Source organism: Pithys albifrons, chromosome 8, assembly GCF_047495875.1.
Source record: "Pithys albifrons albifrons isolate INPA30051 chromosome 8, PitAlb_v1, whole genome shotgun sequence".
In the NCBI taxonomy this organism is placed as follows: Eukaryota; Metazoa; Chordata; class Aves; order Passeriformes; family Thamnophilidae; genus Pithys; species Pithys albifrons.
Genome location: NC_092465.1, coordinates 25,061,106 through 25,183,001, shown reverse-complemented (window position 1 = coordinate 25,183,001; position 121,896 = coordinate 25,061,106). Strand labels below are relative to the sequence as shown.

Here is a 121,896-nt window from a genome sequence, read left to right as displayed (position 1 = left end):
TGGCTTTCTAAAGCTAAATAACATCAATATTGTTAATATCAGAAAAGTGGAAGACGTGGGACTCTGACAAGGGAAATTAATTTCTGTAGCTGCAGCGTTGGTTCGCTGCTCTCCTTGAGGAACTAGCTGAGGAGCACAGAGCGCTGCGATGCCAGAGTGCCTTCTGCCGCTCTAGCAGTTACTCCGCAGGGTCCCGGCCATGTGCGGGGACGGCAGCGCCGGTGCTGCCCCGCACCGGGAGAGGCGGTCGCGTCGGAGGACACTGTCGGGCCCGCGAGTGCCCTCCCGCCGGCCCCGGGAGGCCGCGGCTCCGCCCGCGGGGCGGGACGGGCGCTGCCTTGGCAGCCGCCGGGACGCGGCGGGCGGTGCCGGTGAGGAGGTGCCGCCGCCATGCCGGGAGCCGCGGCCTCGTTCCCGGAGCGGCGCGCCCGGGCGGCGCCCCAGGAGCGGCGGCGGAGGGTAGCCCCGCTGGCGGCGACTCGGGCGGGGGATGAGCCGCTTCTCAGGGGCATCTTCGAGATCGGCAAGAGGAGCTGCGATGTGGTGCTGAGCGCCCGGCGGCTCCGCTGGAGCCCCATCCTGCCCGAGAGCCCCACAGGTGGGACGGGACGGGACGGGACGGGACGGGACGGGGCGGGGCGGGGCGGGGCGGGGCAAGACAAGTCAGGGCAGGGTAGGGCAGGGGTGCCGGTCCGGGCGTAGCGGAGGTCCCCGCGCTGGCGGGGCACAGGTGGCCGGGGGCTCTCCGGGCAGGGCGGGCCAGAGTCACCTTTAAACGGGATTACAGTAAAGTGGTTAAAGGCAGTGGTGTCAGGCACGTCTCTTCCCTTCGAGGTTACTCTGGTGACTAAAATGAAAAAGAAATTGCTCGCAATGCGATGAGCCTCTTGTACCTGACCAGCTCATTCTGGCCAGAGCCTTTCCTTCTTGATGGGTCATAGGTAAAGGACAGAATGCAGAGAGGTTGTTTTTATGGCCTCTTAGCCCCAGGCAGAGCAGTAAGAGGATTTGATTATGTTTCTTCTGCATCAACTTTTCCCTGCTTACTCTCTCTGGCAGGTACATAAATTAGACCACAGAGAGGAGGGAATGGTTTTGTGTGATGCACCTGTGTCTTGGGATGAGGCTTCTGTGGCAGGTCATCGCTGTGCTGTGCTGTTCACACACACTTGAAAAAGGGCAGTTAAAGGATTTGATCAAGTAAAATAAATGATATGTCGAAGTTTTAGAAGGAAAAGAATGCTCCTTGAACTTATCCATATAGTAATTTTTCTCCTAGAAATTGTGGAAACATAAACTTACTTTAAAAACTGCACACCCTCTCTTAAGTGTGCTTATTTAATTTGTTGACCTCCAGTGCTTGTGTGAAGGAGAAATTAAAGTTGTATTCCGAAATGCAGTTTACAGACAGTGTATTTGCCTTGTGGTATGGCATGATTAGTTTATCCAGGCAAAAATACCAGGTTTATCTTAGTAGTATTTTGGACAGAACTTAAGACATCATATAGATAAGGTCCATTAGCCATAAAGGCAGCATAGAGAGAAACAAAGTTTTGTTCACATATGAGTTTTCCCATGTTATGATAATCTTTTCAAGTCTGTATGCTGCAGAGGCTTGAGAAGGATGTGAAAACATTTTCAATGCTGCTGCAAAGAAACACTGACATGCTCACAGCTGAAGTCATTATGCTTCATTTCATGTAACCGTGTGGGGATAGCAGAGCTACTGAAACTAAACACTTATAGTGCCATGCACTGTGCCTGACTCCTACCCTCTGAAAAGCATAACCATGTTAATATAGTCTTGTGCTCAGACTTAAATACCTGCTTTTCAGCAGGACCACTGAGTTCTGATGACCCCTGCACTGGTGCATGTGTACAGTCCTTCCTCATGTGCAGCCAGTCTGGATGCCTTAGTAATGCTGTAGGCTCTCTTCCTTCCCCTTTGGGACTAACTACAGGCCTCTGTGTATGTGATCTGTAGTATGAGTTATTAATTATTTAGGTCTTTGTGTAGACCTCTAATATGATTGCCACTTTATGTTCTGGCTCCTTGTATGTAGATTGAATTTCCATATATTAGGAACTAGGGTACATGATTGTCTTTTAATTGTCACTAGTGAAGGATTTTAAGGTACAGACAGGAAGAATAAATTTTGGTATCTATTGCTTCATGCCTTTAGAGATGGGGAATATATTCTGCAGTTTGGGGTTTTTTTTTTGTATGTGTGTTCGTTTGGGATTTCTTTTGCTTGGTTTGTTTTATGTTTGTTTCTATTTCCTAGGAAAAATTCGGCCCCCTAAGTTGCTACTCTGTGTAACATCTTTTCATCCTTAAATTACTCATGCAGACATTGGAAACTTTTTTAGGTGCTTCAAGGTAATGAAGTAAGCAGGGCTTAAAGTCAGATATAGCAGATGGCTGAACTTCCGGAGTCTTACAGAAAGCAGCATTGATGAGTTGTTGTCAAGTGCATCAGGATTTGGGCTTTTACTGAACATGTATTAAATATATGCTGCTATGTCTTTCTCTGACAATATGGTTCTGTACTATGTAATATTGAGGTGCTGAATATTTTGGATTTTGAAAGGCTCTTAGTGTCCTACTTCTTGACTAGCTGCAGTGGAAAAGGCAGTGGTGTCTTTTACCTGAAGGCTATGGTAGGTGATGAGGGTTTTACTGTAGGATTTTCAAATTCTTAAATGTTGAATACTGATATTGAAGATAAATGGTTTTCCAGTTTTTCTGTTGCTACAGATGCCACAGTTATGTAATCTGCTGCTGTTCTAGGATCTCTTGGAGAATGAAATAATTTTAAAAGGAAAATTATTAGTCTGTTTCTGAGGCTCTTTTGTGCTTCTGTCCACTTGGTGATGGGAACACAATGATTTACCTGAGCAGCATTCTAAAGAATACTTGTGACTCCTTGCTTTGGGCCAGCATGGCTCTGTGTGTGCCCGCCTGTGACTGCAGGGGAGCTGAATAAGACCTGGAAATATCACTGTGTGAGGCTTGTTCCTCTCAGAGGAAATGAATTCAACAGAAATCTTGTCTGTTTTTCCTTCCATCTGGGATATGGTAGGTCAAGGCGGTTTTATGTCTGCAGTTGCAGCAGTCAAATATGGATTTTGGAGCTTGAATGTCTTTTTTCTCCCTCATTCTTGGATCCCAGTAGCAATTAACCTGTGTAAGTGTAGGATCTGTACTAGTGCTGAGAGGAGCCATGTGCGTTATGGTCTCGTTCTTAAGTACAGCAGTGCAGCGTTCAGAGGTGGTTAACAGCTGTGTGGGCAGTTCTTTCCACTGGGATTTGGCTTATGCATGCTTTCTCCAAAACAAAATCTTCATAATGTAGTTTGCCTTAGGCTCAAAGAGGTCAAGTCAGGTCTTTGCACTTTGCCAGTAATGCTATATGTCTTCTTCTTGGACTTGTATGTCGTAATTCTCCCTATTTTAGGAAAAGACCTTTCTTGTATGGCAATTGGTGCAGTCTGTCAAAAATCAGACAACCGGCTAGTCACTTTATTCCCTTTTCCCTAACCTCCCATCCCCAGTAGTTCCCCAAATGTATTTCCATCTTGCTGAAGTTGTTGTCGTTCCCAGTCCTGCAGTTTCAATTGTATATTTTTGCTTTTGTATGTTTGTGGAGCCCTGGATCCCTCAGCTTCTAAACAGAATGTAAATCTCCAGCTCGAAGTTCCCAAGCATGCAACATCTGCTGTGCCTGGGCCTGGTCATGTCCCAATGATACATGCACAGTTCTGCCCCACCGGACTGTTCCTGTGAGGCCTTAAGCACTGTAATTAACAGGAGGACTTCCTTCTTTACTCTCTGCAGCTTCTGTCTCCTACAAGTTTTTGACTACCCACGCTTGCTGATGATTTTTGATGGCTTCCTCTACAACAAAATCTTCTCCCCTCTCTAATAAGCATGGCACCCGTTATGAATTCTTTGTGTTCTTTACTATAAAAAAAGCTTTGGGCAGAAGTAAGGCCTGTGCAGGCAACTGGATGTGAAGCCTGGGGGAGAGTAAACAGGTCAAGTGGGAATTTGTTCAGAGTGAGGCACGGCTCAGCTGCCCCCTCTGAAATGCTGCAACTGCAGCCTGGGCGCGCAGCTCAGCTGAGCTTTTTCTCACCAGTGCCAGATACCCTCTGACTCGTAGCTGGTTGCTTTTACCAGTGTGGTGGTTGGTGCAATGAGAGAGAAGTAGAGCTCACAGTCAGTAGTTGCTGTTTTTTTCTCTAGCTTCCTTCTGTGTGGCACTCCTCTGCAATAAATATCATCATGGAAATTAAGGAAAAGGCTAGATAGACTTCTCTGTCTATTAATAATCCAGCACTGACCTGTAGAGCTTCTCATTTTGAATGCTGTTTCAAAACTATAGCAGAGCAAGTTATCCTAAGTACAGACTTGAATTTTACATAGGATTTTTAGAAGATCACAGAAGGTCAGAAGAATGATTGAATGATGGGGAAAAAATATTTACATCTAAGAACAAACAGGGTGGATTTTTTGTGTGTGACTAAAGTTTAAAAACTAATGAAATGTTTGGAGGATTAGCAGCAGTGGATGTGGGAATCATTTGTATTTTAGAACAGTTCCAGTACAAATAGTCAAATCCTCTTTATGTATATGGCTTGTATTTTGCTGTTGATTGAGAACTTTAATCCTGATATTTTTTAAAGCCTTCAGCATGTTTTTAAAGATTGCCATGGAGTTTTCTGATGAACAGTAATTGCAGTTTTCCAGCAGATTTCTGCCAGATAGAATTGGTGACAAGACTGATATTTGTTCAGTCATTCACAATTATATCACGTCTGGAGGCTTTTGATCATTATGAAAAACTTAATAAGTATAATTTGTTGTGTGTGTAATGTACTAGACTGAAAGGTTTATGAAGTTATTGTCTCAGACTGGCAGCTTAAGTCTGGACTATTTGTATAATAATAGCAATAATTTGGATAAAACTTGATTTTTAAATATAAGTAATTGAACATACTTTCTAAGTTAATTGAACAATAAGAAAATAAGATCTGTGGAGCATTCCAGAGGTTAATTTAATATTGAATATGTATTTTGTAATGAACTAAAAAAGATCATAAATATATATTTTCATAATGAAGCAAAACAAATCAATGTGTTGTTTAGGTACAGTATTGTTATCTTTAGTAAACTATAGTTCTTGTTGATATTCATCTAAGGTATAGATTTATAAATATTCTATATAAATGCAGCAGTAAGGAAAAAAATCACTGATGTATTTCAACAGTGAAAGAGTCAGCAATAAAGGACTTAAAATTAATTCCGAATGCATAGTGGCCTGTTGCCAAGGCTATTTAGGAACAGATGTGGCTGAAATAGATACCAATAGTCTGTTTGAGATCTCTAAAGTAAGACATCTGTCAGTCTATCGGTCAGTCAGGAATAATGGAAATGGAAACAGGCTGTTACAAAATGTGAATCACTGAAGTTTTACATTGACCAAATTCAAAGCTTATGATTCTACTTTTGATTTTCTACTTATGATTCTACTTTTAATTTCTCTAAGTGGCTTATCTATTGTCCAAACAGGAAAACTATTTTTAAGGAAGAGACATAAAAATAAATTATATGAAGTGTAACAGAGTGAGATGTTCAGGTGTCACATTAGAATATGACTTTCAGGAGGAAAGCACACAGTTTTAAACAATCCCATGGTGTCTGAACTTATAAATAATTAAATATAAATAACTTTAATATTTTTCCAGGAAGTCCATAAAATTAATGTCTTTTAGATAAATGCTACATGAAAATTACAACCTATTGTGGAAAATGAAAAAAGTTTATGGAAATGGGATATAGTAATTAAAGGGGTCTTAAAATTAGTTCTTTATTTCAGGACACTTTTAAACATTATGCCTTGATTTTCTCTGTGTCTTTTACCTTTTATCAGAAGAGCTGTTTGTGGCTATGTGTTTGTGGAACATCTTATAGTGTTACATGCTTTCTGTTTTTTCTTGTTTTTCAACTGTGATGGGGGTGAGCTGATTTATTGAGGAAGTGTAAGGGTTTTGGTGCAGTGCCATGTGGATGTAGGAGGGATTAGTGGGTACTGTGGAGAGGGATAGGAGTGAATGAAGGGAACCCTCAAGCTGTTGCTGGGCTGGTAGTAAGACGTGTAGGGTGATGCTGTAGTATGAGGTGTGTGTGATACAAGGTAGAGAAATCACTGGAGAGTCAGACGAGTCAGGTGATGAAGTAAGGAGAGGTAGGATGCAAATTCATTTAAAAAAATGTTATCAAAGTTCAGTCATTTTCTTGTTCATAGAAGAATTGACAGCTCTTGACTATGTTCTTTGATGGCCTTGCTTATGTAGCATGATGGAGAATCCAAAAGTGTATATTAAAGAAAAAAAAAGTTGATATGCTAATGAATCTTTGTCCATGCTAGTGATATTTTCATGTCCACAATAGTGCTGTAGGACTACAAGTTCATTTGTCAGTGTAAATTTATGTTCTTTTTAGATCATTAGAAAAATTATACAATAAAATCCCTTATCTAAGGATAAATCTCATATCTCAGTATTTTAATTGTCCTGTTCTTTGGCCCTTGAGAAACACTAATATTTTAAACTCCTCTTACAGATTCAAATGCTGTTGTAGTTTTTCCCTGGTTGTCATTTAATGATATCGTCCCTGAATTTGTATCCCTCTATTATGCACCTTTATGTCTTTTCTTTTGCATCAAATGTTGCCAACTTACCTTGAGTTTTAAGTGCAATTTATTGGAAAATACCTGATTTTTTTTTGCAAGCATAATTCCTGAAATCCTTTCTGGTTTTGGTAATGTCTACAGGAAACTATTACAAAATCTGATGACTAGCTTGACCACTTGAAGTCTGAGACTGCTGCCTGCTTTCTTTGACTATGTCTGTTTCCCTCCTTGTACTGTGTGTAGGATGGAATTCTGTTGCACCTTGTGTGGGATATTTGTGGGGATCATGGTGCCTAATGGGGTCTTGTGCTATGGAAAATCTGTCTAAATTTGCTTCCATAGTTATAGCTGTTCATGCTAATAAATGTCTTGCAAGAGTATCATATTCTGATTTCTGTTTTCTTTATTTGTTGTCTTGGCAAAAGACAAGCTAGATTAAGGCAATTCTATCTTTATTTTACAGCAGCAAAATAGAAATAAAATTAAAACAGGAACGTCTGTCATCTGCTCTTGTTGGAGTCATAAACAAAACTTAGAAAAACAATTTTCCTTTCCTTGTAAATATCTTGTTCACTATGTATGTTACAAAAGCATCAGGTAAATAATAGATGCTGTTGCAATTATGCAAAACCCCAAAAAACAGGCATTGGATAGAAGAAATCCCTTTTTGTTTGCTGTTCCATTTAGGTATATCCAACTGTATTATGCACTGCCTTTAGAAGCAATTGTTTACTTCAGTACTGCAGTACTTGAAAAATATTTTTATCTTAGTATTTATGAAAAAGCTTAAATGGCTGAAAACCTGAGAACATAACCTGAAGAACTGAGTAGTCGTTGTACCTTAACATTAGTAGGTTGTGAAATTAGTGTTTTCAAGGAAAGCAGTGGTCCTGGGTTTTATGACTATGTTGTAACAGTATGTGCAGACAAAAAACCATAATGTGTTGAGTATCTGATACATGTATTACCATATTGCCATAAGGAACTGCTATTATGTTAGACACCAACTGATTGCGTGATAGTGTTGGATTTCTCTCACATATGCTTATGTTTTTGCACAGATGATCCTTTAGGAACATCTGCTAGTTTTGTGGTGGTATCTGCTGTTTTCTTTCAAAATTTGACCTTTTTGGCATTTAGTACTGTGACTGCTATAGAACTGTGTTTGACTAGTATCCTTCTCTAAATTGATTCCTGTCTCAGACATTCACTGTCAATTTTTTGAGCTAATTGTGTTTCACCATTTTCTAATGTACTGCAGAGTTGATAAGCATATTTTTTTAACTACTGACTTAAAATAGGTGATTAGAATGCCCTCCTTCCAGCTATTTAGGGGGTTTCAAAAATACTTGTGTTTGCAGGCTAACAACGTGAATGGTATTTCTCAAACTATTTCACTGGGGAAGAAGTTTTGAAACTCTTATCTTGGTATTTAGGAACTTCATATTTAGAGCAGATAACCCTTTGAACAGTGAAACAAAGTGTTATAAAAAAAATAGAAATTGTAGGCCTGAATTTTCATGTGAGCCTTGATGCCTTGTAGCCTACCTGTAAGGGATTCGATGAAAGACAATTGTATTTCTTATGTTTAAAAGCTGGAGCAACCTCCTGCTTCCCCAACTTTTTACTTAATTGTCACTGTAGGAATATATTAAATCACTGACAAAAATTGTTCAGTAACTGCGTTGAACTCAGTTCTCTAGTCTAGTGTGTGACTATTTCTTGCCTGTGTTTTGCAAGTTTAAACAAACGACTCATTGCAGAATTCAGTGCTGAACTCTGAATTTCCTGGCTTTTCCCTATGTAAGTGATGTCAGATGGTAGGTAGTTAGATGCTTTTCAGTGCAGAATAGTTGCTGAGGCTGTCGGCTTATTTGAACTGTGGCAATATATCTATTCTGTCAGTCCATACACTCAAGTGAATATAGGAAAGTATGCTTTGTGAGGCTCTGAAAATGCAAAGCAACAGATGTTATGTACTGCACAATTATGTGTGTCCTGGAAACAGAGCTTTGCACAGTGCAGACTGTCTTGGGAAAACAAAATTTGACATATGAATGATCAAGTTAAGGGCAACAGCAATAAATACTTAAGACTAAATATAATGCTGTTTTGCAGATACTGTCCTGAGTTTGAGTAATTAAATGCTCATTGCTATATTACCAGCCCACATTGGAACAGAAGTTTAAAAATTATCTTCTATTTATATTTTTCAGTGTTGCTTGAGTAGAGTGTAGTAGAAATAGAATAAGTATTCTCACTTAAAAATAATGTTTTATAAAAATGACAATAAAAAAAAGCCTACATAATTCTGATGAGTGAAAATTCATGTAAATAAAAGGCTAACAGTAAACAGAAAAAAATTCAAGATAACTTGCTGGCTTTCTGTGTGAAAATAGCACATCTTTGCCTGGCTGATCTGTTGACTGTTCTGAAGATGATTCAAAATGAGATTGCTCCTGTCCAAGTCCTCTCCCTGCTATACTGTTTGTTGCATGGCCTTTTGGAGACTTGTCAAGCAGCTCTGTCAAGAAGGGTACTGAAAGATTTCACACTTGGATGGGTTTGGGTTTCCCAAAGGCTACCTTGTCACATCTACATAATTTAACTTGTAGTGAGGTGATTAGCTGGGATCAAAATATCGTAGCACCAGTGAATAATACAGTAACAGTTAGATGTCTATAGATGGTGGTAACACTTATCCACATCAAGCTTTGAACAGATTTCTGGTTTCATTCAGTAAATTCTGCAGCTGACATATTCCAGGATAAGATGAAGTATATTATTATATTACCATGATGGGAGAAGCTTGTATATAGATGTCTATTTTTGACTTTGTATTGCTTATATTAAAGGAAAAAGAATGCTTCATGTGAAGTGTAATGTTTCTTCGTCACTTGATTGTAACACACTCATTAAACAAGACTAGTAGTAACTAGAGATGTTTTGGAAAACAATGTTTAGCAGAAAGAAAGAGTCTCTTTACCTATGGGTTTCTTTTTTTAACTGTAGTACAAACAAAAATAAGTAAGAAAGCTTTTTTTATTTTGCTCTTACTTTTGTTGAGGAGTTAATTATTTAAAATATGATGGAAACAAGCAGGTGGTGTTTTTGAAATGTTGTCCCTAGGTCTCACTTGTTTTATGGAAACCATTTGAGGAAGGTACACACAAAATCAGTACTGAACTTACAATGTTATTTTATATATATACACACATATATATATATGTGTGTGTGTGTGTGTGTGTGTGTGTGTGTGTGTGTTCGCCTTGCTAATGAAAAAACCAGTATCTGCTTTGAGCAAATTTAACAGTTTGGCAATATTAGTTTTATGCAGGAGCAGAGTAATAAAATAAGGTTACAGTGGAAAGAAGACTCTTCTTAAATATATTTCCCTTTGTTTAACGTCTGTAATGTTCGGGTGTTTTGTCTAATTCATGGAGTGCAGGCTGCCTCAGGAGTTCACAGTGCTTTTGGTATATTAACAATATGGTCTGAAGGGAGTAAGGAAGAGAAAAAATGGTGTTGAATTAACATGATAAAGCAGAAATGCCAGGTTTGTTTGAGGACTGTTAAAATAGGAGGGAAAAAACATTTTTAGTTTGTAGTTCTGTCCTACAGCACAGCTTCAGAGACGTGTTAGTTTTACAGATTTGACTAGGCAATGGGACAGTGAGTCAAAGAGTTGGAACAGTTAAGCCTGGTGTAATGTATTGATCTCTAATTTGAATGCTATCAGCTTGCAATAAAGGTCAGGAGCTGTAGCTGTACCATTCCTAATGTGTATGATCATAGGTTTATCATGTGGAAAATGTCATCTGTCACTTAAACAGTTGTTTGGACTATTATGTTAAGGATAATTAGAAAATAAATAGAGACTAAACCAGATGTTTTTATGCTCTATAAAGCAGCAGTTATTTAACCACATCTTGAATACTCTGTGTAGTTCTGGTGTTCTCAGCAAAGGTGATGTGAGACTGGGGAAAATTCAGGGGCTGACAATGATTAAAGGTATCGAATGGCTCCTGGCTGACAGTGATGAACGAGACTGGCACTTTTTGGTCTAAAAGGAAGGTAGCTGAAGGCCTGGACAAAGTAGATGGCAACGGCTTTCTGTTTTCCAGCATAAGAAATATGGTGCATCTAATCAGGCTGAGAAGAACCAGGCTCAAATCAAAATGAATAGGTATGAGAACTGCAGAACTTACTGCCAAAGGGTATTGTTAATGCTAGAAGATTTTGTGGATTCAGGTGGAGAAGGGAGGCCTCATTTGAGTGCTGTTGAATTGGTAGAAACCACAGTTAGTTCAGTGTCCGGAATGGAAAAGTACTAGTGGAAATCAGAATAAATGCTTTCTTTATTCCTTCTCCTCTCTTAACATCTGCTTATGGCTATGGTTTGATATAAGATACTGAGACAGATGGATGTTTGCTCAGTCCTGATTTTGTTGGTCTCACATACCAGAAACCGGTTAAATTATATTTAAATGATACTTTGAGTAAAAGTACATACAACACTAGTCTGTAATTCCACCTGTGTTTGAAATATAAAGCAAGATTTCTTGATAGAATTTGAACTTCAGTTTGCCTAGACTTCCATTTGCAAAGTACTTCTTTTTATTGGTGGAACAATACCGTTTAAAGAATGTACCTTCTTTGCCTGACAAAATATTAAGAGGTTAATTTTATTAAATGTTGTTAGGAATTATAATACATTAGCAGTCTGTATGGGACCCCAAAATTTCTTAGCCCTAATTCCCTTGAAAATATTGTTCATATAATGTTTATGATGTTTATAATTGCTATAGTCTTGGGTTGTTTTTTTATTGTTGATGTGGAGAAGGGAAGTTAAATTCCAGACATAGTGAAACTTGTATAGGATCAGAGTATGAAACCATTGCAAACCATTTAGTTTGATCAACATCAAGATGAGTGAAAAACGTAGCTTCAATATGCTTGGCTGGTATTTTTCCATAAATATCTTTGAGAACATTTCTGATGTTCACGGAAGGCAACCCTCAGTGTAAAACATCCATTTCCATTTGTTATGTCAGCAGCTTAAGGATGTGTGCCAAGGTATGGATACTAATTATATCTTGAACACAGGTGGTGATAATTTGCTTGCACTGATTCACTTTAAGGCTAAGTCAAAAATTATTGTGTGATTTTTGCATCTGAATATGCATAGAAACTAGTATTTGCTAAATTTACTTTTACATGAGCAAAGTAGGTTTAATGTTGTGATAGAGGAAAATTTACACAGAATAGTAACAGTAACACACTCTGCAAATGCATTTTGGAGAGTTTAAGATGCATCTCTGTTCATTGCTGTACAAGTGCTTTGAATATGAATTGCCCTCTGATTCTGCAACCATATGCAGGGTCTCTATGCTATGAGCAGAATTCTTACAATTTGCAGATAAGATATTTTCTTCAACCTCATAGTGGTTACCCCTGTACATATGTGTTCATATGGTGTAAATGCTAGCATTTAAAAGTTTGAGGGAGTGAAAAATTGTATGTATTATGGGAGATTTGAAGTGCATCTTTGTATTTATGCAACAGCTAAAACTCATCAGAAACTGTTGTGGTTTCAGTTTTGGGGTTTTTTTGATATGTTGATCAGTAGTCTTTCTGTTTGATTTTAGCACTAGGATTAGGAATAGATATGTAAATGTGATGCGTAGGTGCCCTTACCATACTGGAGTTAAGAGAATTTGATGGAGGATGCCAAAGAACTTGCTTAAAATAGATAGGAGATTGCTTGTTTCAAGTGATTGGTGCATGCCAGGACACAAAGCACACATCACGGAACGTTTTGGGGTGGGTTCTTTGTTGTCTTGTTTTATTTTGTTTTGTTTTTTTAATGAGTGCCTCTGTTTTAAAGCAGTTTATATGCCTTACACAAAATTATTAGATTTCTCTATAAAACTTAATATACTAATGTAGATGTAAAAGTGAAAATTGCTTCTATGACAATGGTTAATTTTGAATTTCATGGTACTTAATGTTCACATTTTATTCATAAAGCGTTTTATGAATTCTGCATGTTCTCTAAAATGCATAAACTTATTCTACTTTATGCACCAGTTATTTAACAAATGCAAATGAAACACTTTCAATTTTTGAGAATCTCATGAAAATTTCAAATAATGTTTTAAATGACTCATAACCATTTACTCATATAATTTCTGAACTGTATGACAACATAAAATATTTTAAAACTCAAAATAATAGCTTTCCCTTATAATTTTGAGTGTATTTTGTCTTTTAAAATAGCATTGTATATAATTTTCTTACAGACTAATCAGATATTAAAAAAATATTTTTTTTGGCTGCAAAACATATTATTGACCTGTTGATACGCTTTATCAGTGTCTGATGTACATGGACTGAAATTTAAATTAGCTTAAAGATATTTATCGTATACGCTTTTAGTCTGGTGCAAGTGTGTCGCAGTGTGTATTCAACAGTTCTGCTCTAAATGAAGTCAGTGTGTCCTTAGCTTGCTGCACAGATCCGTGGGCACAGGTGGACGTCTTGGTAGTGTGCACCATGCAGTGAAACACATGGCACCACACAACATGGGGCAAAGAGCACACAGTTTGAATTAGAAATCATTTTATGGATACCTTGTAAATTTGTGCTTGTTCATATAGGGTTTGTAATTTCCAAGAAGGGTGCACATGCTTTATATTGAACATTTGTGATAGAGACAGCACTCTAATGTAGTTGTCCTTACTTTGGGGAAAGAGGCCATACTGTATGAGCTTGTTTATGTCAATATTTTAATAATTTATCTTTATAACTGCTTTTGTCTATATTTATAGCAACATTGGCACCCTGTGTACAGATGATACAATCAGTGCTGAAAGGAAACTTGCATCCATCTGGAAGCAATAAACTTTTCTAAAAGACTGCACAGTGTTACTTAATCCTGTGATTTCTTACTGTGAGTGAAATTAAGGTTTGGTTCAGTTGTGTCACATCATATTGGTGTCAAATCTTTTGTGAGAGGTTTGTCATACTGTCAAGGTACAAACAAAATTTTTAAATTGATGGAAGTCTGAGAATTTTATTTCCTCAGTCACTGGTTTATGTATTACTACAAATGGAGTCAATGCTATATAATAAAATAATTGTAATACCAGAAAGCTTCCAGAGTGTTGCATTTTGTAAGCTTTCTCTTTATATGAAGGGCTAATTTGCATACTGCACAACTGGCTAAGAGTACATTAAATTTGGCTTTGTGTTCTAAGTATATTTTGTATTGTATGCATATCATATACTATAAATTATATTTTTAATATGAAAAAATATTTGGCAAAGTTAGAGAAATATGAACAGTTTCTCTAAGAAGAAGGGGGGAAATTAAATTATAAAGACAATCTCACAAAATTCTGGGATTTCTTTTTGTTGCTTTTCCTTTACATTTGTTGCAAGTGTGGGGTACATGAACAACACAGTATTCATTCATCCCTGCAGGCAAAGTGGTGCAGCCTACATTTTTCCTGTTCCTATGTGGCAACTGAGCTGAAGAGTATTGGGGTGAGGAAAGGGTTTTATGCTTGTCAGAGGATTCTGGTGGTGCTACTGCCATCTCTTGCCTTTGGGCTAGTGAAGAAGGTGCAGATATAATGATACAAAGAATGGCTGAGTTTTCTTCATAAAACTGAAAAAAACAAGTAGACCAGACATCAATGAGAATAAAGCCAAACATGTAGAGGTTCATAGATGAGCTTATCTAGAAGCTGATAAGCTATGCTTCAATACCTAGAAGCATGACTTGCCAGTATACATGAAGTACCAATATTTTACAGAAGGAAATTGTCCTATGTTTTAGAATGAGCCATTTGTCCTTTTCTCCTGAAGAAAATGTTTCTTGAAAATCTTTTCCAGAAAACACCAAAATTCAGATGTTTGAGTCATGTTGAGTTCCTGGAAGTGAGACACTGATATTCAGTGGCATGGATGATTTGTGCATCTGTATTTGAGGCTGAAGCAGATCTAGTACCAGTAAGAGTCCAAGCAAAAGTAATTATTAACTTGTATTTTAATCAAACTCAGTAATGTCATGTGGCCCTAAGAGTTTGTTTCCCTACTTCCCCTTATTTTCTGAAATGGCAGAAGTAATAGTCATGATTATGACATAAATGAGTAGGTACAAAACAGTGTGTATGTGTGAAATGTTTTCGAGGGAATGTAATATCAGGCTCAGGTTTTCTCTTTGGGGATTCTTTAGTATCTCTCAGATCTGTTAGCCCACTTATTAAGTCATGTAAGTAATTAGATCCCTGTCTTCTGTTTATTTCAGAAATCTCTCTTTAAATGGATTTGATTTTGTGATGGCTGTGTGGTTGGTCTGTGTAAGACCAGTCATTTAATCTGATGCTTATGTTTGCAGAGGTTTTACGAAATTACCAAAATCAGTGATGCTTTTCACCTTCTTGTTTCCTACATAATTCTGTTGACTTATTAAATGAAAAGCCCTGAGGTTTCAGGCACTAAATAAAAGGTTTGCTGCTACTTTTCAAACACTATTATGAAATTAGGCAGTATGTGGGCCATATTCTTAAGATAAAACATAGCGCTTTCTATAAAAAATTTATTTTCAGTGACCTCTTTCTTGCTGTTGTGTTAATGAGAAAATATAAATATTAAAAAGCAAAGTCTTTTCTTCTTGCATCCTCTTAAATGCTTCAGGTTCAGAATCACTTGCTATTTGTCTTGCTTTCTTTCAGTTAACCTTGTTGTTCCAGCATTATTCCCAGTTGATCCTCTTGTTAAGGGGCTTATTTTTAAATTCACCATCTCCCTCTAATCCTTTCTTAGAGAATGGAGGGGGAACTTCCTTAAAGTGAAACTTTTTGTCTGGAACAGTGTTGGGCCTTGTGCTAAGCTTTGGTCTCACTTTCCTCTGGAGGTATTTATTCAGTAAGCTATTTGACCTTGTTTCAAACTGCCACTTCTGATATGTATTTCTAACAAAATTCTGCCATTAGCCTGTAATTAATAAGCAAGTCATTTCGCTGCTCTGAGGGATGGATCAAAACACTAATAAAAGCTTGATGAATAGATGTCTAATGAGCCTCATTACAAGAAGAAGGACCTTTTCCATGGCCTGCTGGGCATTGAGGAGACCCAGGATATGGTGTATTAGTGTCACTCCTGAGATCTAGTCATGCTCAGAGAGGAAGTCCCCAAGCCTGGCCTTTCTCCAGGAAGCATCAGCTCCAGCAAAAACAAACTTTGAACTGTACTCAACTCTGCCCTTACGTAAGGGATTAATGTAACTGTTCCCATGTTTGCTCTGCCAGTAGCCAACATCATCTTTCATTTTGGTTCAGCCAGAACTAGGCAGTTTGGGGGTGGTTGTTCTTTTTCAGAAGTTTGGCTATTGCCATCTTTTAAAGCTGTAGTGAAGCTTAACCAAATTTTAAGTCCTTCAGAATGTGAATATGGTCCAACTCAAGACTTCAAGGGCTACACCAAATGTACTGCTCTTCCTGCAGTTGCCGTGATACGATGCTGAGCACAGGGGCATATCTGCAGCAGCCCACCTGGTCTGGTGGGAAAGGTCAGAAGCACAAGGATTAGGTTTTTAAAGATATGGTGGAGAACAGGGATTGGAATCAGTTGGTCAAGGGGTGTTGGGGGAAAGAACCATTTGAAAAGTGGAGAGAGACAAAAATGGAAAATGAGAGGTGGGAGGTTGAAGTCTTGGATAAATTTACCCATGCTGTGAATATGGTAAAATTGTCAAGAAATACCCTGAGCAAAGAATGAAAAAACTTTTCACTTTTTATAGAATGTATTAAAACTTGCACGGCTAAGGCCAGTTTTATAATATTATTTTATTTACTACATTTTGTCTTTTTAAAAATAATTTGAAAAAATTACTAAGCAGAGAAATAAAATAATGTCCTTTCTGTTATGTAATGTAAGACTTTATCCCACGACTGAGACTTGCATTGGAAAATTACTGGGTTTGTTGGTTTTTTTTGGCTAGTACCATGTTGAAAAATTGAAACCTGAAGTACAAATTTGTTCCAGAATTTTATTTTTTTAGGATGTTAATTATTCTTCATAATAATATTACTTTTAGAGGTAGTTACCTATGATGGTAGTTTAAAATATGATGACTTCTTTAAGCTGGAATAGTGACTAATACCTTTTAGTGCTGTATTAAAATAGTGTGTAATTTCTTGTCCAGTGAAATTAACTGAATGTGGCATTATTTGTAAAATGGAGTTTTATTCTGAGACTTGTAATTTTTTAAAAAATTTGTAAGATGTTACTAGAGCTCTAAAGAATTAAGAGAAGCCATTGTGCAACTTTCTGAGTTCTTGCTGATCTGTGTGATCTTTGAGGAATTAACAACTGGAAGTGATAACGCAGGAGCAGATTGCCTCAAACCATGCTGACTTCCTGCTGATGAAAGGAGGTGATCCCTGTCCTTCCTTCTTTCCTGCTGTGAATATTCTTATCACTTTGTAGCATCTCTAGCTTTGTAGGACTTGTGATTATACTAAACAACTTGTCAGAAGACTAAGCTAGGGGAAAAAGAAAATGAATGATCTACATTGCTTTCAGGAGTTTATTTGACTCAGCTTGTTTTGCCCAGTGCCAGACATGAGGGAAAGGGCTGGACTGCAGAGTCCTGGCAGGTGAGTGGAGGGTAGGTGTCTGCATTGGAAGAGGGATTAGCAGCAAGGTATTGTATTGGCTTGGTAAAATACATCACTTCACCCTCAGATTCTCTAGAGAAGGAGAATGAAAACTGGTTGTATTCCTGTCAGATGTTTTTAAGCTCAGTTTTCTGCCCTGAAGCAATACAGCTGTTGCTGCAAGTGAATAGCTGCCATTAAATAGCTGGTTTTGCTCTTCAGTGCTGGAGAAGCTGAGATGCATCTCTTCAGTCCTTTGTAGTACCTTCTGAACTTCTTCCTGTTTCCAAGGAAGTCATTACACCCAGTCTGAGAAATATGTTTTTAGGCTAGGGCTTTGCTTCCATTGTGCTCCTCTTACACCATTTAAAAAGACAAGAGTAATGTAAAACAGCCCTTCCCCAACTTGGCCCCTGTGGTACCACCTCACCTTACTGTCTGATACTTTTGGTAAACAGAATTTGCAATTTTGCCTTCTCTTTTTGCAGTAAAAGGTGCATCATAAATTTTTGCCTAATGTTTTGCATGACCTGTCTTTTTGAAATAAAAAAACCTTGAAAATTCAGGTGTTTTGAAAATAGCTTTTTTGTGTCATGTTTAGAGTTTTAAAATTAGTGCTAAATAGCCTGACAAGCTTTACAGTGATTCTTGGCTCTTCTGGTAAGAACGATCATACCTACTTCTTTATATTTCTCATTGCCAGCCCTTCTTAATCAATAAGGAGCTCAAAACTAGAGGTTTTATGAATGGTTTAGACATAATTTTTTATTTAATAAGGAATTGGACTACCATAAATAGAAAAAATGTAGGACAGTCTCATTTCTTGAAATTAGTGGGAGGGTAAATAGGAGCATAAAACTTCCTAGAAATTCATATATCCAGGCAGGCTTGATTTTGTTTGGTTTTTTTTTTCATGCTGTATTTGGAAAAAAAGTGGACATGTGCAGAAACTGTGAGTACAATTAGCGTCAAGCAGATAAATCCAACTCTAATCCTGTTTACGGTCTCCATCAGACAGATGTGCAGAGATTGATTTAGACAAGCCCTTGGCTTATAGTAATTTTTTTTTAAGTGCCATATATTCTTGTTTTGTTAGATCTTTGTTAAATGTTAAGTGTTAGTTTTTCTCCTCCGTAACGCCTGTAACCTACTTTATGCAGGTTCCCTCTCTGCTTTCATGATGACAGGGCAGCCTGGTAGAAGAGATTATCTTTATTCCTTGTAATTAAATTGACTTTTTTTTTTCCAGAAGATACAACAATGGGAAGTGGGTACTGAATTAAATAAATAGCATGATATCTAATAGATGTATACTTAAATCTCTTGCAAGAACAGATGGTACCCAATATCTTTCTAAGTAATGTGAGAGGACAGTTAATGTCCTGAAACTGCTAGCAATAACCAGTATGATGCTAACAAACCAACAGGGCTTTCAAAGTTTAAAAAACACATAATCCAACACATACTTTATTTTGAAAGTAAACTTGGTTGTTATCACATACTAGAAATACTTTAAAAATACCGCTCATGACTTAAATTTTCTTTATCTAAATTTTTTGTAACATTTTACTGCATTTGCAATGATCTTATTCTCAGTAAACACAGAATATGAAATTTATAGAATATGCCTGGGATTTTACTTTAGTAAAAATTGTCTGTCTTTGTCCTACCAGCTAGTTCAACATTTCCTCTACAACTTGAAACTTAGGGATGATGGTTTTGTATGATTCAGTATTCCTACAGTTAATATGCTACTCTGAGCTGCATCTGGAAATGCATTCCAGTAAAACAACCAGAGTCTAATACTGGTTCTGAAAGTGTAGCATTGCCTAGTAAGAATATATTATTTTAAATTTCAAAAGTTTTGACCTGCATCTGAACAACACAAGAATTTGATAAATGTAGAGTAAGAAGAAGATGTAAAAAGAAGTAAATAACTGCCTGAAATAACAGCATGAAAAGAAAAGGCAGGCCTTATCTGCCTTATGAGTAAATGTCATCCTATGGAAGCTAGGAGGGAATAAAAATTATTTTAACAGACCTTAATTTTACTTGACTTGTGCAGGACAAACAGGCTCATGTTTGTAATTTATCTGTGGTGCACATCCATAATGTTGGCATAATAGAATTTGTGATATTCTCAGCAAAACTAATAGTTTAATTCAAAATATAATTTATTTTAAAATATTATTTTCTTAAAAATATTTAAAAAGAAAACTTATTTAGAATATTTGTATAGGTCTGGGGAAATAAATGCTACAGCTCAGTATTGCTGCAGAATGGTTATGATTGTGTTTCATGTGTCTTTGGTTATTCATTTTCCTAAAACATTGAGTTTGTGTGCTGGAATTTTCAGTGTGTTGTATGTCTGACAGTGAAACTTTCCGGAAAAAAAATAAGCAGACTCCTCAAAAATGCTGTTTTAAAAATTAAAACAAGTCTTTAATGAAGGTAATAAACTACACAGTTCTAGGTAAGTGATTTGGGATATCACCAGCCAGTGTCACATTTAAGGCCTACAAAGACTTTACCCTTAAATCTTATAGAAGAGTAATATGAAGTTTGAGAAAAAATGAAGATGCTTGGTAATGTTAGTACCAAGTTGCTTGTTCAATGTCCACTTTGAGACTGCAAAATCACAGTTCAAATGGAATCATACAGTATTTTCTCCCCTCAGTTCCCCGATTTCATTCCATGTATCCTATAGAAAATACTTGTACAGCAACCATTACAGTGCTTTGAGAACTGTGTTGTTCTTTCTCGTTGTTGTTTTTGGGATTTTAAAAAATTGTTAGGTGAGTTTCCTCTCGCTTATTTGCCGTGTACTTCTAAAAATCTGCAGTACAATTTCCTGTGTATTGTCTCAGTGCACACAAACATTTACTTGTCACAGGATTCCTGCTAAGAACGGAATGAGTTCAGTGTGATTTTACACTTTAGTAGCTGAATTATGGAGAAATTACAATGGTAAAATGGAACAAGTTGGGAAAAATATGTGGGAAGTATAATAAGGGCATGCTTTCATCTTTAGCTGGTTATTTGGTATGGAACAGGAAAAAATGAATTGGTTGAGGATCCTGAGGAGAGGTAATATTGAGCTGAGCTTTAGCTGTGCTATCGTGGCTGAGGTCCATTCCTCCAGGATTTCTGCATAGAAGGATGGTCACTGCACAGTCTCTTTCAATAAATGATGTTGAGAAATACGAGCATAAAGCTGTTACAAGAATATCCTCCCTAGAAAAAGTATGACTTTCGGAAACCTTCAGCTTCATGTGGTGCAGTGAAGTAGGTGGTGCTGTCCATCTTTCCAGGATGACAGTTAAAATAGACTTTTCCTGGCACTTCAGTGCAGCATGTAGCAACTATTCATCAAACAGAATCTTTTATGGCTTTTGCTATTGAGAAACCAGTTGACAGAGCTGTTGGTAGTTTTGGGAAAGGTTCTGGTTACTAACATTTCTTGCCTTGGTCTGCAAATGGAGCTTTGTTTTGTAGTGTATCAGATCTGCTGTTATTAAAAACAAAGCAGGGAAAGCTTTCTTTCTGTGTCCAGAGTATCTTACACCTATAGAAACAGTGACATTTTCCCTTTGGTTTCTGTATTTGACTGTTCCTGTTTTTTTGAGGAAATGGGTGTTTTGCAGCTCAATAAAGCAGAAAAAGGGGAAACCTGTACTTTATAGGGCAGTTAATTCATCTCCCAAAGCATTTGGAAGTGACGTGGTAGTGTCTGCAGCCACAGTGGCCATGTGTGTAACAGCCCAAAACAGGAAAACCTTCACTCAGCCTAACCCAAGTCTCCCCTTGGGCTGAAGATCTTGAACTGTCGCAAGAACTTTTTTGAAACTGTTTTCTTGTCTTCTAAGGTAAATTCATAACTCAAAAATGAAAACTAATATGGGTAACACAACTTTGGTTTATTTGTCAATTTTTGTTTGACTATCTTCTGATGAGTTCCTAGTATAAACAAAGAAGGCAATGTTGTACCAAATGAAAAAATACAGTGACCCAATAGTCAGCTGGGGTCACAGCACACCTTCTGATCAATGATTTAGGGGTATACAACAGCTGTGATTCCTATGATTTAGAAGAATACAATAAAGAATTTGCTTCTTGAATGCAAACACAAAAAAGTAATTTGCTGTTCTTAGAGTCTGCAGTTTTATTAATTTTTTAAATCATCAGAAAACTGTTAATTTAACTTCTTTGAAACTGTGTTATTTGTACAACTGGGTATACAACAGAAAGTTGGTAAAATATAAGACCAGTGACAGAGGCAAATGGTATGCAATTAAATTTCAATACAGGCATGAAGAGATGCAACAAGTGAAGCCAGAGATGAAGCTATAACAATATATTTTTTTTATGTGTTACTTCTAATCATATTGTTAATGCTGTATTTTTCCCCCCTTACAGATGATTCCAGTATGGTTTCACAGGCTCAAGAGGAGATTATTGAAATGAAAGATGTGTTTTCAGTAAAACTGAAACGTCGTCGTTTTGCAGGCCAGAACAAAGGTGGCACTTTGTTGGGCATCACAATTTTTAAATGCTTGAATAAAGAAGAAAATAAACTAACAGACTGTGCTATCCATTTAAATAACATAAGCGAAGATCACTGTCAGTTATGGTTTAGACATCTGAAGGAAATTCTGAACGGTAAGAATTTAATTGGGGTTGATGTCATTTCTATTGGCAATGCAAGAGGCTGAGTGAAGCTTAGAAACATTTTGCCTCTGGAAATTAAGACACACAGATATGAATGTTATTTATGGCAAATGTTTGCTATGGAAATTTTACATGGTGAAGTGTAAAATTTAGGGAAGTGACATTAATTGTCTGTAAAAATGAAACAAGTTGCTGTTATTTTTTGGAAGTTTTTTGGAAGACACTGAAAATAAGTAATTTATTCTCGCTGAAATGTCTTCTGGGAAATCTGTTTCTGAAAGAAATAAAATATTTTGTTTATACTTTCTCTTGAAATTGCATCACACCTGATGGTACTGCAGTAGTTGCAGTTTTGGGAACTCTTCAGGGACATTTTGGTGACTGTTTAGGAGTTTCCAGTTGAGACCTGCAGGTTCCTTAAGAGACTAATAAGACAGACTTCCCTCACCTTCATAAATTCACAGCAGGCAGTGCTCTTAAGGTTCTGTAGGACCTGTTAACTTTGTGATGAGAGGCAGTTCTTTACTTTAAAAACATCTTTCTGTGTTTGCCTAAGCTAATCCAGTTTCAGGATGCTTTGTTTAACCCATTATGATCTGGGGGTTTTTTTATGGAAGTTGTATCAAATTTAAGAAAAAAGTATTTACCATTTAGGGAAAAGAGCCCCCCAAGAAATCCAAGTCTTTCACTGTAGTTTATATTGGAAAGACTCAGAATATAGCACACTTTTGATTTAAAAACCCAAAACAACACTTCCTCCGCCATACCAAGCTCTGATTTAGCTCCAAAATGTGCCTCTGTTTACAGATTACAGCACATTAGTTTGCTTATTACAGAAGAAAAACAGACTGTCTTATAACAGACTATTAAAACTCCAGCTGAACTAAGACTGACCCAGATTACAGAATTCAAATCTTCTACATCTGTAGTTAACTATTTATAGTGTACTTCTAATAAAGTATCTTTCAAGTGTCAAAAGCAGATATTAGAGATACAACATGATTTATTAATGGTGCATTCTTACATTGTTTGTTTACAGTATACTTTGGATTTTCCAAATGAGGATGTAATTAAAAAGTTTCCCTTTTTGAAGGACTTTATCATGAAATATCTAAATCTACAGAAGTGCCAAGATTCCTGCAGACCTCCAGCTACCCATAAAGGCAAGGACATTTGCATAAGGAGCAAATGTCTATTTTGTTCCCAGATTACCCTTCATCTATCAGGAGCAGTGATACCATATGTTCACAGGAAAAAAAGCTGCAGTATCTCTTGCTCAGGTTGCCTTGACCTCGAGGTGCAGTGTCTGTTTTATAGCTTTGTAATTGGAAGCCACCTGAACCTGAAAAAAAGTGTTCTATGCAATGTTGCTGTTTCAAGTTCTTCCTTCAGCTTCAGTCTTTCTCCAGAAGCTCAAACCTTGTGCTGTTTGGTTTTGGGTTGTTTTTTTTTTTTTTTTAATCTCTGATCAGTACATTTTTCTCCTTGCCTTCTTCTTCAAGAATGATCAGGACTCAGAGGGGAAAATGAATAACCAACAACCCCTCCCCCCCCCAAATATCCTTAGCTACTGTGTATATTCTCCTAAATTCTATAATGACAATGAAAGTAATTTTCACAGTGTTACATTTTGAAGACTGACTAGATAGTCAAACTTCCTTCCTGTCAATAAAATCACCAAAAAAGCAGCGCTATTTGTGCGTTCAGTGTGGCAGAGACAGAAATCAGTAATTCACTGATGGTATATTAATGGTTTTATTCAGAAAAAAAGTCTCCTGATTTAAAATGTACCAAACATTGGTAGGAAGTGGGGTTTAGGTTTGGACTAAAAGTACACAATGCAGCTGAGTTCTGTTGATTCCTCAGTAACTGGAATCTCAAAAGACACATTTTTATATCTTGGTGTGAAACAGTGATACATTTTGAGAGTTTTTGCTGCAAGTTTTCTTTTTCTTTCATAATAGTGTTGGAGATATCTTTGTTAATTAACTCAAATTGGATCCTTTTGGTTTTATCCTTCTAAAACAGTCAAAATTTCAGTGTACTGCTCCACCTCACCCCAATCTATCTGTTCACAAAGTAATTTTTCATTAAATGCTGCATTATTTACTTGAAGGGGGCTTTTTTATTGTTTCTGGTCTGGAGCAAATTAAAAGCAGGTGATTTACCAAAGTAGAGCATATATATATTTGGGTATGGCTGTCAGTAATACTAGCCATTCTGACAAATGAGTGTACATGTCACTGACAGGTGTGTTTCCTCTGAAGATAAATGCAATTTCTATTTGCTTACCTTACTCTTTGACAAGTTTTTTTAGATTTTTATGTATATGCATTAATTAAGGAACAACAATAGCAAGTTTATCAGCAATGATACAAAGCAGAGTTCTATCTGGAGGTTTCCAATTAAGGTTTTCAATCTTATAATGAAGATTTCATTTTTTTTCCTGAAATTTCATGTTCACAATTTCCCTGTTACTGTGTGATTTGTGTCTGGCATGAATGTTCCATACATGAATTTTCCCTGTTTTTTCATACTCTTCATAGCAAACATCCTCTGTTGCTTTGGTTTTGTGTTCAGAGTACTTCAATTTAAAGTTTAACTAGACTATAATTTTTATGAAGCCTGTCATCATGTAAGTGAGCACACAAAGAGATATAATTGTTTAGAATATAGCCACAGTGACTGCTATTATGGTTTTTTGTGTGTGTGTGTGTGACAGGGTAACATACAGGTGCAACCATCTTCCCACTTTTCACACACAGGTACAACCATCTTCCCACTTTAAAATAAGTTCTAATGTTCTGCCCAATGTTGCTGCTGTTCAAATGTGTGCCAGCTGGATAGAAAGGACTTGCTCGATGATATCCCAGATCTGATCTTCTGTACATCACATGTTTGTGGAACTGCTGTAGGAGAACCACTGATGTTACTGCAGTGCTGCTTCTGGACTGGCCCTGGGAAGGCCCCAAAGGGCAGCCTGGACAGATTCGAATGTGCTGTTGGTCTCGAGTCAGTCCTGTTACACACCTGACTCTCAGTGATTTCCATTTGTGTGTCACATCTTTTTGTACAGGACTTCTGGGCATGGACAGTGGGGACATACTGTAGAATTCACTGTTTAATCTAAAATCCTCTGTGCATACAAATACCCAGTGTTTTTTACAGGGTTGAGGCATGCTCAGAAGTAAGAGAAAATGCACAATGGTCAATGCTCATCCATTTTTTTAGTTTTATTTTTTATTAACCAGATAAAGCTTATTTTCATTAATTGATTTGAAAAAGTTTTTCTTAAAATGCCTGTAACAGAAGACAGTAAATGTGGTTCAGAATAAATGATAAAGTAGCAAAAAAGGCATGAACTGTATTTTATTTTTATCTACTATTCTGTATTATCACACTGGGATTTGATATGAATGCCTGAAACTTCATGCATGAAGTTTTAATTAAACCATTAATGTTAAACATTAACTTTTGTTAGTTAATATTAACAGTGGTATCTCCATAGTTACATTAACAAATCCATCTCATGTTATTAGTTTTTCTCATGTATAATATTCTTACTGTTGTATAAAGTATTTATAAACGTAGGCAGTAATGACATGATTCCAGGCTCTTAACTTTTGTAACATAACCCCATTTTCCTGAAGCTGAGGCCTGAAAGCAGCACAGATGTATGTCTGAGCACAGCGTCTCTGCTGCCCTGGGAGCCTTTGTTTTCAGAACACCCTGATTGACCCACCACTCTTCATGGTTCACTGATTCACTTGATAGATCAAGTTTAAACTAGTGCATATTAGCACATTTGTTAGTACCAGAGGAACAGTTGGCCTTCCTGCTTTAGGCTGCTGGTTCATTTCAAATGGAGCAGCCACAGAAAACAATAACAGAATACCAGTTAGGAGAACACCAAAAGGCTGGCAGACTGGAATCTGTTGCACACTATAGTCAATGACATTGATTCATTCATATAGATGTCATTTAAAGACAATTAAAAATTATTATTTGAAAATACTTTTGAGGAACTTTCACAGTAATATTGTGTGAAAGTTTAATCTTTGACTGGTACTGGATATTCTTTTGTTAAACTCGATTGTTCAGTGTGTTATAACTTGTCCAGTGCATGCTGGAAATTATAAAGTAATTATTTTTGTCATGATCATCCTTTCGTGTCAGTTGGCAATTACTTGGCACAAAAAAAGCCACATCAGTAGCATACAATCTCTACTCAAAATCCTTGTCTGTGATACCTATTTCTATAAATGAAATATTTTACCTCTCTAAAAAAATATATTGATATTCAAGTAGTCATAAAGAAAATATTCTAATATTTTCATCCCATGAATTCATTTGCTTCTTAAAAATCTCACTAGGATATTTGTATTAACTCTGATCTACTTTTCGGCAATAGTCTAACATACGTAATCATGAATACAGTCTCTGGTCTAGAATCATTTAATGAATGAATTTTTTTTAAAAAAGATGAAATTCAACTGTTTCCTTAAAAATCTAAGATTTTTTTTCCCAACCAGTTGAAAAGTCTATATTCTTTTGCCTACTAAGGATTTCTTTTAAAACCTTATATTGCCACCTAAGGCTTAAATTTTTACACCTAAACCTCAAAAACATTGAAGTTAGATAGCAATGTTTGCTTTTTTTCTCCTTCATTTTAATCCTAATCTTCGTTTAGGAGTATTGCAACTCTCACTGTCTGAGTAGCATAAATTATGACACTTCATCACCTTTCTCTACTTCTACAAACTGTTCTCTCCCTCTGCTTTGTGTATTATATTCTTATATATATGCCTGCCTTTTTGTTTGTTTTGTTTTGTTTTTTAAAGTTTACAGGTATACTTTTTTTTTGGCTCTGGGTGATGGGGGTTGAGAATTTAGGACCAGCTGATGACAGGTAGGAGTTCCTGTAAGGAATATAAAAAACATGACAGCACACTTATGTATGTGGCTAAATCTTTTCTCTTTTAAATCAGGAGTCTTTATTCTTATAGTTTTCAATTTAACTTCTACTGATGCTTTAGGCAAATTATCAAGTCACAGAAATTATTTTTTGTCTTGGTTTTTTTATAGCTTCTAAAAGACTGCAATAATACTAGATAGCAGATTTCAATTAAGGCATTATTATAATGTCTTTATGATGATGGTTTGTATATTTTAATAGTCCTTGGGAGCTTTTCTGTAGTCTTCCTTGTTTGTGTTGTAATTCCTGTGATTAGAAATTGCACTTCAGTACGTACTTGCGTTGCTTGTTTCTGTTTCCAGAGAATCAGGAATAATTTAGGTTGGAATGGATCTCTGGAGATTATCCATTCTAGCTTCCTGCTCAGGGCAGGTGAGCTTCTAAAACAATTCAGGTTGCTGAGAGCCATATCCAGATAAGTTTTGAAATTCTCTAAGGATTGGCAATGTCATCCATGCCTTAACTGCCCTCCTTCTGAAGAGTGTTCTTTACTTCACATTGGAATATTCCTTGTGCAACTTGTGTCTGTTGCCTTTTTGTCCTTGCACCTGCAAAGGCTCTGGTTTGGTGGTGTTCATTACTCCAGCAGTAGATACTTAAGGAAGGTGTTTAGGTAGATTCTATTCTTAAGGCTGTACAAGTCAGCTCCTGCTGACTCTTGTCTGTGGCCTGTTCAGCCCCTGCTATAGCCACAATTCTCAGTTGGACTTGCTCCATTTCATCAGCCTTTTGCTGGAGAGCCTGAAAGGGGATGCAGTTTATGAACTTCAGGCTCAAAAGATGTTGAAAACAAGAGCATAGTGATGTCCTTTGGACTGCTGGTTATCCTATTTTTACAGCATCCCAGTGAGCACTTGGAATTCATGGCATCAGTGGCACATGTTCAGCCACATGTTCAGCCCCTGGTCCGGCAGGAGCTGGCGGTGCTCTCTGTAGAGCTGCTGCATGGCGGGGCTGTCCCCAGCCCTGCACTCAGAGGGTTTTGCCAGGCCAGGTACTGGACTCTGTGTTTGCCTTTGCTCAGCATCTTCAGGCTTTGACAAACCTTTCTTCTACATAATCAAGGTCCCTGTGAACAGCAGCTGTGCCTTCCAACACATCCACAGGTCTCGCCAGATTACTTTTCCTTCCATTTTTCTCCTTTTTTCAAAGCGATACTTTTAAACACAGGTACTAAAGCTTGTTATTGAAGACATACAGGATTCATCAGGCATTAAGGATTCCTCAGGATTAATTTACAGTGCAATGACTTGGCGTTGTGTGTAACATTTTAACATATAACGTTTTTGCATACATGCTTTTGGGGTTATAGCAGCAAACTGATCCAGTAATTTCCTTCAGGATGTTTAAGCAGTCATCTAAATTTGCTAACACAGGCTGGATCAAGTGCTTGATTTCACTTCCAGGTTAACTGAAGTGTTTAAATAAGTGAAAAAATAATCTATGAGACTTTTATAATTGTTATGTTTTGATCTTAAGGAAGCTCTGTCCCCTTTAATCCTGAAATAGAATTTAGCTACAAATTCTTTGAGGAATTGCTCCATTTCAATTGTTGAGGGAAAGTAAGTGGAAGGAGCTTCAGAAAGTTCCAGCAGACACTCTGAAGGGACACATGGCTGTAAAAATTGAAATAATACTCTTCTCAAGGCAGGAAAATGTGCTTTCACTCTTGGCTCCTTACAGAGTTGTGGCCTACTACTAATTTTGTTGTTGACTATTGAAAGCTGTACACTTGCTAGATATTCTAGCTTTAATTTGGCTGAGAAAGTGATAGTCTCACCTGATATTTCAAATAACTACCAAAAGAACGACAGTATTGCATGCTATTGCTTGCTTTTAGCAGTAAAGCAGCCTCACTGAATCACGGCAATTCTAGGAACTCTAGAGAGGAGAACATGAAAAGGAATATTATTGGTTTAGTATGAGTTATTTATATTTCAAAGAATAAAATTGCTTCATGGGGGTCAATGTGCAAGACAATGTATAGCTTGTATAGCAGTATTTCTCACTGTTTCCTTGGAGTTTGTTACTTGGAAGACTGAAATGTTCAAAAAATAAAATGAACAATAATTCTCAGATTTCTGAATGATATTGCTAAGTTTTAGATTTCTTTCTATTTCTTTGGACCACTTTCAAAATGAGGGAATTTCCTTTGTGCTGTTTGATTTGAACTCTCAGAAAACAAAAGTTATTGGATTGTAGTATCAGTTTTACTGGATGTTATTTTCATATGCCTGCTGAAAAGGTGTCATATTAAATTCCAGCAAGGATATGGTTTGATATTTGGGTTTCTTTTCTTTTTTGTTGCCCAAACTTCTAATTTCTTTACATTCCCCCTGTTCCTGTATCAGGGTTTAACTAGATCATGACATATACTTTTTTTCTGGTTCCTACAACAGTTTATTAGCTGTGCACACTAAAGTAATCAGTACTGTAATTTAAAGATAGTGAACATCCAAGAATAAATTGAAACCATTTTTTAGACTATAGTTTACTTAACCTTTTAAAGTATTATAATCATTCTAATTTGAAAAATTTGTTAAAGCTGTAAAAATAGTTGGGCTGTGTGTAATCTTAAATGTTTTATGTTTTCTTTTTAGGCTTTCAAAACAGACCAAAATCCTTAAAAGTGTTTGTTAATCCAAGCAGCCACAAAAAGGAAGCAGCTCATGTTTATTATGAACAAGTTGCACCTCTTTTTAAGCTTGCTGACATAAAAACTGATGTCACTGGTAAGTTGCTTCAAAAGCATACTTAATCCTTTGTGAAACTAATACTTAAGCATACAAGACAATTTAAATTTACTGCTAATCCTTATTGGCTTTTCCTGCAAGTAGTGCATTTGGAACTCTAGTCAAAAAGTGGGTTTATAATTCTGTTATTGATTATTTTTCACCTATAGTTGATTTTTTAAAGGAAGCATTTTATATAAACAAACAAGCATTTAATGTCTGCCAGTCTTACTAAGAGTTGTCCCTGCGTTCTGACCAGCACGTCCCAGACATGTTCTCTCCTGAGCATGTCTAGTGCCCTGATGTGTAAGAGGGGCTAATCTGAAGGACACAGCATTTCTGGGGTCTGACTCAGTTTCAGGGATGTCCTGGAAGCCTAAGAGATCAAGTTCTGTGATGACAAAGGCAGTTCTCACGAGGCACATGGGCATGACTTTCTGTCTGGGTAACGCAAAGGTACAACTGGAATGTTGTAGTGATGCTTCCTTCTATTTAGCAATGGGGTTTTGGTAGCAGGGTTGGATTTAAGGCCCCAATTTGTGCCAGAATTTGCCCTTTGGCTGTTCATTTGATAGACTTTTTATAAGAAATTGAATAGGGAAATGAGTCTTCTTAAGGCAGTAAAATACTAATGATCTGATCACTCGCTTCTATCAACAGACTGAAACTTACACTGCATCAAATTTGGTCCCAAGAAACACCTAAACTTACAGAGAAATTATATTACTATTTCCCATTCACATTAATTTTTAATCCATAGTATTACATTTACCTTTAATACACTGCTATTATTTGATTATGCATTTCATATTAATGTGAAATATAAACTCCGGTGCAGGACATTTTAACACCAAGAAGTCTTTTTCCTACGTCTGTTGTAATTGGCTTGGAAAATAGTTCCAGCTTAAATAAACTGTAAGACAGAGGGCTCATCTTGCAGATGTTCCTTAAACTTCTTATGAAAGGATGGTTAGTTCTGGTTGCAGCCCAAAGTTTATTCTGAAAAAATCTGTTTTACACTTGAGGATATAATAATGCAATAAATGTTTGTAGGTGGGATTTATCTTACTAATTTTATTACCTATATCTTTGTATTTTTTTAATTATTTAGCCCACAATTTAACTAAAATCACTCGAAGGTTCAAGACACATTAGAATAAATATAAAAAGATTGTCTGTGTTAGAATTCTGTGGAGATAATTTCTTAATTTCCTATAACTGAGAAGGGAATGCCTGCAGCTTTATATGTTTTGATTCTCACAGACATTTTTCATCTGCAAGGCATGGATGGTAGTGTCAACAGATTAGTAATAATGATATTATCCTGGAAGGTGAACTTAGCTTAGTTTAGCCACAATATCTAAAAAAAAAATAAATTAATCTAAGTTATGAATATAATTCATAGTGGGTTTAAAAACATTTTTTTCTAGTTGAATAAAAACTCTTTAAAGATCATTTTAATTTTTTTTTCTATTTTAAAATTTGAAAGAAAACTTTTTGGTTTAGCCAGCAAAATGTTTAATGGCTTATCCTTTAAATAAGGTTATTTTGGCAATGTTGAGATGCTATTGTGCTTATTAGCTGCCTAACATGCCTCCTACAGGCAAAAGGAGAAAACTACATTACACTTCTCAAGGCTAATAGAGAACTAGTTAAGAATTACGTATTTAAAAAGAGGATGCTGAGTGAAAGTCCTACCTATTGGTGCCATCCTCTAGTAAAACTAAGTGAGTTATTTCAAGTAAATTGAACAGGGTTTTTACTTCTATAATTGTTTTGGCTTTTGTGAGGGTGGAGTGTGTATCTCACTGTTCCTGCTTTTATGGAACAAGGCCAATATTTTCATAACTGGTGGTGTACAAGGGTGTATTTGGTACTGAAATGGTGAAGGCTTTTGTCCAATTTTTACACTGAAGATAGTTTACATTTAGAGTTTTCCACATACATGTATTTAAAGCTTAAAATTCATTGTACAGAAGAAAAATCGTATCACAGATTTAGTCCTCTGAAACGGCTTCCAGTGCACACACAATGCAAGACTTGCAGGTCACTAAAAAAACCCTCAAACCATCAAAGATTGACAGGGGAGTGCTGAAAGACAGAGCTCTTCTCATCCAGTCTGGTACGTTGGTAGTTGGCTGTTGCTTCCACCATGGTCAGGCTTGCCAGATCTTATTCTTCATTGTAACTTTGCTTAAAATAAACCCTGATGTATTTCGAAGTTTGGAGTGGAAGTGTCCTCTCCTACTCAAGGACATAAAGCAAACAAAAGGCATCTACTTTTTCAAATTATCTTTAAATTTTGTAGGGGGTTTTTTTGTTGGTTTGGGTTGGGTTGGTTTTTTTTTGTTTTGTTGGTTTTGGTTTAGTTTGGTTTGTTGTTTTTTACCAAATTACTTTGTGCACTACAGTTGTACTTATTTCAGTAAAAGTAAAAGGTCTTATAGAGTGTTTTGAGTTTTTTTTGTTATATTTGTTACATGCAATAAACAAATCTCTGAAGAGCTTAGTGCACTAGAAAGCGAGAATTAGCAAATTCAAACTGAAACAGCACTTTTAATTGTAGCTAAGGCTAAACAATAGTAAAAATCTGGCCTTTATACATTCATTTTAAGGATTTGGCAATCTTTTGTGCTGCTGCTGGGGCAAGAGCAGTGACTCTTCCAAAAATTGTGTTCAACAAAAGCTTTCTCCACTGTTGAGATACCTGCAAGTTCTGGCAAATAGTGATAATTGAAGCCAATATTTTAGAAATACATTATTATCTTGCAAAATCTTAAAAAAATAAATAAAGGAAATCCTGACATAATCATATCTTGTCTTACTTCTTGTCCTAATTTTGACTCTCTTGCATTCACTTACACACATTTACAAGCTGGACATTTAGGCAAAAATAACACCCTTCCCAAACCCCACTTTTAGGGCAGAATCATAAAGGGAAGAACCGTGTTTGAGAATTGGCTCAATTGCATTGGTTTAAACTTTCTGTGCAGTAAATAACAACAGATTAACTGGTGTTGACACTGCATGAAAAAAGTGTTATCATTAGCAGTTCTAATCCTATTGACTTTAGTCTGTGACATGAGTGCTGCTATTTTTAGGTGTCACAGGAAAGCATCCTGTGTTTGGAATTGTTGAACTAACTGTATATTGCTTTTTCTCATGTACAGTCAGAACCCCAAGTTCTTGTTCACTGTGTGAGACAGTGTTAAAATGATTTGGAGTATCTGTGACTGTTCAAATGAGGTACACTGTTGGTGTCCTTCCTTCAGAATGCTGTTACATGAAACATATGAACCAAATGTCCTTGAAAAAGAAAAACTTTCTCCATTATACATTAGAAATAGTTGAAAAATCATTACTATATTTATGACATTATTTTTACTAAATACATAATCTAACTCCTTCTCAAAAAATGAAAGAACCTTTCTTCCTCTTGCCAAATTTATTGTGTAGGGTTTTTTGTTAGTTTGAGCTTTTTTCCCCTAAATTGGAACAGGGCCAAGTATTCAAACATTTAGCTTCTTTTCCAGCTATCAGAATGATTTATACATGCCCTTCTGGAGATTGTCAAGCCTGCGGAAAACTTTTTAGACATTTTATGTCTGTGTTGTATTTTTTCAAGTTTTTTGTTTTCTACTTGAATGATTTTCTGTATTTTCTCACCAAGGTTTTCCTGGAACCCTCATTTTTCCATTGCCTTCTTGTCACAGTGTTTCAAAACAGATGCTGTGTACCCCTATAATTCTCTCATCAAATTTTAAATTTCTGAGAATTTCTCAGTCTTAAGCCTTGCAGTACTCCTTGTACTTAATTTTCAAACTTAAGCTCTTAGATGCAAAGAGGATGGAGTTGCTATAAATCTGGCTAACATTAGTCATTTTTACTGCCTTTATTGATTTCTCTGTAGACGCGAGCCCTCTTTATTTTCATGTCCTTGTTCTTTGAGTGAATTAATTTTGTAATAGTAGGCATAACTTACTTGCACTGCGTTAGGAAAGCACTGAGCATGTTTTCTGTTACAAAATAAATCTTATTTACTGTTCCATTTTAATTAGACTGTACTCATAACTTTCTAAATGTCATCGTGTTCATTTAAAAAGGCATGTAACCTGGTAACCAACTGTATGTTCTCATAGGAAGACTTTCTTTCACAGCTAAGCAATGGTAAGATATTTGAACCTTTCTGCATTTTTGCATGATGCACAGTTTTATTGGTCACTTTTTACACACCCTACAGATACTGATAAAAGCATAGTTCCTATTGCTAATGCAAAACTCAATATGGTAGCTTAAATATTGTGCTTTGATCACCCAGAGAATGGCCCTGCATGAAAGTAATATTTGTCAATAATTCCTGGAAGTTATTATAGTGATAAGTATTTCTGCAACAAAATGATAATTTTTTGCCTTTGATACAGTCAAAATAGTGCTAATTTTTAATTAAAAAGTCTAAACCCACCAAGTACTAGAACTTTGCTAATACTGATTGGGTCATTTTGAAGCTATATGCTATTTATATATAAACACACACACACACTCACACAAAATTGTTGAGTATAAAATGAAAAAAATTTATCCCTTTTGGTTTGATTTGTTTTCCTTTTATTTTTGTTAAGCAGAAAATATATTTGCACTCACTATATATACATGCATACTTGTGTGTGTGTGTGTGTGTGTATATGCATAAGAAGAGAGAAGGAATGTTTTCAGTTGTAAGCAGCATTTGAATAGTCTGTAGAAATACTGTTACAACAGGTATAGATACGGAATGATTGTTTTAGACACCAAGACTAATAATTTTAACAGTGTTTAGAAACACTGGAGAAAAGCCTTGAACTATGCAAGCACCAGGGACAGACAAGCATGAAAGATTAATGTAATTTTGCATATAATGATGCACATTCTTACACAAAAAATCCATCTGCAAGTGTCATGTCAGTCAGCAAAAATCTTTGATGGGTGGCTGCAGCTGGGCTGTCTCTTCTGGCAAAGCTGCCCTAGAAAATGCTAAATGTAGTTATGATGCTTTGTGCCATCTGTAGTGTGCCAGTTTATCCTGTCTTCACTGGCATTTACAGTGCTATATAGGGTATCAGCAAACACAGAGACATCAATGTAGAGTGACAGATTCATTTCCTCCAGAGGCTATGAACTCTGGTGTATACTTGTGCCACCTTCCTCTGTGTGTTATATTCTGTTGTCACTGGTATTTGGCTTGATTTCATATTTCTGTGTTTAACTCCTCGTATTTTTGATTTAGCAATTTGCATATCCTAACACAAAGGCAATTAAATTTGATTGATCCTGAAATAATTCAGTCTTTACTGAGAATATGCTTATTTTCCTGAAGTTTACCAACTCTGTCAATGCTAAAACTTGTGTTTTGATGCAACAAACAGCTTCTTGAATTATCAGAATTTAAATGCACTAAATAGCCATGTGTCTGATGGCAGAGTTTTAACATCTCTCCTTTTAGCTAGAGTAATGATAAAATGAAGTTTCTCATACTTTTAATGCATTAATGATTTTTAAAAACGAATCTCTAATATAATAAAAATAATCTCTAATCTCTAATAATCTCTGTGTGTTCCTTATGTAGGAAGGGCAAAATAATTAAAAAACTTTTAAAATTATCTTATCTGCTAATAATTAATATTTTCCACAGTAACTGAATATGAAGGACATGCTCTGTCAGTACTTAAAGAATGTGAACTCCAGGCATTTGATGGGTAAGTTGGTTAGTGACTGTGAGTGTTGGTAAACCTCATCAAGTTAGTTTTCATTTGTATGCCAATGAAAACTATGCTAAGAGGTATTTTGTGAGTTACCTTGTTTCTCATTTATATGAACCTTGGCTTCAGGTTTTATTAATTACTGAAAACAGATATGTATTTTAGATGAATTAATAATGGTAAATAAGCATAAAGCTTTCTGAAATGTGCTTTGTGAAATTTTGTCTCTGTATTTGCAAGAATATGAAGGCAAAGAAGAAAAAGCCTGGACTTGTATGTTCCTTCACATCTTCTATACTGAGCCATATTTGAATTGTTTCATCTTTGATCTTTGGGTAGTCACTGGAGTACCTCCCCTGTAAGACTTCTCTCCAGTAGCCAAATTGAAGGGCAAGCAGGAGCAGAAGAAGCTGGAAGAACATAACCCTTAATTCAATGTGATGCTAGGATTTCTGAGGTGGAAAGATCCCTATCCTTTCTAGAACAGCACTTCTGTAGGACCTTTCAGGCCCTGTGTGTGGTGGTAAGAAGGTGGCTTTTGTGCTGTTTCTTCACGTAGCCCTGACACGCTTTGCCCAAGCTCACCTGGGGGTGAGTTTGGTGTGGACTGGGGGCTGTGCCTGCACTCGTTAATCTGCTGCTCTGACTCAGCTCCTGGTTCCAAGTGTTGCCTATTTCAGATGGACAGAAAGCTAAATCAAGTAAAAATGTAGAAAGGGCAAGACAGCTGGTATTTTTATTCATAACAGTAGAGAAGCAGAATTGTGAAATGAAATTTCTGAGCTTTATTTTTTTTCTCCAAGAGAATTGTGGTTCTTTATGTATTAAACAGCATATGAAGTAAATTGAAGCTTACTACTTAACTGGGAGTTTATATCTCAGTGCTTTCTGTAAGCAACACTCCTATGTGTTAATGCTTTGACAAAGTTGTTTGTTTTTATATATAATTTCTCTGATTTCTCCAGCTACCACTCTATTTTGCAGAGACCATAGGCATGTCATATGTGTTATATATTCCACCTTTTTTGCTATCCATCTTTTTTTTAGGGACACTAGAAATCTAGTCAACAAGGCAGTATGATTTTTTTTGCCCCTGCCTCGTGGCTGAGCCTTGGTGACAAACAGAGGGAGTGCATTTGTGGTGCTGCTGTCTCAGCTGTGTTTTCCTCTTTCTACAGTGACAGAAATAGACAATGTTCATGCAAATATTTCTTCCCTAGTCCGGAGCCTGTTATCGAGGATGTTTAGAGTAGCCTGGATTAGTCAGACCTGAGTGAATAGTTGATTAAGAGAGTTAGCTCTGATGGTTAGATAGAGACTTCTTCCTCTAAGAAAGCCTTCTTCGTGGTCTAAGTCAAACCTGTTTGCTCAAGGCTTTCTACTGCTGAAGCATAGCAGGTTCTCATTGATTAGCTCTGGAATCCCAGGTCCCTGGTGGTATCTCCATTTCCAGCCAAAAACGTAACTCTCGATGCTAAAATGATAAAGATCAAAATTAGCAGCATTTTTATGTTATTCCTTGGCCTCTTCATCTACAACAAACACAGCTCTCCAAAATCAGGAGAAAACATATCTGATTTTGAAAGCTTTAATAGCCAGAAGACAATCCACATTAAGACCTTCCAGGTGTACACTTTATCAGACTTCAAAGATTAACTGGTTTTGCTGTTGTGGGAGAAACTTTTAAGCCTAGGAATAAACAAAAAAGTAGTCAAAACCAGGCAATGACTGCAGATTATGAGTAGGAAGAAAATGTGCTTCAAAGTTTTGCTGTCTATTCTATTTTTTATTCTTAAGTTAATGTGGGCAGTGTTTAGCTGCAGGTAACATCCCTAAAATATTAGAAATTTAAAAGCAGCTTGGAGATAATAATAGGAATTGAAGAATAATGTATGTGAACTGAGGTAAAATTCAATTTAAACATTTAATAAACATGAGTATTTTCTTCTAAAGACCTTACCAGTTTTATCTGGTTGATTTACTGGATGTAGTTTCATAACTACATTTATAGAGATATCCAAAAATATATATGTTGAGTGAGTTCCTCCTAAAGTGAATGACATTTATATTATAAACACTTGGAATGATTATTACTATTTTTATCATTAAAATGTGTTTAATAATTTGCAGAATCATTGTGATAGCTATTTTCAAATAAACAAAAACAAGGGGAAAGAAAGGGTTTACTGTACCAGAGCTTTTACTGACAAATGCATTCTCTCTATGGCCACAGCAGGTGGGAGTTTAATTATGTGCTCCAGAAGCAGTGATTAAGTACCTTCGTGCAAAGGATTGCTGGCACTAGGATTTTATACCTGGCTAAATCCCTCAACTGCCTGCATAGTGTGTGAAAATAGCTGTTTTCAAGTATTTTTTTGTTTTGCTGTAATATTTGGTGAGTAGTTACTATAAGGGTAATTAAAAGGCATTGGAATGATTGTGTGGGTCAGCATTGAAAGATGTAAAGAGTTTTTCCACTGAGGCACTTAAGTATGTGTTTGGTTCTTCCATCTGGTGAGTTTATGAGCATAACATGTGATAAGGTAAGAAAAAATTTACTAAGTTGTTAAATATACTTACTCCTACTAAGGTAGAAAGCAGAAATAAGGATGCTTATATCTCATGAAGTAACATTCACTGACCTGACAGTGAAGCCTGAGCTTCTTCTGAAAGAATGAATATTTTTTAGCTATTTGAAATGGCATTTTGTATGGTTTGGGATGTAGTAGCTGCCTTCCACTTGTTTGTTCAGCTGTGATGAAGGAGTTGATTTTGAACTGTCTAATTTTTGTTTTGTAATAGGGTAGTTTGTGTTGGTGGAGATGGATCTGTCAGTGAAGTTGCTCATGGTCTACTACTTAGAGCCCAGATAGATGCTGGAAAAGACACAGCTTATGTATCAAACCCTGTCAGAGCACCGATTCCTCTCGGAGTAATACCAGCAGGTGAGAATAAAAGGTGTACTGTGGCAACTTGTTAGTCATCTGTGCTAAGTCCCTCTGGCATGTTTTACAGTTTTGGCCACTAAAGGCAGTTCTTGATGCTAAAGCTTCAGTTACTTAAGAAAGCTATTGAATAAATGTCCTAAATTAGTGATTTAGATTGATTGCAAATGACTAGATATTAAATTGTAATGATAATTTATAGTAACGGCACAGATGAGCTCTTTGCCTGAAGGAAGAAGCTGAGGGAGAATGAAACTAAAATAATTTTCAGCTGATCAAGGCAGAGATCAAGTTTTGCCCTTATTTCTTGATAGGAATGATACCATATGAGAACTTTGTTTTCTAGATTTTCCTTTCTTGCGTCTCTCCTGTTTTCTTGGCAGAATTCTCTCTTGGATTCATCCTTAAAGTCTATTTTAAAATGGCATCCCATAAATACATTTTGTGGATTTTATTTTTTTAAAAAATGTGCTAACAAAACTGCTTTCTCTCCTCTTTACTCTTGCAGACCAGAAAATCTGTCTATCTCCCTTGAAAAATATTCTTGCTCCTTTATTAACTTTTACTTTCATCTTGTGCTGTGTTTTTGTGTGGTTGGTTGGTTTTGGGGGGATTGTGCATCCCTTCTCCTCACAATTTTTGTATTTGCCCTTATTGGAGTATAAGTTGGCCCTGGCAGGAAGGCTTTAACTAGAGCTGTGTCATGGTTCGACCCCAGCCAGAGCCAAGCCCCACACAGCCCCTTGCTTACTCACCCACCAGCAGGATCAGGGAGAGAATCAGAAGGGGAAAAGCTGGAAAACTCGTGGGTTGAGATAAAGATAGTTTAGTAGGTAAAGCAGAAGCCGCACACACAAGCAAAGTAAAACAAAGAATTAATTCACTGCTTCCCATGGGCTGGCAGATGTTCAGCCATCTCCAGGAGAGCAGGGCCCCATCACACATATCCATTACTTTGGAAGACAAATGCCATTGCTCCAAACATTCCCCCTTTTCCTCCTTCTTCCCTCCAGCTTTATATACTGAGTGTGGTATTGTATGGTCTGGAATATCCCTTTGGTCTGTTGGCGTCACCTGTCCTGGCTGTGTATCCTCCCAGCCTCCCAATGCACCCCCAACTTCCTTGCCAAGGTGGCAGTACAGAAAGCAGAAAAAGGCCTTAATTCTGCGTGAGCAATAACCCCCACCCCCCAGCACTATATTATCACCCCTCTGTTCAGCACAAACCTAAAACACAGCCCCTCAGCAGCCACTAGGAAGGAAATTAACTCTGCCCCAGCCCAAACCAGCACAAATCAGTACATCCACGTTGATTCTGGCCTGGTATGTGACTTGTTTCTCTTGAAAAGGACTATTTTTGCATGGACACCACTCTGCTGTGGATGTTTGATATGACTATTTGATGTAGATTGTCTGGTTTTAACTAGTAGAGAAAAAATTCCTGCAGCCGGTTGAAGAGCAAATTGCTGTTTCCTTTTCTACACAAAAAGGAGCAAGTCACTTTGAACTGAGCAGTCAAGTTTTTAAGTGCTTTGACTTGGTTTGCCCTTACAAAAGCAGCATGAAGGCAGGGACTAGTTGCTTGTAAAAGTGAGATTACATTAGCTTTTCTCCAAATTAAGAAACCCTTAGAAATGCATTGGTAAAAGAGGCAGCAATCTCAAAGACATGAAGCCAAAGAATTTGAGTACAGCAGTTGGGCCATCACTTCCCAGTTCAGTTACTGAGAATATCTTGATGATGTTGAGTAAGAATCTCTCCAGCACTTGACTCCATGTTGTGCTTAGGTGCCTGTCCTCATCATTAATCCTTACTCTGTTCAGTTTAACACAAAATGTCATGATGAAAAAGGGCCTGTAAACCCAAAAGGATGCTGTATGGCTTGTTACAAGAGGATGAGAAATATTTATAAAATGATACCGTGAGAAACTCCGTAATCAGATCTTGAAAATAATCTATTGTTTATTTTATTTTCATATTGCTGATATTCCATGAGTTAGTCAGTTTTAGCAAACAGGCAAGTATGATAGTACTTCTCATGAAGATGGAACTCAAACCGTCAATTAAATTTTCTTCCTCTCCAGAAATTCATTGTACAGACTTAATAGGATTCCCCAGCTGAGTAGAAACAGAAACTGTATTACAGGGTAGCATTATGTGAGTGGCTTAAAATCTGTTTTTAGCCTCTGTTATAAGTAGTTAAGACAGCATTTTCAACTTGCAGTCAACTTGATGGGAAGGTGATGCTCTTGAAGCAGTTTACCTCCTGAAGAGAAAGGTCCAGAGGGGAGTGTGTCTTCACTAAAATACTCTACTGAGCTGCCTTGTTCTGGTCCAAATCAAATGGATGGGATGTGGGGAAGCCTGCAGTTATACTGCTGGCCATTAGCAAGAGTATTTGTTGCTATGGGAACCACTGCTAAGAAACTGTACAGAGGGGGGAACAGAGAAAGGGAGGGGGAACTGGAAGGACATTAAAAAAAACTATCCAGTTGTTACAGAACAAGAGACAATCTATATCGGATAGCTGTGAACCTTTTAGTCTGAAATGGGTCATTTAAATAAATTCATGATTTCCAATTAATTCAGAAAATAAAATATTACTCTGGGACTGTTAATTTCTGTGATATTTCAGGCAAAGAACCAAAATGTTGGTGCAGTTTTCAATGGAATTTTAGCTATGCTTGACTAGGAAGTCATTACATCACATTTATCTGTTTGGATGGGGGAGACATTAACAGCCTTATGAATATTCATGTCGTCTGGTTAATTAAGTTAATTGTACTGCAGAAGTGCTTGCACTTCCAAGGACAATTTTTTTTCTCTACAATTTCTGTTTGGTACCTTCATCAGTCATGCTTTACATGACCTGCAGATACTTTGTTCTTACTGTGGTGCTTATTGCACATTTCATGGGAAAGGGGTTGTAAGAAGTTGTTGGTAATGTCAGGAAAATGGGTTGATATTTTGAAGAGAATTGTGTTTTTTGGGTAATAAAATCTTCTTTGTTTCTGGTAAAAAAATTTGCTGGTGACAGAGATACACAAATTTTATGGATGAAACCTTTTTACAGTAAACTGAGTAGTTGGAGTGAGAACTGGAAAAGTGACTGTTACCAATGTATGAGGGGTGGAAGCCACACATGGGCATCAAAGTTAGTCTGAAGTAATGTGATGTTCAGGGGAACCATCTTGTCATTGCTAAAAAATAGCTTGATCTTAATAGGAAAGAAAAAGATGACTTGGGAGGATGAATGATGGCATTAATACCATTATTATTGAATCACCACTTAAATCAGAAAAGGTTGTATAAATATTTTTGTTTTCACTGTGTTTATAGCTGTGTGTTTTGGTTTTGCTTGTTTGTTTTGGTTTAGGTTATTTGGTCTGGTATCCTGCTTGTGTAGGACCTAGTTAAGGAGACATATTTTTCAGTCATTATTGAGTTAAAAAATGCTGTTAGGCATGTACTAGAAGGGGGGTTTAGAGAATGTGATGGTATTTGTTACTACAAAACTCTGCTTTTTCTGGATTTTCAGCTTGCAGAAGGATGGATGTGGTACTTATGTTTTTGAACACACATAGTACTTGTTTTATCTCGAAAGGGTGAGATTTTGGCTTGTTTAATTCTGCAAATGTTGAAGAGCTCCACAGATTTAAGAGAAGGATGCAATTACTTGTGCCTATCCTGTTTAGTAGAAATGAGATTTAACTATCATTAAAGTCAGTATGAAGATAGGTAAGGACTTCAGTTCCAATGGTAATTTGCTGTCTTGCTGCCATCTGTATTGATAAATTACTCTCAAATAAGGAATTGCAGTTTGACATACCAAGTGTATCTTCAGAAGTACGTTCCCACCTTGTGCACTTTTATTAACTTGGTCTTCAGTGCAGGCAAAATGTTTTGGTTTTTTTTTTTTAGAACAAATTCCCTGTTTCAACATACAGGAAATAAATGTGATTTGTCTGACTTGTGGTGATCTGCTGCTTGTGTGTGATTTGTTTTGTTTTAGAAAGATACCCATAACAGTTGATAAGAGTTGTAAAGGTTTGATTGAAGGAAGTCCTTGAGTAGTTTTGAGTTACATCTTTAGCTGGCGTCACTGGCAGAGCAGAACTGGTTGGATCTGGAAGTTAAATCTCTGAAGTCATTCAAACATGAAATGGTGTTGTGCATATACTTGTAGTATTCTGTGAACAATTGCTTTTTAGGTCAAACATAAGGGTTTGTGTAGCTTTTAGATATCTGTTACCTTAATAGATGTACCTCACTTCCTTTGCATAGTGAGAACCCTGAGAGCCTTACTCAGAGCTCCTCTCTCTGATGTTATGGCAGCTTTCCATGGAGTTCTGAATTACCTTCAGAGACTTAGATTCTTTAGGGACCTTGCAGGGCATCTGTGAGATACTGAGATTCCCAGTTATTTTACAATTTTTATTGAGAGAAATTATTGAAAATAGTAAAAATATATATTCTTGAATTGAAATTACAATACCTTTAAAGCTTTGTAATTATGTATATCAGTCTTTGCAAATTTAGTATATTTTTCTATCACTAGCATGACAACAAAAATAGGATGGTTTTTTGATAAAATTTTCCAGTCTGGTAAATGATGCTTTAAAAGTGCATATTTAACTATTGAGTGCCTCTTGTTTGAAATGTGATAGTCTTTCCCTTTCCTCTCTTCTCTCCCCCACATTTGAAAGGCAAATTTAAAAGCTTCCATAAAGCTTAAGGCAAATTTAGCATCCAGAATTGTCTATTGCTTCTGTAACATATTAAATAATTCAAGCAACAAGAAAAAAGTTTGAAAATCTATGTGAGATCATTTCTTTATGGGAATATTAGGTTCTAAATTGTTCTATTATAATTTTTGTTCTTTTAATTAAACTGTCATTGAACTATTCATCCCTTAATCAGTGATATGAAGAAGTCAATATTCTGCCTGCTTGGTGGCAGGCTCTGGTTCCTTATTTTTCTGAAAGTGAATTCTATGGCTCTGCTGCTTTGATAAGAGGTGCCAGACATGAGAAAAATCAACTTTGAATTCTGTTAAAACTATGCCCATTTAGGAAAGACTAACTGTTCCTTCTTCAGAATTTAAAAAACAAATTAATGTTTAAAAGTCAGCTCATACACAGTATTTTATGTCCTAGACATTAAAGCAGAAGTGTAAACTTTATCTCTCTATCTCTCTATCTCTCTATCTCTCTATCTCTCTATCTCTCTATCTCTCTATCTATCTCCCTGTCTCTTATACAGGTAAAGTGACTTGTCAGGCAGCAAACAGGCAATTTATAAAGCTTGTTTCAACTGCCTTGTTTTTTTTTCTGGCACATGTGAGTGAGTTTGCAGACAAGATTCTATAGACCTCTGGAAGTTTTAAAGGTTTTAATGTAATACTATTCAGGATTTCTGCTGTTAACAAGATTAACTAATTTATGGAGAGACTATTTTATTTTATTTTATTTTTTTAATACAGTAACTAAAAATGCTCTCTGTATTTTTTTTCTTGCTACTCTGCACCTCACATTTTATGGCAGTTTGTGTTCAATTCTACAGGTACTACTAATATTTTGGCCCATACTCTCTATGGTGTTAAGCATGTGGTGACAGCAACACTGCACATCATAATGGGTAAATATTTTTACGTACATTGTCACATTTTAAATAATAAAGCAGCAGTTAGAAGTTTTCCATAACCAGTTGTTCAGTAAAAGTATATCATTATGCTCTGTCACTGTAAACTATGTTGTAAGGCTTTTAAACCCAAATGATTCTACCCTGATTTATAGTGGACTGAAAAGATTATGAATCTTTGAGTATATATAGTTCAGTAGCAAGGGCTGTGGACCTCATTGTCTGGTTACTAAAATCTGCTATGGAATAGTCTGATATTGGTGTTCGTGCTCTGTTACTGATGTGTTTTCAATGCAAAAAGTATCCTTTTCCAGACTTGATTGTGTGAATAGTGTTACTCTGTGTGTGAGTATGCAGAGCCTGGTTGTATAATCACTTGATTATTTTAGTTTAGTGTACCTACTGAATAGGAAAACACAGAAAAACACTTGAGGATGTGATTAGGATTGGACTTTTCAGGAAACTATTGTCATATTTCTGAGAAAATATCATTTTTCTTTTTAGCTCCAGGCACAGTGCTTTTAAGTACTGGCAGTTTTATAAGAAAGCTTTATTAGTAGAAAAAATCGTATCACTTGCCATTTAGTCTGCATCAAAATAAACAGGGTTTTGAATGTCAAAATGCTAGAAGGAAAAACTAGGTTGCTAGTGCAAACCCTGGGTTTGGGTCTTAGGGAATAGCAAATACTTAGTCGGGCAATGTTAATCCTCTCAAAGCAATTTCTCTTTAGGCCTTTTTTTTTTAATGAAAAAGAGAGTAATGGGGTAGGTCCATGTTTAGTATTCGTTTTCTAGGCCTCACAGTCAGCAGTGGAAGAGCCTTTGATCTATATCTTAAATAGTCATACACAAGCTTTTACAGGTAAAATCTAAAACTGTCTTTTTAAAAAAAAAATCTGAGACTGTGCACGTTCTCTTACACAGAAAAAATATATATCCTATCTTGAAGAGAATTAGGTGTTTATATTCTATAACTGTAAGCATAAGAATGTGTATTTAAGAGCTCCCATATTTCCTCCTGTATGGTATTCAATCGTTACATGTGTTTGGTGAAATGGTTGCAAGTACTTATGCAAATATTAGCAATATTACATTTTCTTTAATACTTATGGTTGAAAATGTGAATAGAATTAAGAGTCAGACTCTTTGCAGCCTTATGAAGTAGCTGAATTTTTGTCATAACTTTAATATTTGCAAGCATTATAGAGTCTTAATTATATTTAGATTGATTCTGGTTTCCATTAGTAAAACTTGATTTCCTAAAGAGAAAAGAGTCTGGAGTTTTTTCTCCCCAGCTAAATTAGAAGGAAAAGAAATTTTAAATTGTATTTCTTGTGAAATACAGATGTTATTTTTCATTTCTGTTCTTTCTCTCTGAAATTTTAGGACATATTCAAGCAGTAGATGTGTGTACCTTCAGTACTCCGAGCAAGCTGTTGCGATTTGGGTTCTCAGCCATGTTTGGGTTTGGTGCTCGGACTTTGGCTTTGGCGGAAAAATACCGTTGGATGCCCTCCAGTCAGAGGAAGGATTTTGCTTTTATCAAAACACTGGCAGATCTCAGGTATGCCATGAGATGTTATATTTTTCTAGGATTTCTCTTTTGCTTGAGCAAAATACAATAATTGTGATAAAAATACAGGCAGCAGGAGTTTAGCTGTCTTAGTTTCAGACAGTATTACATCAAACGTGATGTCCCTCTTACAAATTAAAGAGGAGATGAATTCTGTACATTCAGCATCTCCTTAGAATCATCTTAACTCTGAAAAAGTCTATCTAACAGTCAGAGTATTGGTTTACATGATAGTAAATATCAATACTTTTCTAGGGCAGAGGAATGTGAATTATCCTTTCTACCTCTACAAATTCCACAGGAAGACTCTCATGAGAGTGACAGGTAAGTAAAACTGAGTCAAAGAGTTCCAAAGCTGAAGATGAATTTGTACAGATTCTTAATTTTGTTCCAATTTAATCAACAGGTGAAACCATCTTAAAATATATATTCATTTTGACGACTACAAACTTGTACACACTGTGAAATGTTCCCTATAGAGTATAGAGGATTTGTTAAAAGGCAGTCTTCCACTCAATATTATTGATTTGTTCAGTTCCATTAATATGTCACTCTTTTCTGAAATACATGTTGCTTAAATGTATAAAAATGACTTTAATTATTTTACCTACGTTTCCACCCTTTTAGAAAGAAGAAAGAAAAAATTAAAAAGAAAGGTGAGTTTTTGCTTTTATGGTTATTTAAAGGTGAACTGTGTCTGATTAACTGGAGTAATACAGAATTACTCTGCTATATTTAGGTAGCAAGGATCAATGGCAGAAAATTCAGGGTCACTTCCTGAATGTGAGCATTATGGCAATCCCTTGTCTGTGTTCCATGGCACCAAGAGGCTTGGCACCTAATACAAGGTCAGTATGGGTTTAGAGAATTAGTCATGTCTATAAATTCTGACATCTTACCTTAAGACCTTGGCTTTTCCAGGAATATGAGCCTATGTTTAGGTAGTCTAGTCCCTCTGGAATGGGGGAGGGAGCATAAACTGCAGCAGACTTGATAATCCCAGGAATTGTAATCAGTTTTTGGATCAGGCAAATAAGGTCAAGCAGTCTAACTAGAATAATGAGTGGATAATTGCTGTGATAGAATTAGTTGGCAAGTCTGACTTAAGTAGTAGTCATCGAGCAGTCATCTGTCATAGGATTTGTCTATAAGTGGAAACTTTATTCTTGGATTTTATTTTACCTTTTCAAATGTAAAGGAGTCCCTCATCTTCTGCTTTACAGCCAGCAAAAATGAAGTCTGAGTCTTTCCCATGCTATTAAGAACTAAAATTCAGTGTGTTTTTGTTGTTGTTCTTGGGTTTTTTTGTTTGTTTATTTTGTGGAGTTTTTTGTTTTGTTGTTTTGGTTTTGTTTTCCCTCCAAATTTCAGAAATGCACCTTGTACATGTAGGGTTTTGAGAAACAAAGAAGTATGTAACCTACCTGGTTGTTATCATTGGCTCATTTTGCCTTTAGCTTATTGTTGAGAGTATGCTTTGCGGTGGCCTAAACTGTTGTTAAGTGACAAATATTTTTACTTGATGTATCCCCTAGACAATTAAGCAGAATAGCAAGTCCAGCACTCAGGGAGGTTTGTGGAATTAATCTGTTTTGTTTCATTTGATTATCATTAGGTGAAAATATAGAAGTGTTTTTCTTCAAAACTACTGGCTCATCCAGTAGAATTTAACTTGTATAGAAACAAATATTTATGATGAAACTCTTACTGAGAAGTTTTCTTTGCTACAGGGATCCTGCTAAACTTCATACTCCTCAAGATAATGCCCTCATGCTGTACCCTCTTAGGAGCTTTATTCTGCATTTACTGTGTTTATGTACCAGTCAGCAGAAAAATTCAGACAAGATTTTGGAGAAATTATTCTTTTTTAGCTTTGCTTTATCTTTCCATGTGTTCTGGCCTGTTTCTCTATGATAGGGAATTTTGTGACAACTCCATATAATTATTGCAGGTTTGAATGAGCCTATTTCTCTCCCAGTGTAGCTGCTCAGTGGATCTGCCTGTCTTTTCAAATAAGGACAGTGTTTGTCATCTCTTTTTTAAAATAATCTTAGGAGTGACATCCAGCTAGTAAGGTAGGAATGGTAGACTTTTTAAACAAGTGCTTCATTTGTCATAGTCAATAACATGTTGACTGTATGTCTTTTCAATACAGGAAATATAAATATTGCACTAATTATTAGAGACTGTAAACCTAGTATAGAAGAAACTCAGCTAGGTTTTTTCTCTCTGTCCTATTTCTCCAAGAAGTTTGTGCCATGTGAAGACATTTGAAGTGGAAAGAAAGCTTTGACTGCTGCCTGTAACTCTGGTTACACAGTCTAAATTTGCAAAACATGTCAAGAGCCATTTAACTGTGTGAGCTGTGTGGGATGTGTGTTTCTCACAGCATTGCTGTTGTACTTTGCTGCAGATTGGTCTTTCAAGAGAATTAATGAGAATTCTTAGTCCTTTCTGAAGATGAGAGGTGCTGAATGCATTGCCCTGTAGCCTGCTGTCCTTTTTATTATAACAAATATGATAAGGAGGCAATTTTTTAAAAGTCACCATCACTGTTTTCTCAGTCAGCAAAGTAATGCTATGCTAGGTGACTTATTTAATGGTTATGTAAAAATTGCCCTCCTCGACAGTGCTGTATTGTAGTCTGACAACATTCCTGATGCAGTTGTTCAGTAGCCAAAGAACTATCAGTGGAGAGAGAGCCATGGTGGTAGGCTGAAAGTATATATATTTTTTAAAATATTCTTAAGATATTTTCCAAGCATACATGTTGGATAAATAAATAAATAACTGTATTCATATGTTTCTAAAGATATGCAATACATCATCTCTATACAGAACAGGGTCTCACCAGCCATTGTCATGTTCATCCAATACTCTTGCTGAACACTGATTTGTCTCTATTAATTCAAATGGGACATAAGCATGGTTGCAGTGAGATCCAGGTTGTTACTTCTGCGTCAAGGCACAATTGGATTAAAGAGTCTGTGAATTGATACTGGCTTTTTCTCAAAGATGCTAAAATATCCACAGTGACTGGATGCCTAGAACCATTGAGCATCTGCACTGTAGGGTCTTGTCTTGTTGAATCTATAGCATATGACTGTTTTATCATGTACAAACTTCTTAAACTTTTATGTGCCTTGTGAACTGAGTAAATAGAACTGTACTAAGAACTGCTAAGAGAGTTTGGATGGTGGCACAGTTAAAGATGGGAAGCTTTGTAGGGCAGCGTGGGTGTTGTTGGAGGGGTGAGTGAACCCATCTGCACTGGGGGATATGATGGGATAGTGCTTGCTTGAATTCTTGGTAAAGCTTTGCCTCACACCACTGATGGTCATCGTTGCATTTTGCTGGAGAGAAGAGTAAAAAGACAAACTTGTGAGTCCCTGATGTATAAAAACCATTTGTTAACTAGAAAAGAAAGGTTTGCTTAGATTATATTAATTGTGTGCAATGAATTATGGATATGGATAAGGGAGTACAATTTTTTACTGCATGCATGTTATAAATATATTGATAGTCAATGGGTAGTTTAGATTGATATATGGGATGGGGGTTGAAAAAAAAGATGTAAAAAATGCATTGACTCTATTCTCTTAATTTACTCTTTTTGGCTTTTTAAAAAAAATTTTCTTTTTAATCTATTCTATTGAAGATGCTGTTAAAGTTCCAAATTAATGAATTTTCCTTTTGGAACTAAACTGGTCTTCTTTTCAGGTTAAATAATGGAAGCATGGCTCTTATTGTTGTACAAAATACTTCTCGAACAGAGTTTATAAAGCATCTAAAAAGATATACCAGCATAAAAAACCAGGTACTGTTAATTTCTTTCTGGTGATTAGAAAAAGAACAGTTAATCATGAAAGTAGACAAGCTGCAAGAGTTAATGTTAGCATCCTCATAAGGAGACTTAGCTTCCTGTCAGAATACATTAGCCCCCTTTTTGTCTGATGTTTTTTTCTTTTTTTTTTTTTTAAATCACTAGACTAATACAGATTAGCCTATTTCAGTCCATCTGTTGTGGTTTAAATTGTATTTGTGTTGTACCATAGTTTGATGGGTGTAAAGCCCTTTCACCACACTAAGGAAATCCATGCTGTGTCTGAATTTTGTGTAGTAGGGATCAAGAATGCAGACTGGGGGGCATTATGCAACTCTGTCAGAAATTGGTAAGGTTCATTATTTGAGGATCACTGCAAGCTGTGCTGGTAGCAGTGGTTTATGAGTGTTGATTTTTAGCAGGTATGCATTCCATTTAGTTATGAGTGTTTGCAGAACTGCATTTGAAAATTGTGGTCATTATTCTGTCTTTGAAGAGAAAAATGAAGCATCCAAACACAGGGCTCATTGCTGTCCTCCAGACCCACTGCATACCCTTAGCACTGGTACTCATTCAAATGTTACAGGTTTGTGTAAAATCACTTTAACATAAAGGTTTGGGTTTGAATTCATCAACAGTCAGAGAGTTTGGGGGAGAGGTGGGTAACAATTCCATGTGACAGCACTAACAGCTGAATTTAGGAAATAGTTTAAGATTTTCAGTTATGCTTTTGGAGGAAGGCCTTGCTTTTCTCTCTGCCTTTGTAGTTAAAATCAGACAAGAAGATGTGGGCTCTACTTTGAAATTCAGATGTCCACATACTAGAATTCTGACTATTCTTGTGTAGAACAAGATTACTGGTAATGATGAACAGAGCACAGGAAAAAAATCTGGTTGATTTACACACATTCTGAAAGTATTTGGCATGTGCAAAATGTACCACCTCACCTGGAGATTGATTGAGCCCAATATGGGAATGTAAATGGAATACTACCTTTTTTTCTGAGGCACTATTTAGGAAAAAAAGGTATGTTAATATATAAATGCTAGCTGTAATATACAATGACTCATGGTCAAGCTCAAGTTAAATGTTCCCATTTATTTATGACAAAAAAAAAAGCGCCAACTTTCCAGCTTTTTAATTTCAATTAATCCAGTTTGTTGCTAAGCTGTATCTTTCAACTTCGTTTAATATATATCTGTGTTTGGTTTAGTTCAATTTTCCTTTTGTTGAGACCTACACAGTTCAAGAAGTAAAAGTACAACCAAGGCTTACAAGTGGACTTGATGCCAAACAAAATACTTACCTGAATGCTACTTCTGCAGAGGGAAATTACCCTTGGAATATAGATGGAGACTTAATGAAAGCAACGTCAGAAGTTCACGTTCGGTAAGGCTAAATATTGCATTTAGGACCTCTAACAGATTAGTCCTGCAATCTTAAATGTGTTACATCTGTATATAATACAGATACACCAAAATTAAGTGTTTCAAATGCTCTTAGAATAGCACTGTTGTGCTTAGAAAGCTACATGTGTGAGGTTAAGAAAAACATGTAGTTCTTCAGTTTTGGGAAACTTAATGTTGCTTGCAAGTATTTTACCGTATCTAGGATCTAAGAGACTACAAATACATAGGGAAATGGGAGGATTATCAGTGAAATCAAATGGGCATAGCTCATTTTTCTGCAATGCACACAGGATTAGTTGAAGGCATGCAGCTTGGAGTAACTGTCTGGTATGTAAATAAAAGGTAGATCTTGTGATAGGATACATATGTACTTCTAAAGATGACCCTATAGAAATTGTCAAAATCTAATTCATTTTGATTTATTTCCAGGTAGCAGCTTGTACTTAGTTGTTTTCCCCCTCAACCTCAAGAAGCAGCACACCCATTGCAAGAGAGGCTAAGTTTGATTAAATTTGACTTTCTTGCTTCACAGGGTGCATCCTCAACTTATTGATCTCTACGGAGTGAACACTGATGACCTGGAGAGTTCCCAAGCAACGTGCAACTGCATATAGAAGAGACACACTGGAAGTTCTGTAGTAAAGCATCCTTTTCTCACCAGTTTTCCAGCGTGCCAGACTTGCACTCACTGATATCAGTTGTTGCAGAACCTTACTGGGATGTTTGTATTATTTCTAGTTTTAAGTTTTTATCAAGTTATCTACATTTTATCAGGTTGTATTTAACTGTATAGAAGCTGTTACGCTTAACAAGAAAAAATTGATTATATTGGTCTCTTACAAATTTGGAGGTTGAAGAAGTGTCCATCAGAATAGAAGAAAATATTTTTTTCTTTGAAGTTATTATAGATTTTTTTAGTTTGAGACACTTTAAAGTCTGCTGCTGCTATCCATGTTGTCAGATGACTCAGTTCAACTAGAGTTGGTGAGTGTCAGTAACGTACCCCCTCATGCTGAAGAATGGTGACAAAACAAAGTTTTATGTATTTATTTTTAATCAAGTACTTCTATTTCTAGTTATGATTTTTAATGTTGCCTTAATGTATTTTCTCTGAAAATGTTTCTAGTCAAATAATATAAAAGTTTATGCTGATGTCCTAATAGGACTTTTCTTTGTTCAAATGTGTTTTTAAAACTACTCCACACAAAATAAATATTTTCTCTACCCTCAAACTGAAATGTTATTCAGGATATATTTTGTTGTTTCTGAGAATAAAATTATGATAAATAATTTTGATTTGCCTTAAATTCTTACAATTTCCTTATAAAGCATAAAATTTTTTTGAGTGGTTTATTTGTAACTAATACGTAATACAATTATTTGAGATGACAGCAAATTAAGAATATAGTCTTTCTGGGAACTGGCTTTCTCTGAGATGATGAAAAGTAGCAGACCAACATGTTTTTCCATCTGCAGGACCATAGGGATAACAAATGTTTTCCTGGTCACTCATCTATGAAACGTTCAGGAGGCAGCTGACAAATAATGGTATGAAAGCTGCACTGCCATGGCTGGAAGGGGTTAAGTTCTTTCTTGAGTAGCAGTCAACTGTAATGTGAAATCCTGCACTTTGAAGATGTTACTAAATCAAGGACTTAAGCTTTTACAAGAGATCTATAGCTACTGTATGATTTTTAAAGTTGATTCATCCCATCAAGTAATTTTAAGATGCTAAGACAATTCAGGCTAAACTTCCTAAAGTTGTCTAAAAAGGCAGTTACAGTAACAGTTTACATAGATTTAACTGTTATTAAATGAGTGAAAATTAACAAAATAATTAAATTTGCAGAAGAAACAGCATTCATGCATTTAACTTGTTTGGGTTCTTTTTAATAAAATGAAATCAAGTGATACTTTTGCCATCAGCAGGACATTGTACATTCACTTTTTTGTCAACTTGGTTTATAAAAGCTTCATAAGAACAGGCAGCCACCAGTTACATCTTAACAATCAAATCTGAATAGGAAGTGTACAATTTCCAAGGCAACATTATCTCATGTACTGACTTAAGTAAACTGTTTCAAAGAGCAATAAAAAGCTTTGGTTTTACTTCTTTGCATTGTTTGTACTCAAAAGAACATTAATGCTTCTTCCAGTATTTGAGGTATACTTTTCACAGTATGCTGTAATAGCAAACTAATTTCTGTTCAAACATTTTTTGGTTAAAGTGCAAAAATTCACTAAAGCCATATGGAAGAGAAGCATTTTGCGTACATTTTCACAGACTTGCAAGAAAATATTTCATTCTTGACATACTTTATTTTGACTTTTTAAAAAAATATATGCACATTCATTTGTCCTTGCACTGTAGAAGTTTTGAGAGGAAAACATACTTTGGAGTGTTCCACATCTTTGGCATCAACTGCAGTGAAAGGAAATTACAAAATGGTCCCCACTACCTTTAGAATCTGTGGACAACATGGCTTTGATGGCACCAAGCACTGTGTTAGCAGAACTGCTTGCTGAAGGCACTCGATACAGCTTTTGAGTCTCAGGCCAATTCCCATAGGATGGAGCAGCTTTACAGACAACAGTTCTCTTTGCAGTTCAGAAGGGCGTCAAAGGCGGGGCCAGAAAGGCCATGCTGCACGTCGCTGTTGGAATAACTTGTTACTGAAGGAGCTGTATGTTCTCCAGTTGTACTGGGGAGCACAGTAACATTTTTTTCCCGTGAATTGTACTATTCCACCAAAGCTAGGTGGCAGTGCAAACTTAGCTAGTGAAGAAACCTCCTGCAGGAGCAGAGCAGTGGTTGGATCCACGCTGCTGTTCAGACACTTGCCTTCCCGCTGCGTGGCTGCTGAGGGTGCATGTTTGGATGGGAGTTATCTGACAGCTTCACAGGAACCCAAGTGAGCTCTTCAAATTACTTCCTTAGTAAGTACTTTCAGGTAAAGGTTGGCACATCTAAAGATAAATTTTGGGCCATTCAGGTTGGCAGTTGGAGTCTCTGGGGTATTGCATGTCTGTTTTGTCAGGTGAAGTCTTGCTCTTTTTTTCAGGTTCTGGAAGAATGCCAGCACTAAATACTACTATGATAAGTATTATAGAAAAATCTTCAAATAAATAAAAATAAATACTTGCTTTAAAAAACCCCACATAGAAATAGTTCATTGGAGAAGTCCAAAACATCATGCCAGCACTATCTGAGGAAAGGATGAAACAAGTCATTCTGTCATGCTTGCAAGTACCATATTAAAGATAGCAATGAATTATGATCTACAATACTGTACTCTTTCTACAGGTGCATATCCAGGCTACTCCACACAATTCCCTGCTCTAAATCTACCTTTGCCCTTCCTGTTTTGGCTTGCCTGGGTGTCTGAGGCTCTTCAGTGATGTGACTGTGCCTGTGAAGCCAAAGCTTACGAGCTTCTGATAGCTGTACTACTGTCCTTCCATTGGTTTAAGCTAATTTACCATTGTCAAACTGCCAAAGCAAGATGAGAGAGGATTTCTTCTTTAATGTCTAATCAAAATACTATTGAAACTTCAAAGTTCCTAGAATAACACAGGCTCATGTGTTTGAAATCCGACTATCCAGGATTGGCAAAAAATTATTACTTCCTAGAAATATTTCTTTCCGTTAAGTAATTCTTCTCTTTATCTTTAGTGTTCTTCTGTCTGTTTGAAACCATAGATATCTATATGGCATTTCAAATCTTACCATGAGACTTCAGAACAAACTGTTTTACCATTTTCATATTACAACAACAGTGCTGTAAGGTGTAGTCCTCCATGTAGTTCAAGGAAATAAAGTGTGTTTTGAGAGAGAGCCCAAGGCCTAGTTTTCTTGTTGCTGGTGTTTCTTCTGCGAATTAACCTGAATCTTAATTTCTTCATTTTAAAATCAAATGTTTATTTGCCATTTTAGTCATCTTTGTTCCCAGTTGTAAATCTCCAGCTGTCTCTCCTGTTTGTGTCTTGAGGGACTGGTTTGTATGGCCTTTTGAAAAAACCAATCTGAAATACATAATTTTGGGATCTGTTGTCAGCAACTCTTTGTTATCAAATCAAACCATAAAAGATTAATTAAAATAAAAATGCATATGTATGGCAGTTATGAATTATGGTATTTGCCATTGTTTTGTCATATGAAGTAATCAACTGTTACTCATCAATCAAAAAAGTAGGTTGGTTTTTTTTTTGTTTTTTTTTTTTTTTTTTACTTTTTGAGAGTCTAATGCTCTCCTGCAGAAAGCAAGGACAGAGGAGCTTGTGAACTGTAACAGTCCACAGGATCCTGTATATTTAAAAATGTGAACTAGTAATAAAACTTTCCTGTTAAATTTGTTTCATTTCTACACTTCCATGAAAAAATGATGGCTGGAGAAAGCCTCCATGTAGGTAAAGAGGTGAACAATCTCTTAATTGATTGTCAGAGAAGCTGCACCTCTCATAGTTTCCACTTTTACTTATGCACAGATTTTTTTTAGTAATTATGTTGCATTTTGAAGTCTTGAACATTTTATTCTGGTATAAAACTATGTTCTAGACTATTAGTCATCACATGTCAAGGAGCAGTAAATGTGGAGCATCATCCCACCAAAATGATCCATTTCATATCATTAAATTTCATAAATCATTTGCAAACATGAGGTGTCATATAAAACATTGTAAAGGAATTTTTGGTGTTGAATAACAGAATATGCAGAAGATAAAATGAAGAAAAATTGAGAAGTACTTTTGAAAAAAAACCCCATAAGTGACAGGAGGGATTATCTTTCTTCAGAAAGGACAGAACATAATAAAATGTTATTTATCCTTTAACCTGCATTAACAGATCCGAAAACCCTCCAACAGTGTGAATTCCTGACTTGAGAATGACTAAGAAATGCTGAAAACGTACCTTCCATAATAGAAATGAAAGAAGCAAAAACAAGATAACACCAATTATTAAGCCTAAGGAAATAATTAGCACAGTAACATGATGTTTTGGTTGTAGGTGGTGCATTCCTTCCAAATAGACCTGAAAAACAGAAAATAAGTTTAGTGCTAACTGGTTATTTTTTCCCCCTGAAAGATACTAAAACAAACTAGGAAGATTTAGTTACATTCTCAAGTAATGAATTCATTGCCTAGGTATAGATACGTATAGAGTTCCACAATATTAATTGCTGTTGGTTTTTTTTTCTACTTTAAAAAGTTTGTCACAAATTCATTAAGAGAATCCTTACATATGCCACTTGCTTGTCCTTATGTAGTTCAATAACTTTTGCATTTTTTTCTGGCCAGGCTGTTGCTCTTACTTCAAACTTCAATGCTGATGCATCATCCTGATTAAAAAAGAATAAAATCTTATCTTTTAAAAAACAACTTCAAGACATTGATTCCTGCCCAGCAGAAATGGTAACACAGCTACTCACAGAAACAGAATCTCATAGAAACACACAATGGTGCCTTTTTCTTATCACAAAACAAATTAGACCAGAAGCTGGAATGAATCCAGGTTGGATTTTACTTAAGTCCACACCCATGCTGCTTTTCTTAGAAAAGTACAATTATGAGTTGAAATTAAATCCCAATCCTACATAACCCAGCCAGAATAGGCAAAGCAACACATACTATAAAATACAATGATAAACTAAAATACATATTTTTCAGTGGTTTTCATTTTTCATACATGCCCTTGAGCCTCAGCATCGAAAATATAAAATAGGTTAAAACCTAAAAGATTTAGGTTTAATCATACTGTTTGCAAAGATAGATTAATAACTAGAATGTATAGAGAAAGAATACTGCAAACGTGCCCTGAAACATTCCCCTCAAGTATGAAAAACTCATGTGTTACCATTTCTAAAAGTGAAGGAGTAGCCTCCAGATGCAACTGAACAGTGGCTTCTTTTCCACTCTCCATATTTCCAAGCTTGCAATGTATTTGTAAGCAAAGGCTGTCATTTTTCATGCAGTACTGTAGAAGGGAGGGAAAGACTGAAACTTAAGTTTATCAACTTTATAATCTTAATATTAAAGACACTCAGGGACTGAGGAAAATTAAAAGACCCATGTTTGCAAACTGAGGGTAGAACTGCAGGTTGTAATCCATCACTGTCAGTCCATAGGTACTAAAGGTGCAGCTCCTACTAGTTACATTTGATGGCACTTTTTTGATGTGGAAAAAACAGTACTTGATCTGCATACTTCATGTAATTACGATAAAACTTATTTTTCCCTAATGCATAATTTTCTATTTGTTACTGAGTGTCTTCTGCTACTCTGCCCACTCATTCAGCCCTTTGGCGTTCTTTGTAGGTGGCTTCAGCAATGTGTTATTAATCAACTTTCTCATTTCAGTTCTCACCTCTTTCACTAAAGTTACTTATGACTACACTGAACTTACCACAGGTCCTACCACAAATCCTTGGAAGATGCTCTCGTGATCTCATTATATAAGATATACACTTGTCTTAAGGCTCATTCATACAGTCATTTCCCACTGATGCTAAAAGATGGGTCTTACCATTTGTCTCTTAGCAGGCTTTGAAAAGAAAGTGACAACATCCTTTAAAATATTTTTTGTTTTTTCTACTGCAGTACAGTTTCTGGGATATATATTATAGAAGCACTGTCCAACTGTTGTCTGAAAAGACATATAACATCATTACTTTTAGAATTTAAATATCAGTTCATAATCACAGTACAGATTTCTGAAAGGCTCAAAAGAAATGTAAATTTTATTTCCAGAATTCTGAAACACATGGAGCTGAAGATAATCCTGTTCTTGTTCACTCTGCTTCACCATAGCTAGCAGATCAAACACATACTTAATACCCACTTGGCTATCCTTTGCTTCTCTTTTTCACAGAATTCATAAAGCTAATAATATACTACGTAAGCTGTGCTTACCTTGATATCCAATGTGTTGAATAGTTTGAAGTCCATGGGTGGAAAAGCATTTGGTATCATTATCTCTAAGTTAGTGTTTGGAGACATGCTTGGTCCTGCACTGATAACCTTGTGGGGGAAAATGTTCACAGTTAAAGCTTCAATGGTAGCTATTCAAGTAACAACAAAAAAACAAAAAAAGACCAAAAAACCCCCAGATTCACAGAGTAGGGCAGCAACTGCACTGTTAAGCTGTAATGAAAGTGGACTCTGCTGGGAGTTTAAACATCTCGTTTCATTCATTCTGTAGGTTTCCTGAACCCTTCACTCCTCCGAAGCCAATGAGTAAGTAGTGCTAATCTGTGATGACTACGCTGAGGTCATAGACTGTTCCAGAAGAATGTGCAAAAGGAACTAGAAGAGATTTATGTTTAAACTCCTGCTTTTAATCCATTGGAGACAAATTTGTTACCTACAGATCCTCTCATAAGGAGCTCCTAGTTTCTTTTTCTTACTGCACCCTTTTAAAGTGTTTCTTAATGGAAAAAATGGCAAGTCAGAACCGCTCTACCACTTTCAATCCTGCTTGTGCTAAGAAGTTTTTCCCTGATCACTCAGTGGAAGATTTTCCAGGCCAAACAAATCGTTCTAAGAGGGATTAACAGCAATTTCCCATCACCAATGCACAAGTTACTCACTGTGTCCTTGTACTCTTAAAAAAAGTTCCCTTACTGACTGCACAGACTGTCACTACATACACTAAGCATCAACCTTCAAAACAAGGATGACAGAGTTAACAAAGGAAAACTCTTACATGGAATGTGAAGTTGATATTCTCCTTCATACATGTAACTGGTGAATCTTTCTCTTCTGTTCCATAAACAAACAAAGCTGGTGACACAAACCTACAATGGTTTAGAAGGTGTTAATTAATGGAATTGCTATATATGCTTAACACAACTTGCAGCTCCATGCTGCCACCTGTAAGACTGGTTCTAAGAAAATACTGAAGCTTGTGTTTAAGTAAATCTAGGAACACAAAGTTGAAATCCTCTACCTTTGCAGTAGAAATTATCTACATTTGTACTCTTTCCTCTTAAAAGAGGCAGATGAATCAGAAAAAGCTCTAAATCCTCACCCAAAACTACGCTCCATGAATGCCCCACAAAAAAACAGAATATGGCCCATGTTAAGCAAGGAATTTAAGGATCTGCTATGCTCTTATTAACTACCTCTTTCTGTTAAAAAAAAAAAAGAAAAATCCCAGGTTTTAAAAAATATTAGTCTGTCACGAGACAAGTTTGATGCGCCATAGATACCAATGGTCTCATCTCACAACTGTGCAAACAAATCTTAGAAGTTTGTGGGTCAGACCCCAGGACAGCTGTGCCATCTCATTCCCAGGATTTTTCAGCTACATCAGACTTCTGCTTAAAATCTTTGTGGACTTAGAATAGTAACAAGACAACAGTTATATGGATGTGCAGGTACACCAACAGCTGACTTACCCATGAGTATTTAACTCAATTTCATATTTTAGAGGTATAGTTAAAGTTAGCGTGTTATCCAGCAACATGATCCCATCTTCATTTTTACTGTGAAAATACAAGGAAAGAAAACTCTGTATTGAAGGGATCATCACATGCTATTCACTATTTCTGTAAACCAGTACTAAATAGACCTTTCAGCTTATAAAAACCAAAATATTTTACTGGACACATTATGTCAGGCACTGAAACCCCCCTCATTCTATACATGCAGAAACCTGCTCATTATTTAAACATCTATTATATGGGGTTTATTGATAGTTTCTCTTTCTGTACAGATATGCATCCAATGTACTTTCTTGCAATTGTGCTTTGCTAAGTCTCTCCAGTGTTTCCTAGTCTGTTTTCCAGAGCTAGTAGTATTTTTCATAGAACGATTTTTATTAGACTTTACCAGGTAGCATTTATGATGATGTCGAGGTCCTCCTCTGCTCTGGTAAATGAGCTTGCATCCAAGAGGAAACTATAATCCAGCTGTAGAACAAACATAAGTTTTTCTTATATTAAATGGCTGTGTATCTTAACACAGTTTAAATAAAAGTATTTTATTAAACTCATTTAGAATTTCCTGCTCTAAAAAATTCAGAACTAAGAAAAACACTTGCTTTCTGTGTCTTCTACTCCCTTTCTATTGACTCAACACATTTGTCCATAGCCTTAGTCAGCTCACTTGTCTAGAACCCACACACAATCAGTTGATGCATAATACAAACATTGTTGTCCCTCACTGAATTATTCCAGAGACTGTTTAAGTAATGAATTTTAAAACTAGTAGGAGGGATACAGATACCAACATGATAAAAGATGTCAGTTGGGAATGAAGAAGAGATTGTGGAAAACAAGGGAGTTTTTTCCCTGTGATAATCCTCATAACATATTTAGGGTGTTTCTAAAGCTAGAAATTCATCCATAGCTTACCTTTGATTTTTGATCTACGTATAAATAACCAACACTGCACTCAAGTTTCACTGCATGAATTTCTTTATCTAACACCTCACAATGTATCTGTTTTTCTTCCTAAAATAAAGGACAAATTATTAATTATTAAAACAGTTCCTCTCCCCCCCTCCCCCCCCCAGGCCCTTTCAAATTACATACACACTTTGAAATTGGGTGCTTTATATTTTCCTGTACTATGCAGTTGTTATTTCACTGATGCAAATACACAGGACATTCATATAATTCACAACCATTTTAACATGACATTTTATATCGGTTACTGAATCCAGTTACTTGTTCTGCTGCTTGCTTACAGTGAGGGTAAGGCACAAGCATCAGTCCTAGACCCACTCATGTTAAAAGTCAGTCTCAGAAAGATGGATCAGCGGGATTCTAGATAGAGAGCAGTTATTTTTAAAAGACAAGAGAGTACAGTTAGATTTGTCACTTCTCATAAGCCTGTGTATTTGTCAAAAGAGAAGACCCAATGAGATGTTTGTCAACACTGAAAACATGATCCTCAGACAAAAAGAAGACATACATCCTGAAATATATTTATAAACATCTTCTTTTTATTATTCAAGTTGTTACTGAAATTATTTAAGTCACCTGAATTGATTAAATTGCACTTGATTTAGGTAGCTAGAAGTCAGTGAACTTAAAAACTGACATTTTGACAGCTTTCTTTGGCGGGAGGGGGATATGTGTGTAGGTTGGCAGTATCTAAAAACTCCCAACAATCAATAAACATAATTTGAAAAATGCCTAGCTGAAAAAGAATATCAAAGGATTACTGTTTGAGATTTTTTTTTGTTCTTACCAATTCTAAAACTCGAATGAAGTAAAGACCTTTAGGGATTTGAATGTGGAGGACAGTTTCGTATGCATCATCTCCAACATTAAGGAGAGAAACGTTCAACAATAAAGTCTTCGTACTTCCAACAGCAAGATATGTTTTCTTGTCATGAGGCCTATAAAAATAATCATAATAAGTGATAAGTAGTTCTATATACATCTTGTATACAAAAATTTTCCTCCACTGCTCTTTTAGTTCCTTTCAGTTGGTTCTGACAAATCCCTCTTGGAGATGCAAGGAAAGGTTTTACTCACTCCTGTAACTGGAGGTGTGAGTTATAAGATGGTCAGCTCAGTACTGTACCTTTTAAAGCTCAAAGTGGTTAATGCCAGAGCAAGAAATTTATCAGTCCAGTTGTGCTTCTGGCCTTTACAAGATCAGTCCTTCCCTGTACGGACCAGAATAGCAATGTTCCACTGCTACAGTATGTTCAGGCATTATTTCAAAATTCACTCTTTGCACCCAAGGATTGAGTTAATATAGAACTGGTCACAAAAAGGGCAAGTGAACATGCCTATCTTATGATCTATGTGATGTTCTATAATCATGTTACAAGTACAGATTTCCTATGGGGGGTTGAAAGTAAACTTCAGCTTGACATTAAAGTTTAATTAAGACTTGTAGAAAGGCTGCCTAGAAATAGACATTTATCAGATATTCTGGCTTGAAACCAAAGCATTAGTCACCGAACACCTTTGGGAAAGAAGCTGGCACTTAGAAAGCAACAGAAGGCAAAAGCACTGCATAAGCAGATAGGTTCCAAGACAAAAGCGAATTAAAGAAAAACACAATGTTAACATTTCAGGAGCTTGTCAAGTTTAAGTTAAATTTTAACATTGTTTTACTAGTTAAATGCCTACTATTCAGTCCTCTTATATGTTTTAAAGCCAAGCTCATTAACAATATGCTGTCACAAAGATGCCTCCCAGCTTAACACACAAGTACACAAAAGCACCAGGTGCACATCTGGGACTACAACAAAGCTGAACTAGAGCTTTTCCCTGGTAATCATATTTCCTTCTTCATTAAAAAATGCATGATGCAGACTAGAAATTTACAGACCAGGCCAAAATCTAAGCAATTTAATCAAAACATGATAGTGTGTACATGAAGACTCGTAACCCAGAAAGTAAAGCATTATATTGCCACCTCTATTTGATCTCATTCTTTTAAAACCAAAAGCATTTGCTTTGCTCTTCAAGGATAATGAATGCATTCTGTCTAGACAAAGTAAATGAACACTTCCCAGCTAACTAGTTTTAAATCGAGATTCTAAGGGCAGTAGGTAATTTAAGGTGATACTTCACACTTTATCAAGATATTTTGACTATTTATTTGCACTGCAAATCTGCTACTGGTACCTAATGTCAAGCAGGTATGTTGTAATCTGTTTTCCTTTCCTAGAGTTTTGAAGTACTTACAAAACTGCATTGCTAATGTCATGAATGAAAATGCTGCACATCTTTCTTTCTGGAAAGTTTACGAACATTCAACCAAAATAATCATCCAGCCTAAGAAAATTAAAGGGCTTAAAACTCATGCTACAGACCATGTGTTAAAGTAGGCAGAAAGATACTTATCTTACTCTGAAATCTGAATACAAGAAAGCCTGCGCTCAGGATCAGACAGGTGTGATAAATCAGAATTGTTTGTCATTATCTTTCAATGTCATTTTAGGTTGTTCAAACTAGTATTTTGATTCAGCTGGAATCAACCTTAAAAGTGATAAACTGCACAAGAAAATCCAGCTCACATAGAAAATACTTAACTAGGTGAGATTCACAAGAGGTACAATTTCTCTTTTTGCACACTGAACCCTCACATTTCTCACTTTGAAATAACAGTCAGTAAAGAAAAAGCTTGTGATGATAAAATATAGCTTCAAATAATTAAGAGGCTCTTTTTCCTCATTTATTTGAGAATATTACATCTTCAGTTTTATACTGCTGATTGAGACTTTGTGGAGCGCAAAAACAATATCTTCAAAAGAGCAGCAGAAATAACCAATAGCTTTTCAATTAAAAACAGTTATAATGTCTGCATCAAATATGCATTGTGCACTGTATCTTAGCTCAGTTATATATGAAATACAAACTACAGATTTGTGTTTTTGTGGAGATGTATTTTATGAACTGCAAAATCTTCTAAATATGCAATAGCAGTTGTTCAATTATATAAATTTCTGTTACATTTCCTGGAAGATTTATGAGTTTAAAACATTCTTTAGCTAAACACAGCTTTAATTCTTGTATTTTCTCAGGGAGTCCACAGTCTACTTTTGTATATAAATAACAATAATTTGCAAAAGAGTAAGGGATAATTGAGATAAAATCTAACTGAATCTGTTTCAAAAGTGAAAGATACATTATACTTACTTTGGAAAAACAACTTTTCCAGAAACTCTCAAGTCAGCAGAACAATTTTCTTGGGAGCAAAGTCGTGCAAAAATAAACTGTAAAAATCCAAATTTGAAAAAAATTAGTAATTTCAGTGTATTATGCTTATTATAGTGAGTAACAAGAAATAAACCTATCAGCTAGTAACTCTCTGGAAGTGTCTAATAGCTCTTATTCCTAAAATATAAATCAATCAGTCTATGATTTACCATTCTGAGCATCCAGTGTAACAGTGGAGAGGCTTCCAGACTCAGTCTCTCATTGGTCAGTAAAACCAGTGAGTGCATGTTCAGACAATTTCTTTTAAAGCGGTTCATAAAGAGGGCAGAGTGTTTTAGAAGACCCAGAACTGATGTCTCTGCAGTCCCTCCTATGACACAGCAGATTAACTTTTCCATGATTTTCTTTACCCATGTTTTCCTTATCATACTGTTAGTAAGATTCGATGACAGTAGAGACACCACGAGTTGCACATGTCTGTGTCTTGGTTATCAGTGTGCTATAAGCAAATTTATGCACCTATATCCAACATCCTCTTTCTTTCTCTATAATTCTGAGGCTTCCAAAACAAAATTTTGAATGAAGAAGAAAAGACAAAGCATGCCATATAAAAAACTTTTACATATCTCACAAATTCTGATGTTCAGCTGTATCTCAGTTACATGGAGGTTACTATTTGTGAAAAGTCACGATACATTTATGACCATTGGGTAGTTAAAAATTCAGTGTATTCTGACTTTCTAAAGTCAAAATCTATTAACTCTTAAGGGTTTTTTGGAGGAAAAGAAGTTAATCTCATATTTATGAAAGGATACTCCTGGCTTCCCCCACAGACTTTGTGCTTGAAAACCTGCAATACTTTCAAAGAACTGATAGTATTTCAGCAACATCGTTGAAACACTTCAGGATTTATACCAACCTGATATTGTGTATTTAACAAAGAATTAATTTTAAAGAACAATTTTATACTGGAAAGTGACACATACTGTGTAGTTGGGAAAGAATGGGTATTTCAAAGGGTGCATTTCATACATGTGTGATCTGAGGTAGACAGTATTATATATTCTGGCAAGCTCTCTGCACATACCTTTTATTTACTTTTAAATCAAAATAAAGATTGTATACAAGTTCTGCAAATATTATTTTTTAGCAAAAACATTAGGCATGCCTTTAACATTCTAGTTTATTAATTAAGACCAAACCACTATGTGTTGGTCTACAAAATGCATTCCTTTGCATGCTATGGATCTGTGAAGCATTTTTAACTGAAGACTAAAAAATGAATATTTACTTACTGCATTAGAAAAAAAGAACTCATACACTAACCTTGCTTTTTACAACATCTTTTTCCTTCCTCCGTTGAAGAACAGGTTGAAGTGGGGAAAATTCTTGAGCATTTCTTTTCTGCAGAATATGATGCCCCAGACGATAACTTGCTTCAACATGAACAGGAGTCAAGATATCCCTTACATCTTTCTATGAAAATTGGAAACCTAATGAGTTAATCATATAAGACAAGACATGTATGCTTATGTCTTAAAGTTATAGGGTTGCCTAGAACTAAGTAAAACAGCAACGCTAATTTTTCACATATAAAATAATTCCACATGGCTCCTGTAATTTTACAGACATCTTTGCTGCTGAAGGAGGCAATCAGAAATGCAGAAAAGCATATTCTGTCCAATGGAAGCATCAGCCATTTCAGAATGGAGGAGTCTCCTATTAAGAGAAATCCTATTGAACCTAATTCTGTCAATAATACTGCCTTACAGCATTTCATAGGTGTGTACTGCCCAAGTAGGAAAAAAAGGCAAAAGTTGGCTAAAATAAACCAATGGGATAATGCCAGACAAACCCCCTGGGTATTTCTGTAGGAAATCAAAGGAGTTCTCCAACATAACCACTAAATCAGGTATTGCACTTTATTTTTCTGCCTCTGTTTTCCAGACTGTATTACAAAGATTGAACCCTTAAATACATGATTATTTTATACATGAAGCCTTGACAGCATAGGAATGTTGCAGATCATAGCCCAAACTACCTACTTGTGAAAATTGAACAGCTTAAAGCACCAAGTACTAGCAATAGCAAACCTGATTAAATTATCCCCTAAGTGTAGGGGATAGATAGACACTGATTGTCCCTCCACATGGCCACTACTTTAATTCTTATCTGCAAGCTTGCATTGGCCAAATCACATATTATCTAATTCATAATTATTTTCCACAAGGTCTTCTCTGCATCTGCTTTATATTACTTCCATTATACTAATTAGCTATTAATTAGCCTTTACTCAAAACACATAAAATTTATATTGTCTCTTGCAAGGACTGTTCTTGACAGACATTCACACTTAAGTTTAGGAGCTTCAGTGGGTGGAAGGAGAGGCTTATAATGCCATTAATTAAGAATTAAAAAGAAAATTGAATTCTATGAAGGGGAAAAAAACCTAATGATAGACTATAAGAAGTGATGAGCCAAACCAATTCCTTTCTCCTACACAAATGCCTGTGGATGCTGGTACAGCAATCTGTACAAGGTTGGCTGTCAATCAGATCTCAGTTTACAAAACTCTTATAAGTGGCAATTTGCCATTGCTCCTGTAAGTAGCATTCACTTAGGTGCAACTACCAGTTGAGATGCATCTGGGCAACTTTCCAGTAGACAACATAAGCTTTCCTTTCTAACCAGAAGCTTTATTGTGAAAAATTGGCTTCTAATGGTGTCATAAACAAAAAAGTAAGTGAAAGCAAGGAAGAAGAAAAATATATGGAAGAATTTTTTCCTGCAGGTTTTTTCTACAGCTGTAGAAAATTAGGTCTATTTTCCACCCTGTGTACAGGATCAACTGCAGCAGTCACCTTGATAAATGTTTCTTTCAAAAGGTCACACAAATGCTACCTTGAGGATTTTAAAGAAAAGGCTAGACAAACTGGCCTATTATTTTATTACCATTATTTCCCCTTACATCTAAATACTTGCTGTCCTTAGTATTTCTTTAAAGAATTTTTTTCCTCCTTAGATAAGGTCTTACAAGAGATAAAGCTGGGGTTTTTTCGGAGTTTAATAAATGTGGTTCCTTTGTGTTCACTGGTTTTTATTGTTTGTTGTGGTTTAGGACTTCCAAGTTCTTCCCCTTTATTCTCTAATTTTTTTGTTGGACTAGGCAAGCTTCTAGGATGTTTGATAGAATTAACCACTTTTATTCTTTCTTTTCCATTAAAGGGCCTTAAAAATATTATATTCTTGTCCTGATTGCAGAGGTTTTTTCCACTTTCAAGACAAGCCCCTCATTCATCTTTCTGAGGGATACATCAAGCATGAATATGACAGTTCATTCCCTCCAAGGCAACAGTGACTTTGAGAGTGCTTTTGCAGTTAAGATCTTAGTGAGTAGATTCTTACTAACTTATTTCTAAGTCAGTACCATCCTCAATTTTAAAAGATGGTTGCTGTTGGATTGAACTCTACTTCTGAAACCAACAGCCAACTTCCTGCTGCTTGGCAGCTGGTGCCACCTCTTGCTGGTGTTGGCGGAGATCTCCCTGGCCAGCTGACACCCTGCAGGTCTCCAAAGCCTCCTGCTGAATGCCCAGTGCCCTGGCACCACTTCTGCCTCAGTGGCTTCTCTTCTGAAGCACTTCTACCAGTAGATTTCTTCTACAACAAAGTTATCTCTACATTTTCACAGACAGAGAATTGTAACCACCTTCACTACAAATCTGGACCAGGAGAAAGACATATCTGTGCAGGCTTCACATTTGTAAGCAGAGGAGTAGAGAGATTGCTTTTTTAACACAGTACACATTCTTCGTGTTGTTCAGCTCTAAATTCATTAATGAAACTCTCATGAGCGCTCTTCCTGCCCCATTTCCATCTCTGGATTACATGAGTATTCCTCTCAGTGAGTGCTGCATCCCTTGAAGGAAAAATAATCAATCCTAACCAAGCAAGCCCTCTTCACACCTTGCTTCAGCTCCTTGCAAAAAATTCATAAAACAGACCACGCTGTAATCCTTGAACTACAGACTCTTTTCTAGCAATCAGCTTAAATTCACTTCCTATGGATCAGGAACGGGTTGTTTTCTTATTAGCTGAGTCTACCTTACCTAGTCATAGTAAAAAAGGAAGCAAGACCATACATGTGTTATTTCAAATAGTAACAAGTGACAAAACATTAAAAAAAAAATTACAAGTTTTAAGATTCTGCATTAAGGAGTACTTTGGAAAGTTCCATCAGAAATGTTCAGAATATGCACTTTATACTGTATCTTCTTGATTGCTCCACACCAGCCTCAATCTATGATCTGTCATTCAAAAAAAATGGTGAAAAAATGTCAAGAATGCTCATGTCCTACTTTATTGTTGTGATTATTATTATTCTGCATGTTCTCACCAATGTAAGGTATGGCAGATCCACTGACTTCCCCACAGAAAGCTGAGAAAACATCAGAACTAATATATATTAACTGTGGAAGTTACAAACACAAATATTTCACTTCCAAAATTATGTGATGCAATAGTAAACAAAATAGATACATTTGCAGCAGGTGTGCTTTTCAAAGGACAACAAAAAATTTACAGGACAATACATAGTGAAAATTACATTACCCTCATAAATGCTGGGTGATCTTTGCAAGAAGTATTCTTGCTGTAAATCTTTATTTTTCTTGAGATTGTATCAGATGTTCCATTGGAAAAAAAATAAAATCTTGCTTGTGTATCCTCTTTTCTGGTCACGTCAACACTCAGATTATAAAGCAATACTGCAAAATACAATCCAGGCAAAATAAAAGGTTGTAAAATCTTAAGTGCTGTGATTTTTATGAATTTATGATAGAAATTACATCTCTAACTCACTTCCTCAAGTACATCCTGTAACATTTCTTTTAAAATGCTCTACTTAAAAATGCTCTGACACAAATCCACACCTAATGAAAGCTTCTAGTACTCTGCAAATTGATTGCTTCATGCCTTTTCCCTGATACATGCTTTTACATCAGGGATAGTTTAATCAGGTTATATTTATAGTTTTCTACCAAAATCTACTTAAAGAAAACCCACTTCAGTTACTTACAAGGCTGACAGTAAATTACAACAAACTGGTAAGACAACAAACACTGACAAATATAGTTGAACTTTATGGGTTTTTCAATTTAAGCTAGCGTGAATTGCTACAGTAACAAATTGCAAATATTTCATAGCATTACTGATCTATTGCTTAATTTTTGCCAAAAGTTGAGTTAGGTTATCTACAATTTCTACTAGTCTTGTGATGTTGAAAAGTCTTATGTCCAGGTTCAGCAAGTGTGATGCAGTCTGACTGCTCATCTTTCAAAACAAGTATGAATTTCAAAAATTGGGACTTCTAAATTTACAGTTCATGATTGCATATGTTCTCTGTAATGTGTTCCTAAAGGATATCGTATGTTTTCATAAAGAAGAGTTAAACAATTTAACTTTATATACCACGTATTTGCAGGGCGGTTTGCAGTTTACAAATAGCACATGACAAGAGGGTTAAAAGCACCCAGGCAATAGTCAAATTTAGCATTTATATTGTCTTAAGTAAATTCACCATGAATATTCCCTACGATAGATATTGCTTCAAGCAGTATCAGCTTTTGCCAAAAGCAAAATAAGCATTATATAAAATATAATACAAGATATATTTTTCATTAGTTTTGTTGGGCCTCTCTCTTCCAAATAATGTTCCACAATGGTATGATCACATGCTTGAGCTGCTTTAAGAAGGAATTTTCTCTCTGTTGCCGAGTAGAAGACTGCATGCCACAGCAGTCCCATACAGTTTGGTCCATGCCTGGGAGCACTGCTTTTAGAGAACATCTAAATATCACCCTTTTAACATCACTGTCTCTCCTAGGTCATGTAACTATGAAAGTCCCAGTAGGGATGTGCTGTTATTCTAAATTAAACAGAAGTGTAATGGCTTGATATTATAGGGTAATCATAAGATAAAAAAATGTGTCCATGTTTTCAACTTTTTGTGTTATTCTGAACTCAGATTAATGGTCTACCAAATACCAGTAGCATTTTTCGGTAAATAGGTGCATTTAAATTGAATACATACTGGATTTTTTCCCAGGAGCTTACCAATATAACCAGGTACCTCTCGTCCTCTATAGGTAAAGCATATCTTCAAATTCATACAGGTGGCAGGCTGGTCATTTTCCATGCAGTTTAAATTAGTTCTATTTATTGAGTTAGAATGTTTTAAAGCAGCTTCAACAATTATCACTGGTTTCGTTCTAAGAACAGAAAAGAGTAAATGTTCACAAATAATGTTCAGAAGTAGCTTACACAATCTCTGCAAAAACTAACCATCTCTGACAATCTATTTTTATATTTTAGAATTATCATTTTTAAGCTATCTGAATTTTTCAGATAGCTTCAAATAGTTGTATGCACATTATTTGTTGCCTCAAGAAATTTCAGAATGATATTTTCACTTTCTTCATGGTGTTTACTTAAATGTTTCATTTGTAGAGCATTCTAGAACCTAATGACTGAAGTTCAAGACATCAAGAAGAATATAATGAGGTTAAATTATACAACTGAATTTTAAAAAATGGCACTAAAAAGTAGAGTTAAATTGTATGGTCCTGAAAAGCACTGAAATGTAGCAAATCTCACCTCAGCACTACAGCAGAATCGGAGAAAAATGCACCAACTGCTACATCTGTTTTAAAAAAAAATACATCTATAAGCATAACTTGTCAACAAGAATTACTTCTCAGGTGCAAGCACTTATGGCATATTCCCCTTTTGGTTAGCATTAAAACACCATTTGCCCTTCATTTATTAGAAGGGATATATGCTGATATTCAAAGGTCTAGATGATGATTCCTGAAATACTTGTTCACTGTCCATTAATGTGTGCATGGTCATTTGCTGGACTTGCAGATACTGATAATATGATGATTTGATTTCTATTCCATGTTTAAGTGGTTGATACTGAAGGACAATTCAGCTAAATAGGAAATACTTGCCATCTTTCTAATCCAGATACTCAATGAGGCTATACACACAGCATATACATGTAGTTATATATATAGTTTTATATATATATATGTGTAATGGATCTGGTTATGTATGTTATGTGTATGAAATTATGTGCATGAAATTATGTATATTATGTGCATGAAATTATACACAGAGAGAGAAAAAATTATTTGATTCCAAACTAACTGAAACGTATTACTGCAATAAGTAAGGAAATATATACAGAATATACACCTTTCAAATGAGGTAGCAAAAGTGAATTGTCAGATGACTCTAAATGATACAAAGGTCTGAGGATATGACTTGCAAATCAGTAAACAACAAGCGACCTGAGAGCAGACTACTTGTAAACTGCCTTTTAGCCCAGCATTACAAATTAACCTGGATAACATTTTTGTGGGGAGAACCAGAGCATACAACATGCAGTTCATGGTAACTTTGTGCTTTTAAATCCACAGTGGCAGGACAGACACCCCTGACCTGATGTGACATTTATCTGAAAAACACTGAAATATTTTGATGATATGTATAGAGCAATTAATATATACTTGGAAACAGCTTAGTTTTACACCACATTAGCCCTACTGCGTCATGCCAACAACAGCTCCGCAAAGGTCGGTCTCAATGCCGTGAGCCCTGGTGAGGTTAATGTGCTGTTCACACAGACTGAGAGTCAAGGAGCTCATGGCTGTAGGCAAAACCCAGACTATGTGAAGGCCAGTAATATATTTAGGTTAGACACTGATCTGGACAACAAGCATGCTTCCAGTGCCCAAACCAGCTGATTGCAACATTAGCAGATGAGATGGATTTAAAAATAAAAATTATGTTTTTTTCTTTGTTGTGCACTACAATCTTACTATTACATTGTTCTCGGTCCTTAAATAATAGTTAAATGACCATGAAAACTGATGGCTTGGCCTCAGTTTTGCCTCTTCTTTTTTCTTTCCAAAGTGCAAGATTTGAAGTCATTTTAATAACAGATTTTGCTTCTGTTAGAAGTATCAAGTAGCACAGTAGGGTTGTTCCCTATGAATCTCTACTCTTTAAAAAAAAAAAAAAGAAAATTGTTTCATTTACCTTGATATCCATTGTTATCTGCATCAATGCCGCTCGCTATGGATTGTCCAAACATGCTTAAAGAATTACTGATTTGATGTCCTTGTATTCTCTGAGGAGGAAAAGGTGAAAGACAAAATTATTCTTGGTTAATCTCTGAGCTACAGTGTTAGCCCAACCATCCTGCTGCTGAAGGTGGTTACATGCTTCCTCAATTACTGCAAATGTTAAATCCCATAAACCCTGTCTAAAGCCCCAAACCCAATTTATTTCTCTCTTATAGGTTATATTATGACTGGAAATCACAGACTACAGAAAAGTTTTCTGAAGTCTTTTAAGGTACTTCAGGTGCTCATAGTGTTAAATGAAGGGAAAACCCTCTCAGATGTAAACTTATGTTTTTTCTGGATTGATTATTTTTCATTGAAAAAGTATACCTGTGAAAATGATGGTGTTATTCCGTCTTCTCTGCCATTGTAAATATAAATAGCCCCTTTTAGATTATCTTCTTGTGGAGCCCCAATGGCCACATCTGTGGAAAAACAATTTAGCTATGGTTGGCTGTCCAGGAAATATGAACAAGGACTGGTTAAAGAAATGCAAATCATTATACATGCACTGCCAGATCAACTTTACTTGACTAAACTCAAAAGCAGTGCTGAACATAGATATAAAGTAAACACAAAAAATATAAAGCAGCTCAGGAGTCTGGCTATACCTTAATTACTGTGTTTCTGGAAAACAAGGGTCAAATACAGCTATTTCATTCAAGGCAAAGTCCATGTCTACCAATACCTACTTTGACAACCAAGAGGTTGAAAGGTCATCCTGAAAATAGCCAAAGTTCTCATGGTCTTTAAAAAAAAGAAAAAAGAAAAGCCTTGTATTCATGGAACTAAGATGATTTTGCTGCTCTTCCCACATGAATTAAATAATTGAAACACAAGAACTATTCATATTAGGCTGCCTGAAATGAAACATTTATTTCACTATGAAATATGCATAACAGGTGATAATAGGCTTGGAAATGCTTTTGCGAGGAAATGAAGGTAGCTGTTTTGTACAACGTTTATGCCTAGATGATTTAATCGCAGAGGGGTGTGGCAATTGATAATAAACTGAATGAATCCATCCACAATCCACCTCAACAGCCCTTACTGAAATCTCCCATGGTTCAAATAGCCAGAGATTGTTAACCAAACAGTGCAGGAAGAGGGAGATGAATGAGACCATCTTGAAAGTCACTATTAATAACTGTGAACTTGCATTTACAAATAAGCAAAACTGAACTGTCTGCAAATCAGAAATGCTGTATACTGCACCAAACCAAAATGACAAGAAAAGCAGAGCTCTGACTATTTGGTTTTACTGAACAATTCTCTGATGGAATCCACATTGGCTGAATCCATACCATGGTGACTAAATGACACTAAATATGTCTCTCTACTGGTGAGATGAAAATAGGACAGTCGACTTGTGCCTATTAATATAACACACATGTTCTTGAAGATGTCAGATTCCACAGCAACACATGCACCATTATCTTCACTGGGCTGATACCGATGGTTTAAATCATTGAAGAATTTGGCTCTGCTGTTCTTTTATATTACTTACTACTTAAAACTGTTAAATAATGGTTTCTAGCACCCAATTTCTCTTTATATTTTCCTTAAAAAATTTCTTTTCTTTGTGCCACTGTCAATATCATGCCAACTTTTTATTTTCAATGTTTTTGTTCCCTTCAAAACATAACTGACTTGTTTGCTCTGTCTCCCTCTGCAGTTTTAGGATGCTCATTTTGCATTATATTGTGTGTCATACATCTACGTTTCTATGCTGCTGCTAATTTGATTTTGTCTGTTTCCCAGCCCTATATTCACATTCAGTTCTCCTTTGCAGTACATAAATCTTTTGGGGCAAATCTGAAACTTGTGTATAGAACCATGAATTGAGTGCTGGGACATGGCCAATGAAGTCTCCTTATGTTCTCCGTTCACTGGGAGCACGTACTAGGCAATTCATGAGCCACCTGAGGTCCTAATTGGAAAGTAGTTCCACAATAGTCTCCCAGTGTGAAGGTTGCTTTCAATATCCCCATACATTTAGTACTTCTTAGTGGTGACACAGAAACAGATCTTGACTCCATGTCTAATTCTTATTTATGATGTTACAAAATCGCCAAATTGGTCCCTAACTTTTGCTTCAGATATCTAAAACAGGATTAGTGATTCCATTTGAGATGCAGCACCACAAGTCATAGACTGTTATCACCTTATGCTCGTGGTCTTTATTAAAGAGACAGAACTTAAACCCTTGGTATTACACATCAGTGAGTGTGAAGCAGCTATATTTCAAATCAGAAAAGAAAGTCCCAGATTGAAATTATTCTGAGAGTTCCATAATCCTCCTCTTTATCATGACAGTCCACTGCTCTGAGAGAATTAAACCCAAGGGATTTTCTTTGTATTCTTACCTTCAAAACCATCATTATCTATGTCTCCTAGATTGGCTATGGACTCTCCAAACCTCGCTGCGTATGAGTCACTCCCACTGAGCTCCATGTTCAGTTCAATCATCTGTGCGTCCTGAAGGAAAACAGAGTTAGTGGCACATTAACAGAGCATCTTCCAGGTGACCTGGAATATTACTCAAAATGTTAAAACTGCCTTTCCGCTGACACTGCTGGCCTTTATGAGTAGGCTACACTCTGCTACTGGGGTTATTGTCACACTTCTACAGTTGTTTTTTCCTATATCTTGAAATATTGTATGGTAAGAGAGGAAACCTCTTCTTCTTAGCCTGTTACACTAAAATGACTGTGCTGTCATGTGTTTTTAAGAGAAAATACTTACCAAACCTGAATTAATATAGACATACACTCTTCCTTCTTCTCTGATGGTACTTTGCATTGGAGCACCAACTAGCAAGTCTGAAAGGCCATCTGAATTCAGGTCCACAGCACAAACTGCAGCTCCAAAGTAAGAACCAAGCTGCGTGCAGGCAAGAAATCATTACTATTTTTGAATATTGATGAATATGTGCTCAAAGTTATAAGGTGCAGAAAAGTAGTATGAAATATTTACCTTTTTACCCCTTAGTTCAAATAGAATGTTTAGTTGCCTCTCAATGCTAAAAATGTATGCCTAAAATGAAAAGAAAATACAAATGGTGCTCAGCAAACTTTGATCTGAACTACTTCCCTATTCTTTCTCTACATGTGCTAGAGAATCAGCAAAGCAACACACAATATCATAAGGCACAGCTATTTTCCTATCTGTACTCCACAGTTCAAATCAATGTTATCTAGATTGTCTACCCCAGTTCCTTCTTTAGCTTTTCTTCCAGTGAGTAGTCATATGTATCTGATCTTTGTCTCTAATACATTAATCTAAATTAGAAAATTATGGGTGGTTTGGAGGGAATACGTTCTTCAAACAAATAGTATAGACAATCCCTTACTTTACCAGTCTGCTCCTGCTGGGGAGCCCCTCCAATTACTTCTGTACTGGCTGGTGTCAGAAAATGTCCAGCTCCTACAGAGTATCCTGTAAATTAGAAATGCATTAATCAATACTGGAAATGCCATATAAATAATAAAAATGGGAGCATGCTACATAAAAGCTGTCAACACCACAGACTATCATGAGTCTGACATTCAGACTTCATATAAATTAGAAAACAGAAAATAAAATTTTTGAAATAAAAGCAAAAGGTTAATACAAATATTAAGTTTCAGGAAGCAAAAACACGTGTCAGAAACACTCATTTCTCCCCAGAAACTTAATTATCTCCCATACTTTAAAAGCCAGTAAATTGCAAAAACGTTCTGTTAATGCATATTTTGCAATTGTTCAGTGAGTCCATATTGTAATACAAATAAAAATGATCAAAAGTCCATGCACCACAATGTGGAAACACTTGATTCAATTGATACTCTGACTATCTTAACTGGTCTTCAGAAAAATTAAACACAGTGCTCCAACATTCACGTGCACATATGCACACACCGAGCACTGAGGACACTCATATACATGCCAGGAAAAAAGTGGAGCAAAAGTCTGATTAGACATTAAGAAACCATTACAACAGGTTTGGTAAATGAATCTACGGAACAAAGCATTGCTGTATGTGTAGGCAGATCTTCAACAGGACTGTATTTTGGTGCAGAAAACCAGACACAGAATTGCAAAATGAAGGCTTACACCTTAACCTGAAGTTGCACAAGTCATCCTTACTCTTTCCAGAACACAGTACAGTCAAGTTGAAACTGCAAAACACTTTGTGTTTCATAATAGTTATTTCATAACATATGCTACTTCCTATTGTCAAAGGAGTGGAATTAGAAAAAGGAAATGTTTACCCATGGGAACAGATCTATGAATGGGAAAATGCAATGGTCACAAGCAAAAATACTCTTGCTCAGGAGTTCAGGAAGGACAGATGAGCTTTGCTTAGTGTGTAGTGAGAAGACTGAAGCTGCTGATGGCTTTTGGCATAAACCATTCCAAACTGTAGCACTGAATTCAGCTAATTACTTGGGTATAGGTATATGAGTAGGAACCTCATGGCCTTCTTTGCAGACATTCATAGATAAGGTTTGCCTTTCCATGCCTTCAGACCAAGACAGAATAGGAATAAAATAGAAAAAATAATCATGATCAGAGGCAAGTTTTTCTCTAAAGGTCATATCATACTTCCCCTTATTGACAGTGCAATTAGGACTTGCTTGCTTGCAGCTTTCACTGTAACAAATTTCCATATTTCTGTTACATGTGAAATAATTGTCTTTTTCTATGAAAGCCCTTGGCAGCATTTCAGACTTAAGGGTGAAGTGTAAACCATTGCTAAGCAGAAGCACCTCTCTACCTTCTAAATCAAGAAATGATTAAAACTCAGTGGAGAGATGATAATAACAGAAATCCAATGTTTGAGAAGTTTCCTTGTAAAAAGAAGAGAGAGGAAGTCTTAAAACAATATAATATTTAACAAAATTAGAACACATCTTTAGAACTGGTGCTTTTGGGATTAATAATGAAAACACTGAAAAAATCACTGTGTACTCACTTCAAGACCAGTTATTTAGTTTATATTTTTGTTAAAGTATAAAATATTTTAAGTACCTAGATAACTGCCAAATTTCACTTGGTTATTTGAATCTGTATAAGCATGGATTGTATTCGCAGTTGTATTGTACACAAAAACAGAACCAGTCCAATAAAATGATCCAGGGGCTCCCATTATAATTAAGTCCTAAAAGAAAAGTAAAACAAAGCCATGTTATTCACATTTAAATATCCATGACAATAAGCAAAACAAATCAAATGCTTTTCTTTAAATCTTCTGTCAATTCTATGAAATGCTATTGGAGATGCATCTGGCTCAGTACTGGTGTTCACCACTAGATTACAGACAATATTTTCCAGACTTTCTAAAAATATGGTTATTAAAATTTTTGAGCTGTAACAACAAAATGGAGCAACAAACAGGTTATTCTTATCTTAAAAGAGTTTTTTAGAAATTATAATCTTAGAGTGGAATGGATATTAAATAATACAGAATATGACTCTGCAAAGCAAGAAGCTAAGAATTATTAGTGTTAATGTTACATCAAAAAGACTAAAGAGAATAATAAAACTTCATGCTTGCTATATTCATGCTCTTTTTCCAAAGGAAAAGTAACTTTGGATTTAGTAAGGTGTAAAAAAAATATTCCTGGGAATAAAAGTAAAAATCAATTGGGAATTATCCTGCAAGTCAAAGCAATACTCAATTAAAAGGAAATTTAAAGAGTCATTTTTCCCTCCCACAATAAAAGACAGTGCTGATGTCTGCATTTATATATACACTTTTATGTTTGAATACACGTAAGTAAGCACATAAATAGAGAGAAGTTTGGTATCTTTAACACACACCTCAATGTAAAAACTAGAAATCCCAGCCTGGCATGACCCATAGTTTTCTCCAAACTTTCGTGCAAAATCTGTGAATGGGCAAGAAATAATAAAAAGGATCAGAAGCATGTAGTTTCAGAGTCTCTTACCAGGTCTTCAACAGAAATTGAGACAACTTAAGAAAAAAACACTCTCGCCACATCCCCCCCCAAGTTGGTTTTCAGTTCTATAAGAAAACTGAAAACACTGGTTTCCACTATATAGCCATTATCTGCAATATAGTACTGTAACAAACTCAAAGCGCTATGTATCACTTGATCGCATCTGCCTTTGAAATATTGTGACTTTAAAGGCTATACCTTTATTTCAAAATTGAATGAAACAGCACAAATAGTTTGAGCACCACATCTGAGTAAGCTTAACTGTTCCACTTTGTAATTCAGGCACAATCTGACTGACAGGCTTATGTATATTGATAGGAGTATTCCCTAGTGGTGTGAAGGGCTTGCATTATGGCTGTCTTAGACATGCTGGTATCTGTCATCCTTAGCAATTCTCTCTATATCCAACACTCTCTCCCAGCTCTGTTTTCCTGCAATTCTTTGCTAACTGCCTCTCATCAGGGTTCCCTCCATCTCCCAGGTGATAGATTTGAACACTTCAAGTCTCCAAAGATAAATGCATGATTTCACCAATGCTTGTAAAAGTCTCCGAAGACAGCAGTGGGACATTTGGTGGCATTACTCTGTCTGCAGAGAAAGACCAGATTGTCAACTGATCCTTGGATTGGCAAGGCACAGAGTCATGATATCATTCTCCTGGGTGGGAGGTAGATAAGAAAGGGAGGGCATGGATGGACTCATTCAATATCTTCACGTCTTTACTCATGCTACTCCTGAAGTCTTCAGAGGAAGGACCACTGAAGGTCTCATGCCACAGCAGCATCCTCGGCAGGAATCAAGTAAGGAACATGGACACACACTGGGAGGAGGCAACACAGCATATTTGTATCAAAGGCTAAGGAACAGATGGCAACAGTCATTTGCGGGTATTTCTTCTGCTCTGCTGTGAGACTCTCTCCTAAACAGAACAAGCAAATGCCAAGAGTAAAGGAAGGAGGATGTTCTCTACTGGCCTGTTTTTGAGAAGGACATCCCCTTCAGTGATCCAGTCCAGGGAGCAAGTATTCTGATGCTCTGCTTCAACTATTTTTCGCTTGTTGAAAGCAGTTTTTCTTGAAGTGATAAACATCTTGCTAATACATTTCCATTATAAACTAGGCTTATATCATCAGAACTCATCTTCTGATCTTTGGCTGCAGAATGCTCAGAGCAAAGCAGGCTCTTCATAACTCCACACCATGCAATTATGTATCTTACCCTTCACTGTGAATGGATCCAAGCATTCTGCTTACCTATATAGCATGGACATATTCTTCTGCTCAGTTCAGTTCGAAAATCAGAAGAGATGGCAAAACAAATACCGTGTGGGAGCTTGTGTTCATTTTTCATGTAAAATATATTTTTCCATCTATGTCCACAAGCCTATGGATATAAAACAAACACAACATTTGACATGGAAGCATAGTGAATGCAGTCTGACAAACAGATGCAGATCCAGCAGTTAATACATACAACGATAGATCCATTTTCTTTAGGCTGCCTCGACAAGCTGACACCCAGCCACTGATTATCACGCTCTTCCAAACAAGTCTTCCCACAGGGCTCTCCTCTGGGGTTGCCTAGGACACAAAGACCAATACTCTGAACACAGGGACAAGGCAAAGAGCCATGTGGTGGGTAGGAGGAGCACCCAAGAACTCCATGGGAACATTACAGTAATTAGGTTTTGGTGGATCTGATCTTTGTCTCTCACATAGGTCATGTAGACTTTTCACTTTATGCTTGAACAAAGGTACAATTGCACATAGCCAGAGGGAGTGTATTAGCTGTGAATGATAGCTTGGCAATGAGGATCAGCGTCTCCATCATTATTAAAAGAGAAAGTGACATTACACTCAGTTTTCATGAAGGGCTGGTTTTGTAAGTGTACTTCAGCCTAAAAGTTCATAAGAAACAAGTAATACCTGTGAGAGCTACCCAAAATCTAACCTAAAGTAAACACTTCTCCAAGTGTTTCTATTGGAAGCAGACCTTAAAACAATCTCTACTGCAAATGGCTGTCAAATTAAGAGTGTATAACTGCAATGTCTACAGGGACATCAGATCATTACATATGTCCTGTGTACTTGCACTGTTGCAATTATTTAGCTGCAGCTCTTTATGTTTGTTCTTGAGGAGAGTTACACTAAACATGCTAAAATTTCTTCTAACTCTGCCCTCCCCTCCTCCACCCTCAAAAGGCTACAGTATTGCCAAGTTAGTAAATACTTGCTTTCTTCTGGAAAGCAGCAGTGAGACCCATGGTAAAGGAAAGATACACATTTATTCTAAATCATACAAAGTTTTTCATTTGTAGGATGTTTGTATGAATAAACATTAATCAATTTTTTTAATCAGTATTTTCTATGTATCAACATGACAATTTATAAAAAAACCTTCTTATAAAATAAGGAAACACATTATGTCATTTGAACAAGTTCTTTTGCATTCTTTTTAAGACTCCCAGATTCAGTGAAGTTACTGGTGAACCCAAAACTTTTGAGGTTTAAGGGGTTTAGTTACCCAGAAGAGGGTGACTAATGCTAATGTGAACATCGTTTGTGTGGAAAAAAACCTCACATAAATCACCCTCCCTCCCCAGGGAAAAAAACCCCAACACAAACAAACAACAAAACAAACACACACACACAAACAAACAAACCCCAAAACACAAAAAACCCAAAGCAAACAAAACAACAATGCTCACAGCCAAACCGAAATTTATTACTGTCCAATGCATCACAGTTTAAATGAATACACTCCTAATTTGGTGGACTTGCTCATTTTACAGGACATACAACTGTACAATATTGATTAAGTATGGAAAGAGAATAAAGGGATACACATAATCTATTCAGTAGCCAGGAGAAAGATGAGTGACTGTGGGATTTGCTACATATATTCTCACAGCCAACACTGACTTAAGTGATTTTATACCTAGGATGTCATGGACTTTTTGATAGAAAATATCTGATTAATGGAATCATGATAATTCTTCATCACACAGTAAGAAAACATCAGAAGCACTTGTAGGAGTAAGACCCAACAGCCATCCTTATTTCAGACCTTGTTCCCCACTGTTTTACGGCAGACCTAGCCATTGACATTTGTCTGCAGAAAATGCTGGAGCCTTGCTTTCTTCTACTTCCATACTGCTCCCCCTCCACCTCTTTTTCCAGACATCACACTTTCTCCCTGCTCTGATGGAGAGACCAGCAGTGCAGTCCAGAACTCACCATCATACTGCAGAAAGGACAACATACCCTACATACAACTGTACTCTACCTTCTCCCAAAAACAACACTCTTCACAAGGTCAAGAGGCACCTGACCCTCCTTCATCTCTTCTTTAGTACTTCCTCCGCCAAGACATCAAGGAAATAGAATGCAAAATCCGAGTAAAGAGGAAACGACCTTAGTACTCACAATAATATCACATTCAATGGTCTTTGAGCCAAGAGATTTTATATTACCATAATTTAATAATACCTGTAGATCATCTAGGGAATTAATATGTGGGCTCTTCTTCCAAGACAAGCACAAATTAAAATGCATTACTCAAAGTCTACTAAAAAGAAGTTCATTTTTCTGCAAGTTTTTTATTACTGAGGATTAAATTATAAGATTCCAAATTATCCTACTTCGCTAGTACCAGTGAACTTCCTGAATATATACCACTTTTCAGAAATAAGTTTGGAATTTAGTTTTGGAATTTAATTTTGGAGTTATGTCATGTAAAACTTCTCACTTCCTGAGGGAGACACTTCCTTAGTGTATATGAATTATAGGGCATGTTACCCTGATTCAAATCTCCTCAGAAAACAAAACTCCTTACACTCCCATGTATAAGAATTAGTCCTTCTTTAAATCACAAAAGGCATTTTTGCTAACTCCCTTCTAGCAATGCATTCCATCCTCTTACGACAATGACTTACCTGGGACTTGCTCTGTATGTACATTTGCAGGAAATAGAAGAAGTAGAGAAAACCAGGGTAATAAATTTAAATCTCAAGAGGCTTTCTGAGACTTTTTAATCAGTAAATCAAATCAAACCAGACAATGATGACATCAGAGATGAGGAAGTTTGACTTGTCTCAGTGCTTCATTCTCAGGCTCGTAAGAAGAAAAATCACCACCATTCCTTCATGCTTTTTGGAATGTATTCCCCCTTTCCTTGGCTCCAGTATATGCTCATTCAGGATCACTTTGGCCCTCTGTTGACCTACTGCCTTATGTCTTCTTTCTTTCTCTGACTGACAAGTATTCAACCACCTTGAAAATTACAGGTCTTTGTGGGAGAGAGCAGTATGATCTTGACATCCCAGACATAATGATGAGTCCCTGCTCCGGGTATGACATTATAAAAGCTTTATCAAATGAGAAAATGCAGTATTCTGCATAAGCAACAGAGTAGCACTGCATAAGCTCAAGAGGACATGGCAGCTTGGTTGCCTCAGGGAAAAGGAGCATGTGCTGTCATAAAGTCACTGAGAAATAAGTAATTGCCCAGCCTAAGTACATTACACAGCTGGACGATACACTTTTGCTATAATCCCTGCTGAACACATCCACAGAAACACTACAATCACATATAAATAAGGTCAACTTATAAAGCCACTTATAGCTTTGGCCTCAAGGACTAGAATACAGATGTTTGCAGTATCATCTGAGAAACCAGTTTTATATAGCTTTCTGCAGTGTTTCCCATACCAAACAGCCTCCTACAATCCTTTTTATCTTCCAATAACTCCTCTGATCCTATTGCTAACTGATGAAAAGTATGAAGTCTACTGCAAAGACAATAAGCCTTCTGATATACTACTCCTAAATGTCAGGACCTCACCAGAGTCTATTTTTCTCTCACTCAGGGTCTCTCTTTTCATAGGTCCGATAGATCTCATTCCTCTTACATATCTCAAATTACTCCCACCCAAAACATTTTTAGTGTTTCTATACCTCTGCAACAGACCCAAGTCCAGAAGGTTCCATGTTCCTTGGCGTAGTATGGCTGTTTCAAAGGAGATCACTGGCAGGGTATGAGCAATGCCAGTGAGATAAAAAAGCCAAGCTAACAAAAGCCAAACTTGCTGAAATCAATACCAAACAAACATAGGTCAGTCTCCTGGGGAAAACCATTAACTGTTCACTTTTCCATTGTAATGATTCAGCTGGGGGAGCTAGAGGGCAATTTGTTCACAGGTTAATGACAGCAGAGACTTAAAAGGAAGGGTGCAAGATTAAAACTGCAGGTAGAGCTTTTCCAGCCTTATGCTAAACTGCATGCACTGAATTTACTGTGTACATTTATAGTTAAATGTATTATTATTATTATTATTTATTTATTATTTATTATATTATTTTAGATGGGAAGGGGGGAGAAGGGGGCGTGGTGGCAAATTGCATACATTGTTTTCTATATATTTTATTCAGTGAATCACAGTGTTTCAAATCTGAGAGCAATGTAGTTGAAAAATTTCTGTAATGTTTTGTAAGTCCAAAATGCAGTAAGTCAAATGCCTAAAGAACTTTGTGTAGGTTCCCCTGCAATAATCTGTGACTACCCCAAATTGATATGGGCAAGGACTTGAAATTCAAGACTAGAAAATAGATGCTTAGTGCTCCAAGTAATAAACTGAACTTGAAGCACTGTATTTTGTGCTTGTGCCTAGGAGTTTGATTACAAGCCTCTGCACCTACCATAAGCCACTTTTTAAAAATACTACAAATACAGAGAAACCTGCAGTCTAGAACACTTGACAGCCAAGACAGAAGTACTGGAAAAGAAACTCTCAAAACTCCTCTATTCATCAATCAGAGAGAGATTTAAAAGTGCCAATGAGGGGCTGGGAAGAAAAAGACTTGCTAGTGTATCTCTTGCTGGTATATCTAATGGGTCCTTTTGGCTCTTAAACCATCCAAGGCCCCTGCAACACCTTGAACAACATTAAAATTCCCAAAAGTATGTCTGGATGAGTTATCCCAGATACTGTGATGACTGGCATAAGACTATTCCCAGCAACTCTTTTGCTACTAAGGAAGCAGATGTGGCATAAAAAAAATACAACAGCACTTTTTTATGATCAGAGTCTTCATAACTGTGCATGAATCCTTCATTAATTAGTTATGCCAGTTTCAAGGCTACTTTAGTGAAAAGTAGCAACAAAGCGGTTTAACATATTTATGTCTCTAAATAATTCACAACTATTCATTACAGAGGCCCAACATTTGGAAAGCCACTTCTATTCCCTGTTGTCACTTCTACATTTCTTTCACTTATAATTGGAAACTTACTGTCTCAAAGATTCTTTCACTAGAAAGAAATGCAAAGTCAAGTGCTTCAGAAAAAGATAGAAACAGTTATTTCTCAATATGCCTGTCTAGCAATGTAATATATCCTCTCATATTTTTCAAAGAAAATTACCCTATTGTACAAGATCAGAACCCAAACTTGACACTAGCAAGAATCCAAGCAGAAAAACTGAGGAAGTCACTGACTGAAAGACACAGCATTGATAAACCACTGTGTCCAAAAGTTTCTGACAGCCTGAATGAGTTAGACAAGAGATAATTAAGTTCAGCTTTGTAATTGTAAGTTCCTTTGTGTATTTCCATGACCGCTCGGCAGGATGGCAGAAGTTTAATCACCCTCAGATACGATTCCACTTCATTTACATCCCATGCACTGCAACTGCCTTTGGCTTCTTCATTGACCTCATTGACCTGTTTTACAATACAGAACTACTTTTCAGTATCTATTTAACTTCAGAAATACTGTAGATGAACCTTAGTGATGTAAAGATATCATCTAGTGCTAATGGAAACCTACAATTTGGGAAAAACAAACTACATTCTGTAACCTGCAGCCTCTAAACTTGGAAATAGAGGCCATGCTAAATCAAACCTTTGGAACCACACAAACGTTTTCATACATCTGTTGCATCATTTCATTTAGAATCCCCTAAGCTATAGAGGGAAACCCCACCAAGTTACTTTTTTAGAGCTTTTGTTTCTGCACTGGCTAAAGGAGTAAGTTGAGAAGTACAGCAGATGTATGTAGTTTTCAAAGAACCTGAAACTTTCAACCCTTCCATTCCTTTCCTTCCCCCACGCAGTGAAGCACTATTTTTACCTCCAGTCCAGGGGCAAGGGTTTATTGCCTCCTAGCATATGCTATTTCACCTCTATAGTTGACTTCTTTGACTTTTGCAAGCCTTCTCTTACAAACAAGCAGTTGGAGAAAAAGAAGCTCTTTGCTATATATAACTTCTAAATAAATCTAATATTGGAATGAAATTACTAAAAAAAAATAGAGAAGAACTATGTGGATGGTGGAAGTTTACTTGCCTTTCATTTTAGTAACAACTGCTTGTCTTTTCCTTATGTGACTACAAGTAAAACATCACTGAAGTATCTTGGGGTTTTGTAGCTCAGTTACAAAAATAACTATTACTTTTATTCATAGTAAAATAAAATAGATAGAAACTGTCAGTTCTAAGCTTTATGCACGGATATGTAGAGGAATAATTAACATTTTTGTCCTGGAATGCTGCGTTCTGCCCTGAAGGCCTATCAGTTCATGGCGCCCTGCTGCTTTCAAATATCCCGCGCTTCTTATCCTTACTGGGCAGCATGTTCATAGTTCTAACGGATTCAATGGTCTCGGTCACAGCAGGGCAGAAAGTTCAGGAAACTTTCTATGCATAGCATATGGATAGAATAAACAGCACTGTATGCAAGGGTGACAGGAACAGAGCCCAAAGCAATTCACACATGTTCACGTTAACCCATTGCAAAGCCTTCCCCTTTTAAACAAGTATCAGTCACCTGGAAGTCGGTTAAGTGCACCCAGTTACATCTCCAAAGTATGGAGGCTGCGGAGGTGGAGAGAAGTTAGGTTAAATGCAGGAGCTGGAAGAACAATTCAGTTAAAAATAGCTTTGTTCCCCTGAAACTCCACTTTTCATCGAATCTACAAGCAGGAAGAACCCATTTGCGAGAAAACTGTACTTCAGAGTTACTTTAGGGTGACTTCTACGAAGGGAAGGCTTTGCAGAAAAAAAGATGCTTTCGGTACATACTTTCACACACTCACACGCCCCTCCGCCCCATCGATGAGCTAAATGCATTTGCCCCCTGCTCTGAGAGACGCACTAGCCGAGCAGTACGGGAGTCATACCGAAACTCTCACGGGACTTTTGACCTCCGCGCTCAAGAGTGCGAAACACGGCTGTGAGAACGGGCGCTGTCACACCCAAATTCTCCAAAGCGAGTTTGGTGCTCGTTTTGTCTTGATGCCGCCGTTACTGCCCTTTGGCAATAGCGGTGATCTCGCCCTTTAGCGAGAGTTAAACACCAGTTTAACCCGGGAAGTACCCGGCACAACCCGCCCAGAAGGCAGCGGCGGAGGAGCCGCGGTGCGCGCAGGGCGACGGGCACCGACCCTCCGTCCCATCCCGTCCCGTCCGGTCCCCGCCGCGCCCTCCGCCGCCCCGCGGCGACTCACCCAGCTGGAGCTGCTCGCACTGCCCGTGGGGGTTCCCGCTGATCCGGCACCGGAAAATGGCCCCAGGGCTGTCCACCGAGGTGTTGGCGGGCCAGATGGCTCGGGGTGCGCCTACCACCAGCCTGCGGGGCAGAGACGGCAGCGTGAGGACCCGTAGCAGACGCAGCCAGGAAAGCCGCAACGGGGCCCCCGCGGGGGCGGCGGGCCGGGGACTCACCATGGCTCCTCGCCGTGGCGGTGCAGGAGAACTGAGTACCCGAAGAAGGTCCCGTTGCCCCCACGGAAGAGCAGCCCGTGCTGGGTGTCCAGGTTGTAGGACCGCGCCGTCGGCAGGCATTGCCACAGCAGGAGCAGCGGGGCGGCCCAGCCAGCAGCCCCCCGCGCCCTCCTGCAGCTCCGCATGGCTCCGGCCGGCCGGCGGCACACAGACTCCCCGTTTCTCTCCGCTCCCGCTCGGCGAGAAGGCAGCGCCGAGCCGTGCCCCGCCCTGCCCTGCCTTGCCCTGCCCTGCCCCGCCCCGGACTCCCTGTGCTGCCCCTGCCGCCAGGCTCGCCGAGGCGGTCTCCGCGCAGTCTGGGCTGGGGTTGTCCCCTCCGGACGGGGGAATCGCAGGCTGCGCCGCCGCAGCCCCGCTTGCCTCCCAGGCGGCGTGGGTCGGGTGTCTCCCCGCCCCGTCCGCGCCCGAGGTGGGCGCAGCGGAAGGGACACGGACCCCGGACAGAGCACGGCCCCGTGGGACGCAGCCATCCCAATCCTGGCAGGATAGAGAGGGGGCGGCCGCCCTCGCTTCGGCTCGGCACACCTGCCCGTTTGCCAGGCCGGCAGAGAGGAAGGCAGAGCCAGTAAACTTGTCCTAAAATCTCCCGCCGGGCACCGGCCGGGCAGCTCCACCCAAGCGCAGGACTGTCTTCTGGGAACGGATCTGTGGAGGGGATTGAGTTTTCCTATAAGATTTAGGAAAAAAATCCCAATACCTCTGTGCTTTAAGCTTTTTCGTGCTGTCGCTGTGCTGAAGGTTCTTCCTTGCCCTCCTCTGGCCTGGGGTATTTGACCAGTGCCATAGCAGCAAAGCATAGTCAGCCTTGCCTACCCATGTTGTACAAGACTGCGCACTGCTGATGGCTCCTTCCTTCTGCATGAGATGAAATCAGAACAACCCCCCATCACTTCTGTTTTGTTTTAGAGTTACGTTTTCACATTCCTGTTCAGCTCTTCAGTTTCTGACAAAGTTACCAGCCATGCCTTCAGTCAGTATTCCAACAAAGGAAAACGAGCATTGTGCAAGAGATCTGGTATTTAACAGGCCTTTAAAGGGCTCCCTTGATCTTAGCGAGGAGCTTTACTGTCCATGTTTCCAGCAGAGCAGTCACTGACTCTTGATGTAGCTTATACTGGATTGTGTGCAACCTGAAATCAAGTCTGTTACTTCTACCTACAAACCTTGCCCCACTCAAGTCCTTTGAATAGCAGGACTTCCCTGGTGCTATAATAATGCCTGTATATGGATAACCTATGTATAATAACTGAGGAAAAGAATGTAAGTACTTCTTCAAAATGAAAAGTTAAGTTATGAAGATTACTTATTGTTTCTGAAGTAAAATCCAGTATGATTTCAACTATCAAATATTACACACGTTAAAAATTAACTGGGAGATGGCAGACTACCATCCCCTAATGGAAATTCAGAACACGTCATTTTAAGCTTTTTGGAATAAAATTCCCCTTTCACTTCCATTCATTTGGTAGAAATGTGGAAAGTTTAACACTTCTGCAAAATGCTGAGCAACTACTAGAGCAGGGCACTGAGACAATGCAGGAATGAGACATCTTGTCATCCTAAGCACATGCAGATATGTAGCTCCTGGAATGAGATCAGCACACTGCAAGATCTGACAGTCAGTTAGCAGTGTATCTTTTTTTAAGTCCTCATCTCTAGAGCCATGAGACGGTTTCCTGAATAACACTGATGTGGAGCAATGACTGTTTCATGTAAAGGAGTCAAACAGCTCCTCAGCTGCTATTCATCTTCATTCCAACTACCGACATCAAAGGAGTTAAAACAATCAACAGCAGCTGTGAATCTGCATTTCTACCACTCAAGAAGTTTTCACCCTCATTTTCAAAGCAGCAAAACGAGCATGATTCCAAACTGAAATGCTAAATTGTGGTTTCGTTGGTGAGAAATTGTAACATGGTTGCACCACCACACCTACCATTTAGCCAGTTTTGGAGGACTTTCATGCTTTTCTGCAAGAGATTGTTACAGTTCCTGGATTTGTTTCTTAATAATCACAAAAATGAATACAAAGCTCTATCCCTTGAATGACAGACAAGAGAACAGTTTTTCAGACTTGTTTCCCCTTGCAAGTTTATGTCCTACACAGATCTGTTCTGTCTGCCCTTTTCCAAGACCAGTCTTACCTCTATCACTTTACAAAAAGCTGATGCAGGAACCATGTGACTGCATTTGAGGATCTCTTTGCAGCTGTATTTCTAAGCATTTGAGAGAGCCCATCCTAAACCTCAGTTAGATGACTTGTTTCTTGCACTTGGCATTGTAGCTTTTCAATAAGTATTGTATAGGCAAGGGATAAATGTGTGCAAGCTGCTTATGGTACTCAGAGACAAATTACAGCCTCTTGAGATCAGTGTTACTGTGAGAGTTTAGGAAAAGAAAGACACCACAGAAGTTGTAAGGACTTTGTAGAACTTTCAGTCTAGTGGGCCCTGCTAAAGAAGGTGTTTAGATGGTGGCAGGGTTCCTAGCTGACAGAATAAGGTAGATTATAAAACTAGAGGATTAATTTATTGGCATATAAATAGCTGCTTATCAGCTACGAAATGAAACTGAGAATGGTATTGTACCTCACCTGTCAGGGGAAAATGTGACTGTTGTCTGCTAGACTGCTAGAGTGAATGTGATCATGATCCACCAGGCATCAATGAAATGAGTGGAAGATAAATCTACTGGAGAGTGATAAATCTGTATTTTGAGAAAAATCTGATGTTTTTAGTACCCAAGGTACGGCGCCAGTCAGAGAGCAAAATCAATGCAAACTGACAGCAGAGTAATAGTAGGAGTAATAGCAACAGAATTTGGATTTTATTTGGGATTAAGTGAACTTGCAGAAAAGATCAAACCAACACTGGCAGCCAAGTACCTGTAGTTAAAAATCAAATATATGGTTTTTTATATAAAATTATCCTGAAATAATAAAAAGAAATTGTTCCCAAAACATCTTGCCACCATGCAATCAGAACAGCATATCTCCCACAGTCCTCTGTGAGTTAATAACACTAGAAGCAAAATATCGCAGTGACTTGCTCTGGTGCTTGACATTGGTTTGCCATCTAAGGCAATTACAGAGGACTTATTGGGACAGTTTGTTAAGCATATTAGTCCACAGTTTGGCAGAATTTTTTATAGCAGATGCATGCACTTTGACTGTCCTCATCTCTTTCTGCTCATTCTTAAATCATACTGCTGCCTCTGTTACCCTGGTATTGTTCAGTGTCTGAGCAATGAACCAGATCAGAGATGTGATCTGGGTTAAAAATATCCCAGAAAACCCCCCAAACCTAGATCAGATTTGTAGCTTGCATGTATGTCTGGCCAGTTGTATTGACTGCATTAATACAGTGGCTTAAACTGATGTTGCAGCTTCAGGAGCTTTCTCAGGCAACAGACTTAACTTTCTAGAAGTAGCAAGTCTGCAAGGTCAAAACCTACACATCTACCTTAAACTGAAGCAGAAATACATTTCCCCAGCATTGGTCTCCTGTTGGAGCTCAAGGATCTTTGTTCAAATCTTTTCTGCCTCAGTCCTAATGAGTCCAGCTTAAAAAGAGCTATATTAAAATAACACAGAATTACTGGTCCCATAAATGCAAACACAACATCATGTGATCAAGATAACCATACAGTTCTATAAAAGATCATATCTGTTATTTCAAGATTTACTATTTCAAATGCAATTATAAGGTAGTGACTACTGCTGAGATTTTAATTAGTTAGTTTTTGCATTTGGGAGGAGTATGAGAGAAAGTTGCTGGGAAAACAAAACAAACAAAAAATTTGCTTTCCTCAGAGCTGTTCAGATTGGGAAAAGCAGTGGTTTGGGTCTTTAATCATTCTGTCAACATTGTTTACCTGTAATACATCCTGTTGCTGGTGAGAAGATGGGAAAGAAAATCACTGTAGGAAGAACATACTGATTCTGAATGTCTGTCATTAGCTTTCTTCTGTGGGACCTATACTATGCCCTTTTTGATTCCCTAAGTTGGAAGGCATTTGTATTAAATTAAGTCCTGTGTGTGGGCTGATGTTGAGTAACTGATCACATGACTGCTTTAGCTGTGTTGCAAATGCATGAAAGCACATGTTCTTAAAACTCCTCATGAATATGCCTGCTTTCATCTGTGTCTGTCCTTGGTCTCCTGTGTGTCATGTGACCCACAGCTGCTTATGGATGAGTGTCTCCAAATCTACTCTCAATTAGAAATAAAACTATCAGTGGATGAGTTCCTGTTTCCAATTAAAAAGAGTTGAGTTTTATTTTAAAATTATCTAAATATTTAAATACTGGTATTTCAAATTTTAAAATTTCTAAACCTTTATGATTTACCAAAACATGGAAAATCTATGGGTTTGGTGAGACCATATCTATGACTTGTTTTTCCTCTAAGCTTCCCTCCAGACACCCTGCAACAATGGCAGTCGGCCATAAAGTCTATTATTCATATGCTGTCATCTGAGTAATTATAGAAGACAAATATACTCTTAGACTTACCCCTTCTAGAAACTTCATCTTCCTTCTGCTATACACATGATACATGTGAGCTTGCATGAAGAGGATATATTGTCCACTGACAAGTATAATTAAGTACAGATGTCTGAGACACCAAAAAGTAGCAAATGTTAGCAAGGGTCTTAATTTTATAATTTTGCTTATGTTCTCTTTAGAAATCTGAATTTTATTTAGAATCGGTTGAAGAGGAACAAGCTTCTAGTTTAATCAGCATATTTCATTACACTCACATGATCTCATCTTAAGAAAGACTTTAAAGGGGGTTTTTTTCTCCCTTGAACACTTGTGCTGCTGAAGACAGACTTCCCAAAAGAGCTTCCCAATACATAAACATATAAAAATGTCATACAGACATTGATTATGGCAACCTGACTAGGAAATGCAAAAAATAGATCATTGTAGTTAAGAACATCTTAACTAAGAACTGCATTTTAATTTACAGATTGGTAAGATTGGAAATTAATCATTATATATATATATGCGTGATTAATTAATTCCATATCCTTTTTTATTTCTTAAAATTTTGTCTAAGATTTTTGAGTTGCAAAATCAGATGCAGCTAAATGATTAGTTTCAATTGGAGTTGGGCAATAACTTCCCCTTTCCCATTTCAAAGGAATTGCTGATCTTTTGAAACTTTCCCATCTGAAATTCAAATGAAGCCTGTTTTCATGTACCATCTCCATTGCAGAAGTCTGAATCAGCAGAATTGAAACATTTTTTCATTATTTACACTTTTAAAACAAATATTTCAGTTTATTATAGTTATTTTTACATGAACAGCAAATACGTATGCTCAGAGAATTTCAACATAAAAAATTATAGTTTCAAATTTTTTCAAAATTAGTAATTTTCTTTAAATCAACTCTTTCTTGTAATAATTTCCATTTCAACATATTCATCTCTCCATAGGAAAAAATCCTGATAATCTCTTGATATTGTGAGTTTCTTGGTTTTTTTGAGTTTCTGTACTTCCATAGGTTCCACATGTCTGCTGATGATATCAGGTGTAACAGGAATGGAACAGAATCCATAAGAACTTTGTCTAGATTTATTTCTTGTCCCCAAAGCAAGTTTAAGTTAAATATTAATCTGTCACATCTGCTGTAAAGCATAAATCAGAGGATGAAGTAAAAGCACAAGCTTTGGTTATTTAACTAAGGTAGACCAAAGCAGGTATTAGTTGTGCTGACAAGAAGGGTCTGTTCTGTACTCAGGTGTGAGTTTATACAGCACTTCCCATCACTAGACCAAAATCACTTACAATATTTTACAGACATATGATAGTTTCTGTTTGTATCAATCTTTGCATATGTGCACATGTCAATACAATGACACTGCTACGTCCTACCGTTAATAGCTATTTTCCAAAAGTGTCCATACGAGGATACTTAAATGAGTGAATATTTTGAGAGGAATGTATGTGTTCTTACTGTCACTCTCATTCCTTTTTAATTTTTTAAAATAATTTGTAACAAAAGATATGCATGGTAAATGATTGATGCAAGTTGGACAATTAATAGTTTAAAAAGTGTGTGTCAAATGATGCTGAGGTTGAAAGCTTTTGGTTCCTTAGGAAAAGTAAACACTATGAAAACTATGAAGGTTTTGGTTATGTGTGGATCATGTTCTTTCAACAGTGACAACAGCTATGTTTCAGATTGAAAAAAAACTCACAAGACCCCATTATTTCTTGGAAAAAACCCAACAAACCCACCAAAAACCCAAACTGAAACAGTTGTTGGAAGAGAACTGTTGAAAGGAAACATCTGGAGGAAATGCCAGTCCAATTTCAATCTTGTGTTCAGGATGCCATAACATACATTTTGCAGGATGTGATACTGTGCTTCATCAGACAACATCACAATGAAATCATACCTCTGAATATGGACTCCAGGACACCTTTATGAAGCATGGTATGTCTGATTCTGCTTCCTGAGAGGGTGTATTAGAAATAGTTCTCATCAAGTGGTCATTTCTTTGATGCTAGCATGAAATCCTAGATACACACAAAATGATTACTTCACAAACTCCTAATCTTTGTGAGGATGGAAGCAGGCACATCAAACCAGGACCTAGTCCTGAGATGTCAAGACAGTTGAAGAGAAATCTAAGACAACCAACAGCTAAATCCAGGATGAAAATATGATAAGAAGTAATAATGGTAGAAGACAGTGAAAATTGACTGATTTTGTATAGCTGTTTGCACAATGTGAGACTTCTGAAATTTTTTAGAGGAGAAGAAAATAAAAGATTGTTCTAGATTTTTATGTATCCTTCCATGAGTGGCCCTAGCATGATTCCAAAAACTCCACATCCCCATAATGCATCTTCATGGATTTATTAACCTCTTTAAAAAATATGGAAAGCAAAAACGTTTTGGCAAGCTAACAGAGCTCTAGTTGTTAAAATGTTGACTGCATTATCTTCATAATTAGTTATTTGCTAGCTGTGTATATGTGATTTTGTAGTAGTCAGGTCCAATAAAAGTTTAGACCTTCACATTTTAAACATTAAGAATTTTTGTTGTCTTGCAGGAACAAGACCAAATCTATATAATTTTCATGTGATTTGAAAGAGAGGGTTTTTTCAAAATAACAGTCTCTTATTTAAGGAGAATGTAGTAGTATTGAGACTAGGCAGAAAGCAAAGTATGCAGAGCATATACTCTAAGATTTCATCCACTTACAGGTAAACTTAGTTGTCCTGGTTCCTGTATTTTGCCAAAATAAGCTGTGTCTATTTACCTGTTTGGTTTTTTTTAACCCCTCTGTTTAGGGTATGGATAGTATATCTGTATAATGGACACCATAAATAATGTTACAAGTTGTTGCTATACTACTTGTAACTAAATAAACCAGGGAACTGCTGTCCTACTTAATGAAGTGCCTCATGGTTGTCTTTGCTCTGTTTAAGAGTGGCTGGGGGATTTACGGAACCTGGGAACTAAGGAGTGAAATTGTGTGGGGGCAAAAAGTGTCAGTGGGGAAGGTGGTGTTTTAATTTGATTTTCTCTCCAAACATATTTTAACTAGCATGAAATTGTTTTTCCACAACTCAATCAGTCTTTTCCTGATGCCAGTGACTTGTAAGTGACCCAAAAACTTTTTCATCATACTTTCTTCCTTTGTCCTGTTTCAGAAGGGAGAGTGAGAGGGAGGCTGGGTGGGTGTTTGGCAGCCAGACAAGGTTAACCTCCCACAAAGTTTCAGACCTTTTCCAATTCCACAATGCTGCTCTAAAGGTAAAGGGATTGGGGCTGTAAAATTTGATGTGTAATCAGTATCCAGGCCAATATTAAAGGTATAAATGAAAGAATGCATATAATATCATAAATACATTCTCTATTTATCTCTCTTGCCTAAATCACTTTTTCTTCTTTTTTTTTTTTTTTTTGTTCAGCTTACCATGAGAGTAATGATAAAAGAAGGTTTAAGAACCTTCCAAAGAGTCAAACTAGTTCTTCATAACTAAATAGTAAGAAACATCACATTTTTGATTTTTACAGAGTTTAAAGTGATGTGAAATTTTTCATATGATGTATAAGCAAAGGCTTCAGCTCTTGGTTATATTGGTTATACAAATATCTCTCTAGGGTTTACAGTAATTGCAAGCTCAGTATTATACCTTGTGGTCTCACCTCTGATAATGCTTCCCTACCATGTGTTCCCCATAAAAATCCTTCCTGGGGCTGTACAGAAGGTTGTAGAGTTCAAAATTATTGAGAATCTTGTCCTATAGATCTGAGTTTTTATGAGTTTTAGATAAGGTGAATGAAGAATCTACACCACAGTATTTAATAGATAATGATTAGAGATATGAAAATACATCATAATTTTAAGAACAAAAGATTCTCTTGTTTGAGGCAGAGTACAGATATTTTTTTGGTCATCATTTTAGAGCAAATGAAAAGATTACTAATAAAACTGCCACACCTATATTTAAGCATCATTAATAATCAGGTGATAGCACTTAAAATTTGATATGAAAAATTATATGGCTGTCAACCTACCATGTAAGAAAAGGACAAAGATAACTTAACCGTCTTCTTTCTCTTGATATATCTGAACCACAGTTTTCTCTTTATTCTTACGGTCAAGATTATTTCATGTACACACGCTGGCCATAAAGGAGCAGTTTGCACCATAGGCATGCCTGTGGGGTAATAAAACATAATATCTGTTTTGAGAAATTAGTGTTGCTTATCTTAAAAAAAAAAAAAAAAAGATGTCTGCTTCCTGAGCTCACAGAAGGCAGTTCAGAGAAAAGTAAACCAGAATTTAAGTGTCATCACAGATGGGTAAAAAAAACCACAACAGTTGACTATGTAGTTTTATATAGCTAAGACAAAATTGTATGTTTCACAGAAAAACAAACTCAGATCTAGAGCTAACATATGCTGAACATCTTCAGCAATGGACCATGTCCCTGTAACTTTCAGTGGCCATAAAAGCTGTTTGGCATTTCACTTAATAAAGCAGAGATTTGCCCAAACTATTCACTATTTAAGATTAGACCAGTTTAAATTTTAACTATTTAATAGCTAATGGAGTTTTTCCATTGTTTTCAATTAGGCCACAATCTGTCTGGGACTGTGTGAGAACTGAGACATAGTCATTAGGTGGAATCAGATAAATGTGCTTTTCTTTTTAGGTTTTCTGGATAATGAAAATTAAATTAAAACCCTCACAAAATTCTGGCATGAAAATTAAATGAAAACCCTCACAAAAATCCTGGCATATTTATTTAAAATATGGTTACATAAACGCTTAGCAAAATGTATAAAAAGTAGATTCTCTAGTTAAATGAGTTTTTCCAAGATCTTTCTATTTTGAAATGACACAGTGTGTTATAATGTCTTGACTAGACATTATCAGTGTCCTCAGCCTTCTGTTTTGTGAAAAGATGTTACACTCTTTTCTTTGCAAGTAGAAGAAAGTGTAATATTGTGCATCTCTTTCTGAGCAAACTTTTCTTCTGCTATAAATGTATTGCAGTTACTGTGAGGAACAAGTCACTGAACACCCCTTCCTTGTGCCCCACTGATTCATATATTGACTGTAAATCTTTAAAACTCAATTAGAATTGTGTAAACTCTGTTTTCATAAGGTTTTTGAATATTCACATTGTGTTGGCTGCTTCTTCATTTTTATGGTTTAGCTCTTGTTATTAGATGCAGTTTGTGAAGACTGCAAAATCAAATAACTCTGGCTTTATGTGTTGCCATGGGGTCTAGTGTTTTGAAATTAAGGAAGCCACATCTGTCAGTACAGTAGTACAATTCTACTCCAAAACAGATACTTGCATCCAGTGTTCATGGCTCATATACCCATAAAAAGTTAAATATTTTTTAAAGAATTGTTCTTTTCCACATAGAAATAGGAATCCAGTCTTTCTGAAATCATTAGGAGACTCCAACGACTGTTGGACTTCAGGCTTATTCTTCATAAAAGAGTAGAACAACCCCAAAAGTTAACGGTAGTAGGGGCCTGGTTTCCACTAGGGAAAAGAATTGCAGCTTTTCAAATGTCTTCACATTTAAAGGAACAAACTGACTGAAGGAAATTTCAGTGCAAATATTAGTATTCCCTGAAATTTGTTTTATTGCATTTTTTTTCTATTAATCATTGTTCATGTCTGCTAACTATTTAGTATAACCAATAGGTAATTTTTCACAAGGGATGTTGCTGTACCTTCATTTGCATATTAATTTATACAAAAGATAAAGCAAAAAGAAGTATCGGCATTAAAATTTCAGTGAAAAAACAAAGTAATCTGGAAACAAAAACACTTCACTTACAATTATGAATTGTCTGGGGTCTATTACTGCGATGAGTCATAGAATCACAGAATCATAGAATACCAAGTTGGAAGGGACCCCAAGGATTATATGGTCCAACCTTCCTTGGCAAAAGCACAGTCTAGACAAGATGGCTCAGCACCCTGTGCATCTGAATCTTAAAAGTGTCCAGTGTTGGAGAATCCATCACTTCCCTGGCAAGATTATTCCCGTGGTTGATTGTTCTCTTTGTAAAAATTTTTTCTCTTGTGTCCAATTGGAATCTGTCCAGGAATAACTTGTAGCCATTACCACTTGTCTTTTCCTTGTGAGACTTTGTAAAAGGGGAGTGTCCATCTACTTTGTAGCCATTCTTTAACTACTGTAACATGGTAATAAGGTCTCCCCTAAGCCTTCTTTTTCCAAGGCTGAACAAACCTTTTCAACAGTTCCCCATATGGCAGGCTCCCAGTCACTGGATCATCTCTGCTGCCCTTCTCTGGACCCTTTTCAGCCTGTCCACATATTTTAGTATCTTGGGGACCAAAACTGGCCACAGTATTTCAAGAGTGGCCTGGAAGAAGCAGCTTCTAGGTGAAAGATAATGCTGGAATAATGTGGGATAATGACTTCTGTCCCTCTGCTGCTAATGCCCTTGTTGATGCCACCCAGTGTCCTCCTGCTTTCCCTGTCAGTGCAGCAGCAGCTCTGTCAACTCACACTGAGCTGCTGGCCCACCAGGACCCCCAGGTCCCTTTCACAGAGCTGCTCCCCAGAAGGCAGATCCCAGCCTGTGCTGGGCTCCTGGATTGTTTTCCCACATGAAAGACCTTACACTTGTCCTTGTTGATTTCATAAGGTTCTTGTTAGCCCACTTTTCTAGCCTCTTCAGGTCTTCCTGTAGGGTGACTCTCCTTTCCAGATTGTCTACTTTCCTACTCTGTTTGGTATCATCAGCAAATTTCATCAAACTACACTTGATCCCATCCTCCAGATAATTTATGAAGATATTAAAGAGCAAAGTGATCAATATTGATCCCTGGAGGCCCTCACTTTAAATACAGGATGGTGGAGAATGTAGATACAGATGTAACTATAGATACAGATGTATACACACACATGCACCCATGAAAGGGAAAATAACTATTTTTTAAAAGGGTTTAAACTGCTGCCTATGCATCTTTTAAATTTTTTTAAACATGGCAAAGTGTATTTGAACAAGAGCTGTTGTTGCTGTAAAGGTAGATTGCAGCAAGCACTGTAATACTTGCAAGTGGGGAAAGGCCTGTTTAAGTCTGGGGTGATATCTGAAGCACAGAATCATAAGCACAAAGGAAGTGTCATGCATAGTTCTGGTATTTGGATAAAAATTGCAGCTCTGGATCTAATCAGTTGAGCACAGGGTCTGACTTCAATAGATGTGTGTGTATGAGTAAGTAACTGTTTGCCATCTTAGCCTGTAACAGTCACCAGAGCTTAAAATGAACCATGACACACAGAGAAATGCACCATAGCAAATCATGCAGATCATATATTAAAAACTGCAAGATGCAGCAATGCAGTTTGTTAGGCAGACCGCAGACTTTTATTCCATGTCTCAAAGCTAAATAGTATATGCCTAAAGGATGACTAGGGATGAGAGGTCAGTGGAGTTAGACTGATTTACACCTACTGAGAATCTAGTATGGTGAATTATTTTCAATCACTCCTTGAGCAGTAGGTATGTATTTTTATCCTTCTAAAATGTTTTCCTCCAAATACCTCTGCTGAACAGTAGTTGCTGACTTTAAATATTTGAGATCAGTTTTGCCACAAGTAGGACCAGTTTCAGTGACAGCTGAAGTTTCCCATAAACTTGTGTGGATTATGCAATTTAGGTGGACAGAATTCAATCTCACTCCCCTCTGTCATGTTGATCATAATCACAGTTACTTTTTAGAGTGTATTTTTGTATTCTTCGCACATATGATCTCTGTCACTCAGTGTTTGCATACCACGCAGCATCTGGCTCAGTTGTTACAGGATCTTAACAGGTGCAGTCAGGAACAATGTACAACTCCCTGAAGTCTAAAAATAATTGTATTTCAGTAATGTCTTATACTATAATCACTATCCCATACAAATGTAACAATCACATAGCATTTGAAAAATCAGAGGAAATGCCCACAGCATGTAGCCACTGAATCTTTTCTTTAACAAAAGAGAAATGTTATAGATAAAGAATACTAATGAAAATATTTACTTAAAATATTTATTTAAAGAAATATATGAAACCTTTGTGTCAGGGTAGTTTTAAGTTAAATCATTAGAAAGACTTTAAATATCAAATCAACCCTGCATATAGAAGATGTAAATGGCATATTTACTTAAACTATTACAAGTATTTAGGCTGCACAATTTTATGTTAAGGAGCTTAAAAAATTGATTCTATTTTCTTCATATTGAAAAAAAAGAAAACTGTGTTTCATTTATGTCTGGAATATAGATACACCCTTGTAACATAGTGGAAAGAAGTGCTGGGCTTTCAAATCCATTCAGTAGATATGAAATTAAAACCCATCCTGAGGATGATTGCTAAAAAAAGAAATATTTAGGTGCTCAAAAGAGAAAATAAATAGGCACTGAAAATTCTTCAGCCAGTATAACTGTGGTTTTGGATCTTCTTGTGTTTTAGAGAATCATAAAGCTAACACTTGTCTAGGTTTCTCTTTCTTCTGTCCAAGTTTTCATTGGGAGGAAGAGAGGCGTATGGGTGCTTTTTGGGATTCCCAGGGTTCCAAAGAATTCTGGGCTACAGCCTTTGGAACTAGTAACCACTAATGTAGTAACCACTACTGGGCTACACCCATTGGACTGGTAACCACTACGTATTGTTGTTTTGTTCAGGACATGTAATGAAATGAAAAATGAACAAATTAAGAACAGCATTAGGCATAACAATTCAAGTTAATACAAAGGCTGATAGTTTCAAGCCAAGCATGAAACAGGTGTCTGAAGTGGTGTGCCATTGAGGAAGGATATAGTAAGTCCAGCATGCACATATAAGTAATCAAAGTGAGACCAGGCTCTGTGGGCAGCGAATGTGACAGCATCAAGCACGTCTCTCCTATTGCTTCAGACTTGCATGCCAAGGAAAAAGGAATGAAAATTTTGTAGGCAGCTTACTCAAAACAGAATGAGCTTTGAAATCTGAGTTCTCCATATATTACCAGTCAGATTTCCCTTGCAACACACAATAAAAATTTTAAAAATAATTTAAAAAAAAAAACAACAAAAAACAGCCACAAACCTAAGAATTCTATCTCTGTCTAATGACCTAGAGATTCTAAAGGTAAATGATTTTCAGGTATGCTCACTTTTATAAAACAGAGTCCAACTAATTAACAGCTGAATAACACGTGATTTGAGTGATCTATCACATATAATTATGTGCAAATTATAGCCTTACATTTCAGGTAGTCCATAGGCAGTAATTTATTTGGACAACTGTCAGTGAACAGTGATGAGTAACAAGCAAATTTTGTAAGATCATTATTGGTTTGCAGTTCAGTTCTAACAGGAAAAATGACATGTAATAAACTGTTAATTTTGAATGGTTCATCCAATTTTGCTAAAAGGCTTCTTGGGGAAAAGATGACATGATTTCAATTCTCGTTTTCAGCAGTTGATTTCTGCATTGCAAATGAGTCATAGATAGCAAGTCAAGATTGTGCTCCTTAAAACATGAGCAACTGTAGATGTGTGTACAATAAAACATTCTTTGATGACAGCATTAATCCAAAAATGCCAGATGTGTATTTTCATGTTTGCTTTTCTTGTTCATTTCACATGGTTCCAGTTTTCGTCTCCTAAAAGTTTTTGTTTTCATGAGCAGGGTACTCTGGAGAGCACTCCAAATTATCTGATATCCTTTAAGTAGAATCTTTCTGAGATTTCAGAAATTTAGAATGAAAATCATGGAATCTGAGAGGTGTGTGGTAGCACAAATTATTTGTTAACATTGTTTAATTACTATGGGTACTGAATACAACATAATTAGGAATGTTGCTTGTCTATTTTTCCATTTTACACAAGTCTGTCCTTCCATCTTCTGAATCACAGTGCAGCTCATCTTCAGCCATCTTTGGCTTATAGGTTGGTTGCATGACAAACCTTTGCTTGGTTGTTTTTATCATCTTTCGTCAGAGAAATAGTGGATGGTGGGGCTACTTATCTGCTGCTTTTGTGGACCTTGTTCCTGGATGACCTGCCAAGGTTAAGCATGCTCTGATATTCAGGCAGAATCAGGTTTTCTTCAGAGAGGTTCAGCTTTCAACACTAGAAGTGTTACCTGCAATCCCATAGACATGGTATTTGTCCTATCTTCTTGTGAAGGAGAGGTGCTGTACACTGTTGCATCTAAGTTATCAGGATAGAATATGGTGGCCATTTACTGATTTTTATACCCTAGTGTAAATTTTATGCAGAAAAAATTTTAAGCTAAGTGAATTTGGGAAAATTCCTCTGAAAGGAAAAGGCCCACTTCTGTTAGTAAGTGGTATTTTTGTCAAGCCATTTATCTGTACTATAACAGTCCTCAGTTTCATGATCTACTTTCAATGCAGATTAGGAAGTTCTTGATCAGAAAGGACGACATAAAATAAAAATCCGAGTTTCCTCTTCATTATGTTCTATGATGCATATTTTTCACTTCACTGCAAATATATGCTTTTCCCTACTAGCTGGAATATATTGTAATTCTCTCATTCTCATAGCAAATACCATAATACAACAACACTAGGAAGGCAAGGCAATTTGGATTTTTATCAGCTACAGCAATAAATAACATGCACATGGACAACATGAAAGGACTTCGTATCTTAATTCTGTATCCAAGCTTAGTCTCTTAGCTTTTGTGCCATCAAACTGCAGAAGCAGCAGGAAAGAAGGGAACGTGAACTTGTATCTTCTGTTTGTACAGTACAATGTTCCTCTCATCTGTTATTATGCACAGTATGTTTGAAGCAACAGAAACAAAGCTAGGCACTTACTGAGTTAAGTTTGATTTTTAACTTCAGCAAAACCAGATCCATCTGGAGGATATAATGCTCAAATATTCTTTCTTCTTTTAGTCTTCCTGAAAGTGATTAAAGCAAGAACAATTTTGCTGTGGGGCTTATGGAAAATAAAGCTTGCTCACTGCTGGATTTCAGATTCTGGAGCTAATTTCTCCTTAATTAGAATTTTTGTAAAATGACTTTGCCAATACTTTAACTATCTCAGAGGGTAATGAGAGGACAAATGCTCTCTCAGTAGCTACAATGAACTATTCCTATCTAGACAGATCTTTCTGGTCTGCTCGAAACAGTGGTCTGACCTCATCTAGCTCCTCCTGCTCAAATAAGCATAGTTACTAGCTAGCTTATATTTCCAGTGATGTGGTAGAACAAAAGCTTCTGTCTTGCAAACATCTTTCATGATGAGAGAGCACTAAATGATATAAAAGGCACTAAATGATATAAAAGGCACTAAAGGAGGTACAGGCTAACCAGCAGTTCAGCCTGTACAAAACAGGGGAAGTTGTGAAGCCCCCAAACTTAAAACTCATATTTGAGTTAGCAATATTTATCCAACAGAATTTGCTGTTTTCAAACAATGCAACTTGTTTTTCCATCTTCTTAAGAAAGTTTTAATTGAAAAAAATCAAGAGATTCTATGTCCAGCTTTAGTGATATTTTCTAAGGGAAAAGAGTAGAAGGAATGGAGTGTCCTTTTTTCAGATTAATTTTACCAATGCTTCTCATTTACTATTAGCATTTTTTTTCCTACTGTCTTCTGACTTACCTTAAACTACACCCTGAGAGAATATAAACCGTGCTGCCCTATTGTGTGCACAGATGAATGCTTCTTGAAAAGAACTAGGGAAAAGTCATCCCACTTTTCCACAAGGCCTGAAGATTTGAAAGACTGAACATTTTCATTCCTGTACACCTTGGAAGTGGAATAAAATTTTGTGAAGGAGCCTGGATGTAACTGAGAGACTTTAGTTACATGAAACAATAATAAATTTGGATGTTTTGTTACAGAATAAATTTTTTAACTAGATTTTAGTTTTCGTTTGATAGTCTCACAAACATAAACTCAAATGAGCCCAGTATCGGAAAAATGTACAAAATCCAGCTGTATATCTAATTTTAATTGACTTACTAAAATCACAACAGTATTTTAATTATAAAATCTATTTCATGTAAGTAGGTAAATTACAGATAGTTCTTTCCTCTTTATTTTTCCCCCTTATTTTTGTTTTCAGTTTTAGTTTAATGCAGTTGCACAGCTCTTTCACAATCCAACAGCCATGCTTTGCACAAGATTTTTCCATAGAGATTCTGGTAACCGGAAGCTTGATGTAAACAAAACCCAAACAGGAAAAAGTTTTGCAAGGGGTTCCATTTACAAGGATGGTTGGATCTCAACAGATAAAGGAAAACTTTTGGAAAGGGTTAGGGCATTTCAGAAAAAAAATGTGTTTAAATACTGATATTTATTTCAATTCTTATGGCTTGAAAAATTCTGCTGTGTGATATTCCTGCTCATAAGAATAGTTACTTCCCAGCTAAATATATACAGTGAGATTTTCTAACTTTTTTCAACACATCTGTAGCTTCTGTGAGCTTTTTAGAGATGCAGCCTAATACCTTTTGAGTGCTTTTGAAAATCTTGTGTGATTAATTTAACATACTCTTGTCTATGTCTCCAGTGTAATGTGTGTGCTAACAAAACTTTTTTAGAGCATGCAAACATAACATTTCGGAAAGTTTTCCCAAGCATATCTGAAGGATTATTCTTTTATCACAGAAAAAAAAATGTAGCCAATACTCTGTTTACTGGTCTTGGATAAGACCAATAACATGACATAAAAGTACTTAACATATAAATACTGAGGATTTTTCTTAAGCAGTACCAAATTTATTTCATGCTTACTATGGGAAAAAGGAGGCTTAAAATCCTTTGGATACCACTCAGTAGAGGAAGTGCTTATAAATGAAAGTTACATATGAAGTCGGTGAAGAACAGAGAGACTATTGTGTGTAAGTGGTAACATGGGCTGATTTCTGAAGGATACAATGAAATGTGTGAGAAAATGGAGCAGAGGAAGATGTTCAGGATCTCTGGTATATAATATTGTTTCCCGGTGTGTTCAGAGGTTGTGTCAGAATTGTTGTTAGACACAATTATGGTTGCTATCAACAGAAATTAAGATGAAGTTACATGATCTGAAAAAAGAGGAACAATTTTGTAATGCAAAGTCTGGGCATGTCACGTACCCCTGAGTTAGAAATGGAGTGAGGGGCAGTAGTGCCACATACAGGCTTCAATACCACTGCCTCTAAAACGTATGGAGACATCAGCTGGCATGAATATATGAAATAAATCTAAAACCATGCAAGCCATTTTGGTTTTGAAATAGAGTAAGAGAACACAACTTATTTATCCTGGAGATTTTCCCAGTTACCTACACTGATTCATTTCTTCTCTGAAGACAAGACATTATATAAGCAATAATTTGAAGTATGTGCATTATTACAGCAGTTGGGGTTATCTATATGATAATGTTCTACCCTACATGAAAAATATACAGAAGACATCCACTGTAAGTATGGCTCCAGTACTGAATAGGAAGCAGATGCAGACAAAAAAAAAAAAAAAAGGACCCAGAAAATGTTGAGGATGACCCAGTATTGCCTCCATTATCTCCAGTAGTTTTTTCTTATCATAGGTACAATACAGTAGCGTAAGTTGGAAAAAAGGAATAAACGACACACAGGAGGGTATGTCATCTGCAGTTGAATTTTAATCTAGGCAGTAATATCTGGCTTACTCACAGAAGAAAACCTTTAATAAAATATTTAATTTCTTGCTTGATGTAAAATTGTTTTATCGTGTTAATGAACAGTTTAGCTATAAGGAAATATTGATGAGAACAAAGAGCATGAACATTTTTATAAAGTGACTTTTTAAGTATTTAGAAAAATCTATAAACTGCATAGCCACTGTATTAAATTAAATTACCACCATTTGTGTTAATTTGAATCTATATTATGTAATAATATTATTTTAAGGTGTTTAAACAACCCACTGAAATGGTGGAGGCAAGACCCTGGAGTTTTTCTCATTGAATTCAAGAGAAACTAGACTGCTGTTGAAAAAACTTTAATTTGGTAAATCAATATCCGTGACATACATGTTGAAAACCCATCTCTGTCATAAGCAGAAATTACTGTATCTGGGCAGAAATTTTCCATTGGAACTCTTTTCTGTTGAGACATGCAGTTTTAGTTCATTATTATTTTCACTGAAGAAATAAAAAAGAAAGATGTGGTTCCTTGGACTTGTGAATCCCTGCCTTGTTATGAGGCAGAGCCACTGTGGAGCCAGGACTGCCCCAAAGACAGGTGTGTTGGCCTTGGGAGAGGCTCGTCCTCCATGTCCTGGGGACTTTGGTCACCGTAGAGCTGCTGCCTTTCAGAGTGGGAGGGCTGGAAGCCCCATTGCTGCGTGACCTGCTAAGACTGTCAAAGGCCCACTCGATGGGGTCACCTCATCCTTATGTCCTCATTCCACAAATTCCTGCCTGTCCCCTTTAATGATCATGATAGGGAGTCAAATGGTTTAATAAGGCTATTGGAGGCTTTTCCTGACCATCCAACTTAGAAATCAATAAATCATGGAAAAATAGTTCACCAGGGACACACCTCCTCAGGTCCTACCCCAGCAGGGTAGAAGTCTGAGCCAGAGGTTGGAGCACTACACCTGGAAGTTTGGGGGGATGTGGATGTATGGTGTGTGGGAGCAAATCTTGTGTTCCCTTGCATCGTGGGGCAAGGCCTTGGCTGTTGTGTGTCTGCACAAAGTGTGTGCATGTCGTTTAACAGAAGTCTTAGAACAAAAATCACTGTGCACTTTATAGAGCCATTTTGTTTAGAAGACAAATGGATGATTTTATGCCACTGAGTGATGTGGTTCTGTTCCTCCTGATGCTGTTTTCTTAATGTCTCATGACAGACTGAAATAAGCTGACACTCATAAATTGAACTTTAAATGGACTTTCAAATATCTTATTTTCCTGTTCAAAGTTTCAAATAGTTCAACTGCAAAATATATTTATTCAGCATTAACAAGATCATGTGTCGGCTGCTTAATTTAAGAAGATAATTTAATAATAGACCAGTATTAAAATATTAAGAAATATAAAGCCCAGACAACACAGGAAAGAAGAGACTGTTAATATTTTGATTGCCTAAGTTCTGAGCCAGAATTTTGCAACTCTGCTACCAATTTCTAATCTTTGGGGTTTTTTCTATAATATATGAGCAGAAACAGATGTTTTCCACTGCCGACATCTGATCTGTGTGTAAAGAATTAAGGGCATTAAATACTGTCAAAGCAATGAGTGATATTTAACCATGCAGACTCCTGTTAACCCCAGACAGAGTTAAGAATGGTATTGGCTCAAACCTTGCATATTGTCCTCAAACCTTGGAGTAACACATTATGACATCCAATTCTTCATAAATGATATAAAAGTATTTAAAGAAACAACAAGGTTAATTTAGATAATTCCCAACAAAGTCAAGCTTTAGTTTCCAGCAGTGTCAGAGCCATGGAATAGTTTTGATTTGCATGATTCAACAACAATTTCAGGTATCAGTCATACATTTTAAACTTAAGCTTGAATCCTTTTCTAAACTATCCCACTATGTTCAGCTTCTTATGGTTCTGCAGGCCAACCCCAGGGTGGGCTTAAATGACTGCTGCTGTTTAAGAGAATCACTGTCTGATACACTATTTTTGTTGTTTCTACTTTGTTTCCCTTCTTGGTCTGGATCAAAGAAGTTGGAAAGTCATGAAGTCAGCATTTCACTTCAAGTTTCGTCAACTACCCATGCTGGACTGCCAAGGGAAAAAGGCACTTAGCCATGATAGTTATGTTATTGCTGTCTCACTACTGATCTTCTTGGCCACTAAGTTAGAATAAATTGCGTCATGGACAGAGCTGTGTAAATCAGCCTCAGGGTTATGACAGGCAGAGCCATGCTAAAGTTCTTGTCCCTTCACAAAGAGGTTTTAAGTAAAGTTCCCCTGGATCTAACATACTTAATAAATATCAGATCTGATACTGTTATTTACAATCATAAAGTGACAATGGCTTGTTTTATATGGCCTTTGTGAAAGCTTATTTTTGCACATCCAAGTATTTGCTCCAAGTTCCCTGTAGTTTACATAGTCAATATTGGTACCAACAAGAGGAAATTCCGTAGAGCAGCCAAGTTGCTTGAATTGAAAAGAATGCTAGAAATTAGGTTTCTAAGCAAGAATTTTCCAAATTCGTCACCATAAATCTGCTAAATGCATTCCAGACTAGTATTTTATGACAGAGTATTCCCCTTGTTATACCCAAAGAGAAAGACTGTAAACATGTCTTCTTCACATTAATCAAAGAAACGGAATGAAAAATGTTCATTTAGAAAAGATGAACATGATACATTTCATATTAAGTTTCAGTTTGAAGACTACTCCTGTAACAAAACAATCATAAAGAGCTGGATACACCAATGAGGCCACTTGTGTTAGCAGATACAACACTGTAAATAGTAGGTTGTTATCAAAAGTTGCATATCAGTCAATGAGCTAAGTCAATTTGTAGTATACATTAATTATTTAAAAAAGTTATACTGTAAATATTATGGCCTGCTACTTTTGAAGCTCAATTATTTTATTTGTTGGAAGAACAGAAATCATAAAATACAAAACTCCTGTAACTTTCAGGAAAATATGTGGCAAGGAAAGAAGAAAGATTCTGTGAAAGTGCCTCCAAAGTCACCTGGCCTGTGTTCTCTGGTGACATCCTGAGCAGTTATGTCAGAGAACCCAGTGGTGCACTGCCAGCCCAGCCATGTAAATCAGTGCTGTGCCTAAGCCCGAAATGTTGGATCCATGTTTGCAGGGACAGGCTTTGCTCATGTCTTCAATAATCTTGTGATCTACTGAAACTCTTTTAACTTAAAAAAAACAATGGGCTGTGTTCTGCTCTTTGGAGTAATATCAGAGGAGTGAGATGAGTCAAACAACTATAAATACAAATAGACAAGGATTAGAAAATGCATTAATGTGACCCTTGCTTTCCAAAAGTGAAATCCAACAATCCAGACATACTGAGAGTTGAAGTGGGACTTTGTTGTGTGTCTTATGATGAAGTTCAGAGTCCACTGATCTCCCAAGAATGGGAGATGTTTGTGTCTAAGGGTGATCCTGGATTCCCTACCTACTCTCGCCACTCACTAGGTAGGGCTAGGTATATCCTTTCTGACAAGCTATGGACCAGATAATGTATATGTATTTGATTCTTGATTTGCTGTAAATAAAACGCTGCTACCTGCTTTGTCAGGGCTGGTGACAAAGCCAGCAACTAGGCACCACTCTGTGAGGAGATGTGGACAAATTCCTGTCACTGGAGTGTATTATTTAAGAAAAGCAATATGAAGAATAGAGAGTAAAGTGATTTTACTTCATAAAGCTCTTGTCTAATATTGCCTAGATACTGCCACTGATGACAAGAAGCAGATTTAACCACTCTGAGCTATCCATAAGGAAATGTGGCTGTCTCTTCTTGTCTCCCTAGGCCTGGCCCCCCATGCCTTCTGGGGATAGTGCCCTGTGTCTTCGATATGTCACAGAGGGACATTAGACTGATGGCTTTCATTGTTTTTTGCTGGAAGAAAGGCAAGTTATGTTAGCAGGGTAAGCTTTCCATTGTTGAGGGAAAATGGTGTGAAATCTCCTTCAGGGTAAAGCTTTGATCATTATTCTTCCACTTTTGGAGTTATTTTGTTGCTTTTTGTGTATCATAGGACAGGCAAGGCTGCAACAGTCTGTTAATAAACTCCTTAGCATTAAGTATATGTATTTTTCCTACATGCTAAAAATAATAATGCATCATCTCTTAATCATAGCTAATCACTAAACCTAGTATAGTTCAGTTGTTCTTGGACATTAAGGAAAAATCTGTCAGACATAATTTACTGTATTTTTGCTGCCAAAATTATTTTCCACAGTTCATTTCCCTATGAAGTTAGCTTCAGTCATTTTGAAATCAATTAGAAGGAATGGCTTCTCTCAGTCATCTACCCACCCACAGATGCAAAAAACCAGAAAAGCTTAGTATGTGATGCACTCTGAGATTGTGAACAGCAGACTACATTCCCCCTTTTGATGCAAGGGAACAGTAGTTGAGGGTCTGTAGTAACTGGATTATTCATAAATACCTTCCCAAAATTCCAATTTTTGTGTGCAAATATGGTTTACAGGCTATCAGCAACCCTTTTGCACTCTTTTGTGAGTTAGTTTTAGTGATAACCACACATGATTATTAATTATTTCATTTACAAGTCTGCATAAGTGAGGTTGTCATGGTCAACTCAGTTTCCATAAGACAGTTTCAAACGTAGTACAATATCATGTCAATGGCTACCACTGCACCATCACTATCCCCAGCTCCACACTCTTTCAAATGTACTCTCAGCTCTCTGACAATTCACATGTGAGGTAACCCTCACATAGGTACTTAAATGTGCCATAAGCTTAACTCTAAACTCAAGAGAAACCAAGCCTAAACCCATCAACTGGCCCGTAGCTAAGCAGAGCCACGCAAAAATCCTGAAGCAACCTGCTAAGTTAGAGAACTCTTGTTTATTCATTTCATGCTTTCTTTAACATTTAATGCTCCAATTAATTTTTCTCCATATTAATCCACATGGTTTTTTTGATTCCCTTGGATTATGTTTTCTGGATTTAGTCTTTCTTGATTTTATTTTTTTCATACATGAAGAATAAGATCTCCACAGAATTATAACTGTCAGAGTTATTTCATCCCCACAAGACTAGAGTAAAAAAATAGTATTTTTGCCTTTAGACATCTGTGATACTTGTAGCATTATTTTTTTACCATATATTTCTTATTTGCTAGATTATAGCAAATAGATATTATGTAGAAAATTCTGTAAACTAATTTCAGCTTGTATTAAAATTTGTTGAACTCCTTTAGCAGATCATTGTGACCAGCAGATACCAAGCCTTAATATTTCTTTCTGTACTCTGCCCATGGAAAAAATTGTATACAGTAAACATTAATTTATTAAATGTTAGTGAATGTTAGATGTGTGATGACGTATTTCTCACTAGCTCAAGGCCAAAGGCTAGTGCCCTATTCGCAAGATATTATTTTTCTCACCTAGTGAGTTACTTAGCCATGATCCATTTAAGTCAAATTGATATTATTGTAAAATATTTTTTCCATCTTTATTACATTTCTGTTGTAAAATAAAGGATATAGAGTAAACCCTCCATTTTTGGAAGTGTTCAAGAATTGATGAAACAGAATTCTTGTCCTTAGAATAATTTTACCCATCAGCCATGTGTGCACATGTTAAGCAATTACAGGAAAAATGTTTACCATGAATTCCAAAGTCCTTCAATTTTTCATTCTGTATTGGTGATGCAAGAATATGTCTTTTCATATGTTTTACATTGCATATATTATGCACAGCAGAGGCTTAAATACATAAGCTTAATATGAAAGGGCTTACTTCTTTAATGTAGTAGCAACTTTCATAGCTTCATTTCCTTTCCTTGGTATTTTTGTATTACCAGAAGGAACTTGAGCAAATTCTAGTGCACATGCAAGCAGTCCTGCTTAATTCTACCTCTCACATGTAAAAAATGTAAGTGTAATCAAAATATACTACTAACCCTGACATTTTTCAGCTTTAGCAAACTGATTTTTCAAACTACACTTTTGTTTAAAAATGAGATTACAAGTTCATGTTACAAGTTTCCAGTCAGAAACTTGATCTTACAAATGGAGGCAAAAATCAAGTGGCATGACATTATATAGACTGCAGTTATTGAGACAAGGATTTTTGGGAGAATAAAAGGTACTGTATAGGAAATATCCTTGCTGATCAGATAGAAAGGCTTTTCATATTACTCTAGTGTGTAATAAGTGAAAACCCCCCCATTTGACAAAACAAAGGTAAGCAGAAGGAAAATGTGTCCTAGGAGAGCGTGAGCAAGCACAGACCCAGAGGCTATTCCAGATCTGTTAGCACAACTGCCTTTAGACCTCACCATGCAGCCAGATGTTGCTGCTAGAGCCTTCCCAAGCTCGGCATCTGGGTCCTGGCACGCCCCAGGAATGGCCCGGGGTGCTACCCCCTCCCAGGGCTAGGTGCACAAACATAAAGGCTGGGTGAATGGCTTCCTTTCTCAGCTGAACGATCTAATTTGCTTCAGACTGCAGAACCTGTAGACCACAAATGTGAAATATTTGAGTAAAAGCCGTAGCTTAAATATTTCTCACTAAATATAAAATTGTGTACCTCTATTAAATATGATTTTCATCTCTTCTATTCATAGAAGTTGGGTCCCCTCTCCAGACTTCAGGCTCTGTGTAATAATACTTTTTCCCAATTTCTCATAATTTGTAGAAGCATTCATGAAGTCTAAAATTGTGTAAGTTTTCAGGTTGAATCTTTTGAGGCTCTTGTAGCCTTTGTCTGTGAGACATCCATCACTGGATGCCATATTCTGTCCTAGACAGATAGGATTTCACCCACACAATAGAGATACTGAGCAGTAACTGTAAGCCAGATCTTCAGCTGGCACAAGCTGCACTGTGCTTAATCAACTTCAGTGTGAAGCTATGCCAGTTTGTACCAGCTGGGCATCTAGCCCTTTATCTGCCCCCACATAAAAGCTGTGTTTATCTGCTTTTATTGGAGCTTTACATTTTCCATGTGAGCATAAGTAACATTTTCATTTTAGAGCCAAAACTGACTTTTTATTTAATTTCCCATTTCTGCTCCATCTCCATCCATCTTGAGAATTAAGTGCACACAGGGGAGGGTAAGTAAACTGCATAGGAACATCTGGGATGCTGGGATCTCTGTTTCAGTCTCCAGAGAGGGCAACCCATTTGCACAGCACGTCTGATGAACATAGAGCTGTTACTGCAATCAGTGGCTACTTCACAGATTTTATGGGATATCCAAATCTTGCTCTGCTCACTTCCCTTTAACTTCAGCCCACCTTCAATAGCTACTACCTAAGCCCAAATCGGTCAGTGATGGACAGGTGCTGTATGATGGACAAGGGGCTTGATCTTTGTGTCAAGATCCTGAAATAGGTGTGTGTTTGCAATTTTCTGCATCTCCCTCCTTTAGTCTGAATGAGATTGTTACAAAGACAAGGCTGCTTGTGCAAACCTGAATACATGAGCAATCATGCATCCACCACTGCTATTGATTTCAACTTCACTGTCTAAGTGCTCACCACATGAGTAAGGCTTGAACATAATAGCCTTCTGATAGTGTTCCAAGTTTGGGGGGATATATGAAGGTTAATTGAAGCCACAGACTTGGCAACTTGCCTCAGATGGCTGTGTGCCATGGTGTTTGGGGATTTTAGCTGTTATATGTATAAGTAATTGCTCTTTACCAAATGCTTTAGGGAGAAGAAAAATCACCAAATCTAACAATTTAATGTATAAAATATTCCATGCAAAAAGCTAGAGCAAACCCAAATGTTCGATATACTTAAGGTGTGCCTCGGACTAGGACTGTTATCTAGCACCAAATACCATGTTTCTGCTTCTGAAAGCATTTATCAACATTTATCAGACTGAATAGATTTTATCTTGCTGTACAACAAAGGTATTTATGAGAAGAGCTAGGCTCATGTTGCATACCTGGAGACCTGGCATACAAAAAGGCAGCAGGCAGGCTGAGCCTTTTTAAGCCATTACTTTTCCCATCTGTCCTTCCCCAGCACTGAGGGTGACCAGCCCCACACCACGTCAGCAGAACAAAATGTGTGCTCATGCACCAGCAATTCTAGGAGAGGGTTTCATATCCAAAGCCTTTGCAGATCAGATATGTTGGGTTAAGCATTAATGAGTCAAGATAACATGGTGAATGGTGAATTGTGAACTGAAGGAGCTGGGAAATGTTCATTTTTCCAACCCCTGTCATGCAGGCTGCAACGTCCAGCAAAGAAGTCAGGTGGACAGTCAGAAAAACAGTGTTTAAGTGACTGATACTAAATCCAACAGAGTACATCTGTTAGAACCCTTAATGAATACTGCCAAGTTTGTGTTTTAGACCAAAGTAGTTAAGGCAGTAGATCTCCAGCCATTGCCTTGAAGCAGAGGGGCAGAATAGATTCCTAGATAGGTTATTGTTGCCTGTGTTAGCAGTTGAAATACTTTCAGTCAAAACCCCCATTGTCTGATAATGTGTAACAAGAATATGTTGAATAAAAGCACTCACATTACTGTGGTCGGAGATAAGAACGAGTATGGGTTTGGAGATAAAAAGGGGAGTTTTTTAGTTGAAACTTCAGAATAAAAAACAATTCCACATTTTTCCAGGATTTAGGAATATCTTTTGGACTCTGGCATCAGGAGAATGCTATAAAATCAACTTCTGTCTCTTTCTGAGGATGGCAGCATTAGCTCAGCTGTGCCAGTCTGACTGCAGCAGTCAGCAGAAGTTGTGTATGCAGCCATAGAACTGCAACAGAGTCTGATCATCATCCTGATGAAATTACACTGATCTAATTTGCACGCTGTGAAGACATTTGGCACTGACTGGATCTGAGCCGTGACATCTTCATTGGAACTAAAAGTACACTAAGAAGTGACATTACATTTCATAGTCTTTTGTGCCAGGCTGGGGCATTTCTTCCTCTTTAAAGGCATTATTTCAAGAACATTTAATTTGGCTTTGATATGTCTGCCATTTTGCTATGCAGGAATGTACTGAGCCAGAAAAGCTCAGCTGTAATAAAGTTTGGCACCATCAGCCCACCATATACCTGCACCATCCTGTGCAATTTAATTGGCATTCAGTGGGTTGATAAATGGATTGGCTTAATGAGACAATATACGTGACATATGCAGGACTCTCCTGAGGAATAAGATTCATTTTTGCACTTCGCACATCAACATGCTACAGATACCAACACAGTCACCTCCAGCAGCTGTGCTATAACCAATGACATGCCTTCCACTGTGTTGACCAATATCTCTGCTACCTCTCAAAGCAGCTTTACACTATCTTCCATTTAAGCATTTTCTTTTCTTATTTTCTTCATTATCTTTCTGGTTGTAAAAATAAAGTAAGATACTGCAACTGCCTTTGAAAGTTTTGGCATAGAATTATAGTGATATTTTTTTCTGGTATAAACCAACAGCCTATCTTCATAGCTTTTTGAGCATTTGTCTTCATGTTTCGAAAAATATTTTAGTTGTAGTTCAGTATAAAAAAATCATTCAGTAAAATGCACATAAAGGCAAAGATCTATATTACGTAGTTTTAAGTGACTATGAGTAAGAATGACCCATTCTCCTTAAAGGTGCATTTGCATGTATGAATTAGATATATATGAGAGATTGAGTGTGAAGATCAGGATCTCTAGGAAGCTGCAGAGTAGCTGGCAAAGGTGAGCATTTCAGTGCTATTACAGTGTAAATAATTTCTGGTTGGTATAAAAGTTTACTCAGACTTTTTTTTTTCCAAACAGAATTTTGCCTTAGTCAGGAATGAAAAAAAGAACATCCGTAACATTGAGGATCTGATTTAGTGTTTAAAAAGAGTAGTTTTATGGCAGATCTTTGAATTCTGCCTCTCATATGTAACCATGAACAAAATCAATGCCCTTTGATGTTTTTCACAGTCCTGCTTGTTGGGGTTATAGATCATTTAAGCAATCTAGAGAGCTAATCTGTCTTGCATGGACAAGAGAGATATGCATCCAGCTTTCTGGTATTATACAAAGACTTGGAAAACAGAGACAGAAAACATTAGCCCACTTACACAAGGCACACACACTGACTAAGTTTCTTAGCTGAATTAAAATTGTACATATATCCCTCTTATTTTAGAAATAAAAGTTCAGTATGATCAAATCCTCAGTCATCATCACCATCAGGATAATGAAGATAAAACGCAAATAATTTTGGTAGTCTTTCTGTTCTGGTGCAATTCAGAAGGCCAATTTGAGATTTTTTAAGTGAATGAGTTGTTTATCAAAATACAGGGAGGAATCACTACCAAAGAGCTGGAAAATTTTGTCAAAATCATGTAGGCATTTTTCTGCAATCATGAGAAAAACGGAGAGTCAGAGCACTGTTTTTCTGTCTTGCTCCTGAGAAATGATGTGAGGATTTTCAGAGGAACCTTAGGGAATGAGGAGCCAAATTCCTGCTGAACATACATGCATATAAATACGTTAAATTCCTTATTTCTGTTGGAAACAAAAGCTAGTCCACATACCCAAGAATGTACAGACTCACAGTATGGGAATGGCCACTGTTTCAACTTGGAAAAGACATTTTGGCAGAGGCAAAGAGGTGAGGGAGGTGGCAGCTGGCTGCTGCTGAGCTGTGCTCTGGGCCGTCACAGTACCTGCCGCTGGCTTCTTGTCCATGAGGTGGAAGAAGCCCACGTGTCACTGCCTCGAATTTCGACTGGGTGCCAGTTTGATGCTTGCAATTCTGCTCTAAGGAAAGCCTCATACATGCAAATAAGCCCAAGGAAACTAAAAAATGAAACGGTGTGTGACAGTTTCTAATTACTGCGTAAAAACAACATATGGAAACTTCATTGTCCATTTCATCCCTCAACATGTACTATCAAGTTAGATTTCTTTTGCTCAATCATTCTCTCTAGAGCATTTGGAGCTATTTCACTTGTATTATATGAAGAAAAACAGCACTTGATATGAGTAGTGTGATGATTTTACTTTCTCTGTCCAAGCTCGTTAACCTCATGGAGGGTTTAAAAAAACCCAGCAACCTTACTGGATTGGCAGAAATTGCAGTTTGCCAAAAAAGGAATAATTTCACCATTGTTATGAATCATATTTGAAAGAATATAAACACTGAGTAACAGAAGAATAATGTAGTATTTAAACACAGCCATGGTAAGTGCTAACAAGTAGGGAACATGACTTACTGATTTGTGTTGATGGGGTGAATTATCATAGATCAATTAAGGAATTTAAGTCTGACTTTTTGTTATGTACAATTGAATAGAAGGATGTATTTTCCCAAGCTTTTAAGTGTTTCATCCAAGATTTCAAAATGAAATACTTGTAATCGAAGCATAAGAGAAAATTTAAAGGATATGGTTGAGTCAAAGAAACAAAGCATGCATCGAAGTCCTATTTACTGTGAGCAAAAGTCTTGCAGCCTTCCCTATCAAGCCCTGTGGCCACAGAAGCAGAGTCAGTTAATGAATCAGAAAAAAGCTGGTTACCAGATGTCCTTACTTATTAGCACACACATTGCATTCTGTAATGGCATTCACTAAACAATCTGTGTGGAGCAGACTCTACTCTGCTTAAAGTCCCTTTTTCAAAAAATCCCCACTTCTAACTTTTCTTCCTCTGTGATTGATTTCAGGATAGCTGTTGTTTAAGATGCTGCCAGGCATTTTGTCTAATTGAAATTTCTCCAACTTTCTGAAGGTTCCTAAGGTACCTAGCAAAAACCCTCTGTTTTTAGCAGTTATTCTTTTACTCTTCCTTCTAAAATGATAATTAAATAAGATAAAATAAATTTAAAAAATTAACTTAAAAGCAAAGCAGAAGAGAAACCAATTCTCTTTGATTGGTTTCCACTGCTGCTAATTTTAATGCCACCCATTGTTCAGCTCTGCAGTCTAATTTTATGTTAATATCCTGAAAGTTGTCAAATCTTGGCAAAACCTATGCATAAATTACACAGAAAGTAGCTCACAGGAGGGGGAAAGTAATGACTGTCATGGTTAGCCAAACCCATTAATAGTCTGACAAGCAATAACCCAAGAGCTCTGGTCAACTGCTGCAGACATCTGTGAAACTTTTGCAATTAATTTTTTTTGGAGGAGGTATCAGCTGTGAAATAGCACATAAGTGACTGATTATTATCAGCTCTGCTGGTGAGGGCAGAACTGATCAGCTCCAAGCATTCATCTTTCTACTACAGACTTATTGTTTTGTGAATGTAAAACTTTTATTTTTCTTAATTTTTGAGGTACTCTTAACTCCAGAAAGGAAAAAGGAGAAGTAGTTGTACATGAGTAGCACTTACACATAAACTTTCATATCAACAGTTTCCAGAGAACTTTACAGTGGTCATAAGCGTTATCTCTGTCTATACCATGGAGAAACTGAGGCAGACTTAATGTCTGCTACATCAGGCAATGCTCTATAACATGGTTGGTGACCTATTTAAAAGTTGGAAAGGTCACACTGTACTGAGGACAATGTAGCTATTTGGTAAATTTTTTAATCAAATGCATTACCCTAAATTTTTGTGTTTAGGTTGAAGAGTCAGCTGAGATCTGTTCTGTGATTCCTCAGGCATCCAAAATTTTCAGTGAGTCTTTGGGGGGGGTGACCTGATAGAGGTCTGTTGCATCAAAGTGTAGTCCTGTTAAAATTGAAAATGCATGTATTTTAGTTTATGCATTAATACCTGACATAACTGATATGCTCCCAAGTAGCACTTGGATCTGAAGAGTGAATTTGCCCTGTTGCATTATTGTGCCTGGGGTTTTTTCCTGCTTTTATGTACAATCTAAAATCCTGATAAGCATTTGTCACTGGTAAACTGTATTTTTATCTTCAGCACGATACTATTGCTGGAAGCTTTGACTGAATTAAATGCTATGTATAGCCTTAAAAACTTTTTTTTATGCAAGAAAATTCTGTTTTCCTCTAAAGAGATGGTCTGGAATATTGTCTCTGACTTTCTTATTGTCACTACAGTATAAAATAATCCATTAGATGCTAAAACCAAAAGCAAAACATCTAAAATTCCTCAGGCACCATGATTTATATAAAATGCTATACCCCTAAAGAAAATAATTTCTCTCACCAGTATTAATGAGTAGATAATTAACATGATAAATACATGGGGCATATAAAATTGTAGCAATATCTTAGTTTTGTCTATGATAGACCTTATGTGCCACTATAACACAGCCATTACATTTCAGAGCTTTCATTTTCATCCTTTTTTCATTTTCCATCTTGAACTGTGCTAAAATTTAGTGGACAACACAGAATAAGCAGAAATTTTAGGATGTATTCTGAGAAAAAAAGTAATGCTATTCAAAGAATGGGATTTTTAAAACCAAACTTACCTTGGAAAACACAAGAAAACGGGACACGCTAAATGTAGCACATAAACTGATGCCCACAGTCTGGAAAACAAGTTTGCTACTGCCTTGGGACACATAATTTTTAGAAATAATGGACCATTTGGCAGTTCTGCACATGTCACCAAGCATGCTTGGAAACACCATGGGCTTTGCTTTATTAATATACATGATGTGAAATAAATTCCCTCTGAAATGCTAGAGAAATCCTCAAAACAACTAATTCATGTGACCTTTCTTTATTTAAGACAGTCTTAACACTCAGGCTGTACTGTACTCTTGAAAAAGATAGATATTAACCAGGGTACTGTTTTTCATTCCCAGACCCTGCAGAAAGCAGTTCTGTGGCATAGACTGTAGTGCATAGATGGGCATTTACTTGGGGTGCTGCATCGTTCCAGTTAGAAGATAGAAAACAAATCTTTGATCTTGATTCTGTGAGCTGCTTCCAAACTGAGTTTATCAGGCCTTCCCACCTTCATGAATCTGATTCTATGAGGACAGAACACACTGGCTGTTCTGGAGGAGTCCTTGAAAAGAACCTGAACATCATCAGTGGCAGTGGCAAGTTCAGAAACTTCCCACAGTGCTGCAGTGAGTGCAGTTCGAGGAGTCCTAAAGGTGAATGTGACCAGTACAGGCAAAAGAATTTGCTGCCAGAAAACTCTGCTTCCTAATTCCAGCCATATCCATGGTACAGTAAAGCAGATGAGAGGGTATACCCCTTCTCACACATAATTTCTGGGAGCTTTAACCCTGTGGAGTCCTGTCATTCCATGAGTACAGTCTCTCCAATTGTGGTCGACCCTGTGCAAAGACTGAATGCATGAAGGTGCCCTTCTGCCCTTGTGTATCTCTGCAGACATGGACACAATTTAGCTTTTAGTTCTCCAACTAAGCTAATCTGTGTTATTCAAAAGAATCTTTTCTCTTGGCCATGGGTTATTTGAAGGAGAAGGATTTGAAAAACCCCCTTCTTTGCCCTTTGGCACAGAAAATTCAATAGAATATTTAGGTTGGACAAGGGCCTGCTCAGAATTAATGCAGTTTTTGTTGGGAAATTTATTAATAAGTTAAACTTGCACATTTTTTGTTTATCAGCTTATTGATATGTAACTTCAAAGCAGGAAATGAAGAAATGAGACAAAAATGAACTAGCATTGACAAGGTCAGAAGGAATATCAGGTTTTCCTAGCATTAAGAAGAGAGAAGGAAATATTACATTTTAAAAATTCTGGTTATTTAAACTAGAAAGTGGTTATTTTACCTCTTCCCATCTTTTGTCCTTTTTGTGAAGAGAATGTCAAAACTTTGTTTTTCTCTTTTGAACCACACTGACTGTTTCTACATCAGTAAGTAAATTAAACTTACTTGTGACTGTTCTCTGGCATATAGTGCAGGCTGGCCCATATCCATGCTATGAAACTGTCTCACTGTCCAAAGGTTGTTTGAGTTCATGATACCTATGGGGAGAGGTCCTTGAGAATCATTTGGAACTGCTGAGCTGGGAAAAGCCAGGAGTATGTCAGGGACTCTTCTAACAATTTAATAGTATAGACAATCAAATTCCAGTGCCTGGAAGCTTTTCCCTGGCACCTTTAAATCTACTAGTCTAGACACAGATACTGTGGTCAAAATCTGCTTCCCCTATTCACGTAAATAGCTCCAGTGAAGTCAGCTGTGAGATTGGCTGTAAAACAAGAATTCTGGTTTGCAAATGACTTCAAACATTTGGCCTTCATTCTACATTGGGGAAAAAGAAAACAACCAACAACCTTGAGCTTTCAAATTTTTAAAATTAAACAACATAACTAAGTACTATCCAAATAATCAAGTGGCCAATATGTTCATCTAAAACGTAGGGTTCAATGTTGAAATCTCTGTCTCCTCTAAATGAGAAAGACCTGTCATATTCCCTAGGAGTCTGGGAATCTAATGTATCAGGAATTCAATGTATCAAGAATCTCGGATCTCCAAATTGTTTCTATTATATTAGCAAGAAAGCTTACCCTGAAGCTGAGGAAATTCCAGTACTGAAATATTTTTACTATGGAAAAAGTGGTTTTTTAAAGATATCCTGGTAATTTACAGGATGTGACTCCAGAAGTTCCAAAAAAAAAAAAAAACAAAACCCAAACCCAAACCAAACCCAAAAAACAAGCCCAACCCTCAGTCAACTCAACCTACACTACAGTTGTGCCTAAGCCATTTGCATAAGTATTGTCTCATCCCAGAGCTCACAGGAGTTCAGACGGGTCAGGAATTTTCTCAGACAAAAGTTTTTTCTTTGCAACTAAATTAGCTAGTACATTAATTTCATAAAGTAAAAATATACAATAATACACCAACTTTCACAGTAATATTTTAGGGAAAAGTACAGTGAAGTATTTGATGTTCTTTTCAAATATAAAATGTTAAGTCCTTGTTTTGAAATTCTTTTCATTTGACTTTCATCTCATAGAATAAAATTAGAAAAGAAGCATACACTATATATTCAGATGAAATATCTAAACTGAGCACAACATTTTGGGTTTCTGGTCTGAATATTATATTTTGATTCTTGCTTGAAAAGTCAGTATTTTCAGTTTACACATTTTGTCCCCAAATGAAAAATACAATCTACCCCAGCTTTAATAAAGTCCTTTTTTAACAGTAGTATAGCATTTGCATGTAAAGCTAATTTTTTTTTGAAAAATAATGAGTGAAACAGTATTTGTTACAACTCTCTGAAAAATATTTTTAATTCAGCTCTTACTAGACATGCATTTTCATTATAGTTTTCCGCGTGGAATTTCAAATTCATATTTTCATATCTTCTATAGAAAGAAGAAAGAAATATGCCATAACTGTAATAGTTTGGAAACAAAAATAACATTTGATTGAAGAAATAGTTCTAAATAGAATAATCTTTGCTTAAAATTACTTTAAACAACTCACCCTGGACACAGCTGACCATACAAGAACATTAATTGGAGACACTTTCACACAGAGGCTGTTGGACTCATACAAAAGCCTCATAGACACAAACCGCATACAATTCATTCATAGTCACATATTAAACTCATATTCTGTTTGATCATCCACATTAGCCTTATTCTTTTGGATCTCTTGGGATTTTACAGTATTAGCTGTAAGCTAATGCACATTCCCGTGCACCTCGCACCAAGCCGCTGCTGATGGCATGGACCAGCCAAGGGGCTGTGCATGGCAGGGCACTCTCCATGGGCACGGAACCCCCATCCCTGGACTAAAGGAGGCAGTGCCTACTACATAAACTAATTATTCAAAAGAATTATTACATGTGATGGAGGGAAAATAAGGTGAATCTCCTGAGCAGAGAGGACAGAACAGGGACCGCTGTGTTTCAAGCTGTTCGCTGATTTGATTCAGAGAGAAGAGGAGAAGGGCATCTTGCTCTGTGGCACGGTTGTGTGATATTCATTCCACAGGTAAAGAGCTGGCTGATGGGCACCCACAATCCCCCATTAATACATAGGTCAGCTGATTCTCTACAGCCCTTCTAGACTCAGGCGTTTTATTGGGACCTGCCTCCAAAAAGGGAGGATGATGGCCGGATATTAAAGACTTGGAGAGCAACAACAGAGCAAGGGCTACCCACAGCAGCTCCCAGCATGGGAAATGATCATGATGTTGTAGTAGCCACACAGAGACTGCCTCTTTGCAGGCAGCCAGAGGCAGAGCTGAAACCAAATCAAAGAGGAGAAATATCAAGGGATTTTTCTGCTTCAAGTCCTGTCCTTATGTACATGATTTTAAACTAACATCCTTGCTCTGGAATGTGGTCCTGCTGTATTTCATATTTCACATCACTCTATGCAAAGATATGAATGATTCAGAGAAAAATGCCCACTGAACCTTACAATGTTTGCCACTGGCAGCAGTGCAGACTAAGATAGTTCATGAATTCTGACTTCTGTAACTCTA

General features: G+C 36.9%; 2 protein-coding genes across 3 annotated transcripts; one reads left to right on the top strand and one right to left on the bottom strand.

The window, feature by feature from the left end:
• Positions 1–350: 350 nt before the first annotated feature.
• CERKL (CERK like autophagy regulator) lies at positions 351–52,156 on the top strand. Of its 2 annotated transcripts, XM_071562676.1 has the most exons (13): positions 351–598; positions 21,782–22,024; positions 29,609–29,740; positions 35,409–35,472; positions 38,278–38,420; positions 43,983–44,057; positions 45,447–45,624; positions 45,889–45,957; positions 46,261–46,289; positions 46,373–46,481; positions 49,354–49,450; positions 50,671–50,846; positions 51,399–52,156. In XM_071562676.1, exons 1-13 carry the CDS (start codon positions 391–393, stop codon positions 51,478–51,480), a joined length of 1,605 nt encoding a protein of 534 aa, XP_071418777.1. In that variant the 5' UTR covers positions 351–390; the 3' UTR covers positions 51,481–52,156. The 2 variants fall into 2 exon arrangements, with proteins under 2 accessions (XP_071418777.1, XP_071418779.1); XM_071562678.1 differs by lacking the exon at positions 43,983–44,057.
• Positions 52,157–52,730: 574 nt separating this feature from the next.
• ITGA4 (integrin subunit alpha 4) lies at positions 52,731–86,609 on the bottom strand. Its single transcript, XM_071562675.1, has 28 exons — positions 86,343–86,609; positions 86,126–86,247; positions 79,097–79,203; positions 78,877–79,006; positions 77,484–77,551; positions 76,692–76,821; positions 75,031–75,116; positions 74,655–74,714; positions 74,424–74,561; positions 74,045–74,156; positions 72,009–72,103; positions 71,593–71,683; positions 70,144–70,189; positions 69,604–69,758; positions 68,101–68,255; positions 64,816–64,965; positions 63,469–63,545; positions 61,058–61,208; positions 60,217–60,315; positions 59,693–59,772; positions 59,260–59,346; positions 58,566–58,656; positions 57,773–57,880; positions 57,387–57,506; positions 56,718–56,837; positions 56,104–56,202; positions 55,776–55,895; positions 52,731–54,889 (listed from the first exon to the last, which is right to left on the bottom strand). Exons 1-28 carry the CDS (start codon positions 86,525–86,527, stop codon positions 54,797–54,799), a joined length of 3,075 nt encoding a protein of 1,024 aa, XP_071418776.1. The 5' UTR covers positions 86,528–86,609; the 3' UTR covers positions 52,731–54,796.
• Positions 86,610–121,896: the final 35,287 nt, after the last annotated feature.

Coding starts and splice junctions, on each gene's coding strand:
- CERKL (XM_071562676.1), top strand. CDS start 391: ATGCCGGGAGCCGCGGCCTCGTTCCCGGAGCGGCGCGCCCGGGCGGCG. Junction 46,290..46,372: donor AGAAAAAATTAAAAAGAAAG/GTGAGTTTTTGC, acceptor TGCTATATTTAG/GTAGCAAGGATCAATGGCAG. Junction 46,482..49,353: donor GGCTTGGCACCTAATACAAG/GTCAGTATGGGT, acceptor TCTTCTTTTCAG/GTTAAATAATGGAAGCATGG.
- ITGA4 (XM_071562675.1), bottom strand. CDS start 86,527: ATGCGGAGCTGCAGGAGGGCGCGGGGGGCTGCTGGCTGGGCCGCCCCG. Junction 74,715..75,030: donor AGCAGGAGCAGACTGGTAAA/GTAAGGGATTGT, acceptor TTTTCATTTTAG/GCATACATTTTTAGCATTGA. Junction 72,104..74,044: donor AGATAATGATGGTTTTGAAG/GTAAGAATACAA, acceptor GTTTTTCCACAG/ATGTGGCCATTGGGGCTCCA.